Consider the following 144,179-nt stretch of genomic DNA (forward strand, 5'->3'; position numbering starts at 1 on the left):
ACAACTTTGTAAAGCAATTATACTCTAAGAAAGATGTTAAAAAGAAAAAAGAGAGATGGAGCATAAGAAGGTATTCTGTGATAGTATAAAACCTGGTGATATAGTTATCATTATTATTGCGTCCTACCTTTCCTTGTTTTCTGTGTTTTGCTTGTTTCCATGGAGCTATAGACATCGTTAATGATTTGACAGAATGCAAACTTGACCAGTGTGGCCCATTTAGACTACACAGGAAATGAAATTATCAGAAATTTCTTTTAATAATGCAAAAGCAGAATTGCTGAAACAAATATTTCGATGAATTAGTTTTCTTAAGCCCAGACTAGTTCCCCATGTTCAAACATAAGCATGAATTAGTTCCTTCCCCAACATATTTCTACTGTTATAAATGTCTAGTTTATGTCTCCTAGTAGTGTACAGGCCATTAAAATTAAGATACATGACAATGAAACTACTGATTTTTGACCATTACCAAAGAAACTTATCATTAAAGAAAACATATTGGAGCACTAAAAAAATCAAATAACCACTTCATCATGGAGACTACAAGGTTATTAAGAAAAAGATTTTTATTCTTAAGTTTTCAATATTAGGATGTTGCCCTGTGAGATATTTTGATGTGGGAGTTAGAGAAGCAAATTCAACTTATCTAGGAAGGTTGCAATATTTTGAGGGAAGATATGGATTAAACAAAAGAATATTTTAGGAAAAATGTGGTCTCCTGGAAAAAACACTATAATCTGTCTTTTTCCACATTGACAATCTACCTTCTGTCCTTTTTGTATTTGTAAGACCAGAGAAGTGGCAATAAATTGTTGCTCGCCCTGGTTGTGCCTAGATTGTGTGTAGTATATTTTAGGGACACACCTACTTTCCTCCTGATCACTGCAAAGGGTTATAAATCTATCAGCAGAGTGATTCCCAGAACATATGGTTCATGGAGGAAAATCACTTGCATTTAACTCTGACCAGCTGTCCAGAGCTCAGCAACGTTGGTAACATATTTCAGGACGGATAAACTAGGAAATATTTAGAAAGCGTAAGCTAAGAAATTTACACTAATCTCCTCCACTAGATTCAAAAGTATAAATTGCCATTGCACTATTTCTTAGAGAAGAATTTAACTAAATCATTCCTGGTCACCCAAGATCTGACTGAACAAGAATAACATTCACCATTTCAGTCCTCGTGTAGATGGCATTCATCTGGCTTAAACCACAACAATAAGCTTTCGGATAACTGGTAAGTTTTTCAATTGCAAGTACAATTTCTGACACTATGAAGTTAAAAGAGCAAGGGAAGTTCCATATGCATAAGATGGACCATCTGCAAATTTGCATCAATCTCAGACACTTAAGTAAAAATAAACTGCATTTTAAGATTCTGAGTGCATGAATAAAAAATTAGTTAGTTAACAGGGTTCCTTGGAGATGTGGCTAATTCCTAGGCTGGGGCAGAGAAAAAGATGAGCCTGGAGTATCTTGCAGTGCAAGAAAGAAACTGCTTTAAAAATGAAAGAAAAAGAAACAGGAAAAAAGGATTCATGTCAAAAGGACACAGGAACAAACTGACAGAGCTCCCAAAGGCCAAAACTAGAACTATTTGAGCAACAAAACAATGAACTATAGCCCTGGATTAAAAACCAACATATTGCATATATATCCATGTGTCCATACGAATGTAAGTAAATGACTGGGTAAGAAACAAATGGGAGAAAAGGGACATATCTTCCTTAGATAAGAATTCTAGGGCTTCCCTGGTGGCGCAGTGGTTGAGAGTCCGCCTGCCGATGCAGGGGACACGGGTTCGTGCCCCGGTCCGGGAAGATCCCACATGCCGTGGAGCGGCTGGGCCTGTGAGCCATGGCCGCTGAGCCTGCGCGTCCGGAGCCTGTGCTCCGCAACGGGAGAGGCCACAACAGTGAGAGGCCCGCGTACCGCAAAAAAAAAAAAAAAAAAAAAAAAAAGAATTCTAGATACTGCCCCCTCCAGGAGAGACTCACTCCCGAAGAATAGAGTATAAAAAGGAAAAAGGAGTAACTTTAAAGTGGAAAGACAAGCCAGATACCACCTTAACCAAGGGATCAAGGCTAACTTTACTGCTGATAAATCATGTTGATAATAATGTACCCAATATGATATGAGGCAATGAAAAGTTCATTTCACCTCCTTGTATGTTTCCCCCAAACACATAACCCCAGTTTAATCATGAGAAAACACCAGATATACCCAACCTGAGGGACGTTCTACAACATATCTGACCAGCGCTCTTCAAAATTCTTGATACATAAAAAATGAAGAAAGACTGAGAAACTGTCACAGACTAGAGGTGACTAAGGTGACATGCTGATTAAATGCATGTGTTATCCTGGAGCAAATCTTTGTATAGAAAAGGACGTTAGCAGAAAAATACTGGTGAAATACAAATAAAGTCTGTCGTTTAGGTAACAGTATTGTAACAAGATTAATTTCTTAGTTTTGACAAATGTACAATATTTATCTAATAGGTTAACATTATGGGAAGCTGGATGAAGGTAGTATCAAGTTTGAACTTTAAAAAATAACATATTTAAACTCAGTTTTTAACTTTGCACATTCAAAAATAGCTACATTCCCATTTCAGGGAGATCCTTTTGTAAGCAGACCATTGGTTCTCTCCACAGGTATTCTTTCTGACAACCTCTGAGAGAGATGGGGTGGCCATCTATTCATGCATCTGTTCTTGTTAAGATCCTTAAATATTTACAGAAAGGTATTCATCCTTCCACTACCTTATTTTATTAAAGAAAGCATGTCTCTGTATTAACTAATCTCATCAGATTATCATTTTCTTAAGGCTTGCCGGGGAGGACAATAACAAATTTATTATTGCTTATTTATTCAAAGTTTGAATGAAAGAAACTATATTTATGTAGGATTGCTTGAAGGGTATGCAGTATATCCATTCCTCTAGTGCTCTAAAATCTAGTAGTCTGAAATGAATCAGGTCATCTGATCTAACACATTATGGACATCACGCCAACCTCCTAAACAACTGCTTTATACCAAATTATTCTTTGGTAAACTGTCACTAGTCTGAATAGTGGGATACACAGACCACTCCATGAAACTCATCACTGTGTTTTCCAGAAGAAGGCTGCTGGAGTTATTGTTTCTCACATTACACAGTGTACCTCAGGCATAGGATGTTTCTTATGTATCAACAACAGGATTACGTGTGCCTCTCTTGAGAAAGAGATGGGTTTTTAACCTAATGTACCTTCTGGATTATGGAATTGGTTGTTTCCCTTTTTGCACTGGACACCAGAAAACACAGTTAAATTTGTGGCTGGTATCTAACAAGTATACATAATGTCAAAGTACGCATCCCAAATAATTTCACTTTTGACTACATTTTAAGTTATTGCTCTTTGATTTTAACCTTTATATGTATTATTTATATTATAGTGTTGCTTCGTGTTCATTGTTGAGAAATTTAGAGAATACAGAAAGACAACATTTTTTAAAGAAAATTAAAGATTATCCCATCATTCAGATAATCATTGATAACATAATTGCAGTATGAGCATATGAACATCTAGACTTACCTTATCATGCTGTATTTTATTACCTTTGTTAGGTTGCTTTGAGGTTTTTTTTTGGGAGGGGTGTGGTGGAAGGAAGATATAAGATATAAATAAATAAATAGAAGCAAAATTAAAGAGACACATTTAAGTCCTTGATCTTGCTTTGACTGGGTTAGATCTTACAACTTTATAGGTGAACTTAATTCTCTGCCTGTGTCTTCGTACATGCATTGAGACTTTACATTTAGGTACATTTAGGAACATACCTATAGTCACCCATTAACTTTAAATAACACTGAAGATAACATATTTTGCCTGAGGCATTACAATAAAGTGACCAATCAATTCTGGTTCCTTAATTAATAAACATCTGCAGCATAAGCATTGTATTCTTTTGCTCTTAATTGGAACTTGGAATCAGTTCACTTTTTTTCCTCTTAATTGAAGAATGGCAACATTCACTGGGTGACTGTTGAAGTAAAAGCTTAACTTGGGGGCCCCTGCAGAGTTCTGCTAATCTCCCTAGTAGGAAACCAACTAAATGAGATATTAGAGGTAAGAATAATTTTCATATACAAGGTATTGTAGCAGCATCAATGTTGTAATAATGGTAATAAAAATTATTCCTCTATCTTTTTAAAATAGTGAATTGATACCCTAGTAAGAAGAGGGAACCATGGAAGTAAAAATGGAAATAGGTTGTATAAATAATTTCAATTAGAGAAACCACAGTCTTAATCTTTTTTAGTATGTGCTGTTGAATCAGAAGCTCAAGAAGGAGGAGGAGGAGGGAAGAAGGAAGAGGAAGAGTTTTTAAATAAAGAAGAAAATGATTGGAGACAAGCTGGACAATATTCATGGAGAAAAATTAAAGAGGAAGAAAAGGATCTTGTTCAAAAAGGACCTTAAACCATAAAAAATGCTCATGGGTTTATGGTTAGATTGTTAGAACTGGGAAGACATCTTTTTTTTTTTTTTTTTGGTGCTACGCGGGCCTCTCACTGTTGTGGCCTCTCGCGTTGCGGAGCACAGGCTCCGGACGCGCAGGCTCAGTGGCCATGGCTCACGGGCCCAGCCACTCCACGGCATGTGGGGTCTTCCCAGACCGGGGCAGGAACCCGTGTCCCCTGCATCGGCAGGCGGACTCTCAACCACTGCGCCACCAGGGAAGCCCGGGAGGACATCTTTTAAACACATCGACTTTAATGTCTGTCTCTCTGTCTCTCTCCCTTTCCCTCTCTCCCCATCCCTTTTTTTTATCACAAATGAGGGAACTGAGATCCACAAAGGTGATACAATCTGCCCAAATCACACAGCTCTGTGATAGAGGTAAGGATAAAAATCTAGACTTACTGATTTCTAGCTCAATTTCACTTTCACTTACTGGGCAGGGATAAAAAGATATATATAGCAATGCCATGACAGAGTCAACTCAAAGACAAACCATGGTTAACTAAACTCCTACTGCTGAGATTAGGTACCTCAAGGGCCAGCCTTTTTGATGTGTGTCTAAATTGGGACTACACAGTTAAAGATTCTAGCCATTATGTCTGTTTCTCTCCTATTACTTTGCCATAAAAAATGCTGAATAAATGTAATCTATAATAATCTATTACACTGTTGTTGAATTTCTTCCTAGGCTTGATGCTTTGGTCAGCCCTTTGATGGTGGAGTCACTATGAACCCCTGATCTCTTTGCCTCCTTGGACTTCTTTCCCATTCATTCTCCATGCTAGTCCTCAACCCTCGATCACCCCATGCCCCACAAAACAGCTAGAGAGGGTCACACACTGAGTAAACTTCATCTGCTAGCCCAACAGCCCTTGATAGATTCAGACAGTTGCTCCTAATTAACGTTCAGAAATTCTGTTTTCCCCTAATTAATTCTCTGAAAAATTCCACACTGTAGTTGTTGCCATGCTTTTCTTCTATCCTTATGTCTAGTTCCATCTTCTTAGCAGATAACCCCATCTCTTATTTCACTGAGAAGCTTGAGGCCACTTTCCTTTTTCTCTCCCAGAAAATATCTATGTCCATACTTTGGGTACATTCCTATGTACTCTACACACTCATCCTCTTTCCTAGATTAACTTCTGCGTCTGCCTCCTGGTCCTGTATTCCTCTCTCCATTTCCAAACCCTAGATTTTTCTCTATCAATAATTCCTTATGTCTGGTTTGCTCAAAGTTTTTCTTTGTTGGCTCTCTATCTTCAAAAATGTTCAGGTCTCCACCTTCTTGAGAAAAACACCCTCAAGCTTATTGTTCATTTAGCTGGCCCTGGCCCGTGGAAAGTGCATTAACTCTCAATATTTGAGTTATTGCTGTCATTCGGACTCTTTGCAGACCTGTATCTCCAGCCTGTACCTTTCTCCTAAGCCACAGTTAAATTGTATTTAATTCTGTTCAAGATCATCCCAGTTTTGTTCAATCAGTTTAAGAAAATTTGATTTCACACTTGTTACCACCTTTCATTTTTCTATTTCTGACTTGTTACACCTTGATTTTATTTTCTTTGGTTCTCTGACCTCTTTTTAGATTTAAAACTACTCCTATAATCCTCTCTTTACATATTATTATGGCTCAAATTGGCATTTCCATATAGCAGATACCATCCTTCTATTTCTGCATGGTACTGTAGGCCAGGTAGATAACATCCCATGCCCATAGAATTAACTGACTTGTTTCCTGGTCAGACTCTTCCCCAGCAGCCGGGGACGGGGTAGCTGCCTGGTCAGGCCCCCATTATCTTATATCTTAATGTTTATAATGGCCTTCACACAAGTTCCTAGCCAGTGGATTCTGAACAAAGATGGGAGCTCGAGCTTCCCAAAAGAAAAAACAAAAAACAAAAAACACTGCTGTTCACATCATCTCTCGCTTCAAAATTCTTCACCGTCTTCTCACAATGTATTCTACAGAGTAAAGCCCAAGTTCCTCAGCCTAGAATTCAAAGTTTCTACTCAGGTCTGTATCTCTAATCTCTTCATATCTTTCATCAACATAAATTCACCTCTTCAACAAAATTTGTCCACTTAGGTATGCATGTGCATTTCCACTGCAGCACTACTTTGCATATGCCATTCTTCTACTTTTAAGTCAAACAACTCTTTCTTATCTACATCTTACCCAACCAATGCCAAAAAAAAAAAAAAAAAAGGATTAAATCAACATCTGTTACTGGTTAAAACCTTTAGTTACCTACGACCAGGTGGATGCTTCCCTCACTTGATGAAGGACTTTCGCCTTAAAAACAGTCAATATTCTATTTTAATAGTAGAGTTATAAAATATTTCTATTAAAATCCAGAGTAAGATGAGGATGCTAGCTATTACCAATATTATTTAGAGGCTTCCCTGGTGGCACAGCAGTTAAGAATCCGCCTGCCAACGCAGGGGACACGGGTTCAGTCCTTGGTTCGGGAAGATCCCACGTGCCGTGGAGCAACTGAACCCGTGCACCACAACTACTGAGCCTGCATGCCACAATGACTGAAGCCTGTGCTCCTAGAGCCCATGCTCCGCAACAAGAGAAGCCACCACAATGAGAAGCCCATGCACCACAATGAAGAGTAGTCCCCGCTCACCACAACTAGAGAAAGCCCACAGGCAGCAACAAAGACCCAATGCAGCCAAAAATAAATAAATTAATAAATAAATTTTAAAAAGTTATTTAATGCTGTAGTGGAATTTAAGAGATATCTATTTTGGCAAAGAGGAACCAAATATATCTTAATTTGAAGAGAATATGATTGTTGCCTACTCGGACAACCTAAGAAAATCAAATGTAAAAGTAGTAGAATAAGAGAGCTCGCCAAGGTTGCAGATTATAAAATAAATATCCCCAAATCAATATATTTTCTATATACCAGAAATTACCAGTTAGAAGAAAATATAATGAAAAAATGATATCATTCACAATAACTGAAAAGTATATAATAACAAAAATAAAATTTAAAAGAAATGTGCAGGATTTATATGAATAAATCTGCAAAAATTTAATGAGGACTATGTCTTATCCACCACTCAATTTGCACTGTGAACTCAGCTTAATTCTGCCACCTCCAAAAAGCTTTCCAAAACCAAGGTCAAAATATTCTCTCTTACCTGAACTCCTGTCGTTTTTGTTGTGGATAACAGTCAACTGATTCCTAGTCACATAGCTCCTTAAATTTAGACCGATTCTCGAGATCACAGTGATTGTGATGTAACTGGTCACCTCAATCTTTTTAGTTTCTGCTTTCTCATCTGTAAAATGGGAATCATAAGAGTACGTACGTCACCAGGTTACTATGTAGATTACATGAATAATTTATAATTAATAATAACAATAATTTATAGTAAATAATATTTAATACTTATTAAACAAAATATCAAACAATAATTTAAATTACTATTATATTTCTACTAATTTAAATTTGTAATTCCCTGGTATACAGCTTGGCATATAATAAGCCCTCAATAAATGGTAGCCTTTAGTTGGAACTCTTGGTATGAGGTTACAATTAGTTGGCCAAGGTGTTGACAAATGTCAAAAATGAATGATCCTTTTAATTCTATGGATGGCGATATAGGAAGAAATACAGAGGAAACACAGAAACTACAACTCAGAACTAAAAGGAGTCAGAAAGTATAAGCAAAACATGTCAAGATCTGGGAATCAGGAGAACACATAAATAGAAGAAGTTTGGAGTTGCTTTAGAATGCAATTACTGGGAAAGAATGGAGCCAATGGGTGTTCCAGTTTCTGGTCAGAAACTATGTATAACCAAGGAAAGCCCCCACTTGGTTTTAAAAGAACACTGCACTTATGTCGGTAGGAAGATGAATGTATCCAGACAGGTAATGGGTTAGATTTCCTGACATTCTAAGCACTGATCCTACAGAAAGTTTAAAGATAGCTTATCAAATCAATGGGAAGGTGAGTGTCCTGGCAGCAGCCAAACTGTATGCAATTAAAACATAATATCTATGCCTATAGTAGATGCCCAGTAAATATACTTTGATAAATTCGATGCCCTTTCAGAATAATTGAGATCACCTAGAGTGATCTTAATTTACAGTATTATGAAACAGTTTCTTGTTATCAACTGGTTCAAATGCCAAGTTGCAATTAGAGAATATTCATTCCACATGAGCTACAAAAAGCCAAAAGCTATTCTGAATCAGGCTTATGTTAGCCAGTTTGACTTCAAGAGAAATAAATTTTAAAAATTATTTATCTATCCTGCTTCAAAAAGCATTGAAGGCAACAGAAATCTATATTTTCATTCTGATACTGGTACGTGTTATCAAATCTCATTGCAGGAACACATGGGAACCCTCACATAATTTATTTTATGTAACTTTTAAAATGTTACTAAGCGTGTTATAGTTATTACTAAGTTTTCAGAAATATTTGGACTATTATTTTAGCAAAGCTCTTCTCAATGTTAACACAGTCCCTACAATGGTGACCTTTTAAACACGGTCAAGTTAGAAGGATTCAAGAGATCCTTCACAATGTTTAAAATTTCATCTGCCAATCTATTTTCTCCTTCTTCTCTATTGCACAGGGCTCAAGAGAGCACATTACAGATGCTCTTATATTGCATAAGGACATCTTCTGTTGGACTAGTCTAATATCATTTTTTTTTTTTTTTTTTTTACGGTACACGGGCCTCTCACTGTTGTGGCCTCTCCCGTTGCGGAGCACAGGCTCCGGATGCACAGGCTCAGCGGCCATGGCTCACGGGCCCAGCGGCTCCGCGGCATGTGGGATCTTCCCGGACCGGGGCACGAACCCGTGTCCCCTGCCTCGGCAAGCGGACTCTCAACCACTGCGCCACCAGGGAAGACCTAATATCATTTTTAAATGAGTCAAATGTAAATAAAAACCACCATCTCTATCACACGGTTAAATCCACCTGAGAATTTTTTCATATGACTACATTTTAAAAACATACAACTTTGAACAGAGGTTTAAATCTTTTTCACAGATAGTTATAAACGTAACTATCATACAAGTAGTCCTAGAAGACTTTGATGGATGACAAAGAAGGACTGTGATAAGCTCCAGCGAGGGTGTTTTTGAGATGGAAAATAGAGGATAATCCAAATGGATGAAAGGCTTAGCTAGCTTGACTCTCAGAGTGTTGTGTCAACAATTATGTATAAGGGATCTATAAACACACAGTACAATATGGAGAAACAAGATGAAAAGATCCTAAAAGTCAAGGAAAAATGTAAATACCAGTTTGAAGTAACATTAAGGTGATGTCACCTTCGACTAAGAAAGGACAGTGGACTTTTCTGTGAAAACGTGAGTTAATATCCCAGTCCTGCCACTTACTAGCTCTGTTACTTGGGTGAGTTATCGACCCCTAAAACCTAATTTACCTTATCTATACATTGTCTAGCAGTAATCTCTACTTCCTGTGTGTTTTGAGGATTAAGAGAAAGGATTTATGTAGAAAACCTTAGTAAATTTTGCTAATTAACAGTATAAAGATAATATAAAGACTAAACTGTTTGTGTATGTGTTTCAATGCCATAAAAAGGCACACTTATACAGTCTCCTTTGTTGCCTTGTGTCTTTTAACCAGGACAATATAAATGCAAGGAATGAAGAGACAGATACTAACATTTGTATCCTATAAAGCAAGAGCACTGCCCTTCAGCTGATGAATGTTTAGAATGAAGGGTAAACAAGATGGCATGGATCATAGCCTGGTGTGTTTCCATCCAGAGAAACTCAAGTCACCTTCTAGGTTTCTTAGTTAACTCATTGCTCTCAGAGATAGTCATGTAAATCAGCTGACACTTATCAGGAAGATACAAAAGCAGACTGATAAACTACCCACCCGATGAAGACTTAATCACACATTTTATGAGACTGCTCCACAGGAGAAGGTTGATCCACAAAAGTCAGCAGAGCAAAAGAAATGTAGCCAATGGTATTATTCAGCTTATAAATGTACCTCCCTCTTCCCCCTTTCGATAGCAGAAAATCTCAGAAGTCACTCAGCCTTTGCTGTGTGGACCACTTTGAACTGGGCCCTGCAGGAAAGTAAAAGGAAATAGAAAAAAAAAGAAAAGAGGATTTAAGGTACTTCTCTGATGAAGACAAGTGTGATGAGAAACGTACAAATCCCTTACAAAATCTAAAGACAGTGTGGTATAGAGGCTAAGTGCACAAATTTCAGAACCAGATCCAACAGGGCTAGAATCCTGTTAGTGGCTCCACCACTTACCCACGAAGTGACCGTACTAAAGTAACTCAGAATTTCTATGCCCTTGTTCCCATGGGGGTGATGACATCTCATAGGATGACATGAGTGTTACATGCAATCACACATGTCATCCACTTGGTGAAAGCAATCAATAATGATGGCTATTATGTTTATGTTGAGGGAAATGATCTCAGTCTTGGAAATATATAAGCACTCATTCCCCTGCTTCAGAATCAGTTGACAATAATTTTGCCTTTCTTTCATTTTTCAAATACCTGAACACTGAGAGTTGAATTGTTGCTTGCTGGGAGGATAGATTGGCTAGAGGAAAAAGAGAAACAGAGGGGCTGTGCCTGGAGCCCTGTTTTTCCTTTTCTGACTAAGCCTTGACTGAAAGTAACCCAGTGGCTTCCTGTTAACTACCTTGCAACATGGACTTGGAGGCGGCCCCTGGCTAGCTTTGCTATCCTAGGCAAGTTCTTTACCACTGGGCCGCAGGGTCCACCCTGTAAAATGAAAATAGCAATACTGCCTTGGACAGTGAGTCACTGGTGTTTACATGAAATTAGTGTTTAAAATGCATAACGATGCCTTGCGATCTAAGCATTCAATAAAATGTAGATAATAATGATGATGATAATAGTAAGTAGGTCACCTTGCAATTTAAGTCTGAAAGCCTAATGTTACTGCAGAATTCCTTATAAGGAGCTAAAGCAGGAAATTCAAACTGAAAGGCTGTATTATTGGCGCCATGTATTTTATAACTAGGGTAAGAACTGATGCTAATTTGGGGAAATGTTTTTACAAATCTAGGATAGACAATAAACTCCTATCTGAGGTCTGATTTCCCCAAACTTCTCCACTATTTGTTCAAACTCCAGCTAGCTTTTTTCCTTCAAGATCTTTTAAGATGAGACATTTGTCAAATATTTTACGCTTAACTAAGTGCCATCACACAAAATATCTTTTGCCACCAAATAACTTCAGATTCCAAACTAAGTATAAACCCCCTGGCAAGTCTGCAATGCCCAGTCACGTCGCATCAAGCAACAGGGATACTCTGGCAGCACAGACCTTGAGCTGCGATTAAAAAGACGTTTCCCCTCATTGAGCAGCTTCTAATATCAGGTACTATGCTAGGCTCTTTACAGAGTTAATTGGATCCTCATAACAGCCCTGAAAGGTGAATACTCTTATGCTCGTACCTGAAAAGCAGACCTTGAGACGTGAGACGGTTTGCTCAAGACCAAAGAGTTAAGAAATGGCAGAGTTCGGGCTAGGCTCTAAATCTGTCTGACTTCAAAGCCTTTCCTCTCTTCCTTAAGCCTCATTGTCTCTCCCCAGGAAACCGGGCACCCACCCAAGCCCGTCATTAGGGACCACAGTCACCTGCTGGTGACCACATGGCCCAGGGACTGTTGCGGGCAGCACCATGGAATCCGGTACCTACCAGGCGATGGTGCTGAGGCAGCGGAGAAGCTCCTTGCTTGGGTTGGCAGTGGCACCAGCGAGCCTGGCCTTCAGGAAAGGTGCGTAGAGAACCTAGTTTCAGCAGGCTGGAAAGACAAGGCAGAGGGGCAGGTAGAGCCTGAATCCGAGAGCTTACAGTGGCTTTCAGATGTTGTTATTGCTCACAGTGGTGTTCTGCTTTGCTGTTAACAGTGCACTCTTTTCTTTCAAATGAACTCCCATGTGCTATCCCTTTATGAATAAATATATAAGTAAAAGCTCAGATGTTCTGATGTGGGATCAAGGTACAGAGAACTAGGGCCTCTAGGCTCTTTGCTGGCTTCTGGTGGGTGGCTCCAGAGACACATCTATGGAGCCACAAGGCTCTCAAGAACAGTTTGAAAATCACTACATGACTGTTAACAGTGTTAAAAAAAAAATTGAACGTTGCAGAGCATGTCACACAGTGAGCTTTTTCTAGCAGTGTATCTCAGAGTGTGCACAAGAATCAAATAAATAGTTTGTACAAATGCAGATTCCTGTGCCACAGTCTATAGACCTGTTATTGGGGGAAATTCTTAGCCAAAGATCTGGAAGATCCATTTATTGACATATCCTCAAATAATTCATAGGCTCTCTTTATGCAAATGTGGCTTGAAAGGTTCAGAACTCGAAGAGTTACTTCACTCAGATTTTTTTCAGTGAAACCCACAACTTGGCTACAACCTGTCCCTGCTGTGGTGTCCTGCTTTCTGAACTTGATCCCAAGATGATCGACAATGATGTCATCCAATGACAACTTCTCCTTGCTTATGTGAGTGACAGACTTCCTCCGGGATCTTATAAAAATGTTAAAAAGTACAGGCATGCAAAAATTGTCACAATATAGAGTAAGATTTTGAAAAATCCAACATGTGTTTTTTTCTTCCTTAATTATAACTGTCACAGAATATTTCACAGCAATAAAAAGTCTCAAGCTTTGCATTTCCAGACTCTCCTAGAGAGAGTTTATTAGGCTCCCTGGGAGTGCAGTTCAAGAATCTGCATTGTTATGAGCTTCCGGGTTGATTCTTAGGTGCTCTAAAACTTGAGAGCCAGCAGTCTAAGACTTGGCTGTTTTAAGTGTGGCCTGCAGAGCTGCAGTGGGGGCATCCCCTGGAAATGTGATAGAAATGCCGAAGCCTGGGCCTCACCTCAGACTTGCTGAATCAGAATGTGCCCTCCAACAAAAGACCCCAGTGATTCCAGTGTGCAAGAAAGTTTGGAAACCACTGCTCCACAATCTTGCTGCTCCAAGTGTGGTCCTGAGTGCTTGTTAGAATTGCAGACTCTTGGGTTCTATCACAGACCTGCTGAGTCTGAATCTATATGTTAACACATCCCAGGTGTCTTATAGGTACATTAAAGTTCGAGAGGCACTGGTCTAGAGGAGTCCAGGCAGACCCCTCAATCTGCAGCTGGAAGGTAGAGTTGAGAGGGCAGCTGGAAGCACGTTCTCAGTATAACTGGCGCAAGCAGGCTCAAGTACGGGACTGAACGAAAGCTGCCCTTCTACAGAGAAACGGCCACTTTCATTACTTCTTGTTTGCTTGGTCCTCCTCACATCATGGCCTGGTGAGGAGTGTGGGTGCAGAATGATTCCTCATTTGGCTGTTTAAGCAAGAATGCTAACATTCACTATTGATTAAAATCCATTAATTGCCTTCTCGTTCCAGGCAATGGGAGAAAGACATTGTCCCTACCAGGGGACACCCCCAGGCCTCCCCCATTCCCACATCAGTAGGCTGGCCTGTGCCCATCACCTGCCTCTGCCTCCCCTCCTGCTCCTAGAGCCCATAGTGCAATGTAGATAATGAGCCCAGCATGGTCACCTGGGGGAAGCCATCCCTAATGAGCTGGAGCGTGCTGTGCCACATCTCACCTTGCCCTCGAGGACACATCATTGGTTGATCTTCTACATTTCTCTTCACCTGGCATCAGGATTCACTCAGCAGCTGCTTCCTGGGTGTGACCTATGGCTCCACCAGGAAGGAGCAGGGGGACCTGACCTCGGGGCTGCCCCCTGACTGCTCACACCCATGACCCCTGCGACAGACCCTCTGACCCATTCAGATCCCCATGTTCTTCGAAGACAGCCTCTGGCGTCTGTGTTGCCTTGGGGTTAAAAGGGAAAGGGGATCCCCCAAATCCTCCATGGATTTTCAACAGTGCTGACTGGAAAGGGTTTCAGCTCCTCATCATATCTGCACTGCTGTGGTGCTATCAGCAGTCCTCACACTGCGCTGCTCCCTTCGGGACATGCTCTCTCTATTTAGGATTTGGACAGGAGAAGCAGGTGTGCCCTCCCGATACGTGTCCTTTCATGGCCAGTGGGGGTGAAGGCGTCTGGATGGCTCTGAGCTCATCCTCACAGCCCATCTTGTGGAACCAACGTTGCCAGCAAGAGCTCCTCCAGAGAGCTTCCCAACACCACAGTGCTGAAAACACCACGTCAAGCCATGCTTTGCACTACATGTGTAAATTTAACTTCCTTCACAGAGTCAGTGAAAGTTGGGTTTTCTGTGTTTTGTGGTGTTGCTATTGCTACTGATGCTAGAGAGCATTTGAAGCACGCTACATGACTCTGAAACTCTTCCCACACTTAACCCACACCTCCTCTTAGTGCCACATCACAGCCGTGAGAAGGTCCCCTCATGTGGACCGTCTTGGTGACTTGGTCTACTCTCTTATCTCAGTCATTTTCCAAGAAGATTCAAAAAGTTTGGATAATCCATCTCTAGGTTAACAGCGATCTAATTGTACGCTGGGAAGAGTCTAAACTGGTTTGTTTTTGAAACAGACTTAAATCATTTTCTGTAGATAACCATGACTTTGAACTTCAAACGCCACCGAATTTCTACGGATATCCCTGTATGAAGACTGGAAGTGGCCTTCTCAAGTCCCTTCTAGCACCAAGACCTATGAATCTTCGAACTTCTCTCCTTTTGCCTGATCTCACCCCCCTTTCAGCAATGTCTTCCATGAAGACTCCCCATTGTCAGAGGAGTACAGGCAATGTAGCCTCCACTGCACTGTTATTGTGAGGTTACTCCCACTCAGTTTGAAAGACTAGACACAAAGGGTTCTGCAAGTGGACTGTTTACTCTTTCTCAGTGAAAGATTTCTGTGTCTCACTGCATGTGTACTTTGCTTCCTGGTCTCCCCATCTTTTTTCCTCTTTTCTTTAACATCTTTATTAGAGTATAATTACTTTACAATTTTTTGTTAGTTTCTGCTATATAACAAAGTGAATCAGCTATACGTATGTGTATATATCCCCATATTCCCTCCCTTAGAGTATAATTACTTTACAATTGTGTGTCAGTTTCTGCTGTATAACAAAGTGAATCAGCTATACGTATATGTATATATCCCCATATTCCCTCCCTCTTGCGTCTCCCTCACCCTCTCTATCCCACCCCTCTAGGTGGACACAAAGCACAGAGCTGATCTCCCTGTGCTATTCGGCTGCTTCCCACTGGCCTCCCCATCTTTTACCAGCTAGTTCTTCTTAACCATATCCTGAAATGTAACTTTGTGCACTTTTTGTTCTTTATTTATGCACTCATTCTTTCAACAAATTTTCATCAAATGCCTTTATATGCCAGACACTGTGCTAGGTACTATGGCTTCAAAGGTGAGTTAGTCTCATGGAGCTAACAGTATAGAGAGGTAGGTAAGCATTCGTCCAAAAACTCACACAATGCATAATCACAGACTGGAATAAGGACTCTGAAGGAAAGGAGCCCCGTTCCAAGTGAGCTTGTTACCGCAGGACCAATCAAACAAAGGCTAACATGATGTAAGCCAGACCTAGCTTCTAGTTTTCTCCTCCTCTTCTTTATCTCTACCTTCCTCTGTGCCGGCTTCTCTCACTGACACTTTATCCACACAGTGGCATCAGGTAGATGCAGACTTAGATCTTCTAAGGGTAAAGAGAGTTTCTCCCCATCAATAATCCCAAAAAATCCTAGGGAACTGGTGTTTGACTCAGTTGGTCACGCGCCCTTTCCTAAACTAATCAAGGTGGACAAGGTTTTAACCAGTTTTGCCTAGATTATATGGTCTTTCCTGGAGCCTGCAATCAGTGCCAGAACCACTATACCCCACGGCTGAGAGTGATGTGGAGAGATTCACAAGAGGAAAACCAGGGAGCAATTAACAGAATAGGAAATGGAGCTGGATATCCCAAAACAGCATACGCCCTCTACTCAGTGCTTATGTTAGGGCTTACAATAAAAGGGAGGGTTTTGCAGATAAGAAACAGATAAGAACAAGAGCATTTTCCAAGTGGGTGAAGAAAGAATCAGGTTGCTCATCTGCCAAAACAAAGTTTTCTGGCAAAATCTGTGACTTAGGATAAGACAGTCAAAATTATATCAGACAAGGTCCTGGGAAAAACATTGGAGAAGACAAACAACATTATTCTTAAATAGAAGACAAATGTTATGACCTCATTAGATTTTTCAATTCTCATTTCACAACGACTCACACTCAGTAAACACTCAATAAATATTTTTATTTGATTTCTGTGATTTGATACTCAGAGTGAAAATTAATCTCCATGCCTAATCAATAAAACCTGCAGGTGTCCTTTCAATTAGATTAGGAAATTAATGAGTACACACTTTTTCTCAATTTACTGTGCCAACATAAAATTTCTCCCAGACTTCAAATTATTTGATTTTGTTCGCATAAAAAGAAAAAGACTATGGACACTTTAATGTCTTACCAGGACTTCCCCCATGTTTCTAAATAGGCTCATATCAAAAAATCAGCCCAGAAACATTCTCATAACCAGGACTGGATCATATGAACAAGTTCCCCACCGCCAAGTTTTCTCCCCGTAAAATTAACTACTTAAGCATATATACAAAATCATACTGAGTGAAGTTGTCATACAGAGAGAGACAAATATCATATGATATCACTTGTATGTGGAATCTAAAAAAATGGTACAAACGAACTTATTTACAAAATAGAAACAGAGTCACAGAGGTAGAAAACAAACTTATGGTTATCAGAGGGGAAAGTGGGGTGGGGTGGGATAGATTGGGAGATTGGGATTGACATATACACACTACTATATATAAAACAGATAACTAATAAGAGCCTACTATATTGCATAGGGAACTCTACTCAATAGTCTGTAATGACCTATATGGGAAAAGAATCTAAAAAAGAGTGGAGATATATATATAACTGATTCACCTTGCTGTACAGCAGAAACTAACACATTGTAAATCAACTATACTCCAATAAAAATTTTAAAAAATCAACTGGCTCATCCACACTGGTTCCTATCACATTTCCTAACATCTATAGATATAAATAACTGTTTACTGAATAAGAGATAGCTATGAAGGCGGTGTTATTGATCCTTAGAGGTGGGCCTACACCAAGCTGATTTTCCAGCTATTCTTACAGGTTTGTACTGTCATTCCCACCTTGCTCAGGAACACAAGCTGGGGGCATTGCATGAGTCTTCCATGGTAAGAACAACCCAACTGGAGTTTCATTAACATAAGCTGCTAAGTTTCGTAATAACATTTTGCTTATTTTTAAACCACTGAAAGAATAATTTATTAAAACACAGATTTAGTGCAATAAAACCTTCCTGTGTTGTTTTTCCCTCAGCTTCTCCCTTCACCTCAAAAAATGTGTTTCTAGACTCAAGACATTTGGAAAGTTACCTCCAGAGAAGCCCCAGAACTAAATATTTTTTTACCAGTCTCCTCTCTTTTTGATAGAAATTATAGATTGGTTTACCTCAAATTGTATCTATCATTATTCACATCTTGGAGCCTTAAAAAATTGGAAAAACAGTATCGATATCAGGAATTTCAATGAATGCTTGTAGTGACATATCCTAAGCTCTAGTCATAAGGTTAATTTATAATCAAATTTGCTCATTTTTGTTTCCTTGGAGCTGGCATAAAGTAAATGCTTGTAGATACAGGCAATTTCTGCCTTTGTAACTCTGATAAATCCTGGGCTTTCACCTAGCAAATGTCTACATGGGGTCACAGTCAAAGCTGACTTTGGGTGTATTGGAGAAGAACAAAAATATTTTCTGTAAAATTTTGTAAGGTCTAGTCTAGGAGTTTTACACAGTGCACCACACAGAAGTGCTCCCAGAAATCAATTAAGTTACACAATTCCATATGCTGCTTTTCTCTCTTTTCTGTTCATCCTTCAGTGTCTGTCCCTGACCTAATGGGTCAGGGTACAACTTTTCCATTTGGGGCACCTCATGTGACCACCGACAAACAGGTATCAGGGAAACATCTCCCACTTCGGTCTTCTCTCTCTTCTCCTCCAAACTCATGGCCCATTATTTGTTTAACCCCATTGCTTCCCTGCCTGCCAATACCCTGCTTGCCCTTACACTCAGCCTGCATCCAGGCTGTAAGTGGGGAACACTGGGGAGTGCTGAAGAAAGGGCTCACTAGGGTCTAATCTAACCTCAGGGTGCAACACCTAAGATGAACCTGTCCAGCTGCCAAGATGTGCCTTTTATTTGCACTAACCCAAGTTCTGTTATTAAATAGTGTCTCCTTCCCTGCCTTGAGTTATATTACCAAAGGCCCATTTCAGTTAACCTAGTTAAATACATGTCAGGCTCAGGAGAAGAAAAAAAAAATCCATCTCACTACATGAGGAGGATCAGTTTTAAAGGGTTTTTAGGCCGCAGATTTGTGAAGACTGATACATAATTTATAATACAGTTTCAATGGGGAAAATGCCACCACAGTGTGAAATAACTGATTTACACACAAACTTTTGAAATTCAAGCCTGTGTAGTGCCTGGAACTCTAACAGAATCTTCATCATTGCTCTGGAACGACTACAGCATTGACTGTGCTATGTTGATGAAGGTGGTAAAATGGTTAGGCAGGGAAAGCAGCAGAGCCCTGTTAATGTAGAAATAATAAGAAAAACTTCACAAAAGCAGTACATGTGTTTGGCTGAGTGACATAGATTGCTTAGTGCTAGACACCCATTTCATAAATCGAATCAGAAATTGAACTGGCTCTTTCATTACAAATAAATCACGGGTTGATGAGTTAATATTCACTACTCTAAGATCCTTATTTTTGAAATACTATGCAAATGGCAGAAAAATGCTATGCTATTCAATTTTTATATTTGTATTAATTCTTGGGAGAGATAGATAGGATGGGTGGATAAATGACGGATAGATAGATAGATAGATGATAGACAGATGATAGATGATAGATAGGATGGGTGGATAGATGATAGATAGATGATAGGATGGGTGGATAGATGATAGATAGATAGATAGATGTAGATGATAGGATGGGTGGATAGATGACAGATAGATGATAGATAGATGAGATAGATAGATAGATAATAGATAGATGATAGGATGGTAGATAGATAATAGATAGATGATAGATAGGATGGTGGATAGATGATAGATAGATAGACAGATAGACAGACAAATATCTTGGTGCGGTGAACAGATTACATCTGGGTTCCCTAAGGCAGCCTGTGGTTTTGATCTACTCCTGCCCAGAGGCTGCTCAGCACTTGGCTGCAACCTCACTCCCAAATCCCTCCTCCTAAAAACCTACAAATCCAGTCTGTGAACCCAAAGTCAAAGTAGATTTTCCTGAAGCTTTTGTAGGAAGTAGAAGGGAAGGTTCCCCTTTCTGCTTTTCTTTGCATCCTGGCTATCCTCTCTGTTTCTTTTAACTCTCTTCTCTGACTCTATACAGCACTGCCAGCCCCTCGTTGCTCCCATTTACGTCACTCCTGGAGGCCCCCTCACACCACCACCAATACTGCCTTTCCACCTAAGTTGAGAAACATATACTCTTTGGCTTCTTCAAATTTCATTCTCACATACTGCCTTGTTTGGCAAAACAAAGGAGCATCCTTGGGTGTAATTTATTTGCCACAGAAGGCACGTGGGGTGTAAATAACAGTTCTTGTTAAAATTCAAGTCAAACCCACGTGGAAGGAATAATACTAGGAAGTAGGTGACCCCCATAGCAATTCATCTGGCCAGCAGAGTATTTTTAGACAGACAAAATTTGAGATAGGAAGCTCCAGGTGCTGAAGAACCAAAGGTGTTAGAAAGGGCTTTCCTGGAGCTGCCCTCCAAACGCACCAGAGACAGATAATCCCCAGAACTCATTTAAAGTCTTAGGGAGTGTGGACAGCCTCATTTTCCAAATTCTAAGACAAATATTAACACTGTAAAGCATACACAAATAAGGGTTACTAAGGCCTATTGTGATTTATTAAAACAAAATAACCTCAGCAAGGGATAGCCTTCTATTTTGATCTCCTGGTTACATTAAGGATATAAAAATGATGCCATTATTAAACCGCACAAATATCATGGCTGAATGATAATCATCAAAACTTTCATCTAAGTTTAAAAAACCATCTCGTTACTCCAGAAATTCTTCAAGTTATCCAGATTGATCTTGCACACATATGTCTCTTCGTGTTTTCCCTTTTCCCATGATATTTTCTCTTTAAAATTAGGAAAATAGAGATAATGTGACCACTTGGATCTGACTTTGCTACTAATTTTGGCTTCCAACAAGAGAGGTTCTGCATTTGAAGTGCCTGTGTGCATGAATGGGTTTGTGCCTGAAATAAATTGGTAGGTGAGTCAGCAGATAGTTATAGGTAGATTTCCTAGAAGTTAAGAAGCTTCCTTAATTTATAGGATAATTTTCCCCTTGTGGGTTTCAGAAAAGATTTAGATGATCGTGGCCTAGGAGAAGGAGGATGAGGCAGCACTTAAGCCCTGGTTAGTGTTCCAGTGTCTGGGCAGCCAGACGTGACTATTTTCCTTACCGTCATGGAGTTCCACAGCCCAACAGCCCAGAGTTGAAGAAGGAAAATAGTTTAAAAAGAAGTGAAGGAAAATACAACTGAACAGGAATAGAAAAGTGAATTCTGGTTCTCTTCCTTTTAACACAGACATAGGCTAACCAAGTATTCTGCTTTATGCTAAGAAATGCTCCCCAAGAGAAGCGTTTTGCCCCCAACTGTGAAACTGATTGATGTTCTTAAAACCCCAGAGGAATCTCTTCTGGCCCTAAACTTGCTGTTACACAGCAGAGAGGAAAGGTATTCAGGAAGGGGAGCTTTCAAAGAAAACATTTTTCTTCACTTTCTTTTCAAAGTGCTGGGAAGTCAGAACATGTAAGGATGGAAACACAAGTAAACGTGCTATCTGCACATTCCACTTACAAAGAGTGTATGTGTGAGGAAGGAGGGATCCAGAGTCTTCAAAAGGATCTGTAGACAATCTGAAAAATGCTGACCCAAATCTATTTTTTGTACCAGGTTGCAGCATCGTTTGAGCTGGATCCACCCCATCCAATGAATGATTCCTGTCCCGCCCCCTCCTTCTCCCAAAGTCTGAAACGTTAGGAATAGATATTCATTCAGGAGCCCAGCATAATATTGTGTACTTCATAAAAGTGAGCCCTTCAAATTAAAATGTCAACCCATAAATGCTTCTCTGTGAAGATGGGCAGCTATGCTAATAGTGCATTTAGATCGTCCTGATGATTTTCCATGGAGCAAAGTGATGAAACAGAAACATTACTTAAGTGTAGAGGCTCACAATTTTCCCTCAACCTCCCCACATCCTCCCTTTGCTCCTGCCATGTCCCCCTACACACTCCCCAAAGAAAATTTTCTGGATTGCCTGCTTAGCCTCCATCTCCCTTCTCTGAAAGAACAAAATCCACAAGCAATGAACCACACTCCAAGGGGGGACCACATTCCAGGGAGATGTGATGGGCCAGGGGCATTTCTGGAAAGACACAGGGAAAAGAGGGGGAGTTCATAGGATAAGATGACTGGGATAGGATGGTACCAATGAGGAAGCTCTGGGCTAGGAGACATGAATGCTTCTGTGAGATAGGAATGCTACAGAAAGGGAGAGGACGAGATAGTTAAGAAGAATTGTCATAGGCCATACATACGAAACCCCTTTAAATGTCTTCAAGAGATATGAATGGAAGTGAAACTTCTTTGGGGACTGCTGTGCTTCTTTAAAGCCACAAGCTCCAGGCTAGTCATGAGGGCCTTGGCTTTATAAGCATAACACATATACAGAATGAGAATTCTCTGTACGCGTTTCTCTTTCTCTTAGACTGCCAGAAATTCATTACTCTGTGTTTGGTGCCTCAGTTTAAACTGCCTAGTGCTAGCTCAAAATCATTCACGTGTACTCAACAGTTTAGAGCCTTTTTTCTGGCATGTGTTAGGATGGCAAACTGCTCTTTTCCACTGACTTCAAATAATTTATACTTTTGTTCATTAGTGTACATTTGGTATGATAAACAAGTTTACATGACCATGTAAATAGATTGAAAATGACTTACAGAAAGGTCCATTTAAAGAGAGACACGCAAAATGTATTAGTGTGCTTCAGTCTGCCAAGCACCGTGGCCTAAGAGGTAAGGATCGATAAATAATGCCTGCTTTTCCCCTCTGAAGTTAAAAACATTAAGAAATGGAACAGGAGTTAGATATGTGGATATAAAAACTATACTCCCCTCATTGCTTGTAACGTTATTAGGAAGATAGGGCTTAGTGTGAGGACCAACTGGACTTGCAAGTACTTTTTGTTCCCCACTCCTAGTTCAGTCCTGGCATCCCAGGGAAAAGTGAATCTACAGACGCGTCGCATTTACCCAAATGTCTGCTTCACATTGGGAATGGAGGAGGAGGGGAGACTAACTCCCCATTACATATAGATTTTTGCTTGTTTGTTTGTTTGGCTGCCCAGCGTGGCATGTGGGATATCAGTTCCCTGACCAGTAATCTAACCCGTGCCCCCTGCAGTGGAAGCATGCAGTCCTAACCACTGGACCACCAGGGAATTCCCCATAAGGATTTTAATATATTACCTTCCTCCAACTGAGACACATAACCCCAAGTGACCTGTTAGCCAAGTATTTGACTGCATCCTTGGGAAGGAGTGACTTAGGAGTTGGGGGAAAGGCCATACTCCTTTAGAGTCTAGCAGGGGCTTATTACATTAACTCCAGAAATATGGAGATGTATAACCATAGCATTAAGGATTAAAAAGGAAAGTTTAACTTTTCTTATTTTTTTAAACAGAATATCTATTGGCCTATTCCTTTTGTTCTGCATAATACAACAGTGTCATAAATTTTAAATCCAGTAGACCAGTGAGGTGGGAATGTGTAAGGTATGGAAAAGGAGAAAGAAAACTTCTTTCTTTTCTTCCAAATATATATATATATATATATATATATATTTAACATCTTTATTGGAGTATAATTGCTTTACAATGGTGCGTTAGTTTCTGCTTCATAACAAAGTATATCAGCTATACATATTCATATATCTCTATATCTCCTCCCTCTTGCATCTATCCCACCCTTCTAGGAGGACACAAAGCACAGAGCTGATCTCCGAGCGCTACGTGGCTGCTTCCCACTAGCTATTTTACATTTGGTACTGTATATATATTCATGCCACTCTCTCACTTCATACCAGCTTACCCTTCTCCCTCCTGGTGTCCTCAATTCCATTCTCTATGTCTGCATCTTTATTCCTGTCCTACCCCAGGTTCTTCAGAACCATTATTTTTTTTTTTTAGACTCCATATATATGTGTTAGCATATGGTATTTGTTTTTCTCTTTCTGACTTACTTCACTCTTTATGACAGTCTCTAGGTCCATCCACCTCACTACAAATAACTCAATTTCGTTTCTTTTTATGGCTGAGTAATATTCCATTGTACATATGTGCCACATGTTCTTTATCCATTCATCTGTTGCTGAACACTTAGGTTGCTTCCATTCCTGTCTATTGTAAATAGAGCTGCAATGAACATTGTGGTACATGACTGTTTTTGAATTACGGTTTTCTCAGGGTGTATGCCCAGTAGTGGGATTGCTGGGTCATATAGTAGTTTTATTTTTAGTTTTCTAAGGAACCTGCATACTGTTCTCCATAGTAGCTGTATCAATTTACATTCCCACCAACAGTACAAGAGGTTTCTCTTTTTTTTTTTTTTTGCTGTACACGGGCCTCTCACTGTTGTGGCCTCTCCCATTGCGGAGCACAGGCTCCAGACGCGCAGGCTCAGCGGCCATGGCTCATGGGCCCAGCTGCTCTGCAGCATGTGGGATCTTGCAAGACTGGGGCATGAACCCGTGTCCCCTGCATCGGTAGGCGGACTCTCAACCACTGCACCACCAGGGAAGCCCAAGAGGGTTCTCTTTTCTCCACACCCTCTCCAGCATTTATTGTTTGTAAATTTTTTGATGATGGCCATTCTGACCCGTGTGAGATGATACCTCATTGCAGTTTTGATTTGCATTTCTCTAATGATTAGTGATGTTGAGCATCCTTTCGTGTGTTTGTTGGCAATGTGTATATCTTCTTTGGAGAAATGTCTAGGTCTTCTGCTCATTTTTGGGTTGGGTTGTTTGTTTTTTTTATGCTGAGCTGCATGAGCTTCTTGTAAATTTTGGAGATTAATCCTTTGTCAGTTGCTTCGTTTGCAAATATCTTCTCCCATTCTGAGGGTTGTCTTTTGGTCTTGTTTATGGTTTCCTTTGCTGTGCAAAAGCTTTAAGTTTCATCAGGTCCCATTTGTTTATTTTTGCTTTTATTTCCGTTACTCTAGGAGGTGGGTCAAAAAGGATCTTGCTGTGATTTATGTCATAGTGTTCTGCCTATGTTTTCCTCTAAGAGTTTTATAATGTCTGGCCTTACATGTAGGTCTTTAATCCATTTTGAGATTCTATTTGTGTATGGTGTTAGGGAGTGTTCTGATTTCATTCTTTTACATGTAGCTTTCCAGTTTCCCAGCACCACTTACTGAACAGGCTGTCTTTTCTCTATTGTATATTCTTGCCCCTTTATCAAAAATAAGGTGACCATATGTGCGTAGGTTTATCTCTGGGCTTTCTATCCGGTTCCATTGGTCTATACTTCTGTTTTTGTGCCAATACCATACTGTCTTGATTACAGTAGCTTTGTAGTATAGTCTGAAGTCTCAGCTCCTGATTCCTCCAGCTACATTTTTCTTTCTCAATATTGCTTTGGCTATTCAGGATCTTTTGTGTTTCCATACAAATTGTTAATTTTTTTGTTCTAGTTCTGTGAAAAATGCCAGTGGTAGTTTGATAGGGATTGCATTGAATCTGTAGATTGCTTTGGGTACTATAGTCATTTTCACAATATTGATTCTTCCAATCCAAGAACATGGTATATCTCTCCATCTGTTTGTTTCATTTTTAATTTCTTTCATCAGTGTCTTATAGTTTTCTGCATACAGGTCTTTTTTCTCCTTAGGTAGGTTTACTCCTAGGTATTTTATTCTTTTTGTTGCAGTGGTAAATGGCAGTGTTTCCTTAATTTCTCTTTCATATTTTTCATTATTAGTGTCTAGGAATGCAAGAGATTTCTGTGCATTAATTTTGTGTCCTGCTACTTTACCAAATTCATTGATTAGCTCCAATAGTTTCCTGGTAGTATCCTTAGGATTCTCTATGTATAGTATCATGTCATCTGCAAACAATGACAGTTTTACTTCTTCTTTTCTGATCTGGATTCTGTTTATTTCTTTTTCTTCTCTGATTGCTGTGGCTAAAACTTCCAAAACTATGTTGAATAATCGTAGTGAGAGTGGGCAACCTTGTCTTGTTCCTGATCTTAGTGGAAATGCTTTCAGTATTTTACCATTGACAACGAAGTTGGCTGTGGGTTCGTCATATATGGCCTTTATTATGTTGAGGTAAGTTCCCTCTATGCCTACTTTCTGTAGGGTTTTTATCATAAATGGGTGTTGAATTTTGTCGAAAGCTTTTTCTGCATCTATAGAGATGATATGGTTTTTTTTCTTCAATCTGTTAATATGATTTACCATATTGATTGATTTGCCTATACTGAAGAATCTTTGCATTCCTGGGAAAAACCCCACTTGATCATGGTGTATGATCCTTTTAATGTACTGCTGGATTCTGTCTGCTAGTATTATGTTGAGGATTTTTGCATCTATGTTCATCAGTGATAATGGCCTATAGTTTTGTTCTGACATCTTTGTCTGGTTTTGGTATCAGGGTAATGGTGACCTTGTAGAAAGAGTTTGGGAGTGTCCCTCCCTCTGCTATATTTTGGAAGAGTTTGAGAAGGACAGGTGTTAGCTCTTCTCTAAATGTTTGTTAGAATTTGCCTGTGAAGCCATCTGGTCCTGGGCTTTTGTTTGTGAAAGATTTTAAATCACAGCTTCAACTTGAGTGCTTGTGATTGGTCTGTTTATATTTTCTATTTCTTCCTGGTTCAGTCTCAGAAGGTTGTGCTTCTCTAAGAATTTGTCCATTTCTTCCAGGTTGTCCATTTTATTGGCATATAGTTGCTTGTGGTAATCTCTCATGATCCTTTGTATTTCTGCAATGTCAGTTGTTACTTCTCTTTTTTCCTTTCTAATTCTATTGATTTAAGTTTTCTCCTTTTTTTTCTTAATGAGTCTGGATAATGGTTTATCAATTTTGTTTATCTTCTCAAAGAACCAGCTTTTAGTTTTATTGATCTTTGCTATAGTTTCCTTCATTTCTTTTTCATTTATTTCTGATCTGATCTTTACGATTTCTTTCCTCCTGCTAACTTTGGGGTTTTTTCTTCTTCTTTCTCTGATTGATTTAGGTGTAAGGTTAGGTTGTTTATTCGAGATGTTTCTTGTTTCTCGAGGTAGCATTGTATTGCTATAAACTTCCCTCTTACAAGTGCTTTTGCTGCATCCCATTGGTTTTGGGTCATCGTGTTTTCATTGTCATTTGTTTCTAGGATTTTTTGACTTCCTCTTTGATTTCTTCAGTCATCTCTTGGTTATTTAGTACTGTATTGTTTAGCCTCCATGTGTTTGTATTTTTTTACAGACTTTTTCCTGTAATTGATTCCTAGTTTCATAGCGTTGTGGTCGAAAAAGATACTTGATACAATTTCAATTTTATTAAATTTACAAGGCTTGATTTGTGACCTAAGATATGATATATCCTGGAGAATATTTCATGGAGCACTTGAGAAGAAAGTGTAATCTGTTCTTTTTGGTTGGAATATCCTATAAATATCAATTAAGTCCGTCTTGTTTAATGTATCATTTAAAGCTTGTGTTTCCTTATTTATTTTCATTTTGGATGATCTGTCCATTGGTGTAAGTGAGGTGTTAAAGTCCCCCACTATTATTGTGTTACTGTCGATTTCCTGTTTTATAGCTGTTAGCAGTTGCCTTATGTATTGAGGTGATCCTACGTTGGGTGCATAAATATTTACAATTGTTATATCTTCTTCTTGGATTCATCCCTTGATCATTATGTAGTGTCCTTCTTTGTCTCTTGTAATAGTCTTTATTTTAAAGTCTACTTTGTCTGATATGAGAATTGCTCCTCCAGCTTTCTTTTGATTTCCATTTGTATGGAATATCTTTTCCATCCCCTCACTTTCAGTCTGTATGTGTCCCTAGGTCTGAAGTGGGTCTCTTGTAGACAGCACATATGTGGGTCTTGATTTTGTATCCATTCAGCCAGTCTGTGTCTTTTGGTGGGAGCATTTAATCCATTTACATTTAAGGTAGTTATTGATATGTATGTTCCTATGACCATTTTCTTAATTGTTTTGCATTTGTTATTGTAGGTCTTTTCCTTCTCTTGTGTTTCCTGCCTAGGGAAGTTCCTTTAGCATTTGTTGTAAAGCTGGTTTGGTGTTGCTGAATTCACTTGACTTTTGTTTGTCTGTAAAGGTTTTAATTTGTCCATGGAATCTGAATGAGATCCTTGCTGGGTAGAGTAATCTTGGTTGTAGGTTTTTCCTTTTCATCACTTTAAACATGTCCTGCCACTCCCTCCTGGCATGCAGACTTTCTGCTGAAAGATAAGCTGTTAAATTTATGAGGATTCCCTTGTTATTTGTTGCTTTTCCCTTGCTGCTTTTAATATTTTTCCTTGTATTTAACTTCTGATAGTTTGATTAATATGTGTCTTGGGGCTTCCCTGGTGGCGCAGTGGTTGAGAGTCCGCCTGCTGATGCAGGGAACACGGGTTCATGCCCGGGTCCGGGAAGATCCCAGATGCCGCGGAGCGGCTGGGCCCATGAGCCATGGCTGCTGAGCCTGCGCGTCCAGAGCCTGTGCTCCACAGCGGGAGAGGCCACAACAGTGAGCGGCCCGCATGCCACAAAAAAAAAAAAAAAAAAAAAAAAAAAATATGTGTCTTGGTGTGTTTTTCCTTGGATTTATCCTGTATGGGACTCTCTGCGCTCCCTGGACTTGATTATTTCCTTTCTCATGTTAGGGAAGTTTTCAACTATAATCTCTTCAAATATTTTCTCAGTCCCTTTCTTTTTCTCTTCTTCTTCTGGGACCCCTATAATTCGAATGTTGGTGCATTTAATATTGTCCCAGAGGTCTCTGAGACTGTCCTCAATTATTTTCATTTTTTTCTTTATTCTGCTCTGCGGTAGTTAGTTCCACTATTTTATCTTTCAGGTCACTTATCTGTTCTCCTGCCTCAGTTATTCTGCTAGTGATTCCTTCTAGAGAATTTTTAATTTCATTTATTGTGTTGTTCATCATTGTTTGTTGGCTCTTTAGTTCTTCTAGGTCCTTGTTAAACGTTTCTTGTATTTTCTCCATTCTATTTCCAAGATTTTGGATCATCTTTACTATTATTACTCTGAATTCTTTTTCGGGTAGACTGCCTATTTCCTCTTCATTTGTTTGGTCTGGTGGGTTTTTACCTTGCTCCTTCATCTGCTGTGTATTTCTCTGTCTTCTCATTTTGCTTAACTTATGTGTTTGTGGTCTCCTTTTCACAGCCTGCAGGTTCGTAGTTCCTGTTGTTTTTGGTGTCTGCCCCCAGTGGCTAAGGCTGGTTCAGTGGGTTGTGTAGGCTTGCTGGCGGGGGGGACTGGTGCCTGTGTTCTGGTGGATGAGGCTGGATCTTGTCTTTCTGGTGGGCAAGACTGCATCCGGTGGTGTGTTTTGGGGTGTCTGTGAACTTATTATGATTTTAGGCAGCCTCTCTGCTAATGGGTGGGGTTGTGTTCCTGTCTTGCTAGTTGTTCTGCATAGGGTGTCCAGCACTGTAGCTTGCTGGTCGTTGAGTGGAGCTGTGACTTAGCGTTGAGATGGAGATCTCTGGGAGAGTTTTTGCCGTTTGACATTATGTGGATCCACAAGGTCTCTGGTGGGCTGATGTCCTAAACTCAGCTCTCCCACCTCAGGGGCTCAGGCCTGAGACTGGCTGGAGCACCAAGACCCAGTCAGCCACATGGCCAGGTATGTGGGGAGTTTCTTGCCTTTTGGGAAGTCTGAGGTCTTCTGCCAGCATTCAGTAGGTGTTCTGTAGGTGCTGTTCCACATGTAGATGTATTCCTGATGTATTTTTTGGGAGGAAGGTGATCTCCACATCTTACTCCTCTACCATCTTGAAAGTCCCCATGAAAGAAGACTCTTTATTAATTAAAATATCAAAGAGTGAATACTACCATCTGGTTTGGTTTTGTTTGCTTGTTTGAAAAAAGAAAACATTTGGATTTTAAACAAAGGTAGTATACAGCAGTGAGGAGAGTTTGGAAAACCAAGTTTTATTCCAGTATTTCTTTAAAAATGGTCCAAAGTCCTTCATGGACCTTCATTAGCATCACTTGAAAAATTTGTTAAAAATGCAAGTTTGGGCACCTCACCCCACACCTATTGAATCAGAATCTTTTGAGGCATGGATGGAAATTTTGCATTTAACAACTTCTTTGAGTAATTCAAATGCACACTGAGGATAGGAAATCTTCATCTTCTGGCCATAGGACAGCATGTACCAGGTATTATATTTGCTGTATTTGACCCATGGTCACAGCACAGAATTAGCCTTAGCTTTCCTGAGGAGTTAAACTCTCCTCTTATATCAGGTAAGACATCTTGTTTATGAAGAAAACTGAAAAATGTAAAACAGAAATCAGAATATAGTGCAAACTATATACTTGTATAGTAAAGCAAGAGAAAGTAAGGAGTTTGGGTAAGATTGCAAAGCTGGTCTGTTGCCAGCTCACAGTTCAACAATTCTTTTCATTCACATCCAGAAAATGTGTATAAATCCACAAGTCTCTGTTTATGTGCGTATGATTTTGATTACATTTCAGTGCCACTTAGTTTCATCGTCATCAGTTTGTACAGATTGGTTGAAGTACTGAATATCCCATTTGGAAATCCTTTAACCAGATTAGAAGCCCCTGGGTCTGCACATTGAAAATGATTTTCCAGAAAGGATCTACAGTACTTAGTGATTAGTGGGATTTCTGGAACAACTGTTTCACAGTCTAGGACGGCTAATCCATAAATGCATTAATTGTATTAAATGCATGTAGGTAAGAAATAAAAAGTCTACTAAGTGGGAAAATTACTGAACTATTCTAGTTCATTGGGGAAAATGGTGTCAATATCTACCTGTCTCTAAGGCATAATACAAACAAACTATTTCCTGTATTTGCATTAATGAATTATGAATAAATATCATTGACTGTGAATTTCCACTAAACATGTGTAAATATCCTTTTGATATATTTAAGTAATATATCAAATATTTAGTTTAAGATTTAGAAGTATTTTGAAAATAAATTTATAAAATATAAAAATACAAAAATCTATAATCATTTTCCATGGATTAAATTGTCTATCAGTTCCCAGAGATCTAAGGAACTCTTCCAGATTTTAGCTGGCAATGCAAAATGCCATAACGTGTACCCCTTGGATTTCTGTGCTTTTCAAAATCTGGGATCCTAGAAAGAAACTTTATTAATGCAATATGTTCTAGTATTTTAACACGAATTACACAGTATCCCAACTGATGTAATACTTTTCCAACAATTTTTAGAACTAGAACTTTGATATTATCACATATATTCTACACTACTTACGGATATGAGACAAGTCTTACTAATACTTGCTCTTCTCACAGACCTAAACATAGTTCCGTATATATTCAAGTTGCTCAACAGATGTTCATAGAACTGAGTCATCTACTCCAGAAAGTGTTGGCTGAGAGAATGGCACGTCCCACTAAAGACCCATTTTCCAAGGTACGTAATCCCCTTCATCCCATCCCTTAAAGATAATGAATACCCATCTCCTCCCCACTTATTGAGAATCACTCCCAGAGAGAATCTCTGTAGTTTCACTTCCTCTGTGAAGAAGCTAAAAAGTTTAACATCACTGTTCTGGCCCAACCATGTATTTACAAGGAAACAAGACGATTTAGGCTAGGACTATTAGGTAACTTAGGTTAAAGCTGAAGAACTGATATTAGTCTCAAAATCATATCACAGTCAGGTACATATGAAAATGTGTTCATTATGTCTTGGAATGAGTCATGGGGATGTAATGTACAACATGGTGATTACAGTTACTAATACTGTATTGCATATTTCAAAGTTGCTAAGAGACTAGATTGACCTTAAAAGTGCTTATCACAAGAAAAAAATTTGAAACTATGTATAGTGATAGATGTTAACTAGGTTTACTGTGGTGATCATTTCATAATAAATACACATAACAAATCTTTATGTTGTACACCTGAAATGAATATAATGTCACACGTCAATTATACCTCAATTTCTAAAAATGCCTTAGCAGTGACATTTAGGAGTAGAAAGAACACTGGAACTTCCATTTCTAGGTGACATAAAGTAATGAGAGCTGGACTTATCCTCTCATCCAAAACAACTAAAAATCCAGGCAAAATACACTTAGTATCAGCTGTCAGAATTAGATATCAGGTGGTACAGAACAGTGACCACTGAGAGAGGGGAGGAAAAACAAGGGAGTTACATGATTTCCCTAGCTTACTTCCTGGGGAGAGTTTCTAGACTGAATCATAAGGAGGGGGAAGACAAGTAGAACCCAGCAAATTCACTGAGTAGAGGAGGTGGAGGTGGGACCTGGGAAAGTCAGGGTGTCTAGGATTAACAAAGCAAAGCACCAGAGAAGAGAGATCTGCATAGAGAAAGAGCTCTAAAGATATGCAAAGGGTCCTGATTACTGAGCAGTTCATGTGTGTGAGGAAACTACGCAAGAATCAGAAAAAAATTAACCAAAAGAATAAAAATACTTAATTCTTAGAGTACACACAAAGCTGAGAATAATTCATCTTCTCATCAGCTAGAGTGTAATAACTCATAATTCACAGGGAACTGGGGAGAGGGTATTACCTCAGAAGTGGGGCAACGTTAGCCCTATACTAAATGTTTCCCAGGTCCCATCTAATGAAGTTTAAAAGGAAGCCTCAAAAAAATCAACCTGCCTCCAATAAACTTAAGGCAATTGAGTTTTCAATTACAAATACCATTACAAAGAAAACCGAACTCTAGGTTCAGATGACTTACTGATGAATTTTACCAAATGTTTAAGGGAAAAAATAATACAAATTCTATAACATATTCTTCCAGAAAATCAAAGATGAAGGAATTTATTATAAGGCTAATATTATCCTGATATCAAAACCAGACAAAGATATTACAAAAAAGAAAACTGTATTCTTTATCCACATTGATGCTAAAATCTTAACGTAATTTTAACAAGTTGAATCCACCGATACATAAAATTATAATACATCATAAACAAATGGAATTCATTCTAGGAATACAAAAATCAATTCAAAATTTAACCAATGTAATTCACCATGTTAACAGACTGAAAAAGGAAATCTATATGCCACTCTCAGTAGACACAGAAAAAGCACTTGACAAAGTAATACTCTATTCCTGATAAAAACTCTCAGCAAACTAAGAATAGAAGGGAACTTCCTCAACCTGAGGAAAGGCATATAAGAAAAAACTATGGCTAACATCATACTTAACAGGTGAAAGACTAAATGCCTTCCCTTCAAGATCTGAAAAAAATGAAATATGTCTTACCACTTCCATCCAACACTGTATTGGAGGCTCTAGTCAGTGTAAAACTCAAGAATAAGAAATAAAAGGCAACCAGATTAGAAAAGAGAGGGCAAAACTATCTTGTTATACAGACAATGTAATCATCTGTTTAGAAAATTCCAAGACTGCTTCCTGTTCCTGAAATACTCATGCCCTATTTTATCTACCAAGATTCTACCCCCACTTCTAGACCTGGCTCAAATGTTAATTGATACCCATTGGGCTTATTTCTCCCTCTCTTGAACTCCTTTAGCACTTGCTAATACTAAGTTCTCTACTGGGTAGAGAAAAATCACATCATGACTTGATCCTAAGGTTAGCTGTACATATGTCTCACCTCCTCCGCTAGACCATTAACTCCTTGAGAGAAGGGAATGCATTTTGGTCATCTTTTTCTTATCACAGAAACTAGCCTAGTGCCTGGACAATAGAAAGGCTCAGGGAATACTTGCTGCTATACCCATGTAGTCAATCATACAGCTCATCTGCTTTTAAGTGCAGAGGTATGCAAGTTCTTCCACTCACGCTCATGGAGCTCTCCCATTTTTCATACGTGGAATATGCACATTTAAGTTTCAGCTAACTGACCATATTCTCTACTAACTAAAAAAGCACTTGAGTACATTTCTATTGCTGCAATATAAAAGTTGCACGTTCTTAAAATGATTATAATTTTCTATTGAAGAAATTTTAAATTCCAAGATATATCTTATAGTTCTGACAGAGAAGACATGGGAAAGATTTTAAACTCCTGTATACTTTGGCTATAAGAAGCAGATGCTGGGAAATATTGCTGAACCACTCACGCAACCTCAGCCACTTTGATAGCACTGGCCAAGGAGCAGCACAAGTTTTTCACTTCCTGTTGAAAATCGATAAATATGAGCTAGTAGCTTGTGCTCAGCTCTGCTCCTCTCAGCTTCTCATGCACTGAGCTGCTGTGGTCAGTGGTATGTCCGACCCTCTTTCTGCACGCAAAGCCCATCTTCACCTACAGCTTTTGCTTAGGGAAACCACACACAATTTTCTTAACAATACAACACTCACCCCTTCTGGCAGCCCAGTCATATGGTAAAACGTCCTCAGCCTCAGGTGTAACAATCCACTGCACTGTTCTGTTTTGGACTTTGGGGAACTAGGTTTCAGTTCCTTGACTATAAATCAAGGGACAAAGTGGCAGCATTAATGGCAATCATCTACTTCTATTTAATGTGATTTAGGTGTTTATTAAACAATGTTGAATTTTAAATGCTTGCAGTTATTTCTTGACCTCTCTTTGCTTCTGATTATCTGCAATGAGGATCATGGGCCTGGAATCAGATATACCTGAGTTCACGTCCCAGTTCCTCCACTACATAGCTGCATGTCTTTGGGTAGTATCCTTTCATGGCTTCCCTCATCAGCAGGATTTGCACAAAGATCTTAGAATGAGTAAAAAATCGCAAGTGTGGGGCTTCCCTTGTGGCGCAGCGGTTGAGAGTCCACCTGCCGACGCAGGGGATGCGGGTTCGTGCCCCGGTCCGGGAGGATCCCACATGCCGCGGAGCGGCTGGACCCGTGAGCCATGGCCGCTGAGCCTGTGCATCCGGAGCCTGCCACAGCAGTGAGAGGCCCGCGTACAGGGAAAAAAAAAAAAAAAAAAAAATCGCAAGTGTGGGGTTTGAGGTGAAATTTGAATGGGTCATACAGAAGACACAGAGTGTGTAGTGGAAAGAATGTTTGAGGGTGAGAAAATCTGAAGTCCATTCTGGTCTTGAGCTTTGGTTGGTCCTTTTACAGCTTAAGATCTTTATCCCTGGTCTGTCTTCCTGTACCTGGCCACACAGTGCTAATGGTCAAGCATCATTCTCAGGTTCTGCAAAGGTGTGGGCAAGGGCTACCACATACACTGCTGGGGTTCAAATCCAACTCCACCCCTCACTAACTGAGTGACCTCACATACATCACTTAATCTTCCCAGACTTCACTCCTTGGCTGCACAATAAGGAAGGTGGGTTACGCAGCCTCTAAGGCCCTTTCCAACTTCCATTTAAAAGACACAGGGCGGGCTTCCCTGGTGGCACAGTGGTTGAGAGTCCGCCTGCCGATGCAGAGGACACGGGTTCGTGCCCCAGTCTGGGAAGATCCCACATGCCGCGGAGCGGCTGGGCCTGTGAGCCATGGCCGCTGAGCCTGCGCGTCCAGAGCCTGTGCTCTGCAACAGGAGAGGCCACAGCAGCAAGAGGCCCGCGTACCGCAAAAAAAAAAAAATAAAAGGCACAAGGCTAATCGTGTAGGGATTAAAGTAAGGGCTCTAGAGTCATCCTGCCTAGATTTACAACCATTATACTTGATTCCTCATCTGTAAAATGGAAACTGTAATGGTTCCTAGGCCATAGGATTTTTATGGAAATTAAGTAAGCTAGTACATGTAAAATGCCTGCAACCTTGCCTGGCACATAATAAGATAGATATTAGTTTTTATTATTACAATGTTTCATATCCAGGGAGAAGCAGTAGGACCTCAAGCATGCAGTCCGAACGTGTTAGCAGAATCAGAGCAGTCTAGACTCCTTAAAAGAAGAAATCTGTGGTGTCATTCTCCACCATGAGTTGAGAGAGATACTCTGTAATCAAGCCCCACCTCCACTGGCCCCCGCCTCCTCTTTTCCCTTCTAAGGTTCTCAGTGTTCTCAACTCACCTCAAAGGTGCTCAGTTTCCTTTCCAATCTGCCAACAGCGTTTGTTTTCTTCCTAACATAATTCCTTGCTCTGGAATGTTCCCCTTAAGTATATTGTGATAATGATCATAATGATGATGATGATAATCTTTAAGTGTGGTAAGATGATGGATGGGAGTATTCTGAAATTATGCATTCGCCCTCCAAGAATTTCAGTCAGGAATTACTTTCAAGACTATAGAATACAAAGAAGATTTTGGATCCCAGAAGTTAAAGATACATTTTATCCACTCTTTATTTTTTGGTTGTTTTGTCCTTTCATTTTAAGGTTTATACTATTGAAATATTTCCCTCATTAAATAGTATTACATAAAGAAGGAAAAAAACATGTGAGGGTTGGAAAATAGTTTTGGGTTTTTTTTTTTTCAGAAAAAGAGAGAAAGGCTATTAAAGTACAAATAAAATGTAAAAGGATTCATTCTTTTACTCAAAAAGCCTTTATTGAACACCTACTATATGCTAGTCACTTAAACAGATAAGACACAAAGGCAGATAAGACATGGTCTTCACAGGGGGATGTGATATATTTTTTAAAAAGAATTGAAGTTATCTGGGAAAGCTCAGAACTTTCAAAAATTCCTTTCTATTTATTTTAAGATTTAGTAGTATTTTATTTGCACTATATGTAAAGGGGGGCTGCATAATTGTTTTATTGGTTGGGCCTCAAGAGTCCTAATTGAGCACTGCCTTGTGAGGGTATCCAAGAACACAGGGTGGGGGGCAGCTGAGGTTGAGATGAGGAAGTGGCATTTGAGACGTCTTAAAGGACAAATAAAAATCTGTCTGCCTAGTGATGGGAAAGGGGAAGGGAAGGGACTTCTAAGCAGAAAACAGAGATGGTGCTGCTTTGAAAGTCTGAAAGAGGATGTGTGGCCTATACAGTAACTGAGGTAGTTCACTGTTGCTGGAGCACATAATACATGGGAGAAGTGGTGAGTAGGCTTCAGCCAGGTCACCAAGGGCCTCTTGAGCTCTGCTAAGATCCATGTTGTTCTGTAAAGAGAATGCTGTGTCTGTGGTTGAATAGAGAGCAGCTTCAACTCCCAAGGAGTTCCAGGGAGAATTGGGGATTTGGGCTTTACTTGCAGGCTCAGGACCAGGGCTCGTCTGCATCATCTCACTTTCCCAGGCAATACGCCTGGTCATTTGAAGGAGGGTATTACTGGGGCAAACAGCTGAGATCATAACTGGCCAAGGTAATTCACAAAGGACATTATTTTATCCGTTGCTATGAACTCATCTTCCCACACAGAGAAAGCTGGATTTGTTTAGACTCAAATTGGTAGCCAGTCTTTTCTGCCATAAAGCAATTCCCCAAACATCCCTATTTATTTCCAGATTGTTTTCCCTTGAAAATGGTTTTGTCTATCTAGACTGTCTGACCTATGACAAAACTAAAATTAATAATAGCCAGAACATTTCTTGAGGCATTTCATTCTCAGGATCACACACTGTTAGCTTTTCAGGCAATTTTTAATTTGCCTCTCATTGAGATGTGTTAGCAATTGTACTTCTTACTGTTTCAAATCTTAGTGCTTCAGTGAACACAGTCATTGAATCATGGCCTTACTACAGATAATCGTATCATGCATTTCAACACAGCTCTTACTCTAAGTGTTTGGGTGAAAAAGGCCAAGGCTAAATCGTGTTCAACTAAACTACATTTTTTCATAGAAAAAAGGAAGAGGCATCTGAATTTCAGAGACTCAACCAGAAATTGAGTTGTGAAACATAAATCATTTCCTGGCCTTTATCCCATAAGCTTTAGAAAATACTTACACTGACTAAATTCTTAGGAATAAGGACATAATTATTGTTACTCTTGTTTTATAACTGAGTTACTAAAGAATAAAGTGGCAATAATTCTAGTAAGCTCAATAAATTATATGTCAGTATTAGAGAGATGGTTACAAATGAAACTTTTTTTCATTTTTCTCCTTACCCTATCAGTCGTGTTATATGTCTCTTTCTTTTCTCCGCCTTTATCACCTCAAATTTTCCATCCTTTCTTTACATTTTTTCTGTTCCTGTTGGGGGGCGGGGGTGACTTTTTGTTGGTTTGCTTGTTTGTTGTTTTTTGAGGGTTTTTTTGGTAACCTTTTTGCATGCTCTCCCATCTCATCCTCATCACCTCATCCTAGCCCTCCTTCCCTGTTCCAGCTGTCTTCCTTGGTCCTTTTTGGACCATTTGACCTACCCAATTACTAATTCTTCTTTTGACATCTCATTTTTCTTTTACTTAAAGTAATCCATTCTTCTTGTTGTATTGATCATTTCCCCATTCTTACAGTAGGTAAAGTTATTCACTCAAATATTTATTGGATGCCTATTTCGGATAGGTTCTCTGCTGGATACTGAAGAAATATAGCAACAAATATGCTAGAGATATTATAATTCACTGAGGGAGATAAAGCTGAGATAGTTATGATACTCAGCTAAAATCAAAGACACTATATGCCATGAAAAGTATAGTAAGCTTAGTATTTTGAACAAGCACTGTAGAATTTTAAAAGGGAACATAATCCTGTGTGATTTTAAAAGATGGGTTCCCCTATACTTTTTTTGTGGGAATCCATCCATTCAAAGACACACTGGAAGAGAATAAATTCTGAGCATTTTAAGACATGAGCCTATGAGTTCTTCATATTCTTGTCACCAATATCCTACACCCTTCCTGACACACAGGGTCTCAATATGTATGTTGTCATTGTTGCTGTTTGTTTGTTAAAATGAACTAGAAGAGTATTACATGCTAGAAGGGTATTATATTACCTAATTGGCAACATCTAATAATAGGGACTAAATTTATTCTCCTGCCTGAAACAACTAAAAAGCTGGACAAACTATTTTTTATTAAATGACTTTCCAGACATTAGACATTAGGCAATGAAGGCGAGTCATCATTAAGAAACAGGAAATAAATGAGCTGAGATATGATGCCTGGAGAGAGTTTGGGAGCCATAATACAGGGAGGGGAACACAAGTGGAGCCCAGAAGTCCCCATGAGTTGAGGAAATAAAGCTGGAAGTCCAGGAAGGCCAAGGCAGTGCAAGTTACTAATGCAAAGTATCAGAGAGGAGAGAGCTGAACAGAGAGAACTTCAGAGATATGCAGAACATCTCCTCACATCTTCTGGTCAGTGAATTTGTATGAAGAAACTACTCAAGGCAAGAGAAATAAAAATAAATCAATTAAAACTGACACAGCCTTTGATTCGTTTTGAGTTAATTTTTGTGTATGGTATAAGATAGTGGTTTAGTTTCATTCTTTTTCATGTGGGTGTTTGGTATTCCCAACACTGGTTATTGAAGAGACTATCCTTTCTCCATTGTGTGTTCTTTGCTCATTTGTCATACATTAGTTGTCCATATATGTGTGGGTTTATTTCTAGGTTTTCAATTCTGTTCCATTGTTCCGTGTCTGTTTTTGTGCCAGTACCATACTGCTTTGATTACTATAGCTCTGTAGTATAGTTTAAAATCAGGGAGCGTGATATCTCCAGCTTTGTTCTTCTTTCTCAAGACTGCTTTGGTTATTTGGGATCTTTTGAGGTTCCATACAAATTTAAGGATTATTTGTTTTAGTTCTGTGAAATGCACCACTGGAATTTTGATAGGGATTGCACTGAATCTGTAGATTTCTTTCAATAGTATGGACATTTTAACAAAATTAATTCTTCCAACACATGAACTCAGGATATCCTTCCATTTCCATTTCTTTAATTTCTTTTGTCAGTGTCTTATAGTTTTCAATGTACAGATCTTTCACCTCATTGGTTAAATTCATTCCTAGGTATTTTATTCTTTGTGATGCAATTGTGAATTGATAGTTTTCTTGATTTATCTTATAGTTATTTATTAGTGTACAGAAATGCTACAGATTTCTGTATAGTGATTTTGTATCCAGAGAATTTACTGAATTCATTTATTAGTTCTAATAGTTTGTGGTGGAATCTTTAGGAATTTCTATATATAGTGTCATGTCATATGCAAACAGTGACAGTTTTACTTCTTCCCTTCCAATCTGGATGTTTTATTTCTTTTTCTTTCCCAATTGCTGTGGCTAGGAATCCTAATGCTATGCTGAGTAAAAGTGGTGACAGTAGATATCCTTGTCTTGTTCCTGATCTTAGAGGAAAGGCTTTCAGTATTTCATGGTTGAGTATGTTAGTTGTGGGTTTGTCACATACGGTCTTTATTGTATTGAGGTACATTTCATCTTTACCCACTCGGTTAAGAGTTTTTATCATAAATGTACATTGAATTTCATTAAATGCTTTTTCTGCATCTATTGAGATAATCATATGATTCTTTTATCCTTCATTTTGTTAATATGGTGTATTATGTTGACTGATATGCAAAGGTTGAGCCATTCTTGCATCTGTGGAATAAATCCTACTTGATTGTGGTGCATGATCCTTTTAATATATTGTTGGATTCAGTTTGCTAATATTTGGTTGAGGATTTTTGCATATTTTCATCAAGGATACTGACCTTAGAAAATAGGTAATTTTCTCTTTTTGTGGTGTCCTTTTCTGGTTTTGGCGTCAGGGTAGTGCTGATTTCATGAAATGTGTTTGGAAGATTTCCCACCTCTTCAATTTTTTGGAAGAGTTTGACAAGAATAGGTATTAAATCTTTGAATGTTCTGTAGAATTCACCAGTGAAGCTGAGAAAATCAATTTCTGTTGTTTCAGCCATCCAGTGTATGATACTTTCTTATGGCATCCTTAGTAAAGTAATTCAGGTAACACTGCAAACCTATCAGAATGGCTAAAATTAAGGAATGCAGTTTGGAGTGGAACTGGCAGCTTATGAAGAGTAAGAGATTAAAAGAAGTGCCGGACTGAAGAATAGGTTAAAGAGTTGACCAGAAAAGAAGAAAAGAATTGTCAGGCAACTTTCAGGGCTCTATTGAAGTTAGCTAAGAATAATTTGGGGGTCATCAGTATGGTCAATAGACTTTTTTGTTAAAAAATAAAGTTCTGCTATGAAACACTTGATAAACTGTAAAAGTCATTTTTCCTGTGCCTCCTACCTCCTTTTCTAGTCCCATTGAATGTCAACTGCTTTATACTAACAAATGATTCAGGAAAGGACTGTTAGTTTACTTCAGCCAAAGTGTGTCAAGGCTCAACTGCAATAAAAAATTAGTATAAAGTATTGCCATGTGATTTGAGCCAGCAACACTGAACAAACCAGAGTAAATGGATGTTTGAATTTATCCAGGGCTAAGGATTATCAAAGTTAGTATGGCAGAGATTTGAAGGACATAATCTCAAGAGCTAGTGAATACAGAGTTGAAATGTGAATCTCAGGGTCCAGGCAAGATTGAGAGAAACACTAAGCTAGAAATGACTAAAAAACAAAAAGGAAGTATCAGGGAGCTCTGAACTTTTGTGGGCAAGACATGGAAGGGAAGGGAATGGAAGGGAAGGGAAGAAGGGTTGGAAAAAGCAGAGGAAAGATAATATATATTGCATGCTTATTTTAACATGGGTAACATTACCACTATTTTACAGTGGAGAAAATAGAAGCGTGAAAAGTTTACATAACTTGTGCACAATCATAGAAGTATACAGCCAGCATTCAGGGTCAGGTCTGATAGTATAATCCATGCCATTTCCACTACTCTCCATTGGCTGGTAAGTTAAAGCGCAATAGGGGATTGAAAATGGGAGACAGAAGTCAATTAAAGAGATGAAGCTTAAAAGTCTAAGATAGGGCTTCCCTGGTGGCGCAGTGGTTGAGAGTCCACCTGCCGATGCAGGGGACACGGGTTCGTGCCCCGGTCCGGGAAGATCCCACATGCCGTGGAGTGGCTGGGCCGGTGAGCCATGGACGCTGAGCCTGCGCGTCCGGAGCCTGTGCTCCGCAACGGGACAGGCCACAACAGTGAGAGGCCCGTGTACCGCAAAAAAAAAAAAAAAAAGTCTAAGATACTGGAGTTGACACACTTAAGCCTGAAGGTAAGTTTCAAGGTGTGGCTGCCCATGCATTTATAGAGTGGAGTGGAGGTGAGCTAACTGGAAAGACGTGGTAAAGACCCAGAGCTCTGTGCATGTGACACAGCACAGGCCATCCATGTGGATATTTCAAGTCAGACTAGAGGAGTGGAAGAGAGAGCAAGAGTGAGAGAGCAAAAGAGAGAGAGAGAGGAAGATTTATTCCTCACAGCAGCTGCCTCAAACTAGACAAAGTAATAAAGTAATCAATACGAAGATTCTACGCTCTTTCTTCCCATGTGATTTTACGGAAGACCAAAAAAAGAAAAAAAAAAAAAAAAAAGCAAGCCTTAGGGTAGCAATGTCATATTTTGAAAGTTTCTTCTTTAAATAAATTCACAACACATAAATCGAATGTTTCATTGATGGTTGTGTGAGAAGGTACATAACACAAAATAGTGCAAAGAAGGTATATTTCTGGTCCATTTGATATTTTGATTTATCATAGAAGATTCATTTGATCTTACATTATGACCTCTTGATCCTGACCACAGTCGTGATTTTAACTCTGCAATGAGTACTAACGATGGGATATCAGTCAATTAAGCTGAGGTACCTCTTGCTTGGTATTAAGGAAAGAACAGTTACCAGCCCATCTGACAAACCTGCTGCTCTGTGTATCATACAGAATGGGGTAGGATGTCTTCATCCCCATTAAACTCTGGGTGGAGAGTGTGTATCTCAGGGCACATCTGAGTATCTGAGGTAACAGCACGCTGCAATATGTGTTTTCAGATCTCCTCACAAGGCCTCATTGCTACTGGGTTCCCAAAACATGGCTGTCATAGAACTCAAGGCATTCAAGAAAAAATGAAAATACTATGACTCATACTGTCTATTCTGCTTGAGTTACTTAAATTCAGTCTATTTATGCTAATAAAAAAAATCCCTGAAAATCCATTTGCATAGCATGCACCCACAATTCTTTAAAATAGATAGAGAAAAACTGTCTAACAGTTGCTATACATAGATACTCTATTGTTTAATTATTTAGATGACTGCTATTTAATTGCAATTCAAATGGATCATCTTCTAAAACTTCAATATTTAAGATAGAAAGGGACTTTTGGTTTAATGAGGTCCAAAAATAAAATTTATTCAATTATCCTGATAAGTGTCTTACCTAATTAACTGGGTATCTGGAGCTGACACATTAAGAATAATAGCTATTGTTGTATGCTTTGATGTTTTTTATAATATTTAAGTGCTCACTTATGTGCCAGGTAATTTACATATGCTACCTCATTTTATTCTAACTGTATGGAGTAGGTATTATTATCACCATTTAAAAGATAAAGAAGCTAAAGTCCAGGGGCTAAGTTACTTGTTCACATATCAGTAAATGGTAGAGCTAGGATTTATGTCTGTAACTGAAAACAGCCCAAATCAAAAATCAAACATAAATTTGGCATATTTCCTGCTTTATGTATCTTTTTATAATAACAATATTTAATATACTAGAATTAACATTTATTAAGTACTTGTTATGTTTCAAGAACTGAATATAAATTAAGTCAATCTTTACAATAATTTCACGACATGGATGCTGCATTTGACAAATGAGGAAACTGAGGCAGAGGAGTCCCATTAGTAGTCAATGATGGAGATGGATCTGAACCCAGGTCTGACGCATTTCTCTTAACCACTCTTCTATCTTTTTAGTTCCAGCCTGACTATTTTTGAGCTCACCCATGTAGATGTGTCTTCCCTGAGCCTTAATCAGAGTAAACCAGAGATGGAGTTATTTTAAAAGTTCCTCTATTCAGTTTTTATTGGATTTGGCATGGTATAGCCAGAAGTAGGGCCATAAAGAATCCAACTTCCTAGGATACTATATTCCCTACAGTGTCTCTTATTCCTTCCCTGTAACCATGACTCCAACCAATCTCATAATATTCCATTGTAGCCTATCTACACCTGTTGTATAAATCAGTGGTTAAGACCACAGGTCCTGAAATCTCTCTTGTAGTTGTGTATAAAATGATTTAATACACACAAAGTGTTCAAGTCAAGGCCTGAAATATATAGTAAGTGTACAAAAAGTATTAGATATTATTATTATTCCATACTATTTCCAAGATGGAGAGATATCGAAGAGAACAGAAATCTGAACAGGGGCACTAATGCAGCAATCAGGATCCTGGCCGAGAACTCAGTGATGTTTTCCATGATCTGAGGCATGAGGTTAATACACAATTCATTACTACAGGAAGGAAGTTGACTGCAGATTGGAGAAACCAGTGCTTAGAGTTCAGAGAAGCTGGGGGACACAGAGAAGTGACTTAGTGTCAGTGACTGTTCAGTCGGCAGCCAAGGGCTCACAGAATCCCAGAAGATATATGTGGTCATGCTGCCCTGGGACAGGCATTTTCTGATGCCTCTGGATACTGATGGTGTCAAGGAAAGGAGGCAAAAGAAACCTACTTTCCTGGGACTCTTTAAGTAGCATATTTATTCTGAGGTGATGAGTTCTCCATGTGGCAGGAGAAGTGACAGAATAAGTATTAGCAGTGCCTTTTCTAGAGAGTCTTCTATCTTGTTCCTGCCTCATTTGTGTTATTCTCTCTTTCTGATGGTCCAGCTAAGTACATGGTTGGAGGTAGACTGTGTCCGTTTATCTTATTAGCTATCTTGAGCTCAGGGAAGAGGAAAAGCTCTCCCAGCCTTGAAAAACCAGGAACCCATCTCATGGCTGCAAGAGAAAACTGAACTTGGAATGATAAAACTAACTTCAAGGACAGCCTTTTCTTTTACCTAAAAATACCAATTTCTGCCGTATCAGCCAACTCTCCACATTCTACCTAAACAATAACCTAAGAATAAAGACAGGTTTAAGAAAGTAAAATTAAGACTCATTCTGTGAAACTGGGCACAACCCAAGTAGTGCTAGTGTAGCCACGCTGAGGTCTAAGTCAGAGCACAGAAATTCTAATCCTAGCCTTTAGTCCTCTGAGTATTAGTAGCCATTACTCTCAGAAACTAGATGTTTGGGCACTCCCAGAAAATTTCCAGTTACAAAGTCTGATATTATGCATTAGGAATCTTGGCGCTCCCAGCCCCTGCAGAAGATATTCGAAAGAACAATCTATACACTTTACATATTGGTTTATAGCATGCTTCATCTCCTACTATCTCAAAAAATGACAGCTTGATTATAATGTATTTATCTTTTGTCATGAAGTTAGTACATAATTTTATTTCCACATGGGTTTATGCTGCTTATATTTAAACTCATTACTGGAAAAGTGGTCATGGAGCAAAATATAAATAAATAACCTAAAGGCAGACCACCATAAATTCCTTTAAAGAGGAAAGTCTTATAAGGTGAGGACATAAGACCATCTGTCTTACGTCACGCATATCTCACTGCTTGAAAGATAAATATCTCTGTCTTAAGAGGACAGAGGCGGTTCTGAGTCAGTGGAGAGGTTTCTATGGAAATGAAAAAAATATGCAAATGCTGCCATAAAGAGCATAGAGCCTCCCTACAACAGACAATTTGTCCTGGGCGAGACCACATTACACAGACAGCAGACATGAGTAAGCCAGCGTCAAGGGCCGTTGGAAAGCACACAGCTTAGATACCATGTTATGCAGATGAAAGGAGAAAATAATCATAGTCATCCCACAAATAATATTCTTCATTCTTGTGAAGGAATCGTTTATTCCCTTTTCTGCTCCCACAAAGTCTTTGGTAGATTAAGTCCTGTTGAGTCCCATTTTTGCTGAAAGTGATGAGAGTATCTGTAAATTTTAAGCTCTGAAATAGTCTATAATTTAATTTATAAAATGATAATGTTAAGATTCTAAAGTTAGGTGCCCCTCATGTCACATGTCCAATCACACGGCCTTTGAAGGGTACCTGATAAGGTTGACTCATTCATTTACCACACAACTCTTAAGCCATGTGCCAGGCACTGTAATAAAAACAATAACAATCGAGGTTATTGGAAAGATGCATGCAGGATCCAATGAGGACTCTGATGGGGAAATATTTTGACTTTGGAAAATGCTTCATGGAGAGAGTGGTGTTTGACTGGAATCTTGAAGGAATTAGCAGTGTGGATGCTTCTAGCTCTGGAAGGAAGAGGAAGGACATACCAGGAGAGATGATACTGTACATATATGTGTAAATAAGTGCCAATTTAGGGATGGCTTCCCTCTCTGAGTTAAACTTAATTTTTGTTTTGTTTTGTTTTTCTAAATAAGCTAAGAGGCAGACATGTTAAGTTACCGATAGAATTAGAGACTAGTCGAGTGTTATTCTATTCCCTTTTAGTCTTAAATTTTAAAATATTACCCTATATTCAAATATTAACACTTTGAGTCCAGTCTTCCACTCAGTATACATCTTCTTCTTTTATATATTGGAGCAGGTGTGGCTCTCCAAACTATGAAAAATAGTCATAAGGTTTTCTCAAAACCAGACATGTGCTTCAAAGGGAGAAAGCACACTGGCCTTTGGTATAACTTCCCTAAAGGGAGGTACAGTTGGCAGTGATGACATGCACTCTAAGTCCATCATCTCATCTTAGATGAAAGAAATAGTCAGGTCTCTCTTTCTCCCTGTATCTTCTAACAGAACATTAAACGGCAAGTTTTCATAGTTTTTGAATAAAGAATTATCTTAGGAATTTAAATATTGCATGTTCTATTTGCTGCAACTCTGTGAAATGTACATTTTTGAGAAAGGTTCATAGAGATCTTGGGAGGACTTATTTAGTCATAATTTATTATTCTGTCCTGCCAAAAATTGGTAAAACAATTAAATTTACGGTATTAATGGGGCCATCCAGTCTATAAAGGGGAATTTGACCCAGTGTCTCTTGAGGAGGTACTAACCCTCTCCATGTAACAAGGCACTATGTATGGAGACCAGCGATGGGTCTCTGATTTATAAAATTACGAAAACACACATTTGAACAATATCTGTGGAAAGACGTTAGGCTAAATTAGAATACATTCAACTACAGAAGAGATCAAAATCCTATTACAGTAATCACAGAAGGCCGTCAATACGTTAAAACAAAGGCTAAAAGTAATTTGTGTGTACATTCTAAGCCAGTCTAGAAGATTGTTGTACAGACATAATTTGTCCACATTAAATATAGATTGTTATATAGACAAAATATAATGGAGCACCTCCAGCAAAATAAAATATGAAACAAATCTTTATATAGTATTCAGGCAGTCTATTCAGTTTACTATTACCCTGGGTGACACAGGGCTCAAAGAAAATCTTTCTTTTTTTTTTAAACATCTTTATTGCAGTATAATTGCTTTACAATGATGTGTTAGTTTCTGCTTTATAACAAAGTGAATCAGCTATACATATACATATATGCCCATATCTCCTCCCTCTTGTGTCTCCCTCCCACCCTTCCTATTCCACTCCTCTAGGTGGTCACAAGGCACCAAGCTGATCTCCTTGTGCTATGTGGCTGCTTCCCACTAGCTATTTTACATTTGGTAGTGTATATATGTCCAAGCCACTCTCTCACTTCATCCCAGCCTACCATTCCCCCTCCCCGTGTCCTCAAGTCCATTCTCTATGTCTGCGTCTTTATTCCTGTCCTGCCCCTAGGTTCTTCAGAACTACTTTTTTTTTCTTTTTCTAGATTCCATATATACGTGTTAGCACACGGTGTTTGTTTTTCTCTTTCTGAGTTATTTCACTCTGTATGACAGACTCTAGGTCCATCACATCTCTACAAATGACATGATTTTGTTCCTTTTTATGGCTGAATAATATTCCATTGTATATATGTACCACATATTCTTTATCCTTTCATCTATTGATGGACACTTAGGTTGTTTCCATGTCCTGGCTATTGTAAATAGAGCTGCAATGAACATTTTGGTACATGACTCTTTTTGAATTATGGTTTTCTCAGGGTATACGCCCAGGAGTGGGATTGCTGGGTCATATGATAGTTCTATTTTTAGTTTTTTAAGGAACCTCCATACAGTTCTTCATAGTGGCTGTATCAATTTACATTCCCACCAACAATGCAAGAGGGTTCCCTTTTCTCCACACCCTCTCCAGCATTATTGTTTGTAGATTTTTTGATGATGGCCATTCTGACAGTGTGAGGTTGTGGTTTTCATTTGTATTTCTTTAATAATTAGTGATGTTGAGCATCTTTTCATGTGTCTCTTGGCCATCTGTATGTTTTCTCTGGAGAAATGTCTATTTAGGTCTTCTGTCCATTTTTTCATTGGGTTTTTTGTTGAGACTGAGCTGCATGAGCTGTTTGTATATTCTGGAGATTAATACTTTGTCTGTTGCTGCATTTGCAAATAATTACTCCCATTCTGAGGGTGGCCTTTTTGTCTTGTTTATGGTTTCCTTTGCTGTGCAAAAGCTCTTAAGTTTCATTAGGTCCCATTTGTTTATTTTTGTTTTTATTTTCATTACTCTAGAAAGTGGGTCAAAAAAGATCTTGCTGTGATTTATGTCAAAGAGTGTTTTTCCTATGTTTTTTTCTAAGAGTTTTATAGTGTCTGGTCTTACATTTAGGTCTTTAATCCATTTTGAGTTTATTTTTGTGTATGGTGTTAGGGAGTGTTCTAATTTCATTCTTTTGCATGTAGCTGTCCAATTTTCCCAGCACCACTTATTGAAGAGACTGTCTTTTCTCCACTGTATGTTCTTGCCTCCTTTATCATAGATTAGGTGACCATAGCTGTGTAGGTTTATCTCTGGGTTTTCTATCCTGTACCACTGATCTATATTTCTGTTTTTGTGCCAATACCATACTCTCTTGATTACTGTGGCTTTGTAGTATAGTCTGAAGTCAGGGAGCCTGATTCTTCCAGCTCCGTTTTTCTTTCTCAATATTGTTTTGGCTATTCGTGGTCTTTTCTGTTTCCATACAAATTGTTAAATCTTTTGTTCTAATTCTGTGAAAAATGCCATTGGTAATTTGATAGGGATTACACTGAATCTGTAGATTGCTTTGGTAGCATAGTCATTTTCACGATATTGATTCTTCCCATCCAAGAACATAGTATATTCTCTCCATCTGTTTGTGTCATCTTTGATTTCTTTCATCAGTGTTTTATAGTTTTCTGAGTACAGGTCTGTTGCCTCCTTAGGTAGGTTTACTCCTAGGTATTTTATTCTTTTTGTTGTGATGGTAAGTGGGATTGTTTCCTTAATATTTCTTGCTGACCTTTCATTTTTAGTGTATAGGAATGCACGAGATTTCTGTGCATTAATTTTTTATCCTGTAACTTTGCCAAGTTCATTCAAGAGCTCTAGTAGTTTTCTGGTGGCTTCCTTAGGATTTTCTACGTAGAGTATCATGTCATTTGCAAACAGTGACAGTTCTACTTCTTTTCCAATTTGTATTCCTTTTATTTCTTTTTCTTCTCTGATGGCTATGGTCAGGACTTCCAAAACTATGTTGAATAATAGTGGTGAGAGTGGACAACCTTGTCTTCTTCCTGATCTTAGAGGAAATGCTTTCAGTTTTTCACCATTGAGAAGGATGTTTTCTGTGGGTTTGTCATATATGGCCTTTATTCTGTTGAGGTAGGTTCCCTCTATGCCCGCTTTCTGGAGAGCTTTTATCATAAATCGCTGTCGAATTTTGTCAAAAGCTTTTGCTGCATCTATTGAGATGATCATATGGTTTTTATTCATCAACTTGTTAATATGGTGTGTCACATTGATTTGCATATATTGAAGAATCCTTGCATCCCTGGGATAAGTCCCACTTGATCATGCTATGATCCTTTTAATGTATTGTTGGATTCGGATTGCCAGTATTTTGTTGAGGATTTTTACATCTATGTTCATCAGTGACAGTGGTCTCTAATTTTCTTTTTTTGTAATATGTTTGTCTGGTTTTGGTATCAGGGTGATCGTGGCCCCATAGAATGAGTTTGGGAGTGTTCCTTCCTCTGCAATTTTTTGGAAGAGTTTGAGAAGGATAGATGCTAACTCTTCTCTAAATGTTTGATAGAATTCACCTGTGAAGCCATCTGGTCCTGGACTTTCTTTGCTGTTGGAAGATTTTTAATTACAGTTTCAACTTCATATCTTGTGGTTGGTCTGTTTATATTTTCTTATTCTTCCTGGTTCAGTCTTGGAAAGTTGTACCTTTCCAAGAATTTGTCAATTTCTTCCAGGTTGTCCATTTTAGTATCATATAGTTGTTTGTAGTAGTCTCTTATGATCCCCTTCCTTGCTTCTTCCTGGCTTCTTGTGTTGGCCATTGACTGTTGGTGCTCCTGAGCTTGCAGGTGCACCACTCTGATCTCTGCCTCTGTCATCAGTGGCATTGTCCCTGTGTGTTTCTGTCTTCCCATGGTGTTCTCCTCACCTTATAAGGGCACCAGCCATATTGGATTAAGGCTTGCTCTAATTACCTGATCTTAACTTGATTACATTTGCAAAGACCCTATTTCTAAATAAGATAACATACACAGGAACCAGAGATTAGAACTTCAGTATATCTTTTGGTGGAGAGGGACACAATTCAACTCATTATATCTGTGAAATGGATAAACCAAGAGACCCTGGGCTGTTCCATTCTCAAGATAGTTACAATATAAAACAACAAAAATATGACATGCTATGCAGCTTTTATTCTGTATGCTGTGAAAATTTCTGCATGGTTGCTACTTTGTAATATTTCTGCTAAGGAATACAGGAAGCCCACTTCCTCCTGCCACAAGTGAAAAAGTTATAGTTTTATATTATTGCTGTTAACCATTTTGAGTATAAAAGGAAGTCACACACCCCAGGTGGGTGATATAAGCAGGTGGGTTCCAAAGGGCTGGATCTTGAAAGATCTTCCTTTTTCCTCTTAAAATAGGGAAGATCTTCACTGTTCAGATTATTGAAGCAAAAAACACCTCAATAGCAAAGGGCTGAGATACCATTGTATAAGATCTGATTTTTTTAACTTAATGGTGCTTTGTGTAGAAAATAAATAGAAGCTTATGAAATATCTTTCTATTGGGGGTGAAGTCAAGATGGCGTACCAAGAGGATGCGGAATTCGCATCTCCACACAACTAGGGCAACTACCAGGCACCGGTGGGGGACCACGGACACCTAACGGCACAGGAGGAACCCCCAGTGACTGGGTAGGACGTGGCACCTGGGGGGAGTGAAGCAGGAGAAGAATTGGAGGCGGGCAGGACCAGTGCTCCTGAGGGGAGGCTGAGGGAGGGGAAGGGATCCCACGCCTGAAGGGGGAAATTGGGGGACCACTGGTAGGGCAGAGGGTCAAAAGGGAGCATGTCCAGGTTTCCCTTGCCCACTTGGGCCGCTGGAAGTTTGCTGAGATCCTGGGCCTGATCTTCTGTCCACTGAGGCCCCCTCCAGCTGGGCAGGTCCTGAGGGAGTGGGAGGGAGGGAAGGGGAAGCAAAAGTAAAGGCCAGACCTCTGGGACCAGCATCTCTGAGGGGTGGCTGGGGGAGGGGAGGAGTTCCTACACCCAGCGGGACCCACCCCCAGTTAGGGGTCCAGCGGCGACAGGGGAGACCCTGGGGGAGACGGTGGGCAGGGACGTGGAGGAAAGGAAGGGAACGTGGCCAGTGCTTTCCCTGTTCACTTAGGCACCGGGGAGCCTGTTGCACTCCCGGGCCTAATCCTCTGCTCTCGGAGCCTCCCTCCTACTGCGCAGAGCCCAAGCCCTGCCCCTACATCCTCACCCAGGGCCCTATATCTACACTCAGAGACCCGTTCTGAGACCTCCTCCAACACAATGGGCCTAAACCCCACCCACACACCCTCACCCAGGGCCTTCCCTCCAAACTCCAGAACTCCACACACTCTGGAGGCCCTTCTTTGATGTGCTGCCTCTCCCCTTCCATGTGCAGGTCCTAAGCAGAGGCCCCACCCCATGCTCAAACATCACCCCCATTCACCTAGGTCCCGCCCCATGCTAAACCTCACCCCTGCCTGAGTTCCACAACCGCCTGAACTCAATGCCCCGTAGCCAAGGCTTTTTTTTTCTTTTTTCCTCTTTTAGATTGGGGTTCTGTTTTACCTTGTTGATTCATTGTTATTGATTCATTTATATTTTTATTTTTCTAATAAATCCTTTATTTTTCTAATTTTATTTTATTCTTTATACTTTGTTATTGTTCTGTTCCTTTCGGTTTGTTCCCCCCACAAACACCTTTTTTTTTCTTTTTTTCTGTTGTGGTTTTATTTTACTTTGTTGCAATTGTTTCAATTATATTTTTATTTTTCCTAATATATTTCCTTATCTAATTTTATTTTGTCTTTTATTCTTTGTTATTGTATTGCTCCTTTTTTTTTTTTTTTTTGCCATGCCACACAGCCTGTGAAACCTTCGTTCCCAGGCTGGAGGTCACTGCTGAGCTCCTGTGGTGGGAGCTCTGAGTCCAAACTGCTGGACTAACAGAGAACCTCAGACCCCAGGGAATATTAATTGTAGTGAGGCCTCCCTGAGTTCCTCACCTCAGCACCAAGATCTGGCTCTATCTAACTGCCTGCAAAATCCAATGCTGGAAGTCTCAGGCCAAACAACCAGTAGGACAGGAATACAGCCCCACCCATCAAAAAAAAAAAAAAAGAAACGACAAAAAAATATGTTACAGATGAAGAAGCAAGGTAAAAACCTACAAGACCAAAGAAATCAAGATGAAATAGTTGACCTACCTGAAAAAGAATTCAGAGCAATGATAGTAAAGATGATCCAAAATCTTGGAAACAGAATGGAGAAAATGCAAGAAACATTTAACAAGGATCTAGAAGAATTAAAGAGCGAGCAAACAAACAATGATGGACAACACAATAAATGAAATTTAAAATACTCTAGAAGGAATTAATAGCTAATAACTGAGGCAGAAGAACGGATACATGAGCTGGAAGATAAAATAGTAGAAATAATTACCACAGAGCAGAATAAAGAAAAAAGAATGAAAAGAATTGAGGACAGTCTCAGAGACCTCTGGGACAACATTAAACACACCAACATTCGAATTACAGGGGTCTCAGAAGAAGAAGAGAAAAAGAAAGGGACTGAGAAAATATTTGAGGAGATTATAGTTGAAAACTTCCCTACCATGGGAAAGGAAACAGTAAATCAAGTCCAGGAAGTGCAGAGAGTCCCATACAGGATAAATCCAAGAAGAAACACACCAAGACACATATTAATCAAACTATCAAAAATTAAATACAAAGAAAAAATATTAAAAGCAGCAAGGGAAAAGCAACAAATAACATACAAGGGAATCCTCATAAGGTTAACAGCTGATCTTTCAGCAGAAACTCTGCAAGCCAGAATGTAGTGGCAGGACATGTTTAAAGTGATGAAAGGGAAAAACCTACAACCAAGATTATGCTACCCAGCAAGGATCTCATTCAGATTCGATGGATAAATCAAAAGCTTTACAGCATGCAAAAGCTATGAGAATTCAGCATCACCAAACCAGCCTTACAACAAATGCTAAAGGAAATTCTCGATGAGGGAAACACAAGAGAAGAAAAAGACCCACAAAAATAAACACAAATGAATTAAGAAAATGGTAATAGGAATGTATATATCAATAATCATCTGGAATGTAAATGGATTAAATGCTCCAAACAAAAGACACAGACTGGCTGAATGGATACAAAAACAAGACCCTTATATATGCTGTCTACAAGAAACCCACTTCAGATCCAGGGACACATACAGACTGAAAGTGAGGGGATGGAAAAAGATATTCCATGTAAATGGAAATCACAGGAAATCTGGAGTAGCAATACTCATATCAGATAAAATAGACTTTAAAATAAAGACTATTACAAGAGATAAAGAAGGACACTACATAATGATCAAGGGATCAATACAAGAAGAAAACATAACAATTATAAATATTTATGCACCCAACATAGCAGCACTTCAATACAAAAGGGGAATGCTAACAGCCATAAAAGGAGAAATCGACAGTAACACAATAATAGTGGGAGACTTTACACCCCACTTACACCAATAGACAGATCATAGAGACAGAAAATAAATAATGAAACACAAGCTTTAGAAGACACAATAGACCAGACAGACTTAATTGATATTTTTAGGACATTCCACCTCAAAGCGGAAGAATACACTTTCTTCTCAAGTGCACATGGAACGTCCTTCAGAATATATCACATTTCGGGTCACAAATCAAACCTTGGAAAATTTAAGAAAATTGAAATCATATCAAGCATCTCTTCTGACCAGAATGCTATGAGATTAGAAATCAATTAAAGGAAAAAAACAGTAAAAAACACAAATTCATGGAGGCTAAACAGTGCACTGCTAAATAACCAAGAGATCACTGAGGAAATCAAAGAGGAAATCAAAAAATTCCTAGAAACAAATGACAAAGATAACACGATAATCCAAAACCTATGGGACGCAGCAGTTCTAAGAGGCAAGTTCATAGCAATTCAAGCTCACCTCAAGAAACAAGAAAAATCTCAAATAAACAATCTAACCTTACACATAAAGCAACGAGAAAAAGAAAAAAGGAAACCCAAAATTAGCAGAAGGAAAGAAATCATAAAGATCAGAGCAGAAATAAATGAAATAGAAACAAAGAAACAATAGCAAAGATCTATAAAACTAAAAGCTGGTTCTCTGAGAAGATAAACAAAATTGATAAACCTTTAGCAAGACTCATCAAGGAAAAAAGGGAGAGGACTCAAATGAATAAAATTAGAAATGAAAAAGGAGATATTACAACTGACACTGCAGAAATACAAAAGATCATAAGAGACTACCAAGAGCAACTCTATGCCAATAAAATGGACAACCTGAAAAAAATGGACAAATTCTTGGAAAAGTACAACCTTCCAAGATTGAACCAGGAAGAATCAGAAAATATAAACAAACCCATCACAGGTAATGAAATTGAAACTGTAATTAAAAATCTTCCAACAAACAATAGTCCAGGACTAGATGGCTTCACAGGCGAATTCTATCAAACATTTAGAGAAGAGTTGACACCTCTCCTTCTCAAACTCTTACAAAATATAGCAGAGGGAGGAATACTCCCAAACTTGCCTACAAGGCCTCCATAACCCTGATACCAAAGCCAAAGATATCACAAAAAAAAGAAAATTATAGACCAGTATCATTGATGAACATAGATGCAAAAATCCTCAACAAAATACTAGCAAACAGAATCCAACAACACATTAAAAGGATCATACACCATGATCAAGTGGGATTTATCCCAGGGAGGCAAGGATTCCTCAATATACACAAAACAATCAATGTTATACACCATACACAAATTGAAGAATAAAAACCATATGATCATCTCAATAGATGCAGAAAAAGTGCTTGACAAAATTCAACATCGATTTATGATAAAAACTCTCCAGAAAGTGGGCATACAGGGAACCTACGTCAACATAGTAGAGGCACATGTGACAAACCCACAGAAAACATCCTTCTCAATGGTGAAAAACTGAAAGCATTTCCTCTGAGATCAGGAAGAAGACAAGGATGTCCACTCTTGCCACTATTATTCACTATTATTCAACATAGTTTTGGAAGTGCTAGCCACAGCTATCAGAGAAGAAAAATAAATAAAATGAATACAAATTGGAAAAGAAGCAAAACTGTCACTGTTTGCCGATGACATGATACTCTACATAGAAAATCCTAAAGAAGGCACCAGAAAACTACTAGATCCAATCAATGAAATTGGTAAGGTTGAAGGATACAAAATTAATGCACAGAAATCTCTTGCATTCCTATACACTAACAATGAAATATCAGAAAGAGAAATTAAGGAAACAATCCCATTCACCATTGCAACTAAAAGAATAAAATACCTAAGAATAAACCTACCTAAGGAGGTAAAACTACTGTATTCAGAAAACTATAAAATACTGATGAAAGAAATCAAAGATGACACAAACAGATGGAAAGATACACCATGCTCCTGGATTGGAAGAAACAATATTGTGAAAATGACTATACTACCCAAAGCAATCTACATGTTCAATGCAGTCCCTATCAAATCACCAATGGCATTTTTCACAGAGCTAGAACAAGAAATTGTACAATTTGTATGGAAACACAAAAGACCCCAAATAGCCAAAGCAACCTTGAGAAAGAAAATGGAGCTGGAGGGATCAGGCTCCCTGACTTCAGACTACATTACAAAGCTACAGTAATCAAGACAATATGGTACTGGCACAAAAACCGAAATATAGATCAATGGAACAGGATAGAAAGCCCAGAGATAAACCCACGAACATATGGTCACCTTATCTTTGATAAAGGAGGCAAGAATATACAGTGGAGAAAAGACAGCTTCTTCAATAAGTGTTGCTGGGAAAACTGGACAGCTACATGTAAAAGAATGAAATTAGAACACTCCCTAACACCATACGCAAAAATAAACTCAAAATGGATTAAAAACCTACATGAAAGGCCAGACGCTATAAAACTCTTAGAGGAAGACATAGGCAGAACACTCTAAGACATAAATCACAGCAAGATCCTTTTTGACCCACCTCCTAGATTAAGGGAAATAAAAAGAAAGAATAAACAAATGGAACCTAATGAAACTTAAAAGCTGTTGTACAGCAAAGGAAACCATAAACAAGGCAAAAAGACAACCCTCAGAATGGGAGAAAATATTTGCAAATGAAGCAACTGACAAAAGATTAATCTCCAAAATATACAAGCAGCTTATGCAGCTCAATATCACAAAAACAAACAACCCAGTCCAAAACTGGGCAGAAGATCTAAATAGACATTTTTCCAAAGAAGACATACAGATTGCCAACAAATGCATGAAAAGCTGCTCAACATCACTAATCATTAGAGAAATGCAAATCAAAACCACAATGAGGTATCACCTCACACCGGTCAGAATGGCCCTCATCCAAAAAAATCTATAAACAATAAATGCTGGAGAGGCTGTGGAGAAAAGGGAACCCTCCTGCACTGTTGGTGAGAATGTAAATTGATACAGCTACTATGGAAAACAGTATGGAGGTTCCTTAAAAAACTAAAAATAGAACCACCATATGGCCCAACAATCTCACTCCTGGGCATATACCCTGAAAAAACCATAATTCAAAAAGATACATGTACCACAATATTCATTGCAGCACTATTTACAATAGCCAGGACATGGAAACAACCTAAATGTCCATCAACAGATTATTGGATAAAGAAGATGTGGCACATAAATATAATGGAATATTACTCAGCCATAAAAAGGAATGAAATTGAGTTATTTGTAGTGAGGTGGATGGATCTAGAATCTGTCATAGAGAGTGAAGTAAGTCAGAAAGAGAAAAACAAATACTATATGGTAACACATATATATGGAATTTTAAAAAGCAGTACTGATGAACCTAGTGGCAGGGCAGGAATAAAGACGCAGACATAGAGAACAGACTTAAGGGTATGGTGGGGGAAGGGGAAGCTGGGACGAAGTGAGAGAGTAGCATTGACGTATACACACTACCAAATGTAAAATGGATGGCCAGTGGGAAGCTGCTGCACAGCACAGGGAGATCAGCTCGGTGCTTTGTGATGACCTAGAGGGGTGGGATAGGGAGGGTGGGAGGAGGTTCAAGAGGGAGGGCACATGGGGATATTTGTATGTATATAGTTGATTCACTTTGTTATACAGCAGAAGCTAACAGAACATTTTAAAGCATTTATACTGCAATAAAGATGTGGGAAAAAAATTATCTTTCTATTGGCTGACTCCTGGAATGCTGACTTTATTCACTCCCTTATATATAGATAAAATTAATTACTATTGGAAAAAGAAGTTCTTTTAGGAAAAAGGAAAAAGAGGGTCTTTCTTGATCTTCAGCCAAGAATTTCCCTAAACTGAGTAAAAGGGCACAGTATTCAAGGAACTACCACATATTTCTTCTTTACTATAGCTCAGGGTGTATGGAGGGAAGCAGTGGGCAACAATATTTCCTAAGCTTCTGCACAATAGGATTGTAGAAAATCAGTCAAATGCAGTGCTCACAGAACTACTATAATTTTGACTGTCAAATACTTTGGGGGTAAAACAACATGACAGTGAACAACTCCAGAAGGAGGAGATGTCACAAAGTGCCATCATGTGAAGCAACTCCACTCTTTCCATCTAACCCATCTATGGTTTTAAAGGAACCAGATATTAACTCCTTTATTTCAGGGTATTGACTTCTCATGCCATTTGACTCCAGCTTTTATATTTCAGCTTACAAATATATCTTCATCAGATGCTGTAATGGTGAAGGGTATCCAGACATAAGAAGCCTAAGAAAGGGCTTTTAAATCACCCAAACTGTCCTTCAAAGGGCATGACTGTTTCAGAGACAAGGAAGCATCATATCCCCTGTTGCTATGTCTCACGGTATCCTGGAGTTTCACACGTTAAAAGAAGGACTACTGGGCTGCAGAATATTAGGAATTTTTGTTGGCAACATGCTATCTCTCATGCTGGGAGCGTAAACTTTAAAAAAATCCAACTAAAGCTACACTGAGAGAGAGGGGCTTAAATAAAATTTAATAACCTCCAGAATTTACAGTAATTTCTTACGTCCTTTCTCAAAAATTTCATCTCATTTTCCAATCCATTGCCATAATTATCCCCATCCCTATGGCAAAAGTGCTGAGGGGGTAGAGGGAATCTAATAAAGTGAGGCAGAAGGAATTTTCAACCTCTACCTTCATCCTGATGGACCTACTCTTACCTTTAATATCTACCTTCTCTAATTAGTCCTTGGCATCCTATGTCACTGCATCTTACATACTGCAAGGGAAAAAATACCTTTATATTGACATTTATTCACAGGGGACTAAAATAGAGACCAAGGTCTGAAAGTTTACAGATCTAACCAAGCTGGCATAACTCCACTAGCTGGACATGAGGACAAAAGAAGGTCGTGGTGCAGATATGTGATCATTTAGAACCATCTTTTTGGATGATATGTGGATGTAGATTTGACGTTTTCTGCTTAAGCTCATTTCCAATTCTGCTTATTAAGATTATACACAGCAGTAGTTTCTTATAAATGTGCCTAGACCCACTAAGCCTTGTTTATGAATCTCACCAGAATGTGGAGAGAGACTATTAGCAGAATATGAACTTGCTGTTTTCTTCTCTTAACTCATTCTCTACCAGCCCCGATCAGAGCACATTACTGCCGCCCCATAACACCTAAATGCTAAAACTCAAAACTCACATTACGAATAACAGCTTTTGGATACCATATTTAGAAAATATTCAGATATGTTGTATGAATAAACCTCTTCCAGCTGGGTCTCAAGAATCCTACTTGAGGCTGAACTTACTGTAGAGTATTCTGCTACCATAAGACCCCGTGCATCTTCAGGGTAAAGAGCAGGGCCATAGTGGCTTTTTTCTAACAGAGTTACTATGAAAACTTCTCTCCCAACTGAGGGCATTTAACTAAGACCTGTACTGTTGCCTCACTTTCTTTCTGAAAGGAAGCAGGAAATCAATCACCCATTTCATTGCATTTCAACTATTTGATATCTGCTTTGGGACAACAAAAGAAAAAAATAAGTGGAAGGGGAAAGTGAATACAACTCCACATTTATTTTTAATTTATACCTACAGGCTCATCCTCTGAGTGCCATACCCACATCCAAAAACCTGGGAACATGTCCAGTAGGCATCTTAAATTTAATATGCCTAAATCTAAGTTTATTATATTTAACCTACCAACAGCTTCTTTCCCCACATAGTATCTATTTCACTGAATTGCATAACCACTTAGCCAGTCAATAAGCCATCTTGTCCCTCTCTTTCCCTTGTTCCTCACATTCAGTTAATCACCAAGTTCTATGAATTCTACCTCATAAATATTTTTCTCAAATATGTTTCCTTTCTCCCCCTCCACAGCGGTTTCCTCAGCATTTCTTATTTGGGTTATTATGATCCTTTCTAACATCTCCAGTCTTACTTTTCTCTCATCTGTTCTCCACGCAACAGCCCATGTTCTATGTCAAGTGCAAATCTCAAGTTGAGATGCCTCAGTGGTTCCTCTCAACTAGGGATAAAAACTCTCTCATTCATTTATTCAACCAATATTTGATGAGTGTGTACACAAAGCCAAACATTGTCCTAGGAAACAGTGAGTAAAAGGAAGTACAGTCTGCTCTCATGGGCTTACGGTCTCTTGGGGGGGGCGGGGGGGGATGGAGGATGGAGATATTCATCATCACGGATTCTGCGCAGAACTACAAACTGGAGTGTTATGATGAAAAAGAGTCTGTGTTCTGAAAGCAGAGAGCAGAAAAGCCTGATGTACTCTGGAGAATGAGAGAGTAAAGTGAGAAAAGAAGAGGAACGTAGGACAGCTTTGGAGAAGTTCAACATTCAAGGGTTGGGTGTATGGACTCACAGGCAGCCTGAGAAGAACCAGTCAGAGGCGTCACATGGTGTCACAGATGTGACAAGGAAGGGAGTATTTCAAGAAGAATCATCCTCTGAATGGATGATCACTTTGATCTGCTCTCTCAGACATCAGAAACTTTGTCCACAGCAGGACAGGGTTCTCATAGTGCAGGGCTCTCTGGGAGCAACAGTGGTTCCTCCCTGGAATGCTGACATCTTGGGGACACACCTTCCCTGTACAGGTTCAGAGAAGGGGTTTTGGGGTCAGACAGATATGGTAAGTTTAATCCCAGCTCTTCTCTGAGCCTCAGTTTCCTCATCTGTAAAACTAGAATAATTTTAACACCTACTTCACATTGTTTTATGAGTGTAAAATTGTAGAACTCCATGTAGAATATTTAGCACAGTTCTTAACTAGTAAGTAGAAGAGCAAATGGTCATTACATGCTAGTTATTATTGGTGTCACTTGTATTGGTTTCCTGTGGCTGCCATAACAAATTACCATAAAGTTGGCAGCTAAAACCAGCACAGATTTTTTTCTCTTATGGTTTTGGAGGCCAGCAGTTTCCAAAATGGGTTTTGATGTGCTGAAATCAAGGTGTTGGTAGGCTACACACTCTCTAGATGCTCTAGAGGAGAATCTATTTCAGTATCTTCTCCAGCTTCTAGTGACTGGCTGTGTTTCTAGGTTTGTACCTACATCCTCCATCTCTAAAGCCAACGGTGTAATATCCCTTTCTGACTCTGCTTCTCTCTGCTTCCTTCACACGGTCTTCTCTTCTGTCAAATCTCCTTTTGCCTGCTTCTTAAGGTCACGGTGATTATATTTAAGGTCCACCTGGATAATCCAAGATAATCTTCTATTCTCAAGATCCTTAATCACATCTACAAAGTCTCTTTAGCCATATAAGGTAACATTCACAATTCCAGGGATTAGGGCCTGGATAATTAGGGGAGTCATTATTCACCCTACCACATTATTATTATTATTATTATTATTATTATTATTATTATTATTGTACTTGATGGAGCAAAATGGAAATTATATATAAACTAAATACCCAATCAAAGTATAGCTATCTCTGCAAAACTCATAGTGCTTATGATCTATTGCAGCAAAGAATCCTTATATCTCAAGCTTCTACTAAGGCTATACACTTGATGAGAGAAGGACTACAGGACTACTAGCTTCCTCCCACTTAACTCGTAAGAGAAAGAATCTGTTATGGTTTCCTAGAAACAAGCTGAGTCAGATATATTTTCTGAGGATCAGTGGAAGTGCTCAGGAAGGTCAGGTAGCCCAGAACGTAGCTGTTATTACTGATTCTCTGTATGACATGGTCAGACAGGGTTGTATTCTCTCTCTTCCACCCTGCAAAGTCACAGCAAGATCTATCGGTGCCTAAAATTGTCATCAAGGGGAAAATGGGAAACATTAGGTTTCTTTCAGACCTAGGTGTCTCTCCTTGTTACCTTGCTCTACTGAAAGAAATAGAAAAGGGGCTTGCTATCATGTTAGGGATTGTTGCCAGGTCTCTATGTATGACATTTGTTCCAAATTTACTGATTTGTTCTCCAACCAACATGGCTTCTTTGATAGAGGTATAGTTGGATTGGGAAAAAATACTGAAGCTTAACAAAAATCAATAAAAGAAATTCTAATTGCAAAAAAATTTGCAAAGTGAATTTCTTCTAAGCATAAGTCGAGAGGATTTTACACAAAGATTCTCATATGTCAATTTTTCCTTATACCTCAACGTCAAAAAAATCTAACAAACAAGGAGGGAAACTGTACAGTTCTGAATGTCAAAGGAAGTCTGGACAACTTACTTCCTCGTGATTTGTAGACTATCATTTGCCCAAATCATAGGCTCCAAGATCAGAGATACTGACATAAGAGATAATAGGAATAAGTAATGATGTCAATGGTGTGAGAGAAAGAGACACAGAGACAGAGACAGACAGAGAGGTGGAGATTAAATAGCAAATGTTTTTAAAAACTGGGCTATTAAATAGCAAATGTTTTTAAAAACTGTTTTCTTCCCAAATGATTTAGTGAATCCTATAATTGTGATTAAAGCAGAAAACAAAGGAGGAGATCAGAATTAGCTGCCAAAGTGTTTTTCTTCCAATCTAGACAACACAGATACAGCAGACTATTAATACAACTTACCACTATACAATGCTTTTTTTATGAGAATCTCAAATATCTTCACAAATAAGTGTGGCTGTCTTCATTATGTGAGAAGTAAAACAGTGAGTGAATAATTTAGTATGTGGTCCATGTGCAGCTGAATTAGGACTGGGCCCCTGTCTTGAGTTTTGAAACAAAGTTAGATCTATCCAGAGCAGCATCTGGCATTTGTCCTCATCTCTTTTCTCAGGGAGGAGCACAGGGAAAGTTCAGCACCAGGTCATAGGGATGTAGGGAAAGTTCACCCAACTCAGCGCAACAAGATCAGAGTAGAAAAAAAGGATGCTTCGCCTCATACTATTAAACCATTGCACTTTACTTCTGAACACTACCCTGCTCTGCTCATTCTGATTTCAAAGACGAAACCTTGGGGAAGGAGCTTTACAAGTTTATCAAAAGTATCATGGGATATAATTAACAAAGAACATATATTCTTCCTGGGTCAGCCATTCACATAATACCCCAAAGCTCGGGGATGGTGGCACTCAAGGAAGATAAGGTTCAGGCCCTAAACAGTTGGCGTCCCCTGAGCTATGCAATGCTTCATTCCAGCTCTCCAGGTTGGGTCTTTATGGACATAGTTGTCTGGAAGGTGGAATGTTCAAGAAATTCTTGAAAGGTCACCAAAGAGGAGAAATGGGTACCAAGCCTCTCACTTGCCTAGGAACCTGCAGGTTCCATAGAAGTGCCCCTGAATAAGGAGCAAGTTATCATCTCCAAGTGTGTTATTAAATTATTAAACCCAACTATAATTACTATAGCTAATAAAGTGCTGGTGCAGAGCACAGTCTCAGTACTAATTGTGTGGCAGGATGATTAAAAGCAGGCTGCAATAATTATTCCAATCCATCTTCAGAGATGGAATCAAAGCTCTAACAATCAAATCAATCAATTAGTGCAGAAGGCTACTAAGGGAGAAAAAAAATGAACAACAAATTTTAACAACAAAGAAATAAATCCCAAATAATCATGCTACTTCATTATAGAAAAAAAAAATGGGATGATATCTATTACTCCTGCTCAATGTGGAGGGACATCTGATTTCTGTCAGGTTTTGTGGCATCTCAATAAATACCCAGGACTCAAATGATACTTTTAAGAATAATGTGATAGCAGGGTATCTCTTTTGTCAATAAGTCCCAGGCTCCAGTCACTTTCCTCTGTTAAGTACCTAAACAACCATGGGTAACGAAAAACCACCCTAGAAAAAACCCAGAGCAGGTCCTGAGTGGTTCTCTTTATAGTATTTTACCATTTCCAAAGCACTTTGCCAACATTATCTAAAGTTTTCTTTCTCGATAAGTGTAAAATGAGGTGGAACAGATATTTTTAATTAATCTATTTTACAGTGAGACACATTGAGGTTCAGAGAAGTTACTTTCCCAAGGTCACCTGGGGTGAAACAAACAGAGATGGGGCCATGTGTCTTTCTCCCTCAATCACTCTACCCTGCATGGGGGATGGTGCTACTGAAGGTCAGCAGGAAGGATTTAAATAACCCTTAAAGTCCCCTTTCCCCTGAAGGTATCTGCAAGACTGAGGTCATGAGGGGGAGATTGGGAGTGGGCCCAGGGAGCACTCAGGGGAGATCTATGAGGTGTACGTTTACCCCTGAGCGGGCTATAATGGTCTTAAAATGAGACCTCTTGGGGCTGCTCTAGATGTGACTGGAGCCTCCAGGTCCAGGCGGCTTTTGCTTCTCAGATTGCCCCAGAAGTGATCTTGACAGTACCTCTGAGTTGTTTCTGTTGTATTGTTCACTAGCAACATCTGCTTATACCCTGATCCAGCACTTAGAACATGCCAGGTACTACGTTAAGTGTATTGTATAAGTTATCTCAAGTTAATTCCCAGAACTATATCTGCAGGTGGGTACTACTGCTCCCTCTTCCCTTTTAAAAAAAACCTTAACATCAGAAAAGTTAACTTGCACAAAGTCACAGAGCAATTAAGTGGTAGAGCCGAGCCTCACACTCAAATTTCTGGCCCTGCGCTGACCTGTTTCTCACTTGGCACTATGCCACCAACATTTCGGTTGTGCAGTAATTAGCTGTATATAATCTAAAAAACATTAACATTCCCCATTGGTCTCACCTTCCAAACATTTCTAACGACTATTCATTTTGATATCACTCATCAAACAAAATAGTGGGTATAGAAAAGATGAATCAAAATTTCTCTTGGGTAGTTATAAAGTCAACACATAGTTTTTTAAAAAATTGAAGTTTTTAAATGATATCAGAAAGAAGATATGTCATGGGTCCCCAAGACCACTGCCAGGTCCAACAATTTGCTAGGACTCAGAGGACTCAGCATGGAGTTGTGCTTGCTGCTATGATTTCTTACAGCAAAAGGATACAAAACAAAATTAGAAAAGAGAAAATGTACATGGGGCGAGGTCCAGAGAAAACCACGTACAATCTTCTAAGATCCTCTCCCAGTGGAGTGTTGACAATTCCTTCAGCAACAAACCGTGGCAACACATGTGAAATGCTGTTCATCAGGGAAGCTCCCTCTACTGAGCCGGTATCAAGATTCCTGACTCCGGGAAGGCACACATGCATCCTACACAAGCCACAACATTTTCACAAAGAGGTGAGGCACAGTGAGGTTTTCTTATCAGGAAATTATGGGAATCTAAAATCTGAGTTCCTAGGCTCCAGCCAACGACCAATCTTGTAAGCAGGCCTTTCATAGGATAGCAATCTCAGGACTGCTAACGCTAACTCTCTTCTGCACAGGTTAGGTTTGTCATGTTTTTCATTTTACTTCCTCTCCATCCTTCTGCCCTTCCTTCTTTCCCTCCTCCTATTCACAAAACTGGAAATCAAGACTCCTGTGACCCATTTTAGCTAATGCCACAGGGGCAGTCAGTGATGCGTTTTCATCTTGCGTCTCCTGGTTGACTCGCTGCCTGTCTTACAAAGGGCTGCTCAGCCTTCGTTCTGAGAATCAAGCTCTCTGGGGTCTCAACCTCATCATTTCTTTCATCAGGGTATCTTCTAGGCTTTTGAGGAATCCTATTTTGGAGCTTCTAACCCAGGTATCTCTCTGTGTGGGAAGAAGAACTATTTTGTACCTGCCTTTGATGGCTCACAGGACTCACTGTCGCCTCCACAATGAGCTCCAAGGAATTCAGGGCTGCTCCTGCAGGGAGTCCAAACGCTCATTTTCTCTTGCAAAACTATCGGGCCCTTCTACGGCCTTACTAAGAAGCACTAGGTGGCCGCTCTGCATTAGCCGTTTAAAACACGTTCAGAGAAGGCAAGAAATGTGGCCTCCAGGGAGGAGCAGGGATATGAAGGCAAAGTACAGACTGAAGGTCAAAGAAGAATGAGAGAAAGCAGCTTAAAGAAAGGGAAGAAAAGAGAGCCAAAGGCAGTCTCGGTTTAGAGCGACAACAGGTCAGAGAAGATTCTGAGTTGAAAAATCCAAAAGGCACAAAATAGAGAATTTCTGTGTTATGGAGAAATACATTGTGTGGAGGTTTTAAAAGAAATCCAACATTTCCTCACAACTCTGCCTTCATTAAACATTTCATGTGTCCAATCAGTTTAATTATTCTGGGTAGGAGGAATAAATGAACATGTAAGGCATTATTTACTTATAAACCTATTAATAACAACAACACTCCACACAAATACTAACCAATTATTGGCCAGTTGTTTGAGTTGAAATACATTTTTCTTTATCTTCAGTCCAATTTGCTTTGCATATATCTACTCTATGGGTACTGAAAATTGCAGTTTTGTTTTGCATTGTTTTGTTTCATGAGAGGGATCCACTACTTAATCCTGCAAAACAATATCCTTACTCTCAGTACTGCTCCCTCACTCTCTCCTTTCGTCCTCAGGATCTGTTCCTTGCCACTTTTTTTTTTTTTAGTTTTATTTATTTATTTTTTATACAGCAGGTTCTTATTAGTTATCTATTTTATACTTACTAGTGTATAATGTCAATCACAACGTCCTAATTCATCCCACCCAAACTCCCCACCCCCACTTTCCCCCTTGGTGTCCATACGTTTGTTCTCTACATCTGTGTCTCTATTTCTGCCTTGCAAACCAGTTCATCTGTACCATTTTTCTAGATTCCATATATACGCATTAATATACGATATTTGTTTTTCTCTTTCTGATTTACTTCACTCTGTATGATAGTCTCTAAGTCCATCCACCTCTCTAGAAGTGATCCAATTTCATTACTTTTTATGGCTGAGTAATATTCCATTGTATATATGTACCACATCTTATTTATCCATTCCGTTGTCGATAGGCGTTTAGCTTGCTTCTATGACCTGGCTATTGTAAATAGAGCTGCAATGAACATTGCAGTGCATGTGTGTTTTTTTTTTTTAATGAAAACTTCTTTATTTATTTTTGGCTGTGTTGGGTCCTTGTTTCTGTGTGAGGGCTTTCTCTAGTTGCGGCGAGTGGGGGCCACTCTTCATTGTGGTGCGCGGGCCTCTCACTGTCACGGTCCCCGCTCCATTGCGGACCACAAGCTCCAGACGCGCAGGCTCAGTAGTTGTGGCTCACAGGCCTAGTCACTCCGCAGCATGTGGGATCCTCCCAGACCAGGGCTCGAACCCGTGTCACCTGCATTGGCAGGCAGATTCTCAACCACTGCGCCACCAGGGAAGCCCGCATGTGTCTTTTTGAATTATGGTTTTCTCTGGGTATATGCCCAGTAGTGGGATTGCTAGGTCAAATGGTATTTCTATTTTTAGTTTTTTAAGGAACCTCCATACTGTTCTCCATAGTGGCTCTATCAATTTACGTTCCCATCAACAGTGCAAGAGGGATCCCTTTTCTCCACACCCCCTCCAGCATTTGTTGTTTGTAGATTTTCTGATGATGCGCATTCTAACTGTTGTGAGGTGATACCTCATCGTAGTTTTGGTTTGCATTTCTCTAATAATTAGTGATGTTAAGCATCTTTTCATGTGCCTCTTGTTCATCTGTACATCTTCTTTGGAGAACTGTCTATTTAGGTCATCTGCCCATTTTTTGATTGGGTTGTTTTTTTAATATTGAGCTACATGAGTTGTTTATATATTTTGGAGATTAATTCTTTGTCCGTTGCTTCATTTGCAAATATTTTCTCCTATTCTGAGGGTGGTCTTTCGTCTTGTTTACAGCTTCCTTTGCTGTGCAAAAGCTTTTAAGTTTCATTAGGTCCCATTTGTTTATTTTTGTTTTTATTTCCATAGCTCTATGAGGTGGGTCAAAAGAGATCTTTCTGTGATTTATGTCAAAGAGTGCTCTTCCCGGGACTTCCCTGTTGGTGCAGTGGAAGAATCTGCCTGCCAATGCAGGGGACATGGGTTTGAGCCCTGGTCCAGGAAGATCCCACATGCCACAAAGCAACTAAGCCCATGTGCTACAGCTACTGAGCCTGCGCTCTAGAGCCCATGAGCCACAGCTACTGAGTCCTCATGCCACAACAACTGAAGCCCATGCACCTAAAGCCCTTGCTCCGCAACAAGAGAAGCCACGACAATGAGAATCCCATGCACCACATCAAAGAGTTGCCCCCGCTTGCCACAGCTGGAGAAAGCCCACGTGCAGCAATGAAGACCCAATGCAGCCAAAAATAAATAAACAAATAAATAAATTTATTTAAAAAAAGAAGAGTGTTCTTCCTATATTTTCCTCTAAGAGTTTTATAGTATCTGGTCTTACACTTAGGTCTCTAATCCATTTTGGGTTTCTTTTTGTGTATGGTGTTAGGGAGTGTTCTAATTTAATTCTTTTACATGTAGCTGTCCAGTTTTCCCAGCACCACTTACTGAAGAGACTGTCCTTTCTCCATTGTATATCCTTGCCTCCTCTGTCATAGATTAGTTGACCATAGGTGCGTGGGTTTATCTCTGGGCTTTCTATCCTGTTCCATTGATATATATTTCTGTTTTTGTGCCAGTACCACACTGTCTTGATTACTGTAGCTTTGTAGTATAGTCTGAAGTCAGGGACTCTGATTCCTCCAGCTCCATTTTTTTCCCTCAAGATTGCTTTGGCTATTTGGGGTCTTTTGTGTCTCCATACAAATTTTAAGATTTTTTGTTCTAGTTCTGAAAAAAATGCCATTGATAATTTGATAGGGATTGCATTGAATCTGTAGATTGCTTTGGGTAGTACAGTCATTTTCACAATAATTATTCTTCCAATCCAAGAACATGGTATATCTCTCCATCTGTGTGTGTCATCTTTGATTTTTTTCATCACTGTTTTATATTTTTCTGAGTACAGGTCTTTTACCTCCTTAGGTAGGTTTATTCCTAGGTATTTTATTCTTTTAGTTGCAATAGAGAATGGGATTGTTTCCTTAATTTTGTTTTCTGATCTTTCATTGTTAGTGCATAGGAATGCAAGAGATTTCTGTGCATTAATTTTGTATCCTGCAACTTTACCAAATTCAATGATTAGCTCTAGTAGTATTCTGGTGGCATCTTTAGCATTATCTATGTATAGTATCATATCATCTGCAAACAGTGACAGCTTTACTTCTTTTCCAATTTGGATTCTTTTCATTTCTTTTTCTTCTCTGATTGCTGCAGCTAGGACTTCCAAAGCTACGTTGAATAAGAGTGGCAAGAGTGAATATCTTTGTCTTGTTCCTGATCTTAGAAGAAATGCTTTTAGTTTTCACCATGGAGAATGATGATTTCTGTGCATTTGTCATACACAGACTCTATTATGTTGAGGTAGGTTCCCTCTATGCCCACCTTCTGGAGAGGTTTTATCATAAATGGGTGTTGGATTTTTCAAAGCTTTTTCTGCATCTATTGAGATGATCATATGGTTTTTATTGTTCAATTTGTTAATATGGTGTATCACATCCATTGATTTGAGTATATTGAAGAATCCTTGCATCCCTGGGATAAATCCAACTTGATCATGGTGTATGATCCTTTTAATTTGTTTTTGGATTCTGTTTGCTAGTATTTTGTTGAGGATTTTTGCATCTATATTCAGCAGTGATACTGGTCTGTAATTTTCTTTTTTTGTAGTATCTTTGTCTAGTTTTGGTATCAGGGTGAGGGTGGCCTCGTAGAATGACTTTGGGAGTGTTCCTTCCTCTGCAATTTTCTGGAAGAGTTTGAGAAGGATGGGTGTTAGCTCTTCTCTAAATGTTTCATAGAATTTATCCTGTGAAGCCGTCTGGTCCTGGACTTTTGTTTGTTGGAAGATTTTTAGTCACAGTTTCAATTTCATTACTTGTGATTGTTCTGTTCATATTTTCTAGTTCTTCCTGGTTCAGGCTTGGAAGATTATACCTTTCTAAGAATTTGTCCCTTTCTTCCAGGTTGACCATTTTATTGGCATAGAGTTGTTTGTAGTAGTCTCTTTGAATGCTTTGTATTTCTGCGGTGTCTGTTTTAACTTCTCCTTTTTCATTTCTAATTTTATTGATTTGAGTCCTCTCCCTCTTTTTCTTGATGAGTCTGGCCAAAGGTTTATCAATTTTGTTTATCTTTTCAAAGAACTAGCTTTTAGTTTTATTGATCTTTGCTATTGTTTTCTTTGTTTCTATTCATTTATTTCTTCTCTGATCTTTATGATTTCTTTCCTTCGACTAACTTTGGGTTTTGTTTGTTCTTCTTTCTCTAGTTCCTTAGGTGTAAGGTTAGATTATTTATTTGAGATGTTTCTTGTTTCTTGAGGTATGACTGTATTGCTATAAACTTCCCTCTTAGAACTGCTTTTGCTGCATCCCATAGGTTTTGGATCGCCGTGTTTCCATTGTTATTTGTCTCTATGTATTTTTTTATTTCCTCTTTAATTTCTTCAATGATCTCTTGGTTATTTAGTACCGTATTGTTTAGCCTCCATGTGTTTTTGTTTTCAATGTTTTTTCCCCCGTAATTTATTTCTAGTCTCATAGCCTTGTGGTCAGAAAAGATGCTTGATATGATTTCAATTTTTTTAAATTTACCAAGGCTTGATTTGTGACCCGAGATGTGACCATCCTGGAGAATGTTCCATGTGCACTTGAGAAGAAAGTGTAATCTGCTGTTTTCAGATGGAATGTCTTATAAATATCAATTAAATCTATTTGGTCTATTGTGTCATTTAAAGCTTGTGTTTCCTTATTAATTTTCCATCTGGATGATCTGTCCATTTGTGTAAGTGAGATGTTAGTGTCCCCCACTAATAGTGTGTTACTGTCGGTTTCCTCTTTTATAGCTGTTAGCATTTGCCTTATGCATTGAGGTGTTCCTATGTTGGATGCATATATATTTATAATTGTTATATCTTCTTCTTGGATTGATCCCTTGATCATTATGTAGTGTCCTTCCTTGTCACCTGTAACATTCTTTATTTTAAAGTCTATTTTACCTAATAAAAGTATTGCTACTCCAGCTTCCTTCTGATTTCCATTTGCATGGAATATCTTTTTCCATCCCCTCACTTCCAGTCTGTATGTGTCCCTAGGTCTGAAGTGGGTCTCTTGTAGAAAGCATATATATAGGTCTTGTTTTTGTATCCATTCATTGAGCCTGTGTCTTTTGGCTGGAGCATTTAATCCATTCACATTTAAAGTAATTATCGATATGTATGTTCCTATGACCATTTTCTTAATAGTTTTGGGTTTGTTTTTGTAGGTCCTTTTCTTCTCTTATGTTTCCCACTTAGAGAAGTTTCTTTAGCATTTGTTGTAGAGCTGGTTTGGTGATGCTGAATTCTCGTAGCTTTTGCTTGTCTGTAAAGCTTTTGATTTCTTCATCGAATCTGAATGAGATCCTTGCTGGGTAATCTTGGTTGTAGGTTCTTCCCTCTCATCACTTTAAATATATTGTGCCACTCCCTTCTGGCTTGTAGAGTTTCTGCTGAGAAATCAGCTCAGCAGAGTTCCCTTCTATGTTATTTGTCATTTTTCCCTTGTTGCTTTTAATAATTTTTGTCTTTAATTTTTGTCAATTTGATTATTATGTGTCTTGGCATGTTTCTTCTTGGGTTTATCCTGCCTGAGACTCTCTGTGCTTCCTATACTTGGGTTGCTATTTCCTTTCCCATGTTAGGGAATTTTTTGACTATAATCTCTTAAATATTTTCTCAGGTCCTTTCTCTCTCTCTTCTCCTTCTGGGACCCCTATAATGTGAATGTTGATCCATTTAATGTTGTCCCAGAGGTCTCTTAGGCTGTCTTGATTTTTTTTCTGTATTCTGTTCCACGACAGTGAATTCCAACATTCTGTCTTCCAGGTCACTTACCCATTCTTCTGTCTCAGTTATTCTGCTATTGATTCCCTCTAGTGTATTTTTCATTTCAGTTATTGTATTGTTCATCTCTGTTTGTTCTTTAATTCTTCTAGGTCTTTGTTAAACATTTCTTACATCTTCTCGATCTTTGCCTCCATTCTTTTTCCAAGGTCCTGGATCATCATCACTATGATTATTCTGAATTCTTTTTCTGGAAGGTTGCCCATCTTCACTTCATTTAGTTGTTTTTCTGGGGTTTTATCTTTTTCCTTCATCTGGTACCTGGTCCTCTGCCTTTTCATTTTGTCTATCTTTCTGTGAATGTGGTTTTTGTTCCACAGGCTGAAGGACTGTAGTTCTCTTGCTTCTGCTATCTGCCCTCTGGTGGATGAAGCTATCTACGAGGTTTGTGCAAGCTTCCTGACTTGGGGGACTTGTGGTGGGTACAGCTGGGTGTTGCTCTGGTGAGCAGGGCTCAGTAAAACTTTAATCCACTTGTCTGCTGATGGGTGGGGCTGAGTTCCTTCCCTGTTGGTTGTTTGGCCTGAAGCGACCCAGCACTGGAGCCTACAGGCCCTTTGGTGGGGCTAATGTCAGACTCTGAGAGAGCTCACACCAAGGAGTACTTCCCAGAACTTCTGCTGCCAGTGTCCTTGTCTCCGTGGTGAGCCACAGCTGCCCCCGCCTCTGCAGGGGACCCTCCAACACTAGCAGGTAGGTCTGGTTCAGTCTCCTATGGGGTCACTGCTCCTTCCCCTGAGTCTTGATGCACACACTACTTTTTGTGTGCCCTCCAAAAGGGGAGTCTCTGTTTCCCCCAGACCCGTCGAAGTCCTGTAGTCAAATCCCACTAGGCTTCAAAGTCTGATTCTCTGGGAATTCCTCCTCCCAGTGCCAGACCCCTGGGTTGGGAAGCCTGACTCAGAACCTTCACTCCTCTGGGTGGACTTCTGTGGTATAAGTGTTCTCCAGTTTGTGAGTCACCCACCCAGCAGTTATGGGAATTGATTTTATTGTGATTGCACCCCCTCCTACCATCTCATTGCGGCTTCTCCTTTGTCTTTGCATGTGGGGTATCTTTTTTGGTGAGTTCCAGTGTCTTCCTATCAATGATTGTTCAGCAGTTAGTTGTGATTCCAGTGCTCTCACAAGAGGGAGTGAGCGCACATCCTTCTACTCTGCCATCATGAACCAATCTCCCTTGCCACCTCTTTTATCCTACTCCTTTTGTTCCTCCTTGCCCTTCCCTTGAGTCCAAAGCTCCTAGAGAACCTGGTGACTCCTGCTTTGTCCTCCTGTCCAGCCATGTCCCATGTCCCTAAATCCTTGAAATAAATGACATATCTTCATTAGCTTCTGTAGCTTATGCCCTTGTTGGAAATATTCTGTCCCAAACAGGGCTAGGAGCCCCTGTGAAACCAGGCAACTGTTCAGCTGTGCCCACCATCACCCATCTTGGATGATCATCTTGGATGCACCATGGAGGGTTTGTTGTTATTGTTGTTTTTTTTGTAATTTAGCATTGGTGTTGTCATGAGAAAACAACCATCAAAACTGTGTTTCAAGATTTTTCCTGTTTTGTTACATGCTTAAAGAGCATTCAGAGGCAAAAGGCCAGGAGCCAAGAGTGGGTACCAAGGGAGCTGAAGGCTGCTGATCTAGTTCAAGGGAACAGAGACGAAATTTTAGAAGTGATATGCAAAATAACAACCATCCCAGAGTGAAATTTAAAAAGAAGGACTCTAACTGGCTGTTTCATGCAACAGCCAGGCTCTCTCCTGTTCTTTGGTAGTGAGCTTATTGGATTACAATGCTTCTTTTTTTGTGAGCAGTTTTGACCCATGAGGAGGAAAGGCAGAAATAAAGAAGGGAAGAGCCAGTATTTTGATGTCTGTACACAAAGGAAAATGGAGCTGCCTCATTCTGATGAGGAAGCTGTTAAACGAAGACTGCTTCAGGGTTTTTTAAACTCAGAGACACATTTAGCCCAGAAAGGGGTGAAGCAAACCGGTCTGCTGGAAATGGCAGTGCCAATGGAGGCCATGCATTCTGCCCTCTCCCGCTGCTCAGCTTTTCCCCAGAGTTCCTGAGGCTAAGAAAAGAGTCACTTTGCTTCCCGAGATCAGATAACAAGTGACAAAAATGCTTAATTCTATTAACTCTACACATAAGTGTCAGGGCCTTTCATGGATTATCTGTTTTCTAAACTCTGAAGATTTATATCATTCATAAAGATTATGAAATAGCAAAATTTAAGCTGATGCTGTGTATCTATCTGTATTCCCAATTAGAACTGACAAAATTCTAAACCTAGCTGATAATCAGAATCACTGGGAAGTTTTAATAAATAGACATTCCTGGACTCACCTCTAGAGATTCTTATCCAGTACATCTCATATCTGTGTTTTTAAAAACCTATGCTATTAACTTTGGTGTTAAATCAGGTTTGGAATTCCCAGACCTGAATATCACTACTAGTAGTCCAAATTACCAGAACTTCAGGTATGGTTTATAACAGAGCTTCTCAAATTAATATGTGTATCAATCATCCAGGGATCTTGTTAAAATGTAGATTCTGGTATTATTGGGTAGAGAAAGAGATTCTGCATTTCTAACAAGCTTCAAGGGGAGGCTGGTGCTGCTGATCTGTAACTACACTTTGAGGGCAACTGTGATAAACTAAGCCTCAAAATCTCAGTGGCTGGACACACTGAATGTTTACTTCTCACTCATGGAAAGCCCAATATGGATTGGATGGTCCTCCTCCCTCTCATAGCTGTTTCCTTTTGGTAGTTTTGGCCTCCAAAATTACCAGAGTAGGAGATGAAAGAGATGGAGCTGGCAGTATGGCTTTTAAATGCCTCTATCTAGAAGTAACGCATGACATATGCCAGGCATGTGGCCCCAATTCAACTGCAAGGAAGGGCTGGGAAATGCAGAGAAGTACCTGGAAATTGGTAAGCAATAGTGACCTCTGCACAAGAGTCTATGTTGGACCTGAATCAATTAACAAATTTCGATATCTATTGGATAAATTGTTTTAACTTTTTTTTGTTAGTTCTGTTTTAATCTAAACTATATTATTCAATCATAATTAAAACTACCTCTTTGATTCACTTCGATCCACAGAGAGATTATCTTATCAGATATCTGAAGCCCAGGAAATGCCATGATAATATGTTCCATTATTGCATCATACATAAAATTATATTGTGTTTAATTATAACATCTGCCTTCAGTAACATTTTTTATAAAATGAAAACATATAAAATCAGCAAATTTCCAGTCAGTGTATCATGGGATAATGGCGGGCTTGTTCAGAGACCTACAAATCCAGATAGCAGGTAAATGGCATCATCAATGCAACACGATTCTCCTCAACAACGCTGTCCAGCTTGGACCTCTCCACTCCGTTGTATACTAAGCTGTTTCCATCCTTTCTTGACAATAATACTCAGACGTCGTTTTAGCTCTCCTGCCACAGGTAAGTGTAACTTAACTTTGTTGAGTCTCAATATCACCATGTGTAAAATGGGAATTAAAAAACATGCCTCATAGGGTTGTTGTAATGACAAAATAGTCACTCAATTAATATTCTCCTCTCAGAAACAGATTATGAAGAAAATCTAAAATAATAAAAAGTAGGAGAAAGTATGGATTTGAGTATATTTAGGGGATCTGCTCTGAATTTTATCATGTCTTGGTTTCATGAGTCAATGTTTATGAATATAATAAATATAGGAAATGTTGAGACTGCTGCGAAATCTACCTGGACATTCATGGAGCCAGGGACACCCCGTGGTGAGCAGAAGATCAGTTCTAATGGAATAGACACTCTCTCAAGTGCCCCATCTGTAGTATGATTCTATGATAAATACATTATTTTGAGGACATGTTCTCACTTTTTTCCTCCAAAGCTTGAGACTGTTTTTACACAAGCATAGTAACTCTTCTTGTTTTGCTCTCCAAAGCTTATAATAGCAGCTCTATAGGAAGTTGATTCTCAACATATATTTATTGATTATGAGCTATGTTATTTTGGATGAACATTCTATCTGACTTCTCTATGACAGATGTTTTTAACTTTTGGGAGATCACAGAATAAGAATTAAAATAAAAAAACCATAAGCCACTCTCCCCTAGAAAAATTCACATTGTCTGCACAGATAAATTTTTATGTATAATTTTAAGAGGTTCATAAACCTCCAAAGCCGTGTATGGATTCCCTACTCCCTAGTGACAGCATTATGTTAACTTTCTAAAATTTACCAATAAATGCTATTAACATGCAGGAAATACAACAGTGTTTCCTATAAAATGAAGCAAGTAGGGAGATGACTAGAAAGACTAAGGAAATCCCATGACAATATACTACCTCTTCTACTTTCCCAGACTTCTGGCCCCTGATACACTTTCCCGAAGAAGGAGTTTTGCTGTTTCCATCACCTCTTCTGTGAAGCGTTCCCTTATGCTACCAAATAACGTTCATCTTTCCCCCATTATGTATATATCTCCTCAAGAGAGTCAGCACTGTGGGGCAATGGCTTATCCGTTTCTACATCCTCAGCGTCTAGTCCAGCAGATGGTACACAGCGAGCCCTGAGTAAGTATCTGTTTAACTGTGCTAAAGGGTATGCCACATTGATCTATTCTTGTCTGTACTGAAGGCAACTCCACAGTCTATCAGGAGCAGAATCAGCAGAACATTCCTGACAAACCACCTCACCAGCCCCTCTCCTTCCAGGTCATGCCTGACTCAGCACAGGACAAATATTAGTCAAATTAAATTAAATTTCATTTAATATATTTGTCATAGTTCTTCTGACAAAGGAGTTACTTACACAGTATTCTAAAACAAAAGACATATTCTTGAAACTTGAATTAAAGTTGGAGTGAGCAGAAAGAAGCAGCACTACACAGAGAGCCAAACCCAGTTCTGTAATGGAGGCCCTGTGGTTGAGGTTTCCTATTTCTCTCAAAAGCTTGGAGTCAAGTTTTGTTTGGCATAGGAATGCCACTATTGATCTCAGGAGGGGACTCATCAGAAATCAGAAAGAGAAACACACTGTTGGATTTGGCGTCAAATGATCAGTAAAAAATACAAAAGACCCAGTTAAATTTGCATTTTAGGTTACATAACAAATAACTTTCTAGTATAAGTATAGCCCAAATTTTGTCTGGAATATATTTATACAAAAATTTTTTGTTGTTCATCTGAAATTAAAATTGAACTGGGCATCCTCTATTTTTATTTGCATAATATGGAAACCCTACCCTGGAGGCCAAAACCTCACAGTCCTCCCCACCCCAAAAAGGCCATGTAGCATCACCACCTTCAGTCTTTTCCTATGAGAAACATCTTGAACAACTTTGATTTACATTCTTATTAATCATGTTCTGAAGACATTACTTTTACCTCTAAGTAACTGAGTTTTTTTGATGGCAATCTGTAACTTCCCAAATCTTCTACATTTGTGGTAACTGCATTCATGGGAAACATAAGATTCTCAGCAGTTGTTTTACTCCTAAGGGTGGTTTACGAGAGAGAAGAGCGGATAGTGCCACGCATTCTTGGCTGTCACTTTGGAGCTTTCCTCCTTGCTGGTATGTGTTGGGAGAGGAGACCAGCTGTCATCCTATGGTGTCAAGTTTTGGGGCTACCCCTTTTGGGAAGAGTAGACAGTCCCCTCCCTAAAGGGGAAAAGGGCCCCAGAGGTCAGCAACGGCCAACACCTGTTGGGTTTTGATAGCGTTCCAGAGTGAAGTCAAAAGGCCTGGCCTTGCTATTTATATAGGGAAAGGAATAAAAGGCCTTAAGATCGTGAGACAGCTGATCAAGCCAGAGCACAGTTACATCTTGGCGAAAGAGAACAGATGAGGCTTCTGCTGAACTATGTATAGGATCAACCTGGGAGTTCTCAGAATGATGGATACAGAGCATCAGCACACGTGTCAACTCTCCACGGGTCATTGCATAGATTGCTCTCTGGTATTTTCGTTTCCATATGAACCAAATATTCTGGGTGTATTTTGCCCTCATGTACTGGACAACGTGACATTTTAGTGGTATTCCATTCTAAATTTAAATCTTATTGCTAGACTATTAATCACTTTCCCTGACAATGCTGGTGGTCTTGGTGGTGTTTTGAAAAAACAAACAAAGGTCAAAAAGCACGAGGGTCTGTGACCAAAATTTTAATAATTTACTAAAGTATTTGCCAAGCTGTTTAATTTTTGATCAATGCCTGCTTGTCTGTCCCAAATATGATTAATATCACCTTAAGACTAATGTGTCTCGGGCTTCCCTGGTGGCGCAGTGGTTGAGAGTCCGCCTGCGGATGCAGGGGACACAGGTTCATGCCCCAGTCCGGGAAGATCCCGCATGCCGCGGAGCGGCTAGGCCCGTGAGCCATGGCTGCTGAGCCTGCGCTTCCGGAGCCTGTGCTCTGCAACGGGAGAGGCCACAGCAGTGAGAGGCCCGCGTACCGCAAAAAAAAAAATAAAAGACTAATGTGTCCCATAGACTGCTTAGGGAAATTTTTAGGCTTGGAAATAACTAGGACCTTCCCATTCTTGAGAATCCTTAGGACATAAAGTCAGGGTCACATCTGCTTCAAAGCAGAATCTGGTGCCAGTAAGATCAAGGGTTCACCCTGCACAGAGCTTTATTGCAAGCTGACCTGTACTCGATGGCCTCAAAACATATGGAAGAACAATTGGTATCATTCCACCCTAGGAGGATCACATCATGGTCCTTTGCGAATGGCTTTTCAATGCCATTTCCCACTATTCCTTGGTATCTACCTGATACTGTTACATGCCTTTAGGCCATATTCCTCATCATTGTCACTGTTCAGAAACCACACTTGCCACCATCGTAAATACTTTTCCCAACTTTTTTACTTGACAAACTCTTTTTCTCACACACAATTCAAATATCACTTCTACTGGGTCCACCCTGTAGGAGCTCCAACCACAAGATGGATTGGTCTTCAGGGACTGGCATTAGTCATACTAACCTGAGGCAGTATAATTGGGTGGAGAACAAAAAGGGTTGAAAGGATCCCAGATTGATCTAAGGTTGGGATTGGAGAGATAACTCACAACCAAGTCAAACAGCAAAGGAAGAACAGAATAAGTTTTTAAGATCGATAGCTGAGAGCAGATGGGATGCGTTTTGAGGGGTGAGGACATCCCAGCACTGAAATTGTGAATCAGTGCTGGGATGTCCTTTTGCATATAGTATACGGTATAGAGCTAACTTGAGATGGCAGTCTTCCCTGACTAATCAGTTTGTTGTTTCACAGGTTGATTTTTTTTCTTTTTTTTTTTTTGCAGTACGCGGGCCTCTCACTGTTGTGGCCTCTCCCGTTGCGGAGCACAGGCTCCAGACGCACAGACTCAGTGGCCATGGCTCACGGGCCCAGCCACTCCACAGCATGTGGGATCTTCCTGGACCAGGGCACGAAGCTGTGTCCCCTGCATCGGCAGGCAGACTCTCAACCACTGCGCCACCAGGGAAGCCCTCACATGTTGATTTTGTCTTCCCTCTGGTGTTGGCATCATCTGGATCCAGGGTCCTTGTTTTTTTCTATAGTCTCACAATATCTACCATAACACAATGCATGTAGTAGGTATTCAGTGAGTGTTTCTTGGTTAATTCACTGCCAAGGAATCTGAAACCTCTTCAAGAGGGCACTGTAGGATTCTGACTTGCCCTTTGGGCGTAGTTTTTACTTTTTACCTGTGCCGTCAGACAATGGTGAAGACTGATGCCCAAGGATTCTATGTCCATGGGAATGTTGGGTGATGCCATTTTTAGACTAAAATTATGCCTTCAGCTTAAAGGGTACGCTTTATCATCAAAAACAGTCGGATCAAATTTACCTCTTTCCCTGACTTATATTAGACTTATGTACATGAGAAACCAATTCCAAGGAAGTATGGAAGACAAATTAAATGGAACTGTGATTCCTGTTTCGATATCTGTAATAGGATGAAACCACGTTCATTTAAAGATTGAAGGGATTGTTGATAGGGTAAATATGTCAAAGGAGTATGAAATTAAGGGCTAAGACAAGGGAAGTTGAAAATAAAAAGAATGATGAGCCATTCTCTCCACCTTCCATGGATCTTCTCTAATCTACCACCCATTTTCCAAAGGCTAAAGACACAAAATTCCAGTTTCAGTAGAATCAGACTGCTCTTGATCTTCGGTACCTTAGGACCTTGCTCCTTAAAGTATATTCCTAAGGCCTTAGCATCAGCATCACCTGGGAGCTCTAATCTCAGGACCCACTCCAGACCTCCAGAATAAGAATCTGCATTTTAGCAAGCTCCCCAGGCAATTTATATGTACTTAGAACATTTTGAAAAACTCTGACCTAAGGTAAACAAGTTTACCTTAGGTCAGGGTATCAGCTTTCAAGAGAATGCACACTCATTTATGATAGCCAAGACAGAGAAACAACCCAAGTGTCTGTGAACAAATGAATGGATAAAGAAAATGTGGTGTATACATACAATAGAGTATTATTCAACCTAAGAAAAGAAGGAAATCCTGCCATTTGCGACAACATGAATGAACCTGGAAGACTTTCTGTTAAGTGAAATACGTTAGTCACAGAAGGACAAATATTTCATGATTCCATTAATATGAGACAGCTAAAACAGTAAAACTCATAGAAGCAGAGAATATAATAGTGGTTGCCAGGGGCTGGGAGTGCAAGAAATGGGAAATTGCTGTTTAATGGGTATAAAGTTTCAGTTGTGCTAAATGAATGAGTTCTAGAGATCTGCTGTACAGCACAGTACCTATAGTTAACTACTGTGCATTTCAAACTTTGTTAAGAGGGTAGATCTAATGTTAAGTATTCTTACCACATGCATATATAAACAAAACAACAAAGGGACACAAGTAAACTTTGGGAGGTGTTGAATATGTCTATTACCTTAATTGTGGAGATGGAATCGTGGGTGTTTGCATGTGTCCAAACTCATCTGAATGTACACATTAAATACATACAGTTCTTTGTATATCAATTAATATCTTAATAAATCTGTCAAAAAAGGAGAATCTATACTAAAACATTTAAAAACTACTCAAGAGAATAATTTCCCCATTCACTCTTGTTTGCACATGAGTTCTGGCTTGAACCCTCTATCAGTTATGCTTGTCCCAGGCAAGTTTCTCCAGCCTTTGCACAGTTCCTGGAGTCACTAAGATGATTGACTGCCTGTTTACTTTTCCACGGCAGGGCCTCGACTTAACACATAAACTCTGCAGACAAACTCAGTCAGCAAGTTGACCCACTGCTCACTAATATATCATTACCTGTTCCCTCACATTCTTTCTTGTCTGGTGGAGTCATTCAAGTGTGCTCAGGTCGCAGGTGGAAGGGGAATATTTGGATTTTCCATGTCAAGATAACAGACACTTTCCCCATATACTACTTTCATTTGGAGGAAAAAAAAAAAAAAGATGGGTATAACTTTTGACCCAAACTATTCTGACTAGTGCATGGATAATAAAAGATTCTTTTAAGGGAGAGCTCTCCACCCTTCTACACTCTGCTCTGTGCCCCAGGAGGCTGACTTCTAGGAATTGTATCAGCTAGGCTTCCTTGCCTTCCACCTTCTAGGTGGATTTGGCCATTAGAAGGCACACTGAGGACACTAAAGGATGAGAAGAAAAAGAGGTCTGGATATTTATCTGTCCTCTACCCCCTACAGCTGTCACCTTGCCCTTTCACGCCTAAGGGTGGTAACAGATTTTCACTGTTATTAATATCTGAATGCTTCACCATCCACTATAGGCTACCTTGAGCCTGACCACACCTTTGCAAAGAGTGTCTTCATAAAAATTTCTTCAGTTTCCTCTTTGAGTATCCCACCTGTGTCCCGCCGGGACCCTGACTGATCTAGTCACCTTGTTTTCTCTGCTCTTTCAGCTTAGTTCGAAGACGCATATTCTAGCGCACTTATAGTTTCCTGGTACTTTTCATTAGAGTATCTTTCACTTAACACCTCTCTGGCCTGTTCGGCAAATGACTTTTCTCAGTGCTCCAATTCAGTGTTTCTCTAATTTTAGTGACTGCATGCTAATCACTGGAGGTATCTTGTTACATTGCAAGATCTGACTCTGGAGTCATGATGGGGTCTGAGATCCCTGATTTCTAAAATGCTCTCGGGTACTGCCATTGCTCTGGTCCACAGACCACACTGTAGGGCTCCAGTTCAAACCTACAGACCAAGGAGGGCAATAGTTCTCAAAGTGTAGTTAGTCCTAGACGAGCCACATCAGCATCACCTGAGAACAAGCCTGGTAGAAATTCAATTTTTCGGTCCCTATCCCAGACCTACAGAATCAGAAGCTCTGGGGTTGGGACCTCTGCGTGTTAGCAAGTCCTCCTGGTGATTCTGATCCACACCTAAGTTTGAGGACTACTGAAATAGAAGACAGTGCACTTGCAGTAACTATCTTTGAGGCCTCACTGTTTCAGTAACTTCACATAAAACAATGCAGATTATCCTCAATAAGTCTACTCAATATACAGATAACTGTAGAACTTAAGAAATTCATATTAACCACATTGATAGACTCTTAAATTTCTGCTATTGTCATATATAACACTATGAAGGAAAAGAAAATTACCAATCAATGTGTTTTGAGGATAATAAATTACCTCAAGTTATAGTTCATCTCAATCATACTTATAACATGCAAGTCTGTGCTAGATGCTATAAGAGATACTTAGATGTGTTGGTCAATCTTTGCCTTATGGAACTTACAGTTTCATGAAGAAAACACTGAGCACTAGCTGGGGCTACTGCAAGGCTGCTTTCTAGGATTTAAACTATAAATTTAGCACATAAGGAATGATCAGAAGTCTGTACAAAGGGAGCTTAGAGATAAAATGTTTCCTGGACTTGAAGTCAGATGGACAAGAATCAGGTGATTCTTGGATAAAGGAGAGACACAGAGATAAACACTATTAAGTTCTGTTGTCGGCTTTAGCCCTGCTGTGAAGCTGCTTTTTATCTTGTACCAAGCTTTAGGATCACAGCATTGCTCTGACTACGTGTCCACCAAGCAAATTTCTCAGCTATCCCAGCTTGTATTGATATGTACCCAGAGGAAGAACATGCTCTGGTAGGACCACTCCACTAGACAGCTGATCTCAATCACAATAAACATAATGGCATTCTGGGTTCATGTTCATACTCTTGCGAATTTAGGAACTGTGCGGGTTTGGTTGACTCTGGAACATTGACAAGATAGAATTTCTGGATAGTGAGGCTGGAATCATTGATAAGACCCTAGCAAATTCTTTACCGTAATGCTACCCGTACAGTACCTGCTTCTCGAGGTGATATCCATTTCAATATATACCTCCCTTAAACCTTTGAAAGCCACACAAATACTTGTATGTCAAGGCCACAGGAGTTGCTATAGAAGAGATTTGCCCAAAGGTAAAGTTTCAAAGGAAGAATTGAACACATCAGATTGGGGTGGATATGAAGGACAATCAATAAAGTTTAAAGAATGGGTAGAAATATTTTGTTGAAACATAATTCACATACCACAAAATCACCCTTTTAAAGTGTGCAAGTCAGTGATTTTTAGTATATTCACAAAGTCATGCAACCATCACCACTATTTAATTCCAGAACATTTTTATGACCCCCAAAAGAAACCCCATACCCCTTCACAGAGTCACTCCCCACTCCCCCTCCCCCCAGACCCTGGCAACCATTAATCTATTTTCTGTCTTTCTTTCTATATGCCTATTCTGGACATTTCATATATATAGGATCATGCAACATGTGGTCTTTAGTGTCTGGCTTCCTTCACTTAGCATAATGTTTTCAAGATTCATCCATGTTGTAGCATATATCAGTATTTCCTTGTGTTTTTTTTTTTATATAATTTATTTATTTATTTATGGCTGCATTGGGTCTTTGTTGCTGCATGCAGACTTTCTCTAGTTGTGGCGAGCGGGGGCTACTCTTCATTGCAGTGCGTGGGCTTCTCACTGTGGTGGCTTCTCTTGTCGTGGAACATGGGCTCTAGGTGCACAGGCTTCAGTAGTTGTGGCTTGCAGGCTCTAGAGCACAGGCTCAGTAGTTGTGGCACATGGGCTTAGTTGCTCTGCAGAATGTGGGATCTTCCCAGACCACGGCTCAAGCCCGTGTCCCCTGCATTGGCAAGTGGATTCTTAACCACTGCACCACCAGGGAAGCCTTCATTGCTTTTTATGCCTGAATAATATTCTACTGGATGGATATATCATATTTTGTTAATCCATTCATCAGTTGATGAACATTAGGATTGTTTTAATTTTGACTATTATGAATAAGGTTGCTATGAACATTTGTTTACAAGTTTTTGTGTAGACATATGTTTTCAACTGCTTTGAATATATACTTAAGAGTGAAATTTCTCAGGGAGGGAGAATGGCAAGCTGGGATGAAGTGAGAGAGTGGCATTGACATATATACACTACCAAATGTAAAATAGATAGCTACTGGGAAGCAGCCACATAGCACAGGGAGATCAGCTCGGTGCTTTGTGACCACCTAGAGGGGTGGGATAGGGAGGGGGAGAGGGAGACGCAAGAGGGAGGAGATGTGGGGATATACGTATACGTATAGCTGATTCACTTTGAAACTAACACAACATTGTAAAGCAATTATACTCCAATAAAGATGTTAAAGAAAAATGTGCAATGGTTTTAACAACAACAACAAAAAAGAGTGAAATTTCTGGGTCATATGGTAATTCTGTGTTTAACTATTTTAAGGAATTGCCAGGCTGTTTTCCAAAGTGGCTGCACCATTTAACATCCCCACCAGCAATGTATGGGGGCTTACAAAAAATCCAATACCATCTGATGATTAAAAACAACAACAATAGGGCTTCTCTGGTGGCGCAGTGGTTGAGAGTCCGCCTGCCGATGCAGGGGACGCGGGTTCGTGCCCTGGTCCAGGAGGATCCCACATGCCGCGGAGCGGCTGGGCCCGTGAGCCATGGCCGCTGAGCCTGCGCATCCGGAGCCTGTGCTCCACAACGGGAGAGGCCACAGCAGTGGGAGGCCCGTGTACCGCAAGAAGAAGAAGAAAAAAAAAAAAAACAATAAAACTAGAAATAGAAGAAGGAAACTTCCTCAACCTGATAAAGGGCACTTGCAAAAGCCCACAGCTAGTATCATGCTTAATGGAGAAAGATTGAAAGCTTTACTCTCTAAGATCAGGAACAAGAAAAGGAGGTCCATTCTTGTCACTCCTATTCAACATTGTACTAGGGGTTATTACCAGGTCATTTGGGGGAAATAAAAGATAGAAAAGAAAAGAAAAATGAGAAAAAAAGAAAAGGAAAAGAAAAAAGAATCCAGAAAAAGAAAGAAGTAAAACCATGACTATTTTTTGATGACATGACCTTCTATTTAGAAAATCCTAAAGAATCTACAAAAAAAAAAAAAGAGAGGGAAAAAAAAAACCCACTAGAACTAATCAATGAATTCAGCAACTTTGCAGGATACAAGGTCAATACACAAAAATCAATTCTATTTCTATTTGCTAGCAATAAACAATCAGAAATTGAAATTAAGAAAACAATTCCACTTGCAACAGAATCAAAAAGAATAAAATCCTTAGGACTAAATTAAAGAAGTACAAGATTTGTACACTGAAACTTTTATAAACCATCATTAAAAGAAATTTTAAAAGTCTGAAAAAATGAAAATCCCATGTTAAAGGACTGAAAGAATTAATATTATTTTGAGTCTCAAACTGATCTACAGTTTTAATGCAATGCCAAGACCATCTGATGCAGAAAGAATAGTCTTCTCAACAAATGGTGGTGGGACAACTGACAGCCACATGCAAAAGAATGAAGTCAGACTTCTACATCACACAATATACAAAAATTAACTCAAAATAGATCAAAGACCTAAATGTAAGAGCTGAAACTATAAAATTCTTAAAACAAGGGTAAATCTTTGTGACCTTAGATTTGGTAACAGGTTCTTAGATATGACACCAAAAGTACAAGTGACAAAAGAAAAAGAAATAGATAAATTGGACTTCATCAAAATTAAAAACCTTTATGCTTCAAAAGATACTATCATAAAAATTAAAAGGCAGCCCAAATCACGTGAGAAAATATTTGCAAATCAAATATCTTATAGGCAACTTGTATTATTATTGATGCAAGACTAATATGACAACTCAATTTAGAAATGTACAAGTGATATGAATAGATCTATCTCCAAAGAAGATATACAGATGGCCAAGAAACCATGATAAATGCTCACATCACTAGCCATTAGGGAAATACAAATAAAAGCCACAATGAAACACCACTTCACACCCATTGGAATGGCTATAATGAAAAAGACAGACAATAATTGTGAGGATGTGGAGAAACTGAAACCCTTGTACTCTGCTGGTGGGAATGCAAAATGATGCAGCTACTTTGGAAACCATTTGGCATTTTCTTTAAAAATTAAATACACAGTTACCATATAACCCAATAATTCCACTCCTAGGTATATACCCAAGAGAACTGAAAACATACCCACACAAAAACTTACACATAAATATTCATAACAACACTACTCATAATAGCCAAAAGATGTAAACCACCTAAATGTTTATCAACTAATAAATGGACAAACAAAATGTGGTATATCCATCCAGTAGAATATGACTCAGTCATAAAAAGCAACAAAGTACTACTATATGCTATAACATGGATGAACCTTAAAAATATTCTAAGTGAAAGAAGCCAGTCACAAGGGATAACATATTGCATGATTCTATTTATATAAAATATACAGATTAGGCAAATTTAGAGATACAGAAAGTAATCAGTGGCTGCTTAGGGGTGCTGGGGTAGGGTATGGAGATACCGGGGGTAATAGCCAACAGGTATAGAGATTTTTTTTTTGAGGTAATAAAAATTGTTCTAAAATTGACTGTAGGGATGGCTGCCCAGACTGCAACTATACTAAGAACCATTTAATTGTATATTTTCAACAGGTAAATTTTATGGTATGTGAAGTATATCTCAATGAAGCTTCTTTAAAAATTCAGAGAGAAAAGATGCAGAGAAATTAAGTCCTTAGCATTGTTTAAGCCATTGGAACAAGCTTTGCCTGAGTCATTGCTACCTCAAAGCTTTCAGTTACATGAACTAGATAAATATCTCTTTAGGTTGGTTTAAGTTGAGATTTTGGTCACTTGCAACACGGATTAATAACCAATACATAAAGTGGCAATTGTCCATCAGGAAAATAATGGGTGAAGAAGGTGGATCAGGATGGGAAAGCCAAATAGGGGCTACTGCAATAGTTGAGAGGATGGCGAATAGTGAAAAGGAGTTGACAACATGCATGTTGAATCCAGAGGATGAATTGAATTCTGTTGAATGTGGGGTGTGGTGAAAAAGGAAAAACTGAAAATGTCTGAAGAGAGAAATCCTAATGAATTGGAGATCTTCTACTGAATTCTGAGCCCTTGATGACAAGGACAGGGTTTCATTCATTATCACTGTGTTAGTAACGTAGCTGCTATAATGACTCCAAAGCACCATTTGCTTTCAACAAACACTAATTTCTTGCTCACACTGTAAGTAGGTTGTAAGTCAGTTGCAGGTCTGTCGCGTATGACCATCATTTGAGGACCCAGTCTGAAGGGGTAGGTCCTCTCTGGAAATATTGTTCTCAGGGAAGAAGGCAGAGACCAGAGAACTGGAAACTTGTGATGCTTTCTAAAAAAAATTTGCTCATTGCTGGTATACATCATATCTCATATTCCTTTGGTCAAAACATGTCACATGGCCAACCAAGCCCATAGTCAATGGAGCAGGGAATGATCCTTCACACAGAAGACACTGTAATTCACATAACAATGAGTGGGGATGTATAACCTTCTCAAGGAGAAAGAAGGAATGAATAACTGTTAATAATAATATAATTTCCTACAATTGCTTTCCCAGGCCTATCATTGCACTTGGTATATTTAGATAGTTAATAATTAGTACTTGAACAAATGAATTCATAAATTAACAACTATGTATGTTAATAAATGGAAAAAGAACCTTTCATGGGGATGGGAAAGAAAGAGAAGAAAGAAGATGAATTTACACTGATTTTGAAGAAATAAGGAAGGTAAGGATGGAGATTATTCAACCAATAGCTATAAAGCTGGAGAGACAGATTGAAAGCAAGAATAAGAGTGAGTGAGAGTCATGAGAGTTAAGCTGTGAAGTAGGTGAGATCACCAAGGAGGAATGTGTGCAATGAGAAAAGAAGTGTGTTGTTAGTTCTAGAAGAGAAACCGAAGCTAGGAAAGATCAGTCAGGATATGATTGGAGACCAGAACAATACAAGATCAAGGGTATTGAAAAGAAAACGTGGTCAGTGACATCAAAAATGTTTTTGTAATTATGAAATAATGCCTCTTCCAAAATTCCAAATAGAGTTAGGTCCCTTTTTTTTCCTACAGAGGTCTATTTCACACAAGAAAATAAGTTAATTGAAGGCTACATGTAACAACAGCCTAATTAAGTTTAGTGGAGGCTGAAAAAGAGATAATTAGAAGAAAAGAAAAAAGATTCAAATCACGTGATTAAAAAATTAAGGCCAAGCAGCTAACAAAACTCAATACATATAACAAATATAATAAATTTCAATTCCATATTATAGGTAGTGGAGAGGGAATCAGAAAAAAGAGGCAGACATGAAAAAAAAATGTGAGGCTAAAAACAAAACAAAAACCAAAGAAACAATCTCTTAGCTTAGTGTTTCTCAATGCTAGCGGCACAAGAGAACCACCTGGGGAGATTTTTGAAAAATACTCATTCCTGGGCCCATCCCCAGAGACTCTAACAGGTCTAGAGTGAGACCTGGTATTGTTATTGAAAAACAAAAATAAAAAACAAGGGTTTCTAATCTGCAGTTCAGACTGAGAGCTGCTGTCTTAGAGGTATAGAGAAGAGATGGAGAAGAAGCCATAATGAGGTAAATTACTTTTGTCCAATCTCATGGTCCACTTGGACTACAGGCTTCAAGAAATCTTTAAGATGTAAATTAGCTACCTAACCAAGCATAGCTTAGCTGTTTTTTACTTTTTACACAACGAAATGCCTGAAGACCTAGTTTTAACACTAAATGTAGGGCCCTAAGCAAATCACTTAGCATCTCTGGGTCTGTTTCCATATTTTCAAAATGAAAAGGTTTAGGCAAGACAATTTCCAGGTCACTTACACAACTATGATTTGAAGAGTATTAGAATGGGAAAGGGTAGGGAGGCCAGTCAAAATCAGCTCTCTCCAAGGTCTGTATTGAATCCATTGGGCACACTTAGCACATATTGTAAGGGAAAGCAAAAAGGGATGACACGGGAACAGAAACTCAGAAAAATGTAAGAAGGTGGCACAATAAGAGGTCCTAGCTCCCATCCCCCCAACAAAAATACTGATTTAATAGCCATACACAGACAAAAATAACTTATTTGAGCTCTGGAATCCAAGTGAGAGAATAGCATGTGGTGGAACTCAGAACAAGAAAAGCCTGATTGAAAAGGTAAGAACAGTTTCATTTACCCACATCACTGTATCCCCAACCTGGCACAGTAGAGGGCTGACAGAGATACCATTGGCCCACAAGTTCTCCTATATGGGGAGAATAGAGTAAGCCCACTTGTGGATCCTAACACTAGGCTCACTTGCCTGTGAACCCCAGTATCAGACCTGCCAGTGGACACCACCATCAGGCCTGCCCAGGGAAGAGCTGACTGCTTCTTCAAATGCACAGACACCAACACAAGGCTACAAAGATCACAAAGAATCAGGGAAACATGACACCAACAAAGGAACAAAATAAAGCTTTAGTAACTGACCTTAAAGAAATGGAGATCTACAAAGTGCCTGACAACAAATTCAAAATAATTATCCTAAAGAAGCTCACTGAGCTTCAAGAGAACACAGAATGACAATAAAATGGTATCAGGAAAACATTACATGAACAAAATGAGAAGTTCAACAAAGAAATAGAAACCACAAAAAAGAACAAAACAGAAGTTCTGGAGTTGAAAATAACAATGACTGAAATGAAAAATTCACTAGAGAGCTACAAGACCAAATTTGATCAAGCAGAAGAATCAGTGAACTTAAAGACAGGTCATTTGATAATATACAGAAAGAAAAACAAAATGAACAAAGAATAAAGAATAGTAAAAAAAAAGAAAAAAGCCTACAGGACTTGTGGGACACCATGCATTACTGGAATCTCAGAAGAAGAAGAGAAAGAGGTGGTAAGTTTATTTAAAGAAATATGACTGAAAACTTCCAAAATGTGTGAAGGGAAAAGGACATCCAGATTCATGAAGCCCATAAGACCTCAAATATGTTGAACCTAAAGAAGTCTACTGCAAGTCATATTAAAATTGAACTATCAAAAGACAAAGAGAAAAATTTGAAAGAAACAATATAAGTTACTCCTGACATAAAAGAGAACCCAGAAGATCATCAACAGATTGCTCAGCAAAACCTTGCAGGCCAGAAAAGAGTGGAATGACATATTCAAAGTTCTAAACGAGAAAACCGCCAGCCAAAAACACTATATCTGGTAAAATTGCCCTTTAAAAATGAAGGAGAGATAGACTTTCTAAGACAACCAAAAACTAAGAAAATTTGTCAGTACTAGAACTGCCTTATGAGGAGGGCTAAAAGAAGTTCTTTAAGTTGAAATAAAAGTACACTGAGGGCTTCCCTGGTGGCGCAGTGGTTGAGAGCCCGTCTGCCGATGCAGGGGACGTGGGTTCATGCCCCAGTCCAGGAGGATCCCATATGCCGCGGAGCGGCTGGGCCCGTGAGCCATGGCCGCTGAGCCTGCCCGTCTGGAGCCTGTGCTCCGCAGCGGGAGAGGGCACAACAGTGAGAGGCCCACGTACCTCAAAAAAAAAAAAGAAAAGGACACTGAACAGCAACACAAAAGCATATGAATCTCACCAGTAATGGTAAATATATAGACAAATACAGAATAATGTAATACTGTAATGATTGTGCATAAATAAGTTTTAACCCTAGATAAATGTTAAAAGACAAAAGTATTAAAAATAATTATAACCACAGAAATTTTTTTACTGGATACACAATATAAAAAGAAGTAATTCTGACTTCAATAACATTAAAAGTGAGTGAAAAAGTAAAAGATAGAGTTTTGCATGCAACTGAAGTTATTATCAGCTTAAAACTGGTTATTATTATAAGTCATAGGCAAGCTTCATGATAACCACAAAAAAAACTACAGTGGATACAAAAGAGAAAAGAAGAATCAAAGTATATTACTACAAAAAAACCCACAAAGAAAGACAGCAAGAGAGAAAGAGAGGAGCAAAAGAACCACAAAACAGACAGAAAACAATGAACAAAATGGTAATAGTAAGTCCTACCTATCAATAATTACTTTAAATGTAAATGGATTAAATTCACCAATCAAAAGACATAGAGTGAATACATAAAAAACAAGAGCCAACTATATACCATTTACAAGAGATTAATTTTAGATTTAAAGACACACATAGGCTTAAAGTGAAAAAATGGGAAAAAATTCCATGCAAATGTTAACCAAAAGAGAGTAGGGGTGGCTATAATTATGTCAGATAAAACAAACTTTAAGTCAAAAGTTGTCACAAGAGACAAAGTTCATTACATAATGATAAAAGGGTCAACTGAATAGGAAGATATGACAATTATAAATATATATTCACTCAATATCAGATCACCCATATACATAAAAAGCACACATTGACAGATATAATACAATAATAGTAGGAGACTTCAGTATCCCACTTTTAATAATGAATAAATCATACAGACAGAAAATTAATAAGGTAACAGCAGACTTGAACAATACAATACCAGTTAGACCTAAAAGACATACACAAAACATTTCACCCAACAATGGCAGAATGGACATTCTTCTCAATGGCACCTGGAACATTCTCCAGGATAGATCACATACTAGGTCATAAAACAGGTCAACAAATTTAAGAAGACTGAAATCATTTCAAGTATCTTTTCCAACCAAAATGTAATAAAACTAGAAATCAAAAACAAAATAGGAAAACTCACAAATACATGGAAATTAAACAATACATTCTTGAGCAATCATTGGGTCAAAGAAGAATCTAGAGGGAAATTATAAAGTATCTTGAGACAAACAAAAACAAGAATACAACATAAACTTATGAGATACAGCAAAAGTAGTATCTTTTACTATATCTCATAAGAGAGAAGTTCATAGCAATAAATGCCTATAAAAAGGACAAATACTACATGATACCACTTATATGAAGAATCTAAAATAGTCCAACTCATAGAAACAAAGAACAGAATGGTAATTGCCAGGAGCTGGTGCGAGGTGAAAATGGGGAAGTATTAGTCAAAGGGTATAAAGTTTCAGTTATGCAGGATATGTCTTAGAGACCTACTGTACAGCATAGTGCCTGCAGCTTGCAATACTATACACTTAAAATTCTGCTAAAAGGGTAGATAATGGTTAGGTGTTTTATCACACATCATCATCATCATCATCATCACCATCATAGCAGTAATACAAGCATAACTTGGAGATATTGCAGGCTTGATTCCAGACCACAACAGTAAAAGCAAATATTGGAATATTTTGGTTTCCCAGTACATTCAGAAGTTATGTTTATACTATACTGTAGTCTATTAAGTGTGCAATAGCATTACACCTAAAAAGACAATAAACATACCTTAATTAAAATACTTTATTGCTACAAAATATTAACCATCATCTTTTTGCTGGTGGAGGGTCTCGCCTCCATGCTGATGGCTGCTGACTGATCAGGGTGGTGGTTGCTGAAGGCTGGGGTGGCTGTGGCCATTTCTTAAAATAAGATGACAGTGAAATTTGCTGTATTGATTGACTCTCCCTTTCATGAATGATTTCTCTGTAGCACATAATGTTGATAGCATGTTACCCACAGTAGATCTTCTTTCAAAAGTGAAGTCAACCCTCTCAAACCGTGCTGGTGCTTTATCAACTAAGTTTATGTCATATTCTAAATCCTCTGTTGTCATTTCAACAATCTTCATAGCATTTTCACCAGGAGTGGATTCCATCTCAAGAAACCACTTTCTTTTTTTATCCATAAGAAGCAACTCCTCATCCATTCAAGTTTTATCATGAGATTGCAGCAATTCAGCCATATCTTCAGGCTCCACTTTTAATTCTAGTTCTCTTGGTATTTCTACCAAATCTGCAGTTATTTCCTCCATGGAAGCCTTGAATCCCTCAAACTCTTCCATGAGGGTTGGAATCAACTTCTTCCAAACTCCTATTAATGTTGATATCTTGACCTCTTCCCATGAGTCACTAGTGTTCTTAATGGCTTCTAGGATGGTGAATGCTTTCCAGAGATTTTCACTTTACTTTGTCCAGATTCATCAGAGGAATCACTATCTATGCAGGCTACAGCCTTATCAAATGTGTTTCTTAAATAATAAGACTTGAAAGTCAAAATGACTCCTTGATCCATGGGCTGCAGAATGGATGTTGTGTTAGCAGGCATGAAAACAACATGTATCTCATTGTACATCTCCATCAGAGCTCTTGGGTGACCTGGTGCATTGTCAATTTAATATTTTAAAAGGAATCTTTTTTTCTGAGCAGTAGGTGTAAGCTTAAAATATTCAGTAAATCATGTGCTGTCACCTAGGCTTTGCTCTTCCTTTAATAGAGCACAGGCAGAGTTGATTTAACATAACTCTTAAGGGCCCTAGGATTTTCAGAATGATAAATAAGCTACAACTTAAAGTCACCAGCTGCATGGCCAATAACTAGAGACTCAGCCTGTCATTCGAAGCTTTGAAGCCAGGCATTGACTTCTCCTCTCTCACTATGAAAGTCTTAGAAGGCAATCTTCTTCCAATAAAAGGCTGTTCTGTCTACACTGAAAAGCTGTCATTTCGTGTAGCCACATTCATGAATTATCTTAGCTGGATCTTCTAGATAACTTGCTGCAGCTTCTACACCAGCACTTGCTGCTTCACCTTGTACTTTGATGTTATGGAGACACTGTCTCTTTAAACCTCATGAACCAACCTCTGCTAACTTCAAACTTTTCCTCTGCAACTGCTTCACCTCTCAGCCTTCACAGAACTGAGTTAAGAACTTCATAGAGCTTGCTCTGGATTTGGTTTTGGCTTAAGGGAATTTTGTGGCTGGTTTGATCTTCTATCCAGACCACTTTCTCCATATCAGCAATCAGCATGCCTCTGATTTTCCCATTATCCACAAATAATCTGAAGTACCTTGAAGCTTGGAAAAATTTAGCAGAATGAGATAGTAAGACTTATGTGGAAAGTATATTAGAACTATTTGCCAATTTTTTAAAAAGTGTCATGAGAGAGCTTCAGCTTCTGAATCTTATTTTCACTTATAGGTACTGATATGAAGAGGCAAGAAGGGAAGCATGAAGGCAGAAACAGCACTGAGGTGGGACATGCCCACCAACCCCCTACCCTACTACTCCACTCCTTATGTAAAGACGGCAGTCTCCAATCGGTCCTGGCCTTGCAGTCTTTAGGCTATCCCTGTGCCGAGAGAAAGACTAATGGTTTGCCTACACCACAGGCTAGAGATGACACTCTTCCGACTCTATCAAAGCAGGTCTAGCTTGCCCCCCTGCAGATGCCCAAGGCTCAGAGGACACAGAAAGAATTAGGCCATATTTAGTTGCATTGCTTAGACCCATGGATCTTCCCTGTGAGCACAGCTCAGATGCCACCTGGTACATTTTTAAGGTGGAGAAGATCCATATATCATGGGAATGTTTACATTAGTGGATTTGTCTTGTCTCCAATTTTGTTTAAAAAGAAAAATCCAATTCTCAGTAGCACCTTAATTCAAGAAATGAATATGAATAGAACAAGGTCCAGTTTAAATGTCACATCCTCTTGCTCTCTAGGTCAGGATTAGTTGTCCCTTATCTGTGCTTCTCAGTTATTACAACAATAGTTACTTTTAATCACACGTTAGACACAGCAGCAGGCTACGAGTTTTACGTGCACTTAATGCTCACAAAGCCCTAGGCAGTAAAAATTACTATTTCTCTACTTTTCAGATACAAAAACTCAGGCTAAAGGAGGTCAATCCATGTGACCAAGATTGCTCAGCTGGTAAGTGGCACAACCAAAATACAAACACAGAATGTTTAACTCTGGAGTTTCATAACTACAAAATACTGCCTCTATACGTGTTCTGTAAAACAGCCTAATTTGCTGATTATTTTTAAGTCAGACGTGACCACTGTAGGGAATTTACACAAATCAAGAAAATATTAAAATCTAAGGGTTAATTTTCTATAATCATCACTGCCACCACCACTAAACCTCAATTAATATTTTGATGATTTTTGTGGTCTTTTAAAAACTTTCATTAAAATGGTTTCATTTGATTATATCATTTGCACTTTCCTCATATCACTGAATTATTCATGAGCACAATTTTAACTGGCTTAATAAGAGTTTATCATAATTTACAGAAACATTCCCTTCCTACTAGACATTGGGGTTTCTCTTTCTCTGCTGCTATAAATAATACTAGGGTGAGCACCTTACAAATTTTTGTTCCCATTTCTGATTATTCCCTTAGGACACATATCGAGTTCCCCGTACAACTCTTCTCTGGAAACCACCTGCCCCATCCACTGGTGTCTCCTATATTTATATTTAAGCTGTGGAATCTTGCCCTTCTGACCATAACTAATTGGTGCAATGTTGTCTACCAGACCCAAATGAATCTATTTTTGAAGTGTGGAATTTTAACCTGAGAGACATAGAAACTTGAGTGTTATTCCTAGCCAGGTCATATGATTGGCACATTCTACAGGGAAGGACCACAGTCTCCTGCTGATGAGATCCCCAAAGCTTCTCTGGTTTCTGCTCTTCCCAAAGCTTGGCTTTTCAACCATTTCTTGTGTCCCCAGATTCATCAGTATCCTTCCAATAAATACCTCTGTTTGATATACTATCTCTGGCTGGTTTCAGCAACTTTCAAATAAAAGAAACTCAATTAGTAAAAAAATACACAGCAATATTTCTTAAAGAGGTATTACTTGGCTAAACTAAATTTAAGGCCATTCATGCATATGGCCCCACTGTCCCTAAGAAAATTCTAGAGTTTGTATTCCTATCAGTAAACACATGGGAGGATATTATTATATTCAATATTTTTGCTAAATGTGAAGGCAGTTCATATCATCACATTATTTACATTTAAATTTATTTAATCACCAATAATGTTTAACATTTTAATATGCTTATTATGTTTATCAACATCTGTGCCTATTTTTTGTGCACTTATCTATTGTGGGCTAAAGGTTTTATTGTTTGTCTATGTAAAATCTTCCTATGTTGAAAATATTAACCTTGATTAGAGCAATTTTATCTCCCTCTACTCGCTCACTACTGCTTTTCATACATCCTAAGCTTCTGCCAGTTGAACTTCACACAATTCCTGTATTAGTCAGGATAAGCTAGCCCCAAATTTCAGTTGCTCAGCGTGCACACACACAAAATATTTTTGTTCAGGCTTGTTAGAAGTGAGAAGATTTCGCTAATTTTAAACACTCAGTGACCCAGGTTGATGGAAGTTCCATCCTGACTCATGCCTCCAGTAGCACTGTGACAGGTCAGGGAATTAGGTGATTTATGTGATCTTCCTACCTGGAAGTAATGAACGTCACTTCTGTTCATATTTCACTGACCAAAGCAAGCCACGTGGCCATGACAAACTTCAAATGGGCAGGGGTGAACAGCCCTACCATGTGCCTAGTAGGAGGTGAGAACCAGAATGTGTGTGAAGAGCCCTAAATGGCTACACCCCTGTCCATTCTGGCCATTTCTCACCGTTCCACCTTTTTCTGCTTCTCCACATGTTCAAATTCCACCAACCTTTCAAAGGCCACCTTGAACACCATGTTACCCCTGAAGTCCTGCAGATGGAATTGATCTCACTCTCCTTTTAAATACCTTAAAATCTTAACTTAGGAAACTCATCGCTTTCTGTCTTGAATTATAGGCATTTATGTACAGTTGTCCTCCCTTTCACTGGATCCTCAGTTCCTTAAGGGAAAGCTCTGTATCTGAACAGTGTTCATACACTTCACAGGGCTTAGCCCAGTGCCTGGTATTTTAGGCTCACAATAAACGCTGCTTGAATGAAAAAATGTATAGTTCATAGCTTACAGACTTTCATTTTTCCATAATACTAAGATCTATTTTACTCGTAACTTATTGTGTTAACAAGAATGCGATTTTTGAACATGCTAAACGTAAACTTTGCACGTTCCTTGACTTTCCTGAAGTCCCTCCATTCGGTGATTCATTGAGAAACCTGGCATGATGCTTGATAAAACTGCAAAGCTCTTTCTCTTTGGGTACACAGGCAGATGGTTAGATTTCTAGAACATTTCAGAAAGAACTCTTTTATCAGTAAGTATATCACCAATGAGGTCTTGAGTTGGCCATGATTTAAAATTGTTGCCATTCTTACTTTTAAATAAAAATCAGTTTATTTTCATCTTTTCCCATTTATTTTAATATTTGTTTATGTAACCTTGTATTAAGTTTTATAATTTTATTTAATCCCTTATGTAGCACTTTTGACTTCTAGTTTTGGATGAGAATTTATACACGCACACATACACGTACTTATATATGTATATGTATACATGTGTAAAATGTGTATGTGTAATGTATCTACAATATGCATATTTATATATTCATACATACGTATGTATACACACAGACACACCTGCAGAACATGCACACACAAACACACACAGATATGAAGTCTTTGCATTTAACCTTTCTCCAAATCTTCCTATGGCAGCAGGCTGTCATCATTAATTCCAATGTCAGCTCCTCAACTTTCTTCCCTGACCACCTTGGCTAGAGTAGCTTCTGACCAGCCCCCAAGCCCTTGCCCTCCCATTTATTCACTGTTCTTTTTAGATCTTATTATTACCTGAAATTCTCTTATATAGGTGCCTATTTTGCTTTATTTTTATTGTTATTCTTACCACACTTATGACCAATCTCTCCCCACTAAAATGCACCGTCTTAAGGACAGAGATTTTGTCTTTACTATGCTGACGACAAGCAAATATTGCCTGGGACAGAGTAAGCTGTAAAATAAATATTTTTTTCAGGTCAGTGAGTGAATGAATAAAACATTCTTCCAGGGATGTCTGGGTGGATTGTGCTATCATTCACTTGTAAAGAAAATGCAAAGGCAGAAGTAATTTCAGAGGAATGGTGAGTCTGTCTTTCAACATGTTGAGTTTGAGGTTCCTGTGTGATATTCAGACGAAGATGTCAAACAGGAATTTGGTCACACAAGTCTGAAGCGCAGATCAGGGGATACAGATGTGGAGGTCATTTGCCTATAGGTGACAGCTGAAATCATGGGAATGGCTGAGATTCCTGAGCAGGTGTAGTAGCACAGAACAGAAGAGGACAGACTTTAGCCTCTCAGATCTTCCCCTCTCTGCTGTTTGCTCCTCCCAACAGCCTTAATAGGCAGAAGTCCCAGAAACCTTCCACTATTGAGAGTGCAAATGACCTTGCCTCTTTAATCTCATTGGCCTTCCTATTAACAAAGACAGCTCGGGAGAACTGGCCCTGCATAGTCTATTTATCCCAGTCTGTTAGACTCATGTTCATCCCTGATGTTACAGATATAGGAGAATCAGTACACCCCATGGGGCCTTACAGCAGCAGACAGCAGACCCCACTTGCTTACCCAAACACTTGCTACCAGCCCTTCTGGCAAAATTCCCAGGAAGAAAAGACAGGGATGTGTGAAGCGTGTTTTATTGGTGATGCATAGCAGAAGCCAGCTGTCTCTCTTAATGATTATTTGTATTCATACGGAGATCTGTTCAACAAAGGAATTCACGCTCAGAAGGAACTCCTCCTTGGTAATACACACCACAGTCCCTCAAAGTGTTTTCATAATTTACTATACCTCTGCCCTGGGGCTGTTCAAAGCACAACATGTAATTCAGAGCCTCTATGAATATATAAAAGTTGAATCCTCTTCTATAGTTAAGGACACTGGGTCATAGCAAGCTGCCTGGTGACTCCTGAAGATCAATCTGGCACCATAAATCTCACTCCTGCTTCCTAATTTTCATTCCAGAACTCTGCCTATGTCTTAACAATAGTTTCCTAAAAAACTTAACCTACCTTCTAAAGGTTTTATCAGCCTCAGCTCATGAACCAATATAACGCCACTCAAAGATTATCCAGGAAGCGGATAATCAGTGAAGGCTGATTCTGTCCAAAACTAGTCTCAGACTATGCTGTCTATAAGCTTCTCTGCAACTTTTATACCCAAGGTTAGATATTAGACGTCATCTACCCACATGTTGCTTAAATTCCCTTCTACAGTTTGTTCATGGAGTGTTCATCCATGTCGGCTTGGACACCCCAGGGATGCAAAAGTTGCCATCTCCCAGGCTAGTACTTTAATTTTTAGGTACATTGTCAGGCAATGCCACGTGTTGAGCTGAAATATTCCACACTCTATTATTTCCTTATAAGCTTTAGTCCTGTACTCTGGAGCCACCCAGAGTAAGTCTGAAAATGCTCTTCCACAGAAGAGTGAGGCAGGTTTGATGAGACAATTATCCACCCTCTAGCCTCCTCATCCAACATAAATCCCCTTGGCTCCTTCAACCTGTCCATACACATTCCCAGTTTGCCAGCTTCTGCTGTTCATCTGGGACCCTAAACAGCCCTCTCTTCCTCAAGCGTGCTCTGCCCAGCACAGAGTAGATGCTCTCTGTTAGTGCTGTCCAGAACCTCGTTAGCCTTTTTGGCAGGTGTATCACAGTATCCATTCAGACTGAGCTTACAGCCAACTGTAACAGGATGTAAAAGTGTTTAACGTCCTGCTGTGAAACGATGCCTCCTTTACGCTGTTCTTACGCAGCTAATATCCTGATTCTAAGTGCTGGGCTTTGCATTTGCCTCTGCTGAATTTCATCTCACTGAATTCATATTTTTAGTTTGCTATTCAATGTTCTCACTCAAGTCATGAATAAAAATTACAAACAGGACAGAGTCAAGAATAAATCCCTGTGGCAAGGGGATAAGATCAACACTGACCCATTCATTAATCCTTTTCGTCTCATTCAACCAGTTACTAAGTCATCCCCCCACCCCCACCCCATACTCTTGCTGGCCCACAGCACTACTTCTTGCCCCACAGGTAACACAGGAGACCTTGTTGAACACCTGGCTAAAACCCAGACCTACCCCATTCACAGCCACCCTCCAACAGCTGGATGCGTAGCCTTATTGACTTGGCTTCTATTTAAGAGCTTAAAACCCACATCATAATCTTTAAATACCAAAATGACCCTCAATAACTTGGCCTTTTGGATGAGATCCAGGCAGCCTTTGAATATGGTCCCTGTTAGTAAACACGCACCTAGGTACCACCTCAGGTTTCTATCAGAACCCACTCTGTACCACTGTGCCTCTGGGTTCTGAGTGCATCTCATCTTCAAGTCAGCATCAGTAACCTGAGAGCTATTAGACATTTTCTTAGTTCTCTTTGAAACATTACTTCCTCCGTGGAAGAAAACGTAGCCTGCGGTTTTAACACTTTTCAAAGGATAGGAGGATGAATGATGAAATAGCTGTAGCTGCTATTCTGAGAGCAATCCTGCCACCTCACATCACAGGAATTGCCCTTGACTGCCTTCCCCAGGTCCCCTGGAACACTAGGAAAGAGGCACATTATTCCACATTGTTCCATCATCAAAATTCCCATTACCTCTGATGTAGATCGATTATTTACATACCTCTTGAATTTCACGGTTAAAAATGTGAAAACACTCATGCTTTTGCCTCCACAAAATGCCCAAGATGAGCCTGCAATTTTTTCTTCCAAACTATCATCTTTAAATGTGCACTAAAATATCACTCAAGCAATGATTCACAGGATAGTCCATTGTTCCAGATCCAATTAGGATTTCCTGGAGGCAGGGGAGGTTACCACCAGGCTTTACAACCATAGTAGAGTTGCAAGGGATCCTAGACATTCCAGATTCCTCCCTCTTCTTTTACAGATGAGAAAATTCCCAGAGACGCTGGGTGAGTTGCCTGAGGTCACAAAGTTAGCTAAACACAGAATAAGATTCAGGTCTTTTGACTCAGAGTCCAGTGTCCTTACAACAAGGAGAGCTGGAGCAAGAGAAAGGAAGAGGCAGTGGTGCCTTCTGACCACACAAGAAATTTCCCAAACCTTTGTTGCTTGTACATCATTTCCATGCCTGAGAAATGAAGGGCAGAAGTGCACCTGCCTCTGATGCTCACACGCTACAGGGTCAGAGATCAACCTCTTCCTCTTCTAGAACGGGAGGTAATGGCCATGTGCATCCCTGCTCTACCTTTCTTGGCACACCGATGACTAAACATCAGTGTTTCATCAACTCAGGGTGTGCCCTCCTGTAGCACAGGATAAGAAAGGAGCAAGTTTCTGGCAAACAGCCACTTCCCTCTTTCTTGCCCAGCGTGTGCCACTAGCAAAACTCCCCAGGTTTGTAGCTTGTCTCCAGTGTGCTCGTTGCTTACACTTCTTAACTTTATCCTCTCACATAAAGAAAAGAGAACCCGAAGCATCTGAAGTCTGTTTTGTTTTTTGAAAACAGGCCAGCACCACAAAGAGCCTTTTATTCTTTTTTAGAAATCTGGAAAGTTGCCTTTAATTATTTAGCTATCAGACAACTCACAGGCTTAGGTAACAGATAAGAAGAGAACAAGGAACCATTCAATGATTCAACCAAATGAAAGATGGGAGAGGGTCCTCCTGCCTGGCTCCAGGAAGAAACACCAGGTGCAAAACCCAGAGCTCCCATAGAGCGTGCATCCTCAAAGACTCATGTTACATAGTCAGTCCAAAGATACTAACTTAAAATTTGGACAGACAAGAACAACAGTGTCTTCTCTGAACAGTGATCCCCAAACCACACCAAACATCAAGGTCATCCTGGGTGTTCTGTAATCAAGTTCAATCTCCAGAGGTAGATCTCGGCGTTTGTATTTTTAACAACATATTGAAACATGACTTGATTCTTAGTGTAGTCAGCTTAACACCGTCTCCTAGAGATGATTTTACTTTATTTAGAATCTTATATCTCTTGCTATGTAAGTAGCTATAATAACAAGGAGATAATAATGACTTCTATGTAAAACAGTCTGACATGGAGAAAACAGGGAGGGATTTGAACGTGCAGAAGGTATTTTTTAGAAGGAACAACTGTCAAAGAGGCAGTTCCCCTCTAGAAAGTCACACCAATCATATCTATTTCTGCAAAATAAGATTTAACAATTGTTGGATGCTGAAAATATGACATTATGCCTTATCTTCAGTGGCCCTCCAATATTCAAAGATTTCACTCAATATAAAGCCTAGGGAAAAAATTAATTTGTTATCTTAAGGGCACAATGACCTGTGTCCACCAAGAGGGGGCCCCCTCTGCCCCAGGCTATACTCACCTCCTGTGTTCTCAGATGCTACAGCTGAGAGCATCTCAGCACCTCAGGGCAGAGGCAGTGCAGTGGAGACAGATTAGTTCTTTGTCCAACTCATATCCACTTATCCCTGGCCACACGGCTAGACTACATTTTCCACCTTGCCTTGCAATCAGATGCAGCCTTTGAGGAGTTCTGGCCAGTAGAACACGGAACATGTGAGTCCCTTCCAGGCAGGCTGAGACCTCGTATAGAAAATCCAGCAGCGGACTCGAGGTCTACGAGATGACAAAGCCACAAAAGTGGGGGAGCCTGGGATCCTGAGTGCATGTGGAGACAGGAGTCCTCCAGTACCTGCTGCCAATTAGACCTGACATAAGGAAGAAATAAACTTCTAACGTGCTAGCCACTGATACTTTGGGGTTATTGGTTCTAGCAGTTAGGCTTCTCTGTCTTATACAGAAATCAAGACAGAAAAACTGGGATGCTGACTTAGTGAAAGCCTAAAATGTGAAGTACTGTTTTAGCAGTCAGATAGCGGACAGTAAGGAAGTAAATATAGCAAGCTAGAGAGCTGTACAGCCTTGCTGATCTCTGGCCAAACATTTCATATACGTATCATCTGTAATAACTTAAGGACTACATGCTTCTGAGCCTGAAGCTGTGAGGAAACTGGCTAGAAAGAGGCAGAGTGAAAAGCATGTTGATTACTCTTAAATGCCTTTAGTACAGGAGCTTAGGCAAGAAAGGAGAGCTTTTCATGCACAGATTGAAGGAATAAAGTCCAAAGATCAAGAGTCTTACAAATTTAGAAGAGCCAATTACTGCTGAACTCCAAACAGTAAGAGATAGGACTGGAGAATGTCCTGAGTTACAAAGACCCGCTAAGACTTCTTGAGGACACACTGTGGCTTTGTAGCAAAGACCAGGATAAGGGGCATATCCTGGCATCCAAGCCTACTGTTTCAGTGAGCCTCAAGTTAGCTGCCAGGAACTTGAGAGAAGGATACATGGAAATGAAAGAGAAAAGAAAAAATATCAGACTTGAGAATTATGTCTAGGCACAGGGAACTTACTCAATATCCTGTGATAAACCATAATGGAAAAGACTGTGAAAAAGAATATATATATATATATGTATGTGTGTGTGTATATCTCAATCACTTTGTTGTACAGTAGAAATTAACACAACATTGTAAATCAACTATACTTCAGTAAAATACATTTTTTTAAAAAGGAATTATATCTAGAAAGGAACTTGACTGTGGTTACTGATTAGAAGCAAATAGGTCAGAAGCCTCATGGGTCTTTGAGGAAATTACATTGCCAAACTAAGCACAAGCTTGCTCTAATTAGGTTTCTGATTGTTCAAGGCTTAAAACTATTCTTGAGCCCCTAAACTTGCATGAGCAGGAAGCAGGCTATTAAGCTCCCAGGGAAAACTTATTGCCCCATGCCCACTTCAGAGGTGACCCTGGAGGAAAACAGAGAACGAAGAAACCCCTAGTGGGCGGATTAAGTGTCATGGAGAATGAGGGACAGGGGAGTTCCGCCCAGAGCAGACTCTGGGTCTGGCCAAGTCACCTCCCCTGCTGCCAGGGAAGGGCCCTTCAGAATGTCTGGCTAAGAGAAAGTATGCTGGACCAGTGGCTGCTCTGTGTCTCTCATTCTGCCCTTTTACGTTGTTTTAAGTTGTACATTGCTTGACCATTATCTATTGAGGGGGAAAGGGTGGTGTGGAGGGGTGGAAAGTGGGAACTGATAAGTTATGTTTTCACTTCACAGGTCACCAGAGGCTCCACATCCAAGCCTGATGAGGACTCTGCATTGCCCAGAGATCCTGGACTCTGAGCTGGATGCAGGAACTGCCTGGGACTTAGCACTGTCTCCCCTGCGTAGGGGAACAGTGGGTTCTGTATATGGAAGAAAGAGTGAAATTAGTATTTGGTGACCAGAGAGTAGGCTGTGGCATAGGCTTTCTAGTCACAAGACCTATTTTCCTCCTGTGCTCTCAATCAAACTACTTTTCTGGCCTCTTTTGCACGTGGTCAAATTCTAGTGGTTAGGAACATGGGGCAAAAGTGCTGTGTCCACTTCCAGGTCTGACTCATAAGTAATCTAAATGTGCCAATCTCACCCTTCTCCCTCATTTGCTAGCTGCAGGCAAAGGATGCAACCGAGGACCCCAGGACTGGCAAGAAGGAAGGAATCTACATTCCTAAGTACAGAAGCTCCACCCCCTCCCCATTCATTAACAATGATTGGCCTTGATGTAAGAACAATAAACTTCTATGAAAAGCCACTGAAATCTATGGGTTGTTTCTTCCAGCAACAAGCCTTCCCTTACTAATACAGGTGGGCAGCGTGCCAACCACTCATACTTAGAGCATCTTTGAGGGAGAACCCTGACAGTTCATTAGCTCTCAGAGACATGGCCTTCTGAATACACATCTATTCTGCCCTTTTCTTTCTGTGTATCAAACACTGAGGCACAGGACAGGAAGTATCCTATTGTGAAATAAAGACCTGATTTTAAATCTAAGATCTGTCACAGATTAGCTACTTGTTCTTGGGTAAGCCATTTAATCACTCTGAACTAGTAACCTTACAGAGTTGTTATGAGGAGGAAATGAGGAAATGTGAAAGTTTTTAGCATAATTCCTGGAACGTGGTATGTATTCAGTAAGCATTAGTTTCTTTTCTTCTTTCTTATAATAATAAGCAATAGTTATTGAACTCTTTTACTATGTGGAAGGTATTCTAAGTAATATCTACCTATCTATAATCTCATTTAATCTCACAACAATTTTATGATGTTGGTACAACTCTTATCCAAATTATACTCACAATGCATGTAAGGCACAGGGAGATTAGGAATTGCCCAAAGGCACACCATCAGTAAACAGACTAAAATACAGGGGTCTGACTCCACAGCCCTCCTTCCCACTGCCTGTCCTACAATGCTGCTGCCTACAGACATTAGGCCTAGCAACATGGAGAGAGAGCATCCCTCCCAGCTTCTGTGAACGCACAAAGGTCTCCCATCAGGGAGCCCTAGTAACATGTCTCCTGCAGTGAATTCTCTGATCTGCTTAGGACTTGCCTTATTCTTTTTTCTATGCTCTCCCCTTAACACATCATGTACCCAGCTCCTCATTGCTGGAATGAAATAGAAAAAGCAAGTGTAGCCATTTGTCTGCTCTTACCTGATGAGTGCACTGAAGAGAAAGTCAAACAGAAGCAGGTCACTGAGGTCTCTGCTTTTTTCTCTATGACATTTGCTGAAATGGTCTCTCGGTCCCACTCAATGGACACATACTTGGGGACAGAGGGACAGTAATGGTTCCCATGCCTCCTTTTGGGTGACCTGGGAACAGTAGCTTCAGAGGAAAGCTTATGTGAATGTAACAGATCCAATTAAATTTTTTTTTAAATAAATTTATTTTATTTTATTTATTTTTGGCTGCGTTGGGTCTTCGTTGCTGTGCACGGGCCTTCTCTAGTTGTGGCGAGCGGGGGCTACTCTTCATTGCGGTGCGTGGGCTTCTCGTTGCAGTGGCTTCTCGTGTTGCAAAGCACAGGCTCTAGGCGTGCAGGCTTCAGTAGTTGTGGCACTCGGGCTCAGTAATTGTGGCTCACGGGCTCTAGAATGCAGGCTCAGTAGCTGTGGAGCACAGGCTTAGTTGCCCCGTGGCATGTGGGATCTTCCTGGACCAGGGCTCGAACCCGTGTCTCCTGCATTGGCAGGAGGATTCTTAACCACTGCACCACCAGGGACGTCCCTAAATTGATATTTCAAACTTCAGGATATATTATGGAAAACTCCCCTCTACATACACACACACACACACACACACACACCCTTCATGTTTTACATCTATCTTGTTCCCCAGAGTGATTTTAAATATATAATTCAAATTTTCAAATAATTTAAAGTGTTCCTCTGCCTTTGCCTTAAGAAAATTCTTTTTCAAGTTTCTCAAAAGCGATTGTAACAGATGGTGACTATTAGATTTGTTTGTGCATTTTGTAGATGAGCTCTTAATTTGCATTGTTCACCAGTGTTTCCTAGAAGTGAATCAAAGAGCAGTAGTCTGTTCTGTCAGTTCTTGGAGAGTTACAAGTTAGTATTCCGGAGGAAGTTTGTCCCTTGTTCTCTAAAGAAAGGTTGGAGAGACACCTTAACTGGGTAGAGGAGAAGTCACCTTTTTGTATATGGAATCAGCATCAGTGATACTCTAATCATTGTTAGCACAGAAAGAAAGTTTGTAAAATACTGGTGGCTTCTGGGAAAGTCACTCAAGATGTAGGCCATGGTTGATTTTTGCCCCGACAAAGATGACAATAAGGTATTAGAGTGGCAACCAGTGGGAAAGCTTTAAAAAGAAGCCCCTGATCTAAGAGTTAGCAGCTTAGTTGATAAAGTTATAAAGTAGCTTTTTTTTCCAACTATCTCCTTAAAATGTTTTCATATATAAGGTGGGAGGGGCGCTTCCCTGGTGGCGCAGTGGTTGAGAGTCCGCCTGCCGATGCAGGGGACGCGGGTTCGTGCCCCAGTCCGGGAGGCTCCCACATGCCGCGGAGCGGCTGGGCCCGTGAGCCATGGCCGCTGAGCCTGTGCGTCTGGAGCCTGTGCTCCGCAACGGGAGAGGCCACAACAGGGAGAGGCCCGCGTACTGCAAAAAAAAAAAAAAAAAAGATGGGAGGATGCTCTTTTCCATGCCCATCGATGAAAACTCAAATAGTTCCATGATTTTTTCAGTCATTCTTAGGAAATAATTCTACATGCCCCCCAAATCACCAAACCTAATCTTTTTTTTCAAACCTAATCTTGATGTATTAAAAATGTCTAATCTCACAATATCAAAATTCCAAATGTGACTTAAAGTTAAATCTTCTCCCCAGTTGCAAGCGGGAAGCTGGAGAAATGGAAGCATGGTTCTTCTTTTCCCTTTTCCTGTGCTATGGCGTTCATCCCTCCTCCTCCTCTTACTAGCTGTGGTTTCTGATCCCTCCAAGGTTGAAGTCAAGGAAGGAAGGAGGGACACGAAGATGTTCTGTTTGGACTGGTACTGTTATAAGATGCTTTCATTATTTCTGAACCTGACTGGAGACGCATTCTCTAACAGAAATTTTCTTGGCTTCTCCAGGGACCATCCATCACCAGTGTTGGGGATGTCTAACATGTAATTCCCATAAAGTGGGTGATTCATTATTCCTGATCGCATTCCTTACTCCTCCTGCAATCCCTAGGAATCCAGAAATATGTTGAACTTCTATCTGTCCCTTCAGCCCTCTATTGAGCAGGGCCTCACATAGCCCACGCTGGCTCTCTTTTGCATGTGGCCCACTGTGGACCACAGGAAATATTAGTAATTATTTGCTCTTTGTCCTTACGAGCTCTGGGAGTGTGGGCTGATCCTAAAGCAGCCCCCTTAAGTTGAGCTCATCTGGCAAGATCTAGACTGTCCACCTCTCACTTTCAATTTTTCAGATGGGAGTCAGACTCGAGAACATCATCCTTCAACTAGAGGGGACACACATCAAATTCTTCCAGTGGTCCTCTTGAAACCATTCTTGGCTAGAGAGGAAAGAGAAGCACGCTGCCCTCTCTCCTCCGTGGTGGGCACGGGACCTACGGCCCAAGCTTTTCAAAGGAGTCCCTCCAGAAACCCCACAACACTGACTGCCAGCACCTGGCACTTTACACCCTCACTGTGCATGACGGTATTAGAAGTTGTAAAACTGTGCTTCTGAAATTACCTTGAAATTTTGCAACCTGGTCCAGAATCCCACTTTAGAATGTCATACCCATTATATCTTGGTGCTTCCTGGGAACTTCCCATTTAACATTTTACTACACATAGTATTGAAAATTTGGAACCTACAGGATCACGTGATAAAGAAAACAAAATAATTGATAATGATTTCACTTCTCACACAAATATAATTACTGTCAGCATTTGGGGGAATATTTGTTCTGTCTCTGCCTAGAAACATGTTTAAAAATACATACTTGTAGAAGATGGGGTTATACTGTCCGTACTACTTGTAAACTGTTCTTTTTTACCCTAATATATTTTGAACAACTTTCCAAGTCAGTAAATGTATTTCTACATATTTTTAGATGGCTGTTCTAGATAATCACCTTTGGACATACAGTGTTGATTCAACAAATCATTACTATTATAATGATTCCGTTATATAAAACCCACTCTCGTGAATATCTTTGTGGACAAATTTTTGTGATATAAAGTTAGAAATATAAATTATTAAAAGTTACAAGTAAAACATAAATCCTACCATTCAGGAGTAGTACTTCAAGCTGTCATCAGTAATCACTAAGTTCACATTAGTGTGAATTAAGGATCTAGGAGAAGATTTTGATTGAATGTCTCACAGAGCGAGGTCAAAGCCCACAAAGTGCGTTCCAGAGGATTAGAAACAAATTTGACTCGAATCCACAATTTTCCTTCCTAAAACCAGCTCTTATTCTCACCATGTGTGTTAAAATGTCACTAATACTATTAATTCTACTTCAGAAATATTTCCTGGATGTGCAGCCCCTCTTCTCCGTCTCCACCCCCTTTACATGAATCCATGCCATCATCCTTTTTCACCTGAACGGCTATAATCACCGTCACGCCCCCCTCACCCTTCATCTACACTGACACCAGATTGGACTCCCTTAAAACATTTATATGGATATTACCTCCAGATGTAGGTTCTACGCGGCTTTCAGATGGCTACAGGCTAAGTCTAAATGCATTGCACAGCAGTTCAAGGCATTCTCAATCCCACCCTTGTTTCCAGGCTTATACCTCACTCCTGTTGCCCCTGCCTTGCACTTCATGCTTTAGCCACACTCCGTTTCTCACTGGTCCTGAGATTCACTGAGCATTTTCTAATGGTTCTTGTACATATGCTCCTTCCTTTGTCTGGAGAGTCCTAACCTTCCTTGATTCCTTTTTCAAACTATCAACAGATGCTACAATCTCCTCTCTCTTTTCCTGAAACGTCTAGGTGGTGTCCGTTGCTCCCCCTTCTGGTAGTTCACGGTATGTACAGGGCTCTCTGGTGCATGCTTGGCTTTATCACATGACATTGTATTGTTCTTCACCCCTTAACCTGTCTCATCAAATTGAGCAGCGCTGGAGGACAGGGACTTGGTCTCTCTCACACCTCACACCATTAGACATGGAGAATATGCTCAATAAATCAGAATGATCATTTAGAAATCTTTTTGATACTAATAAGATACTTAACTGTTCTGCAACATAATGTAGAAATGAGTATTCATTTTCCCCCATCTTTTATACCTAAAAAGGATAAAGCCAAGGGACGAAGGAGTCACCACCTCGAGGCGAAGCAAAGGAGTACCTAACTCAGGAAGCTGGGAATGTGATCCTGCCCTCCAGCTCATGAGAGGATAGGATAGCAGGTGAACCTTGGTTCAATGGGGTACATTACAGAAAACCCACAGATTTCCAGGTTAAAACTGAGGCCTAAAGATTTTAACATATATTTCTCCTCTCACTGTGCTGATTGTGTACAATGATACCATACATAATACGTCTAAGACACAAGCCCACATATGCATTTCTGGGCTGCATGGAATAAATACTCCAACTCCAGTAAACATCATTTTTAAAGCACATGCTCAATGATAGATTTAAATTAGAATAAAAAGACAGAGAACAGCATATGAAACACTTCATTACCTTTTACATTTCTACGAAGCTTAGGGTAGAAGCAAGTATTAAAATAACAAGATTGAAAAGTGGCTGGTGGAAAGGTCTTTAGCGCTTCTCGTCTGACATTTTTAAACGGGCTTATTAATGCAAGAACCCTGAGGCTTTCATCCTGCACAAGCGGAAACTGAATCTCCGAGGCACAGACAGACAAGAAAGGAAGTAGGCCCCATCCGAGATTTTCCACAGAAGAGGGTGAAAGGAGGCTGCTGTTTCTACTCCCTCAATGTCCCTTCATCCACCCCATCCATCACCACTTTCCCCAAAGCCAAGCTGAAAAATGTGGTTTCCATCCTCATCCCAAATGCCAGCTTCACCAAACTCGACAGGCTGCGATGCCCCTGCCCGCCACATTACAGGCTGCTGGGCAGTGCTGTCCACCCCACTGCTAATGGAGTTATGCCACGAAAGTCTATCACTGCTCCAAGGGCTGAAAAGGGGCATCAACCTGGCCCTCTGGTGTTTTGACTTTGTATGAGAAATCCCTGTACAGAAGCCAATCTGTTCTCCTTTTCAAAGCCAATAGAAGCCAAGAGTCTCTGCTACCTGAGAGAATTCTGTCCACTACTCAGAAGTAAGATGTGAGGGACTTCTTTGAAGCATTACTCCTGCTGACCCCATATTCTAGAATCCGGTGCCCTGTTTTATTATGCCCCATCTCAACACACTATAGCACCATGTAATATGGTCCCTACGGTGCACATTGCAAGCCACGTCTCATTCTGCTCCTCACATCCTTGCGTCCTCAAACAACTGGGGATTGAACCAGAGTTGTCAAAATTCCTTTCCTTCTTGAAAAGTGCTTCTTAACTCTCCCTCCTTTTGTTTATTCTGGACAACTACTAAAACTTCCCTCTCATCCCAATCCGTTCTAGCCTCACCCTCTCTGAGCATTTGATCCCCTCATCATGCTGGCAGGTAAGAGGCCCTGGACAATCCCCTCAAGAGATCACAAGCCCTTCTTACCACCTCCCACACCAACCCAGACTAAGCCTCCCCTCACTGAGTTGATGGAAAAAAGAGAACTAGGTACAGGTAATCTCTGCATTTCAAACTTTCTACTCATAGCGTAGAAGAACACTTCAAAGATAGTTGAAATTCCAGTTGATACTTCCAGGAGCCAGGTCAAGAGTATGACAATTCAGAAAAATAGTACATAGTACATAAAATCTGCATCCCAGGGGCCCCTGTAAAAGAATGATCAAAATAAGAGGAGGTCAGTTAAAGAATAATTCTTAAAGGGAAAAAATAAAAGAATATGACAATTCATTTGGAAGAGTTTTTATCCCCTTGATACTACACTGGTCCTCGTTTCTCTGCCTTTGAAAGCACTCCTGAGTCTTCGTACCTCGGTAAAACAATCGTCACTATGGCTAAAATCATCCTGATCTCCCCTGACCTGTACTCCTGACCACATCTGCAGAGCTAAGGAGGCATAGAGCTTAATGGTAATCTAGAGATCATCTCATAAGAAGTCCCCTACAGCCATTCCCACCATTTTACAAAAGGAGAAAATGAGGCAAAAAGAAAGAGATCTGTCTAAGTTAGAAGGGGAGATAAAATTTATTAGCATTTCAAGCCCCTGACTACTAAGCCGCTGCTCTTTTCACCAATCCAAGCAAATGGTATTCAAGCTACTAAAGATGACCCCAGAGGGCTCTCTCATCAAGGCGGAATTTGATGCTCAGCACACGACTTCATACTCAGCAGTCGTTAATAAAGGAGTGACACTCCAAACAGGACAAGTTTCCTGGATAAGAAAGGCCTGAGGCAGTGGTTTTTGTTTTTGTTTTTCTTTTCTTTTCTTTTCATGACTAAGAATGGATTCTCTTCTGCCTCAAGACCTTGGAGGATTCTCTACTTCTAACATCAGAGCAGAAACATCTTTAAGAGTGGTGCTCTAACAACAGTGTCCAAATTTGGAACCTTGAAACTCAAGGGCACACCTGAGGGACAAAGCAGCTCGAGAGACTTTAAACTCCTAAGACTTCGTCAACAATCAACTCTTGAGGGTCTTCAGAGATGACGTGATGACTGTAACATAAAATACCTGATTTTTAGCAAACATGGTGAAACTTGCTCAAGTGAATTAGTATTCTTTTTTTTTTCACCTCAAGTAGTCACTCTGTAAGAAAGTATACTTTATCCTAACATATAGTCATTTCACAAAATATTTTCGAACTTCTCTTTGGAAATTGCCATGAAAGCCTATTCAGCTTTCTTTCGAGGGTCTTCAGTGTTAATAGATGCTTCTTCCTTAAGATGGATTTGGATATTAGAAATAGCCAAAAGTCACACTCTTAGTTAATTAAAAGGAACAAGGCAGGTAAAATTGTTTTTGTTTAAAAATTGTATATTGATAGACACCAATTTTCTGGGTTGTTCTGAAGGTGTTTCCAAAAACGTCATTTCAAAAATAATTTAAGGAATGTCGATATCATCGGAATAATCTTCCCAAGTGATTAAAGCAGAATCAACATTCATTCCTTCAAATAAGCTTTGGTATTGTGGTTCAGAGACCAGCCACAAGTATGACACAGTCCCCCAATGAAATACACACTGTTATTTAAATGGACATTTGAAAAGATGCTTAATAGCTTAGAAAATGCTTTTGTTATAACATTAAATGAAAAAAGCAGGGTATAAAATTATACATCACAGATTATTACAACCACATAAAAATGCTCATAGATAAAGACTGGAGGAACAGACACCAAGAAGTTAAAAGTGATGGTCTTTGGGTGGTGGACCAGCAAGTGATTATATTTTTACTGTTCAGTGCTGTCTAAAATTTTTAATGAACAGGTATAACCTGCAGTGATGAGGAACACTTTCTTTTCTTTCTTAAAAAAACCTCAATTACATGTAAGCACTTTCTAATAAGCAATGAAAGAATTCCTTCTATTAGCCTCAAATTATGATCACTTTCCTGCATGGTGCCTCATCTGTAACATGAAGTAGCTGGGTAGTTACCATCACTCTGAAGGCTTTTGAAAAGACCGAATGCAGCAACCATAGATGCTAAAATTAAACACCCAGAAAAGTCACAGATTAATAAAATAGTATGATTTGGTTCTATTAAAGAAATATTTCGTTTACTTGAACATCTTATACCATGATTAGACTAAATTCTGTAAATGCATATTCATTTTAGACCAAAGTTGACCATGTGTTAATTAAGAAGCTTAAACATAACCATACAGCAGCAGATCTAGACTTTACCTAAAGACATGGTAGTCTATTTTTTAGAAATTTTTATTGGAGTAGAGTTGACTTACAAAGACATGGTCGTCTTTAACTCAACTGGCATACTACTGTTGGCATACTACTAAATTCATTCCTTCCATAGGCATTTATCAAGTGCCATAAGGCACCCAGCACCAGGTACCCAAAGGCTCTATGAGCGATTGTATTTTGCATATCTATGGTACAATACTTTCCTTGTTCACAAAACATGATGACTTATGTTCCCTCTGATTTTTCACACAACTCTGTATTCACGATACAGCTATTGTTAGTGTTCATCACACGAAATGAGGAATAGTTTTAGGACTAATTGTTAACACCCTGAGGGCAGGAACCATGCCTTAGTTGTCTTAATAGTCAACAAATTTGCCAAATTAAATTCCCATTGTGCAGATGAGGACATTGAGGCTTAAGGATGTTGCGTGATTTGTTCACAGTCATAAAGCCAAAAAGTGGTTTGGGACACCCAACTTATTTTCTATTTTACAACTTTCCTATAATAATACCAGCACTTTGATACCTACAGTATCTTTTAGATATGACTAACAAAAAATTTAATTCAACACTCAAGTATCTAAATTCCTAGAAGCAATAAAATTTATAACGAAGAGAGTGACTCTTTACTTTACAAAAACACCTGTAATAACCATATAAACAACTAAGGATGACTAAATACATTTACAACTAGGCAATTACAAAGAAAATGTGCTATAAGAATGTAAATAATAATGAACCAAGTAAGCTGAGTTTATCCTCAGTGTAAAAGATAATACCTTGAGCTGTGATCTAATAGAGGTCCTCAAAATCCTAAAAGATACCAGTAGAGGTTGAGAGAGAAAAATCATTCATATGGGAGAAGTGCTAATAAAATTGTCTAGAGACCATCATCTGAGAATTAAAAATGAGGACACCTAGGATTTGGGACAGCATATTTTCTCACAAAGAGTAATAAACACAGGCTCCCTGGATTCAATCAGTTCAAATATTATATAATTCTCCCCTAATACACCTGAAAATGAAGCCCTCTACACAGTGATGTACTAGTTACTGTTTACAATCAGATCGTGGGGGGGTGTGGGGGGCTGGGTTGGGGATGTATGCATGTATGTACGTACATATGTTTATTATAAATTTTACTGATATAAAAGATGTATTTCCCACAATTTAGAAATAAAAATGACATGCATTATTTTTTATTGTAAATTCTACACAGTCAGCTGATTCTCACAGAATGCATTTGCTGATTTTTGCCATACTTTTGTGGCCATAGCCAACGTATGGTTGCAATTTAATGAGTATAGTCCAGACTCATTGATGTCACTGAATGTCTAATTAGGAGGAGATGTACAGTAGTGCACCACTGTATAATATTTCCACCAAACAGATAAAATAAATGTAAATAACCACCAGAGCATATATAACAGCAAAATCCAGTAAAATGAGAATGTGATGAGTTTTGAATATGTATTACTCTTGTTTCTAATATGACTTATTTGATTTTTAAGGTGATATAATTTTTGTTAATAATGGCTCTGTTTGTGGCATGGGGGTGGGGGGGAATTCCCAAGATGGCAGAGTAGAAAGACCCTGAGTTCACCTCTTCTCGCAGGCACACCAAAATTACAACTATTTACAGAACAACTATCAATGAAAAAGACCAGAGCCTAACAGAAAATATCTTCCACATCTTTAGGTTTACATATAAAGAAAGAACCACAACAAGATGAGTAGGAGGGACGGAATTATGTTATAGTCAAGACTGATAACCCCAGGTAGGCAATCCACAAATGGAAAAATAATTATAATTGCAGAGGTTCTCCGCAAAGAGTAAGGGGTTTGAGCACCACATCAGGCTCCCCAACTCGGGGTCCTATGCCAGGAAGATCAGCCCCAGAACGCTTAGTTTTGAAGGTCAGCAGGGCTTATTTTGGGGAAACACAGAGGGCTGTGGGAAATATAGACTTCACTCTTAAAGGTGAAGATTCACACAAAATCTCACACATTCCAGGACCCAGAGCAGAAACAGTAATTTGAAAGGTGCCTGAATCAGACTTATGTGCTGATCTTAGAGAGTCTCCTGGAAAAGAGGCACGACGTGAAGCACACCCTGGGGACACAGACACTGGTGGTAGCCATTTTGGGGAGCTCATCCTACCATGAGGACACGGGTGCTGGCAATCAACATTTTGGAATCCTTCCTCCAGATTATTAGCCTCAGGACCCAGCCCTGCCTTGGCCTAACAGTCTGTAGACACCAGCTGTGGGATGCCTCAGGCCAAGCAACTAAATGGGTGGGGACACAGCCTACCAGCAGACAGGCTGCCTTAAGACCTCTTGAACCCACAGTAATCCCTGTACATGTCCCTGCCAACCAGAAGGCCCAGGAGCCAGCACCACACACCAATAAGCAGGCAATAGACCTGGAACCCCAGGACCCAGCTCTGCCTACCAGTGGGCAGGCACCAGCCCCAGAATGCCCTGGGCCCCAGCCCCACCAGTGAGCCTGCTCTAGCCTTGGAACCAGCCTCATCCACCAGCAGGTGGACACCAGCCACAGCAAAACCAAAGCCCCACATCCTGCCATGGCAGGACCCAACCCACCCATCAGCAGGCCAACACAAGCTTCAGGACACCCCACACACCACTGCCAGCTGTGTCAGGAACCGATCCCATCTACCTGTGGTCTGACACCAGCTCTGGGACCCGGGGCCTGGCAGCCAGATCCCGGGACCTGGCTCTGCCTTCCAGTGGGCTGGCACCAGCCCTGGGATCTCCTGGACCCTGACTCCACCCACCAGTAAGCCAGTTCTAGCCCTGGGGCCTCCCTGGGATCCACAGTCAGCTTCCTCATGACCCAGCCCTGCCAACCAACACTGGCAGCCGCCACACAATGGGAGGCCTAGCAACAAACCAGACCAGGGGCCATCCATACCTACCACACCTCCCACAGTAGTCAACCCGCCACAACAAGAGGACCCACACAGCCCATATAGAGGCACCACTAGAGCATATAGCTCTGGTGACCAGAAAGAAGTGCACTGCTGGGACACATAGGCATCTTCTACAAAAGGCCACTTATCCAAGATCAAGAAACATAACCAACCTACTAGATACATAGAAATAAAAACAGCAAGTTAGGCAAAATGAAGCAACAGAGGAACATGTTCCAAATGAAGAAACAAGAAAAAAAAAAACCATAAGAAGAACTAAATGAAATGGAGATGCAATCTACCCAATAAAGAGTTCAAGGTAATGATCATAAAGATGCTCAAGACCTAGGGAGAAGAATGGACAAACACAGTGAAAAGCTGAACAAAGTGTTAGAAAACAGACCCATACAGAGCTGCAGAATTCAGTAATTGAAATAAAAAATACACTATAAGGAATAAACAGTAGATTAGATGATACAGAAGAACTGGGAACAAATGAAGATGAAAGGAACAAAAGAGGGACTACAAAAGCAACCCCAAAACAATGAAAAAATGTCAATAAGTACACACATATCGATAATTACTTTAATTGTATATCTAAATGTTCTAACCAAAAGACAGACTGGCTGAATAGATAGAAAATCAATACTTGTATATATGCTACCTACAAGAGACTCACTTCAGATCTAAAGAAACCAGTCTGAAAGTGAGGGGATGGAAAAAGATATTCTATGCAAATGGAAATCCAAAAAAGCCAGATAGGAATGTTTATATCAGACAAAATAGACTTTAAAACAAAGGCTGTTGCAAGAGACAAAGAAGGACATTACCTAATGATCAACGGATCAATCCAAGAAGATATAACAGCTGTAAATATATATGCACTCAACATAGGACGAACTACACACATAAAAGCAAATATTAACAAACATAAAGGGAGAAACTGACAGTAATACAATAACAGTAGGGAACTTTAAGACTCCACTTACAGCAATGGACAGATCGTCCAGACAGAAAATCAATAAGGAAACACTGATCTTACATGACATGTTACATCAGATGCACTCAACAGATACATACAGAACATTCCACCCAAAAGCAGCAAAATACATATTCTTTTCAAGTGCACATGGAAGATTCTCCAGGACAGATCATATGCTAGGTCATATTACAAGCCTCTGTAAATTTAAGAAAATTGAAATCACATGAAGGATCTTTTCTGACCACAAAACTGTGAGACTAGAAATCAACTACAAGAAAAAGTGCAAAACACACACACACATGGTGGCTAAACAACATGCAACTAAACAACCAATGGAGCACTGAATAAATCAAAGAAGAAATTTTAAAATACCTGGAGGGGAATTCCCTGGTGGTCCAGTGGTTAAGACTCAGTGCTTTCACTGCAGTGGCCCAGGTTCAATCCCTGGTCGGGGAACTAAAATCCCACAAGCCACGCAGTGTGGCCAAAAAACAAAAAAAAAAACAAAAACAAAACCTGGAGACAAATGAAAACAAAAACACAATGATTCAAAAATCTATGGGATACAGCAAAAGCAGTTCTAAGAGAGAAGCTTATAGTAACACAAGCTTGCTTCAGGAAACAAGAAAAATCTCAAATAAACAACCTAATCTTACATCCAAAGGAACTAGAAAAAGAAGAACAAACAAAACCCAAAGTTAGTAGAAGGAGAGAAACCATAAAGATCAAAACAGAAATAAATGAAATAGAGACAAAACAAAAATAGAAAAGATCAACGAAACTAAAAGGTGGTTCTTTGAAAAGAAAAACAAAATTGAAAAAACCTTTAGCCAGATGCATCAAGAGAAGAGAGAGGACCCAAATCAATAAAAATCGAAATGAAAGAGGAGAACTTACCACAGACACTACAGAAATACAAAGGACCATAAAAGATTACTATGAAGAACTATGCTAATAAAACGGACAACCTATATGAAATGGACAAATTCCTAGAAATGTAAAAACTCCCAAGACTAAACTGGGAAGAAATAGAAAATATGAACAGACCAGTTATCAGTAATGAAACTGAATCAGCAGTAAAAAACAAACAAAAAAACTTCCCAACAAACAAAAGTCCAGGACCAGATGGCTTCACAGCTGAATCCTACTGAACATTTAAAAGAGTTACCACCTAACCTTCTCAAACTATTCCAAAAAACTGCAGAGGAAGGAATGCTTTCAAACTCATTCTACAAGGGCAGCATCACCTTGATTCCAAATCTAGACAAAGATATCACAAAAACAGAAAATTGCAGGCCAATATCACTGATGAGCATAGATACAAAAACGTTCAATAAAACCAAATTCAAAAATACGTTAAAAGGATCATACACTATGATCAAATGGGATTTTTACCAGGGATGCAAGGATGGTTCAATATTCACAAAACAATAAATGTGTTACATCACATTCAGCAAAGGAAATCACTGACAAAACAAAAAGACAACATACTGAATGAATGGGAGAAAATATTTGTAAATGATAAGACTGCTGAGGGGTGCAGGAACATGGATGGACCTAGAGATTATCATACTAAGCAAAGTAAATCAGAAAGAGAAAGACAAATATCATATGATATCACTTATATGTGGAATCTAAGTACGACACAAATGGACATATCCACAAAACAGAAACAGACATAAAGAACAGACTTGTGGTTGCCAAGGGGGAGAGGGGATGGGAGAGGGAAGTATTGGGAGTTTGGGATAAGCAGATACAAACTATTACATAAAGAATATATAAACTATAAGGTCCTACTGTATAGCACAGGGAACTATATTTAATATCCTGTGATAAAACATAATGGAAGATAATATGAAAAAGAATGTATACATATATATATATATATGTATGTATGTATAACTGAATCACACTGCTGTACAGCAGAAATTAACACCAGAGTGTAAATCAACTATACTTCAATAAAATTTTTTAAAAAGACTGCTAAGGGGTTAATATCCAACATATATAAACAGCTCATACAACTCAACATCAAAAAACCAAACAACCCAATTAAAAAACTAGCAGAAGAACTGAACATTTTTTCAAAGAGGAAATACAGATGCCCAACAGGCAGGTGAAAAGATGCTCATCATCGGGAGTCACCAGAGAAATTCAAGTCAAAACCACAATGGCATATCACCTCACACTTGTCAAAATGGCTATCATCAAAAAGAACACAAATAACAAATGTTGGCAAGGATGTGGAGAAAAGAAAACCCTTGTACACTGTTGGTGGGAGTGTAAATCGGTGCATCTACTGTGGAAAACAGTATGGAGGTTCCTCAAAAAATTAAAAACAGAGCTACCATATTACCCAGCAATTCCACTCCTGGGTATATATCTGAAGAAAATGAAAACACGAATTCAAAAAGATACATGCATCACAATGTTCACAGCAGCATTATTTACAATTGCCAAGGTAAGGAAGCAACTTAAGTGTCCATCAACAGATAAACACAAAAAGAAGATATGGCACACACACACACACACACACACACACACACACACACACACACAGCCGAATACTACTGAGCCATAAAATGACTGAAATTTTGCCATTTGCAACCATATGGATGGACCTTGAGGATATTATGCTTAGTGAAATATGTCAGAGAAAGATAAATACTATATAATCACTTATATGTAGAATCTAAAAAATAAAACAAACTAGTGAATATAACAACAAAAACAGACTCAGATATAGAGAACACACTAGTGGTTTATACTACTATGTATAAAATAAATAAGCTACAATGATATTTTGTACAACATGGGGAATATAGCCAATATTTTATAATAACTGTAAGTGGAATATAATCCATAAAAATTTTGAATTACTATGTTGTACACCTGAAACTAATATAATATTTAAATCAACCATACTTCAATAAAAAAGGAAAAAATTATAATGGCTCTGTTTTAACAGTGCCTTTCAAGATTCCTGTGAATTTAACAGTGGGTTCATATGAGCCAGCATGCGGCAGCTCCAGCATACCACCACCCCACTTCACCCCTATAACTCTGTTCTCTTACCCTGTTCCCTGCTTTATTTTTCTAAATGGCTTTCATCATCACCCACAGTTAGATATTTGTTTCTTGCTTATCTCTCCCACCAGAATATAAATTCAATGAGGGAAGGAATTTTGTCTGTCTTGATCAGTACTGCCATGGTGTCTGGCACATGGCAGAGATGGGTGTGAGGAGCCCAGTCTGAGAGGCGTGGAGAGATGAGGTCAAGTAATTCATGCCATTGTCACTGTGTGCTCAGTGAGTAGACTCTGGTGTGGAGATTAGAGTGAAGGAGTTCATTGGGAAGTGTTCTTATTAACAATACCTGTGGAGGAAGGGAAGCAAGAAGGGCTGGCAGAGGAAGAAGTCTAGCTATGATACAGTCCCAAACAAAGCTTCAGCTTATCCCACAGGATCTCTGGAGCTGAGATGGACCATCAGAGTTGCCCTGAGTGTGAGTCTTTACACCCTCACCTCTTTGATTATGTATGGGCTGCCCTCAAATGGGGGCATGAACTTGGAGGTGATTCTCTTATTGATAGGTGGTTGATAGCTAAGGAGTGTCTGTCAGTAGCAGTCCAGCAGCTGGGGAACATGTCCTGTGCTAGGTTAGATTCAGGACGAGGTGCCAGTGCCAGCAAGAAATTGGAGTGCAATACGAAAATCGAGATGGATCCAGTCACGGGAATCATAGGGAGGGAGCACAACTGGTGGGACTGAGAGAAAGCGTGCAGCTTGGAAAACATTCAAGTGCCCAGGGCTTGCTCCAGCGTCATTGTTTTTCTGGTGTTGGGGAGCAACAGGAGAACCAAAGTGGTAATACACTGCCTGCCTCTCTCATTTACCTGGTACATCTGTAACCCTCATAGAAGCCCTAGCCAGTCTCGCTGTTACCCAGGATTCTTACACAGCACATGTCTTCAAAAATATGTATTAAATAACCATTATGTGTCAGGCCCTGTGCTACATTCTACAAACGCAAGGGTGAATGAAATCAACATAGTCCCTGACCTAACGGAGCTTACAGCTAGTGTAGTGGTTCTTAATCATGACTGCAGATCATTATCACCCGCAGAGTTACTTTAACTTGCCAGTGCCTGGGCCTCACGTCCAGAGATTCTGATACAATTGGCATCAAATGCAGCCCTAGCATCAGTATCTTCCAGTTGATGTTCATATATAGTCAGATTTTAGAACCATTACTTTAAGCCATTGAATGAAAAGAGTAAACACCCAGTACTCCCAAATTCAAACTGAAAAACATACACCCTGAACACAAAGAAACAAAACCAAAAAAAAACACAAAAAAATCTAAACAATGGCCTGATCCAAAAATACAATTTCACCTAGTCCTCTGTACCCCAGTCTGAATCATCACTCATGACTAGATTAAGTCATTGATATCACATCTCTAGAACAGATGGAGAATCCTTTTGCTGATTGGTTGGGATTACAAACTGTATGTATTCCCTGTGTCGCACTGATGGCACAACTAGAAGTGCCTTTCACGCGTCAATAGACATCAGGGCAACCCAGACAGGGTCTAGCCTGCTCCTGCTAAAAACTGGCAGCACCTTGGGCTTTTGTCTCCTGATATTGTCAACAATAAGTCAGCCTTTCTCTCTGAATTCCTGACTCTAGTGCCCAGACACAGTATTTAATTAGTGTTTCAATTACCCTTTAAATGTTTGCACATCAAGTTCAGTAAAGATCAGGCAGATGAATTTTGGGACAGTGGTTGTATCATCAACCATTTCCACACAGAGAGTTTACTTGAAGGTTAACAATTCGAACAGAGGGGTTTAAAAAGTTGTTAATTGGTGTAAATACTTTTTCAGCTGCAGGAATCAGCCCTGCGAACAAGAAGAGCTCCTTTAATCTTAATGAACTAAGATGGTTTTCATGCATCACAGCAGCTGGTTGGGTCCTACACTGCAGTTACAAGAGCTCAGAGGTCATCTTCCAAAAAAAATTTCATATTGGTTAAATTGTAGTTAGCCTGTACACAATTAACCATAGGATTACCAGAATAACTTTATTGCCTGGAATGTTTTTTAAAAATCATGCAAATAATAAAATTTGAATGGAAATGATTTGGAGTGCAGAAGCCAGCTTTATATTACTATCAGAAGATGAAAGAGAAATGGAGGATACCTGTAATCAGATTGGCTGTTAATATTACCTTGTCTATTTTTGTGCTTAAAGGGTAATAACCTTGCTTATAATGAAAAGAAATGTAGGGGAGACTGAGGGAAGGAAAGAGAAAGGAAACTTAAATGGCATACCTGTCCACAACACTTCATCAGGACTAAAATGACTTTCAACACTATGTAGATTAAGTGAGCACATGCTGAGGCCTCTGCCCATGTTTAAGGAGGTACAGCTGGATTTTCATTTAATTCTGAGTTTTCTTGCCTACAGGCCTTAATAGGTTTTTGGCTAGTTTTCAATTCAGGTTCAATATGTTTAATAATGTTTAATAATCCACCCCTAAATGAGATAAATGGATTTCAGAAAGCAGAAGATCCCAGAAGAAGGCAGATTACCTGGGCATCCCTCAAAATGGAATCACTTTGTATTTTTGCATAGCTTCAGGCCCTGTCTTCTGAGTATCCAATTAAGGGGGAAAAAGAAACTACATAATATGTTTCAATCCCTTATGAGTCATTTCTCCAAAATTAGGATTCACCCTTCTGTTTCCAACACATATCCACTATTCTAGAAATCTTTCCAGGATTCTTCTAGGACTTCACTACTCAGTTTGTGGTGGTGGCTTTTTTTTCCCCAAAAGAATTTGCCTGGCCTCTCACTGGCTTTTCTCAAGGCCACGGAGCTCATATTTTTAATCTTTTATGTCATGTTACCTCTTTAATACTCTGTCCATCAGAAGACAGAGTTGGACAGGATCTTGAAACTGGAAGCAACCTCATGCGTCATCAAGCCCAATTTCCCTATTTTATAATACCGCCGATGCTGAAAGTGGTTGGCTGACTCTTCCAAGGCCCCGTACTCTTTGTGGAAGCAATGACGGAGAGCTCCAGCTCTGGAGTCCTACACACTCGTTTAGATTCCAGCACCAACATCTATTGGTTGTGGGACCTTGGGCAAGTTAGTTAACCTTCCTGAGTTTCAACTTTCACATCTGAAACAGAAATAGGAATAGTACTCCTGGAAATGTGAAAAGGATCAAATGAGATAATGCATGAAAAGCTCTTAGCCCAATGTCTGACACAGTGACCACTTGATAAATGAAGATCATTACAACTATTGACAGAAGCCAGACTAGAATCAAAAATCCTGACTTCCAGTCCAAGGTTCATCCCTTTTTATCACACTGGACAACTTTTTCAGTTGTCAGAGCTCTACCATCAAAGTTCTAGACCTTCTTGCTCTAGAAAGAAATATATTTCCTTTCATCTGTATTGTATTTCCTTCAGTCCCATGAAGAAGTGAGTTAAGAAATGATTGTTCCTTCAAGGTGGCTCTTCCAAAATGTCTCAGCAGAAGCAAAATGAAGGGTGGGGTCATTGCCCCAGAGGAGAAAAAAACCACTCGTGTTATTTCCAGCTGCACTTCAGTAATGCCACGTTGGTGTTACTTCCCCATCTAGCTTCTTGCCTATTTTCCTCCTAACCACACAGCTGGCCACAGTTTGTACCTCTGTCTCCAAGAGCATCTATTTCATAAATGAATTATGCTCTCTGAGAAGGCAATAGACACCTAGGGTGTAGAGAGCTGCCCCAGCAGGAAGCGGGAAGACCACTCTGCCCGCTTCCTAAAAATGACATCGCCATTCCAAAGGGTGATTCTCGGGATCATTCATTTAGAAACTGCACCAACATCTTCATGATAAAGAAGGCAAAACAAAACACTAAGCCCACCACTAACCTTCATTATGCTGTCAGAAAGAATAGCTTCTGAAGTGTGTCAAGCATGAAAAGCAGTTAAGGTGGAACGTTTTCAATTTTCGACTCTGGTTCGTACAAAATGAGTTTTCCTCCTCTGATCTGCATCGCTGTGAGTAACTGCCGCCTCTGACTCACTGATCAGTGTGCTGGGGCAAGGCAATGCACGGACAACAGTTGGCTCAGCTGCCACGGAGGCTTTCAGGGAAGCTCATCCACTGTGTTACTATGGAAAACACTGAGGGAGCTGGCTCATACCACTGTCAACGCTCAGATATAAAGATAAAAGTGATCTGAGAAAACCGTACTCCCAACTTGGTCAATTTGGAAGGAAAAACAATAACATGAAACTCAAACTGAACCTGTGAGACCCTTGTTTCTTGGAATCTACCTGATTCCCCAGGAATGAGCTTGAATGTTATACTTTTGGAGGTTGATTCAAAACAAAGGGAACTTTAGAAGCCACGCTGGAATCCACGCGCTCTCTCCCACTTTAGATTTCTCTCACATCTGCTCCCTTTTCTAGTTGGTCATTGCGTTCTGCTGCCCTTCTTCCACTTTTCTCAGATCTGCCTGTTCCTTTCACTTCCATCACAGGTAAAATTCTTCGACATTCACATCTCAAATATTGCAACAGTCTCTTTGTTGGCCTTCTTTGCAACCAATTTCTTTATGACCCAAACTAGCTTGTGTTGTGCTAGAGGATTAATCTTTCATAAGTCATAGTTTTCATCACATCTTATCCATTTGCAAACACACAATCGTTCTTATTTCATGCAGGTATTCATATCCCTCCACCTCTGAATACACACAGCTCCATTCCCACTGCACATTCATTTCACCGTGTCTTGAATTTGCCTCCTGCCTTCTTACCTCCAGGCTATTTGTTGCTCTGTTTTCTGATGCAATATTATCGTTCCTCTTCTTTAATCTGAATATTACACTTCACTTCTGGAGCCTCCTTCAGTGGGAAAGTAACTTCAGCCACTTCGATATTCACCACTTCATCTTTACTTTCACCTACTTTTCAGGAATGTTTTCCTCTCTGAAGGTTTTTCACTTCTTTACCACTCCATCTCTTGGCGGCTCTACCTCTGCTTCCGCTCTAGAAGGCACGTGTTCTGCAAAAGTTTCCTTTCTCCCATAGCTTTGTTCCTAACCACAACCAACCTTCTGGAGTAGCATGAAACATAAACCAGAGTGCAATCCTGGAAAAAACTACAAGAGAGAGATCCCAAAGACACTTGTGTTTTCAGCAATATTGTTAGGTACACAGAACACCTAAAATTTCTGGGCAATATGTAAAAGCCTTTAAAAAAAAAATAAATGCATGGCTAACCTGGCTGGAAAGTAAGAAATGCCCTTAGAGGTCAGAATAAAAACGAAGTTTCAAATCCAGACATGAACTATCAGAATTTGTCACCCAGAAATGAAACATTAGCCTGTGTCCTCTGCCAGTCCTGATGGACTCTAACTTGGCTTTGGCAGACGATGGGGAGACCACTGAGGTACAGGCATCATGGGAGTGCAGATCAGGGATGTTTGTATCAAACAAGGGCCACAGGAAGTTTCCATGGGTCAACTAAGAAAAGAACTGCCTCACACTGAGAGCTGGTAGGATATTTATCTGTTTGGGCCTTGGCTCTGCGAAAAGGGGAAAAAAGAAAATGATTCCTCTGAAATCCTAACCACATCTCTGCCCTCACACAAATTTAGGGCTAAAATTCACATCGATTGTAAGACTCAAAAAAACCACATGCTAAAAATTTAGTTTAAATCAGGCATTGGTATGGTCCATGGCCAAATCCAGCCTGCCATCTGCTTTTGTACAGTCCACGAGCTAAAACAGTTTTTACAGGTTTATATGATTGAAAGAAAATCAAAATCAGAAAATATTATCATGACACAGGAATGTTACATGAAATTTGAATTTCAGTCTCCAACCAAGTTTCACTGGTGCACAGTCATGCTCATCTGTTTACACACTGTCTATAGGTCCTTTCACTCTACAATGGCAGAGTTGAGTCATTGTGACAAAGCCTGTATAGCCCAAAGCCTAAAATATTTACTCTCTGGCCCTTTACAGCAAAAGTTTGCCGACCGCTGGTTTAAAGTGATCTCAGGTTGGCAAGAGCAAACACTAATGCTCTCTGGTAAGCAAACTTTATACACAAACCTAAAGGAATTCCACAGATAATGTTCTAAGGAATAAAAGTTCACAATTTTTTTTAAAAAGGCAGTCACTAACATTCAAGGAATAAGATAGTGTGGGTGATAACAGAAATAACTAATTAGAGAATCTGACCTACCAAGAACGTAGATACCCAAATTATGAGACACAGAGTTTAAAATATGTTTTTATCACATTTGCCTAAGTCCATCTGGGAGTCTCTATCCAGTCATACTTCTGAACATTTTGTTTGTTCACTCATCTATTTTTTTACCTCCTGTCTTCTTTCTTCTTTCTTTACAGAAGGTGATTGGTGGTAGTTCCTTTTGTTTTTTTTCCTACATGCATTGTAAATGCCATCCCTTTTATAGAGCATGATATTTAGGGCTTAATTTTATACTTTGTTTAAAATAGATCCTGGAGGCAATTTAACACCAAGGTACAATCCCAGCACTGGCATTTAACCTACTCAGAATTTAACTGCCTATAATAGAATTGGGAAATTCTAGTCTACTGGAGTACTTACCACTAAGAAGTATTAGGGTCAGCAGCAATTCCTAACCAGGACAGTTTCACAACTTGTGCTCAACAGGTAATCACTGAATTGGAAAATCTGCCATCCACGTGACCTTCAAATAGGTCAGCCACCTGAAGATGCTGAGTCATGCTAGCTGATGCTGTGGGTCATGCTCTTTGCTCAGATCACTAAGGATTCGCTCAACTCACCTTGTAAGAGAGGCCTTCCTGAGCGCTCCTTTTGAAGATTCTTTCTTTGGATGTGGACCTTTTTCTTTTTCAGAGTCTTTACTGAATTTGTTACAATACTGCCTCTGTTCCATGTCTTGGCCTTTTGGCCGGGAGGCATGTGGGATCCCAGCTCCCCAACCAGGGATAGAACCTGCACTCCCCGCATTGGAAGGTGAAGCCCCAGTCACTGGACTTCCAGGGACGTCCCTGAGCACTCCTTTTAAATAACCCCTATGTACACACACGCTGTCTTTCACATTCCCCTATTTAATTGCCTTCAAAGTACTTCACATTACCCAAACAGTATTTATTCAGATAGTCACTGTCTCTCTTTCTTCCAGAATGTAGGTTACATAATAAAGGAATGTCTTTGTCACACATCCACATTACTCTTATATATGGGTACTTGTATCCTTAGGACCTAGAAGAGTACCTGGACCAGGGGTACTCTTCACATTTAGCGAATTAATGGTATCTTGCCTGAAAAGATGAATGAAGACAGGTCTATCCTTTGCTTGAGACAAATTAGAAATTATAACTTTTTTTAGTCTCTCTGTAAAAGCCAGTGACCTCTGGCTTACTTTCATCTCTGCCTAAGAATTCAGGATGGTCACGTCACACCAGACTCCAGATTTCATTTATCTTCAGCACTGAAAACCCAGAGAGAAGAGTTTATAAGTTTTCGGGTTCAAATGCTCTTGAACTGTGAACTCTGTCCTTTCAATCTGTGCTCTCTCCAGCTGAGTGATCACAGCAACAACAATTATGTGGCCATTCCTAGGACCTCGAAACACCCCCAGCTAAATTTACAAATGACAATGAACAAACCACCCTGCCTCTCCCAGAGTCAGTGTGCTGGGCTCATTTTCTCAATGGGGTCAGCTTTCATCAGCGTGCACCGCTGGAGATTCTATCCTTGTTGGAATTAAACTGGTCTGAATCTTGGCGGTTATTTCTTTGCCTTGTAGAATAAAGAGGCATATATATTTATTCCCCTATTACCACACAGTTACTATTTATTGCTGTGTAACTATCCCAAAATGTATGGCTTCAAACCACAACCATTTTGTGACATGCATGGATTAACAAGTACAGTGGCAGCCAGCACAGAAGGGGTGGTTTGTCTCTCCTCCGTGAAGTCTGGCACCTTATCTGAGAAGACTTAAAGACCGGGGATGACTTGACGGCTGGGGCTGGAATCATCTGGAGGCTCCTTCACTCACATATCTGGTGCCTGGACTGTACTGACATGTGGTCTGTCCATGTGACTTGACTCCCTCAGAGCATGGTGGCCTCAGGGTAGTCAGACTCCTCAGTCGGTGGTCCAGGGCTCCAAAAGAGAGCGTTACAGTGAACATGCTTGTTACAGTGAACAAGGCAGAGCTGCCTCACCTCTTATGAGTCCAGCTCAGCAGTCACACAGCAGCATCACCACTGCACTCAATAGTCAAAGCAGGCCGTCCACGCTCAGGGGACGCGACAGACCTCAGCTCTCGATGGGAGGAGTGTCAAAAAATTTGCAGCCAATTTTTTAAAACGCTACACTCTCCTTTCCTCTTAAATATGCTCCTCTCTCCACGCAGCCTAGTGTATCTACCACTAATAAAGGCTAATAAACATTTCTCTTACAATCTCTGTAAGTTTTGGGTAATGTATCTTTTGTTAATTCATCTGCATAAAGCTTTGGTAACGCATCTTTTGTTACCTCAACGGCATACTAGAGGGGTTAGACTTGATGACCTTTAGTTTTCTCCCTTCCAGCTTTTACTTTACATGCTTCTACTGTTGTAATGGGTTGAATTTCATAGTGCTATCCACAAATTCATATACACCTGGAACCTCAGTACGTGACCTTTTTGGGGCAACAGTGTCTTTGTAAATGTAGTTAGTTAAGAATCAAAAGATTAAATCATCTTAGATTTAGGATGGGCCCTGAATACAATGACAGCTGTCCTTATAAGAAGAAAGGATACAGAGAAGAAGGCCATGTGAAGACAAAAGCAGAGATTAGAGTTAGGCTCCCACAAGCCAAGAAATCCCTGGAGACACCAGAAACTGAAAGAGGCAAGGCAGGTGTCCCCCTCAGAGCCTTCCGAAGAGGCTAGGCCCTGCGGACACCCCAATTTCAGACCACTTGCCTCCAGAACGCTGAGAATCGATCTATGTTGTTTAAAGCCACCAAGCCTGGGTAATTTATTATAACAGCGCTAGGAAATGAACACAACTGGCTTCTTCCATCTCTTCCTTTCCGAAATCAAACCTCAGTTATCACAGGTAAAGGCTCCTCCCTATTCCACACCCCAGACCTGCTCCCCAGTGACTCTATGCACACGGCAACAAGACATGAGTGGAAAGGACAGAGACGCTGGGGGACATGTTCGTCATCTAAAGCCATAGTGCACCCAGGTCACCTCCGAATTGCTCTGTCGTTGTTGTTGACCTCGGGCAGGGGCATAAAGGGAGGCTGAGGCTGAGGAGAAGTCCTAGTGGGTGGTAGACACACACGTGCTCTAACGCAGGCTCCAGGGAGCGAGGCAGGGAGGACAGGGAAACACGTAAGTCGTCTCCACGGTAGATGCTACTCCTTGAGAAGAGACACCCAGCACGGCACAACTGCAAGGCTGAAGGACAAGTATCTATGTTCTCGAGACATGGAATAAAGAAAGGGTGGACTAGGTAGAATGATGAAGCCAAATCAATTCAGATGCTTAAAATTTTTTTTTTGTCTGAGAAGCTGGAAAAAACAAGAAATTTAAAAAAACAGTAATGTAAAGGGGCATGAATAATCTATAAGAAAATGCTAAAACTGCAAATAATTCAACTGTTCACGTTTTGACTTCTGAAGACTCTGCAAGCTGCCAAAGGCTGTCCGCTCCTTCTTGCCTTGAGAGATGCTTTCATTCCTTCCTCCTCACTCTGATGCCGCTCTCTCCCCACCTGGAGACTGCTGAGTCCAGAGATGTGCTGCATTCTCACCAGAGAGCGCCCCTTCTCTCTCCCACATCTCATTTAAATTTCTAATTCCCCAAGGCCTAAAAACATGGATGCCTCAAGACAAGCTGAACTCAGAAAGTCAAAGCGAATAGGAAAAAGGGGTTCAACTACAGACCATGCACTCCACTTACCTGGGTGACAAACACACTCAAGTAATTTGAGTTCCTGCCCTCATTTTACTTTGAAAGTGATTAGAAGGTCTTAATATATTTTGAAAGAAACTATCTCCCTCGCCCTTATATTCTTCACAGACCACATGCTAATAAGCTAGCCTGCAAGAAGAAATTTTATTTCAAAGAAAGATTAGAAAGTGCCTTGTCAAATGCTATCAAAGCTGATGCTGAGATGTGAAAGGTACAGCTAATCAGATATTTAGAATATAGAGCCTTGCATCATTAAGAGGGTATACTTTTCATTTGTGCAAATCATTTTTGAGTAGATGGTGAGGGAAAAGAACATATGTAATAAGGACATTAATTTTTACTTTATAAGGCAGAAGCTCACAAGGGGAGCAGCAAATGAGCTGAGCTGTTTATCAAAGGGCTTCAATGGAAGAAGAGCACAGGCGGTTGCCCAGCACAGTAGGCAGGTCAGTGAACACAGAGGCACTGCTCACAGCCCTTCTGGAAGCTGCAGAAATTAAGCTTTTCTGTTCTTGTATTATGGCCTGGTTGACTTTGCACCAGGTCGAAGCAATGATCTGTATAATTGCAAACCCTCCCCTATTACCAGAGCCTGTCACTTCAGAAAGTGATGTCTGGGCTCTGAGCCAGATTTTGGTTTCACCTTAGTTTTCAGGATACTCCATATTGATAAAAGGAAATATATGATGGTGCCTAAAGGGGGGAGAGAGGGAGCAGGCAGCAAAAGGGAGAGAGAGGAAGGAAGGAACAGAAAAGCACAGGGAAAGAAAGAGAATGAAAACTGGGAGAGGACGTTGGGCAAGAAGATGGTCTGTGAGGGGGTGAAGTTCTTTTAGAAACAGCATACCTGTATTTGTCTGTTTATGGAAAAGCAGTATGAGGATGTATAGTAGATTTCCTTCTAACCAAGAGGGAAAATGACATGGAAGAATATTGCTCTCTCGGTATGCTCTGCTGTGCCCTGTTCCTCTGGATAATTATCACCCTTATTCTTAAGATTTGCACTCAAAGAATAATTGTCCTCTTAAATCATGCATCATTCATTATTTAAGTTGAAAAGTAAGTGCACAGAAAACACTGCAGTGTGGGAAGGCACAACTCAAATTTAGTGGAGGCAGAGGACATGAAACAATGATGTGGTAGGATGTGATCACTGCTCCTCTGAGTCATTCTGTGGAACTCAGAATGAGAAGTATTTATAAACCATAGATGTCTCTAATAGAAAAAAACGGTCTATCACTCCTAGAAACTCAAATCTTCTCATAGGCTGCTGCCATCCTTTTCTTTTGAGAAACATTGATCCATCTTCCCCTTAATTTCTTTTTGTCCCAGGCTGTTAGTCGGTCCACAATGAATGGCAGGAATAATCAGGTGATCAATACTGGTTAGTCCATAGTAATACGGAATATTTTCACACTCACAGGACTGGGGAAGAAGCAATAATACAATTGCCCTTCTCACTGGCAGGTGAGCAACTCAAGAAATGGTGCACCAAACCCCATTACACGCTGTCTCCTTCCTCAAGGGGAAGGCAACTCTGCATCCTCGCAGAACCTTGAGTGGACAAGCTCTCCCCTCCGTATCCTCTGTGGAATCTCCAAGGTGACCAGGTCATGCCTTGCACCCCTCAACAGCTACAATCTTCTCTGTAACAGCTCCTTTCGGTTTTCAAAGTACATTCACACATATTAGTTTACTTGGTCTTCTAACCATTCTGCTTTCTCTAGGTGAAGAAAGCCTCAGAGATAAGTGGTTTGCTCAAGACTGCATGCCTAGTAAGAAGGGATTCTGGGCCAGGAATCCAGGTTTCTCACATGATAGAAGAACTAGACCCACCTAGCTGCTCTGAAAACACCATTTGGGGTTGGACAGTGGGCCTAAGTAAATAAATAAATGAATAAACAAATAAGTTTTAATTTACAAAAGTAGGAAATGTAGCTGAAGATAAATCTCCTGGCCCTAGGTAATAAGACAAAACAAGAACTGGGGGTTGGGAAATATTAGCAGCAGAATCTCTACTTATGCAAAAGAAAATCTTGGTGTCCTTGTTTTTAAATTAATGGGATGAAAAAAGGAGTTATGACAGATCTCCTAGTCTCCCAAATGAAGTGAGTCAGTGCACGTTTTAGTGGCTGAAATTACCTTAAGGCTATGGACAATATATTAGCATTTTCTAAGTCATGCTCATCGTAATTAAAGATGATTGTGTGTTTATGCTTGATAAATGGGGAAGAAAGCAATTATAGCTTTTTATATCCCTATTCCTATGACCTATGAAAATCAGATAATTGATAGTTCTCTGCAAGAAAGAGCCTACCCCTAGTTAGCACTTCTTCCTACTCACCTAAGCAAACCCCCTCACCATTACTTAGCTTTCTGCCCAGCCATCTGAAACCAGACTCATATTATTCTACTTCTGCTGTTGCAAACTGAAATATGCCTTTTCATCAGTACTTCAGTCAGCACACCTACTACAATATTTATTGAGAATATACCATGTTAGGTACCAAGCGTACAAAAATGATCAAAGCATCAAAAGTAATCATTCCTACTGATTACACCTGCTTTTTTAAACAGCAAAATGGCTGATTTAAATCTAACCATTTTATTTTGTATTGAAATATAGTTGACATATAACATTGTTCATTCCAGGTGTACCACTTAGTGATTTGATATTTGCATACATTATAAAATGATCACCACAGTAAATCTAGTAACCATCTGTCTCCATACAAAATTGTGTTATTGACCATATTCCTTATGTTGTATATTATTATATCCCTGTGGCTTATTTATTTTACAACTGGAAGTTTATCCCTTTTAATCTCCTTCACCTATTTCACCCCTTCTTCCACCTCCCCTCTAGCAACCACCCTTTGTTCTCTGTATCTAGGAACCTGTTTTAATTTTGTTTCTTTTGTTTTTTAGATTCCACATATAAGTAAGAGCATACAATATCTGTCTTTGTCTGACTTATTTCATTTAGCATGATACCCTCTGGATCCATCCATGTTGTCAAAAACGCAAGATTTCTTTCTCTTTACGGCTGAGTAATATTCTATTGTCTGAACATACCATATCACCTTTATCCATTCATCTGTCAATGGGCACTTGTAAATAATGCTACATTGAACATTGGTGTGCATATATCTGCATTTATCTTTTCAAATTAATGTTTTTATTTTCTTCATGTAAATATCCAGAACTGAAATTACCGAACCATATGGCAGTTCAATTTTTAATTTTTTGAGGAACCTCCATACTGTTTGCCATAGTGGCTGCACCAATTTACATTCCCACCAACAGTGTATGAAGGTTCCCATTTCTCCACATCCTCACCAACACTTGTTATTTGTTGTTTTTTTGAAAATAGCCATTTTGACAAGTATGGGGTTGTATCTCATTGTGGTTTTAATTTGCCTTTCCCTGATGAGTAGCAATGTTGAGAATATTTTCATGAGTCTGTTGGCTATCTGTATGTCTTCCTTGGAAAATGTCCTTTGCCCATTTTTAACTGGGTTGTATGCTTTTTTGATATTGAGTTGTATGAGTTCTTTGTATATTTTTTATATTAAATCCTTATCAAATATATCATTTGCAAATATCTTATCCCATTCAGTAGGCGGCCTTTTCGTTTAGTTGATAGTTTCCTTTGCTGTGCAAAGCATTTTAGTTTGATGTAGTCTCATTTGTTTATTTTTGCTTTTGTTTCCCTTGCCTTAGGACATATATCCCCCAAAAATATTGCTAAGACCCATGTCAAAGAGTGTAATGCCTATGTTTTTCTTCTAGGAGTTTTATGGTTTCAGGTCTTACATTTAAGCCTTTAATACATTTTGAGTTTATTTTTGATGCGGTATGAGAAAGTAGTTCAGTTTGATTCATTTGCATGTAGCTGTCTAGTTCTCCCAACACCATTTATTAAAGAGGCTGTCTTTTCCCCACTGTATATTCTTGCCTCCTTTGTCTTAGATTAATTGACCATATAAGCTTGAGTTTACTTCTGAGCTCTCTACTCTGTTCCATTGATCTATATGTCTATTTTTATACCAGTACTATATTATTTAATTACTGTAGCTTTGTAGTATAGTTTGAAATCAAGGCAGTGATACCTCCAGCTTTGTTCTACTTTCTCAAGATTGCTTTAGCTATTTGGGGTCTTCTGTAGTTTCATACAAATTTTAGAATTATTTGTTCTAGTTCTGTGAAATATGACACTGGAATTTGGTTAGGAATTACCCTGAATCTGTAGATTGCTCTGGGTAGTATGGACATTTTAACAATATTAATTCTTCCAATTCATGAGCATGGTATATTTTTCCATCTGTTTCTGTCATCTTCAATTTCTTTCATCAATATCCTACAGATGTCAGAGTAAAAGTCTTTTTCCCCTTTGGTTAGATTTATACCTATATATTTTCTCACTGATGCAATTGTAAATGGGATATTTTTCTTACTGACAGCTCATTATTAGTTTATAGAAATGCAACAGATTTCCATATATTAATTTTCTACCCTGCAACTTTACTGAATTCATAATTTAGTTCTATAGGTTTCTGGTAATGTCTCCTGGATTTTCTGTAGATAGTATCATGTCATCTGCAAACAATGAGAGTTTTACCTCTTCCTTTCCAATTTATATTCCCTTTGTTCTTTTTCTTGTTCGTTTGCTGTAACTAGTACTTCTAATACTATATTAAATAAAAGTGGTGACACTGGGAATCCTTGTCTTATTCCTGATCTTAGAGAAAATGCTTTCAGCTTCTCACTGTTGAGTATGATGTTCACTGTGGTTTTGTCATACACGACCTTTATTACGTTGAGGTATGCTTCCTCTTTACCCACTTTATTGAGTTTTTATCATAAATGAATGTTGAATTTTATCAAAAGCTTTTTCTGCATCTGTTGAGATGATCATATGATTTTCATTCTTCAGTTTGTTAATGTGGTGTATCACATTGATTGATTTGCAGATACTGGACCATACTTGCATCTTTGGAATAAATCCCACTTGATCATGTTGTGTGACTCTTAATGTATTGTTGAATTTGGCTTGCTAATATTTTGTTGAGGATTTTTGCATCTATGTTTATCAGTGATATTGGTCTGTAGTTTGTATGTGTGTGTGGGGGGGGTGTCTTTGGTTTTGGTATCAAGGCGATACCCACCTCAGAGAATGAATTTGGAAGCATTCCTTTCTCTTCAATTTTTTGGAATAGTTTGAGGCGAATAGGTGTTAACTCTTCTTTAAATGTTTTGTAGAATTCACCTGTGAATCTATCTGGCCCTGGACTTTCGTTTATTGGGAGTTTTTGAATTCCTGATTCAATTTCATTACTGATAATTGGTCTGTCCATATTTTCTATGTTTTCCTGGTTCAGTCTTGGGAAATTGTACATTTCTAGGAGTTTATCCATTTCTTCTAGGTTGTCCAGTTTACTGACATGTAATTGTTCATAGTATTCTCTTATGATCCTTTGTATTTCTGTGTTGCCAGTGGTAACTTCTCTTTCATTTCCAATTTTATTTGGTCCCACTGTCTTTTTTTCTTGATTAGTGTGACTAAAGGTTTATCAATTTTGTTTATCTTTTCAAACAATCAGTTCTTTCAAACAATCAGTTCTTGCTTTTATTGATCTTTTCTATTTTTTAATTCCCTATTTCATTTTTTTCACTTTCAACTTTATTATTTCTTTCCTTCTACTAACTTTGGGTTTTGTTTGACTTCTTTCTCTAGCTTTTTTTTTTTTTTTTTTTGGATGTAAGGTTAGATAGTTTATTTGAGAGTTTTCTTGTCTCCTAAGGTAGGCCTGTATTGCTATAAACTTTCCTCTCAGAACTTCTTTTGTTGTGTCCCATAGATTTTGGAATGCTGTGTTTACATTTTCATTTGTCTCCAGGTATTTTTAAATTTCCTCTTTGATTTCTTCAATGACCCATATTGTTAGGAACATACTGTTTAGATTCCACACGTTTATGTCTTTTTAGGGTTTTTTTTTATAGTTGATTTCTAGTCTCATACCATTGTGGTTAGAAAAGATGCTGGATATCATTTCTATCTTCTTAAATTTACTGACATTTGTTTTGTGGCCCAGCATGTGATATCTATCTTGGAGAATGTTCCATGTGCACTTGAAAGGAATGTATGTTCTGCTGTTTGGGGATGGAACGTTCTACATATAGCTATTAAGTCCATATGAAGTGTTGTTTAAGGCCAATGTTTCCTTACTGATTTTCTGTCTGGATGATCTGTCCATTGATATCAGTGGAGGGTTAACATTCCCTACTATTACCATGTTACTGTCAATATCTCCTTTTATGTCTGTTAATGTTTGCTTTATGTATTTAGGTGCTCCTTTGTTGGACGCATATATACTTACAATTGTTATATCTTCTTGGATTGATCCCTTTATCATTATGTAATACCCTTCTTTGTCTCCTGTTACAGTCTTTGCTTTAAAGCCTATTTTGTGAGATATAAATATTGCCACCCCAGCTTTCTTTTCATATCCATTTATATGGAATATCTTTTTCACTCCCCTCACTTTCAGTCTGTGTGTGTCTTTAGATATGAAGTGAGTTCTTCTAGGCAGCATATATATGGGTCTCATTTTTTTATCCATTCAGCCACTCTATGTTCTTTGACTGGAGAATTAATCCATTTACATTTAAAGTAATTATAAATAGGTGTATATTTATTGCCAGTTTATTAATTGTTTTATGTTTTATAGTTCTCTACTCCTTTTTTATGCTCTTGATCTTCACTTGTTATTTTATGACTATCTTTAGTGTTGTGTTTGGATTCCTTCCTCTTCTTTTTTTGTGTATCTATTATAGGTTTTTAGTTTGTGGTTATCATGAGGTTCACATATAAAAAATCTATATCTATTGGTATCTATTTTAAGTTAATCATCTCTTATGCTCAAACACATTCTAACAGCCTTATATTTTTATCTCCCCTGCCCTGTTTTATGTTTTTGATGTCATATTTTACATCTTTTATTTTGCATATCCTTTAATTACTTATTGTGGATATAGATGATTTTACTACTTTTGTTTAATAACCTTCCTACTAGTTTTATAAGTGACTGATCTACTACATTTACTATATGTTTGCCTTTACCAGTGAGATTATTCCTTTCATAATTTTAATATTTCTAGCTGTGGCCTTTTCTTTGCCACTCAGAAAAGTCCCTTTAACATTTCTTGTAATGCCAGTTTATTGGTGACGAACTCTCTTAGCTTTTGCTTGTCTATAACATTCTTTATCTCTCCTTCAATTCCGATTGATAACCTTTCTGGGTGGAGCATTTGTTGGTTGTAGGTTTTTTCCTTTCATTACTTTGAATATATTTATTTGTGCCACTCCTTTCTGGCCTGCAAAGTTTCTGCTGAAAAGTCAGCTGATAGTCTTATGGGAGTGCCCTTGTATATAACTAGTTGCTTTTCTCTTGCTGCTTTTAAGATTCTCTATCTTTAATTCTTGCCATTTTAATTATAATATGCCTTACTCTGGACTGTGCTTCCTGGACCTGGATGTTGGTTTCCTTTCCTAGGTTAGGAAAGTTTTCAGCTATTATTTTTTCATATATGTGACTGCTGCTTCCTCTCTCTCCTCTTCTTGGACCTTATAATGCAAATGTTAGTATGCTTAATGTTGTCCCAGAAGTCCCTTAAGCTATCCCCATTTTAAAAACTTTTTTTCTTTTTTCTGTTCAGCTTGGGTGATTTCTACTACTCTGTCTTCAGACTGCTGATCTGTTCTTTTGTATCAGCTAATCTACTGTGGATTCCTTCTAATGTATTTTTCATTCCAGGTATTGTATTCTTCAGTTCTGATATATATATATTTTATATTTTCTAATTTTTGTTGAAGTTCTGTGTTCATCCATTCTTCTCCTGATATCAGTGAGCATCTTTATGATCATTACCTTGAACTCTTTATGGATAGATTGCTTATCTTCATTTTGTTTAGTTCTTTCTCTGAGGTTTTGTTTCATTCCTTCATTTGGAACATATTCCTCTGTCTCCTCATTTTGTCTAATTCCCTGTGTTTATTTCTATACATAAGGTAGGTTTGTTACATGTTCTAATCTTAGAGAGTAGACCTGTGGGGACCAGCAGCACACTCCCTCTGACCACCAGTACTAGATGCTCCAGGAGTGTCCCCTACATGGACTGCATGCTTTTTTTAGTGCTGCTAATTGTGGGTGAAGTGGTATGTGGGGCTGGCCCCTGGCCTGGCTGATTGTGAGGCTCTGCCTCATGTGGTTGCTTCAGACCCACTGGCGAGCAAGGATGGCTCCCCAGGCACCTGGCTGTGTAGCCTGGTGAAGCCCGACTGCTGCTGGCTCATTGGTGGATGGGACAGGCCCCTGGTGTTAACAGGCTAGAGGAAGAATTCCAAAGTGGCACTTGCCAGTGCAGGTGTCAGTGTGGTGGAACAAGATTTCAAAAATGACTGCTGCCAGTGTCTCCATACCCAGGGGGAGTCCAGTTGCCTCCTGTCTCTCTGAGAGGCTCTTCAAGATCAGGAAGTGGGTCTGACCCCAATGCCTTTCAAACTACTGTCTCTGTGCAGGGACTCAGAGAATTGAGATTTTGTGTGTGTTCTTTAAGAATGGATCTCTGGGGCTTCTCTGGTGGCGCAGTGGTTGAGAGTCCGCCTGCCGATGCAGAGAACGCGGGTTCGTGCCCCGGTCCGGGAGGATCCCACATGCCGCGGAGCGGCTGGGCCCGTGAGCCATGGCCACTGAGCCTGCGCGTCTGGAGCCTGTGCTCCGCAACGGGAGAGGCCACAGCAGTGAGAGGCCCGCGTACTGCAAAAAAAAAAAAAAAAAAAAGAATGGATCTCTGTTCCCTATAGCCCTTCAGCTCTCTTGAACACAAGCTCCATTTGTTTTCAAAGCCCATCTTTCTGGGGGCTTATCTTCCTGGTGCAGGATCCCCAGGCTGGGAAGCCAGATGTGGAGCTGGGGAGGATCCACATAAGGGAGGATCTCTGCAGTTGCAATATCCCTCCCATTTGTCGGTCACCAACCCAAGTGTGTGGTTCTTGACTAGACTGTGTCTCTACTCCCCTACCTGTCTCATGTGGCTCCTTCTTTATATCTTCAGTTGTGGACAGTCTTTTCTGCTTGTCTTCAGGTTGTTATTATAGATAGTTGCTTTGTGAGTAGTTGTAATTTTGGTATGCCCTTGGAAGGAAGTGAGCTTGGAGTCTTCCTACTTCACCATGGTGATCGCCTCCCTCTCCCCACCCTTTTATAAAAATCCATCTGCAAATGGCTATGCTGCAGGGCAATAAAAGAATGGATATGGTGACTCTGTCCAAGGTGCCACTATAAACACTTCCCTGCCTTTCACCCCCCAAGAAGAGGAGTCAATGCTTAGATTAAAGTGCAGAATCTGGCACAATTAAACATACAGGAACCCTAATTATAAGTACATAAATAAGATATATGATGTGGAATAAAATCTTAGACTGTAATAAAGCAGGTATTTATATCTGTTGGCAGCTTCAGCCCTCCTGGCAGTGCACCACAGATTGTACTTTAAAGTTTTCATTTCTTCAATAGGAGATTTTTTTTTCTGAATGGTAAATAAATACATTGATCTGTTATCAGTAATAGCCCTATGGATTATTAGAACATTTTCTTCCAAGTTACAGTGCCTTTGAAGTTTATTGCTGGTAATTTATTGCAGCATATTTAGCAGAGCAAGGGAAGCTTGGATTAGGTCAGACTCACAAAGCACCCATATTTCAAACACCAAGGATTCTCTGGAATCTTATATTAACTGACACAATAGCCTATGTGGTTCCATAGCTGTCTCCTTTATTCTCCCACTTTTACTCACTTAAATTTTATCTGCTTCTAAAAAGAATATTATATGATTTAAATACACATACTTAAAATGAAGGTTAAAGAACCAATTTAGGGGAGAAAGGATAATAATTTTATCCATACCTAAAATGAGATCACTACTGTAATTAAACACGTATTTTATCCACCAGCTTCTTAATAGTCAAGGCTAACATTAAATGTAACATTATACAGCTACATTAAAAGGAAGCCCATAATTTTACCTGGGGAGGCATTTTCATGGCACTAAATTCCTGGACAATGGTTTCCCATTCTCATCAGATATGAAACAGTAAGCAATAGAGTAAGTACAATGAAAAATAATAATTTTGGAGGTGATACTGAAATAGTCTTCAACTAGTTCTTCCCTGTATCAAAATGTAATAAAAACCCAACAACACAGAGAAAAGTTTGACATGAATATAACTTTGTGGGAAGTTAAGATAGCAGTCCTGGTATATAACATCCTGATGATCTCATTTTTTACAAGGATAGAGTCTGAAGAACCTAGATAAGGTACTGCTCAGCCCGTCTCCTTTAACCACAATTTGTCAGTTATACTTTGAGTGGATGTTTTATAGGGGCCACTTCAAGACTGAGATCTTTTAAAGGTGTCTAAACTGCTGATTTTTTTGTGCTGTTGACTGATAACAGTGCTGTGACCATGAGATGGATTTTTGCTAAGTAAAATATAGATGAGGTTCCCTAATGTTTATTATAAGATACTAACTTTGACACCCCCTGCTCCTCTGGTACCACAATCAGAATGAGCTATCCCTGTTCAAGAGAGTGATTTAGCTTACTGACTTCACTGAACACCACCAAGAAAAAAAAAATTTACAATTTTTGTCTTAACACAGTATGTATCAAGCATCCAGTCTTTGTCAATAATTCATTTGTTTCTTGAAAGACCAATTAGCTCAAAGTTACAGTCAGAGAATTGGAATCTTAAAATTGTAAGATACTCCTTCAACAGTGGAATGTGAACACATCCGGTGACAAGTAACTCACCACTAAATGAGACAGCTCGTCTAGCTTTTAAAACACTCTAAATGTGAGAATGTACTTTTACATAATGCTGTTTTATAAAATTTACTTCTGCCTAACTTTTACCTTCAGTCTTTTCTTCTGCCCTCTGATGCATGCAGGATATGCATGATAAATAGAAAATATCCATTTCAAATCACTGCTATACATTTTGTGTGTGTGTGTGTGTTTATATCTTTACTGGAGTATAATTGCTTTACAATGGTGTGTTAGTTTCTGCTTTATAACAAAGTGAATCAGTTATACATATACATATGTTCCCATATCTCTTCCCTCTTGCATCTCCCTCCCTCCCACCCTTCCTATCCCACCCCTCTAGGTGGACACAAAGCACCGAGCTGATCTCCCTGTGCTATGCGGCTGCTTCCCACTACCTATCTATTTTACGTTTGGTAGTGTATATATGTCCATGCCACTCTCTCACTTTGTCACAGCTTACCCTTCCCCCTCCCCATATCCTCAAGGCCATTCTCTAGTAGGTCTGTGTCTTTATTCCCATCTTACCCCTAGGTTCTTCATGACATTTTTTTTTTTCTTAGATTCCACATATATGTGTTAGCATACGGTATTTGGCTTTCTCTTTCGGACTTACTTCACTCTGTATGACAGACTCTATGTCCATCCACCTCACTACAAATAACTCAATTTCGTTTCTTTTTATGGCTGAGTAATATTCCACTGTATATATGTGCCACATCTTCTTTATCCATTCATCTGATGATGGACACTTAGGTTGCTTCCATCTCCTGGCTATTGTAAATAGAGCTGCAATGAACATTTTGGTACATGACTCTTTTTGAATTATGGTTTTCTCAGGGTATATGCCCAGTAGTGGGATTGCTGGGTCATATGGTAGTTCTATTTGTAGTTTTTTAAGGAACCTCCATACTGTTCTCCATAGTGGCTGTACCAATTCACATTCCCACCAGCAGTGCAAGAGTGTTCCCTTTTCTCCACACCCTCTCCAGCATTTATTGTTTCTAGAGTTTTTGATGATGGTCATTCTGATCCGTGTGAGATGATATCTCATTGTAGTTTTGATTTGCATTTCTCTAATGATTAGTGATGTTGAGCATTCTTTCACGTGTTTGTTGGCAATCTGTATATCTTCTTTGGAGAAATGTCTATTGAGGTCTTCTGCCCATTTTTGGATTGGGTTGTTTGTTTTTTTGTTATTGAGCTGCATGAGCTGCTTGTAAATTTTGGAGATTAATCCTTTGTTAGTTGCTTCATTTGCAAACACAAAAATAAGCTCAAAATGGATTAAAGACCTAAATGTAAGGCCAGAAACTATCAAACTGTTAGAGGAAAACATAGGCAGAACACTCTATGACATAAATCACAGCAAGATCCTTTTTGACCCACCTCCTAGAGAAATGGAAATAAAAACAAAAATATACATTTTAATCACGCCATGGGTCAAAAGTTCATCTTTGCCCATAGTGATGTGTAGTGCACGTATATCATTTCAACACAGAAAGCTCAGAGCACAATTGCTTTTTGTGGTGTTAACAGCATATGTAATTCTTCTCTATTGACTTAACACTTCTCTTCGTCTCCCTGTGGTGAGAACTTAATCCAAATGTTTTGCGGGCCTGCCCTTCCTACAGTTCCATGGTATTCAATATGCGCTTCCACCCCAACCTAGACCATGACTGGCTGGAATACAGATAAATATCCCAACCAAAGGCCACCAATTCATGACCAGAGTGCTTTGTATTACTAAAAGGAAATGGTCTCATAAGATTCTCTCTCTCTGAAGACAGATGTTAACCTATTGTGGTAATCATTTCACAATATATGCTATATGCCTTAAACTTACAGTTATGTATATCAATTACCTCTTGATAAAACTAGAAAACATTAATTAATTCTTTAAAGATTCTCTCTTAAATGCAAAATATGTTGTTAGTCAATGGTGAATGTTAGAGTAGTAAGATCATGAATATTGGAGGATATCTTACAATTTAAGCGGTCACAGAGAAGCTGATTAATAAGATAAGGTAAGTATTTAAAGAAAGGAGAAAAGAGTGTATGTGCAGGGGAGGACTGCTGGTATTTTATCAGGGCCTGAGTAATAGAGAAGAAGTTTTGATACCTGGTGCCTTCTGTTTCCACAAGGCCTAGTTATAGTGGTTCCAATCTTCAGATCCCTATGTGAGCTCTGTATTCTTATAATGTCCTCCCACCTTTACTGGATCTGATCTGACTGGGTCTTTGTTCCTTAAAAATGAGATAGCCCTGACTGAAGAGGAAGAAATTCAGACATCCCAAGTGTACAGATGGAAGATCTAAGTTACAGAATGAGATTTGAGTTAAGAACATGGACAGCTATATGCAGCACTGACAACTGAAATCCTCCCATCTAAACTCCATTTTATATGGGCTAATTTCAATGACAGAGATTGTTTTATATGCTTTTATGCATAAAAAAGGCAGAAATCAGATTAAAACAGATTAACCATGACTCCAGTCAGCCTATGTGGCTCAGACTGCAAGTATCTGCATATAAAAAATTAAGTGTACTTTGCACCATAGATCATCCCCAGGAACTTGGTCTGTTTCACAGTAAGATGCTGGTTCAGCATGCAACTTGTCCCAGTGCCACACTCCTGATAAGCAGGAGTTCAGACTGATGTTGGAAAGCCCCACTTCACATGAATAGAGCAGATCACAGAGCGTATGAAAACATACTCGGGGAATCCTCCTCGCACACCTCTCATCTGTGGATGTGCTGGAATTCCAGGAGGATAGATTGCATCTGATTGAGGGACAGCGGGTCAAATGAGGGACAGAACTGGTTATGACTGCTGGGAGGGGAAGATACAGATGACATTTGAGAACCACTGGTTTGGAACATGATTCATAGTATTTTCCAAAACGGGAGTTCATACCTCGTAGCGCACGATTTTACACCACGCAATATGTATTCATTTTCCCCTCCTTCTCCACTCTATTTCAGACTTTCAATGAGTCATTCTTGACACATGTTGTATTGTTCTGGACACCAGTTATTTTGAGAAACAGTACAGAATAAAATGCTCTCTCGTTACTTCATATCC

Source organism: Grampus griseus (genome assembly GCF_964374135.1).
Source record: "Grampus griseus genome assembly, chromosome: 5".
In the NCBI taxonomy this organism is placed as follows: domain Eukaryota; kingdom Metazoa; phylum Chordata; class Mammalia; order Artiodactyla; family Delphinidae; genus Grampus; species Grampus griseus.